Raw genomic sequence first — 144,179 nt, forward strand, 5'->3', positions numbered from 1 at the left:
CCTCTATTTGTTGGAAAAGGAGAGATGTATCAGACCGTGTGAGAGATATAAATATATCAATGTGAAGTGCTAGTTGGACTCCCATTTGACAATGAGGCCACCTATGATGTAAGCAAGAGCAACTTTTCTATGCCTATAAAAGAGACTCTATCCCATATTGTAATCTAGATCACTAAGTCTCTACTCTATTAGTATGAGGATCTTTCTACTTTGTATCTAGCTTGTGTCTTGCTCTCTTTTCTCTCCACACACATTATGTTTGTCATCCACATAGTAGGAGCACTCTAAGGTATCATCCTCCATAGCTTACTTTCAGGATCAACATCAAATACATGACCTAAATTTCTTGTTGAGAAATCCAAAAATCAACATAACTACCTTGACTCCAACCACTATACTTCAAAAATGGGCTATGATAGCCCCCAAAATGACCCTCAATGGCTCCAATTTGGACATTAAGCATGAATGTTGTAATGAAGCTCAATCTCGGATCTCATAAAGAAGCTTGAATCCTCACACTCCTTGCTCCAATCATGAGCTCCCTAAATGAAACCCTAACACAAATTAAGAGGAAGCAATGGTGGCATCCAGAGTTAATGCAATGAGAGAGAGAGAGAGAGAGAGAGAGAGAGAGAGAGAGAGAGAGAGAGAGAGAGAGAGAGAGAGAGAGAGAGAGAGAGAGAGAGAGAGAGAGAGAGAGAGAGAGAGAGAGAGAGAGGTTTTTGGTGGGTACTCTTATTCTTAATTATCTTCACTTATATGACTATGTAGTGTATACTATGACAAGGGGTGCTCACCTTGGCTTTGGCCATTGGCCTTTATTCCAAAAAACACTCAAAATTGAGCCAACATCAATCTTTTATCATTGTTAAGAATAAGAGGCTTAAATTTTCTTCATTCAGACAAGAAATAAAAGTAAAGTGCATGGAACAAACATCTAAAATAAGAACATATCAATACCTAAACTCACATATAAGGATCAAGTAAAACAAACTTCACATTTTCATTCATGGTTGCATGGCCTTTATGGTCAAACATTACAATAGAATGGAAGCAATGGAATTGGTAGGTATGCTTTTGTGGGTGTGTCTATGGTTGCATCAATAATTTAATGGTGCATTGTGAAGCACTTTCATTGGTGTGTCTATATTTGTCTTTAACACTATATCTATAAGTGCATCCATAGACATTTATAAGCACATTTGATTTGTGTGTTTAATGGGGCACCATGAAGTGCTTCTATGGCCACATCATATTCATATCTAACATCATGTCTATAGTCGCAGTATAACAAACATGAATAAAGATGTGTATCCAATGCCATAACATTCAAAATGCAAACCATTCATTTTGAGATTTTTTATACACTTGTATTGAACGACAAAAGAGAGGGAGGAGCACAATTGAGGGTAGAAATATGAATATACAAGACAGATAAGAGAGGAGCCATTTTCTTCTATGTCCAAGTAAATAGCAGTTATGTGTGCTAATAAGGTAGATGAAGAGGTTCTTTTTCACATCCACATCTATGTATTTTTCCCTTCATCTTGTTCATCTTCTTTTACAATGTCCTTTAACCATGTGGAGATGTGCTCTTCTTTCTCTCTTTTCAATTATTGTCTTGATAGTTTAGTTCTCTATTGTATTTAAACTATTCTACTTAGTTTAGGTCTCTATTGTATTTGTAAGTTTAAACTATTCTACTTGTGGTTGCTTTTTTTCTTAGACAGGCTTCTTTTGTGCTAGATTACATTACACAAGCAAGTGTACATGTGTAATTAACAATGCCTTAAATTTTGCAATTTTCCATGCTTATAGCAACACACATAGTCATGTCTATAATCGTGCTTAAAGCTACACCTATAATTTCGCTTATAGCCACACCTATAACCATGGGTATTACTATGCCTATAGTCACATCTATAGCCATGCTTAGATTAGCATACTAAAGAACTAGAAATAAGGTACTCTTTCTCTATATTACTTTGTGTATATAGGCTTGAAAATTGTATTTGATTGAAATTTGCAAACAAAAGAGATTTAAAAAAAGGTATGTTCTTCTATCTGTAAGTAAAGGAGGGTTGTGTGCATCAACAAAGAGAGGGGGAGGTTCCTTTTCAACACCAAAGTAAGGTATCCCCCCCTCCCATTCTTCTCTTCTTCTTACTTCTCCACTTGTTGTTTCTTAAGTTCCTTGAAGAATATGGATGTCTATTGTTCTTTAATACTTTTGGTGATTTCATTCTCTAATCTATTTCCCTTTCTTACATAAAAGCATACATTAGACATAGGCTACATAAATGCATATGCTAGTCAATGCTATGCATACACATTGTTTAGGAAAAACCAATAGCTAGGCTAAGCATAGGCTTGGGTAGTCTAGGCTAGGCAATGCTTAGGCTTTGCAAACACTACTAACAATTGAAACCCAAATTCACAAATGTATCTTTATTTGTTTGGAATTGCAAAGAATATGATACTACCAGAATTGAGAAAAATATGGTAGTATTATGAAAGCTTGTAGTTTAGTGTACATATGTTCAGCTTTTATGCACAAATGGAGCATCAATTACTCATATAGATTATGGTGAGAGCAATGCTTCTATGTGCAACCCTTTCGCATTTCTTTTGCAAGCTTATGAAAATGAAAGTAAAGGGGATAGCTAAATTGGTAACTTGGACTTGAATGATATTTCCTTGACATCATGCAATTTGTAGAATCAAGAAAAGCCATGGAATTGCTAGTTCAACTAGAACCTCCATGATTCTTTTATACCAACAAGTAATGCATTTGTAGGGGCTTTTGTAAGTGTATTTACAAGCACATTTATAAGTGTGCTTATTTTCACAACTATATGCATGTTTGCCGTGCAAAATTAATGCATGTATAGATGTAGGTTTATTGACACATGTAACAGGCCATATAGATGTGCCCATAAGTTTTTTTAATAGTTCATAAAATGCATCTATTTATTTTTTCACAAGCCTAATACCTTGTAGTGGAAACAGTCAACCTGATGCGAAGCTCCAAATCTCCCTAAGTCATGGACGCAAAAGAGGGGGGATAGGACTTGCTAATGTTGATAAAATCCTATTGGAACCACAAAGCATTATGCAAAGCCCAACATGGTAACTTGGGTGCCACCAATGGTTGTTGAATTCTTAATGGGGCTACCACTAATATATGACTAGCTTGAAATAAAAAAATTATCATTGAATAGGCTTAGTATTGTATTGATGTAATTTGATTAACACTCACATGTAGGTGATCATACAAAATCGCTGCTCATCACACCCATTCTCATCATATTATATTGATGTAATCTGAATAACGCTCCCACATAAGTGATCATATAGAATCCCTACTCATCACACCCCTTCTCATCATAATAGCTACCAAGGACACATGCTTCACCTAGATGATATGTAAGCATAGAAGAGGAATTATTGAGACACACAACAAATTGGAAAGGGCATTTGAGAATGGTTAGTGGCATATGAGCATTGAGTGCAAACTCTATGTGTACTATAGCAAGCTGCTAGTACAGAGTGTGCAAATGTGCTAAGTGATCCTTCCCAAAATTAGCATGATCAATCATTATACTTATTTCTTGGTCCTATTCACTCTATAACTTATTGATGTTTGGGTACTCCTTGGTTTTTGGGCTAGATGTAACTATATAAAAAGTGTAAGCATAAGCTAGACTAGGCTAGGCTAGATGTTGAAGACAATATAGGTGCATTATACTTAATGTAGGCTAAGCATAGGCTAAAAATACGTGTAGCAATCATAGGATAGGTGTAGCCTATTGCAAGTGTAGTGTTCAGATGGCAAGCTCAATACGTGCGGACATTGATGATGGACCGCCTGGCTAGATGGGTCCGCACGTTTACACTTAGCACGTTGGTGGTCATTATGATACTCACATGGCCACTGACTTATCACTTATTATATTTAGTTTGTTACACCTACCTACAGCTAGCAAAGACATAACGCCAGTCGATTAGTGTAGTCGGTTATGCACTGTTTGACTCAGTAGGCCACTTTCCTTTATGTTGTATCTTATCTATACTTTGTGTACATTGTATAGTGTGTCGAAGAAGAAGAAAAAATAGCAAGAAAATGTTTTGTCCTTCATCTCTCTTCTTGTGTTCTTGAGTGAGCTTCCTCTTGTGTATACAATGTGTGTTTGGCACAGCAGCTCAAGCAAGTCCCCCCACCACACGATTCTTAAGATGTAGGCTATCTATCAATGTAGCCTATGCTTGGCAAATGCCTACACTATGCATAGGCTAGGAACAAGCATAAGCATGACATAGGCTAAGGGAAAGCACTACACCTATGCTTAGCATACACCTATACCTAGCCTACACATATAGCCTATGCCTAGCCTAGTCTAGCTGGTGCAACATGGCCTATGCCACACATATGCATGGCTTATGCCAAGTGTAGCCCATGTCATGTGTAAGAGCTCGACTAGGCTTAAGCATAGGTGTAGGCTAGGTGAAGGCCATGCATAGGCTAGGCATAAATGCAAGCTAGGCTAGGCAACATGGAATAGCTAAGGGCAAGAATTGGCCTGTGCCTAGCATATATCTATCCCTAGCCTATACATATGTTTAGCCTAGCCTAGCCTAGCCTATGCATATGCCTATGCATGTGCCCAGCCTAGTCTAGCCTATGCCTATGCCTTGTCTAGCTTAGCCTAGCCTATACATATGCCTATGCCTAGCCTATGCTACACCTATGCCTATGCCTATGCTTGGCCTAGCCTATACTAGCCTATGTAGGGCTTCTAGCCTAGCCTATGTGTATGTATATGTCATGTCATGCATATGCATATGCATATATCATGTGTATGTGTCTATATATGCCATTTTTTGTATATATCTTTGCCTATGTTAGAATGTTAGACCACGACAAGTATGTTATTGTTGTTAGAATGTACCTCAATGTATATTTTGCTAGTCCTAATGTGTTGTGTTTCTATAGATATATCTATTCATTTTATTGCAAATATTGATGTAGACAAGGTTTTCATCTTAGAATCTTGACTCTGACATTGAAAGGGATAGCACAACACACAACATGCTTATGGCAAGGGTAGAAGTATTTTTTGGGCATCCTACAATAGTATAACTATATGAGTATATTGACTATCCTATGAACTTATGGTAGGAGTAGAAGTATTTTTTGGGCACCTTATGGTCGTACAACTATATGAGTATATGACTAGCCTTCGAACTTCTTAGCTATACATAACCACACAGTCCCCATTGATCGGACCTTTAGCATTACAAAGCCCAGCTTGGCCATTAATAGTAGCATTCTCTGTCATATTGTGATTGCTCTATCGTCTCCATCAGTGATGATGATGTCCTAAGAGAGTGGCAATAGCTATGGGCATCACAAGTGCAAAGAGAGAGAGGTCAAGGTAGAGGATTTTGGGGAGATTGTTTGAGGAATTAGAGCCCCTCTCCACCACTAGTCTAGGAGAATGAATACAAATCACCACCATCCCATGGAGAGGAATAAATGTTGCCAGATGATATGTAAACTAAGGTTGACTAGAAAAGGGCGTTGTCTTGTAACCCACATGGAAAGGAGGTTGTGAAATATATTTATTCCATATTACATGGTACTTATAGGTATTACTTTAAGGACTTTTCTTTGCAAGGCACATGCTACTCCTAGATACCATCTTTGTGCAATATCCTAATTCTAGCACATAAGGTTCATAGACCACTAGATAAAAGAAAAGGTAAGTTCTATAGAACAAGAGGGCCTTAATTAAATACAAAGTAGTGGAAAATAAAAGAAGGGCAAACAAGGTTTGGGTTCTACATAAATGTCATAGATGACCCCATTCAAAAAGCAAAGAGAAGCAATAAGAAGGGCGGAGGCCAAGATTTTCAACCCACAGTAGAGGGAGGTGTGTCGAATCTAGATGGAAAGAACCATGGATTGTCATATTTCATATTAGGAGGCGTTGATATATGGGAGGTTAAGTTTGTAAGTATCTAAAACTCTTCTTAAGTTTACATGTACTTAAGTGTCATGATTGATTTTTTTCTAATATTCATGGTGTTTCATTTTTGCAGTTTAACATTATTGGCTAATGGCCATGATACAATTTATGGGTATTGTCATAGCATGTATGATACATGGATGCAATTTCATGAGGAGGGCCTCATCATGAAGCAACTATGGTGCAACATCATAGTTAATCATTTCCTTTGTCAAACACATTGGAATTCTTACTTGATGCTAGAATTTCCCCCCCCCTCCCCCAACACACACACACACACACACACACACACACACACACACATCTCTATAGGGGCAAGGCAATGAGGCATGCAAAGAGGAGGGGAGCCAAGGGGAGGACAAATAGGAGGACGAGTAGGAGTGCACCAAGGAGGGAGGGGATGATGCTTATACCTCCTCACATAAGTTATAATCTACTTTCTAAGATGTATATCGTCGAAAGCTTTTTTTATAGTACAAGCCACAATAGATGGCTTCTAGCTAACATAAACATTCTAGTCACACTTTTTGTAATACCAATACTATATCCATTTTGGATATACTTTGTTCTAATACAAACCAAACTTGATGGCTTGTAGTTCATATGTACAATGTACTTATACACATGTACCATAGAATCTCACTATGGAATGTTATGCAATTTTTGACTTATTGTGCACTTTATTCTACAATTTGAAATTCCAATTTAAAAAGGAAAACCATAAAGCTTGTGGTTATAGAAATGCATACTATTTTGCAATTCTATAACTAGTATTTATTTATCGATAAATATTGATATTCCTTGATTTTTTGATGTGACTTGATTAGACTTGCTAAGAATTATTTTCATCCCTCATTTCATCTCATCCCATGCGAATACCATTGATACATCCAAACCCCCAAAATCCATGATTTACCTTAAAATCACAATTTTACGGGTTTTGTGTTTTGTATTTATTATCACGTTTTTATGTAGCATGACTAAATTTCAAAACTTGCATGTGTAAAAGCATATTTATATTTTCACTTGGTGTGCGCAAAATACACATAATTTTACAATTTTAGATGTGATCATTTGATGCGTAAATAGGCAAACTTATAAATGCACCCCATAAGTTTTTCCTTAATTGATAAAATATGTCTATTTACTTGTCTAACACCTATTTCCCTATAGTGGTATTGCAATGAGCATATATCGAATTGGCTTGAGAGTGACTTCTATACAAAAGTTGCTTCAAGTTGGATGCACAAGTACACAAAGACACTTAGTGAGAAAGCACTGCCAAGCTCAAAGTGATGCGATAAAGAGAAACTGGTATCAAAAGACCAAGAGCATCTCAATGTGATGATGATGTTCCCACAAGGAGCTTAGAATAGGCATTTCATTATGACACTAGGAAGCTCTTTTTACAATTACACATCCAACTCATCATCTAGTTACATGAAATCCATTATGTAAAGACTTTTTGTTTGTGCATTCAATTACCAAACAAGGAGATACAACAATGATTGTCAATTAGTTAATCATGTACTATTATACTGATGATTATTTGTTTCATTGAGTCAAAATGGAAGAATAGGTATTATGAGTAAAAGTCTTGAAATAACCCTTTTCATCCTATTGCCCATGAGGATCCCCCTTCTCTTCTATTGTCCCTTGCTATTTTGCACATGTGAGCCTTTAGTGCTAAGTGGCACATTCAATTTGTTTATAAGCTTTTTTATATTCATGGTGGTTGACCCACAGAGAACCTTGAGTTTTGTGACTCATCCAGTATTTGTATACAAACAAGAGCATACAAGCCACTCACACCGTCCATCTGAGTTTGCATAGTAGGTAGTAAGAATTAAGACTCCTTAAACCAAGAAATGGGTTGTGTACTTTGTTAGGGTGTACCATTGTATTCATGTTTGGCATTGCCATATCCTCTTTGTAGATCTCTAGTCTTTTTCTCTAGTTGATGCACTTATCCTATAGTTGTTTGATTTGTACCCCTGTGTGCATGGAGATTTGGCCTCTTGAAATCTCTCTCTTTTTGTGCATGTTTGTGCATGCAAGTGCATGCATGTGTGTGCTTGTATGTTGGGGGTGGGGGGCGGGGGGGGGAGGGGGGGGGGGGGGCGCACGCATGCGTGCTTCTTTTTCTTCCAAACTCAAAGTTGCACGCTTAGTATTTTTAAATTCCTCCTTTAGTAAATAATTTTTTATTGAGGTACTCATTCTTATACATTCCTCTAGAGATTAGGTACTCATCTTGACTAAATTGAAACTTTGCAAATAACATTACGGTTAACCAAAAGGAAGCATCGCCATGATGCAACTTCTTCTTGTACAGTTCAATGAAAATCTTATTTGCACAAAAATGAATGTTGGAATTTACACACTCACTTATCCTCCACCTTCCATGGTGTTAATGCCCCAGAGGTGCTTTTCATAATGCCCTCACATGCTCTATGCTAACTCTATAATTGATTTCTTTCCATGGGAGGCCTTTGAACTTCATCCACTTGGACATGGATGTGCCTATCCATATTGGATGTGCTATCATAGTGTTCCATCATTTGCTAGTGCTCACATTTGTTTAGACCCTTTCTTTTTTGGCCTCTTCCATCTTGACACACAAAATTCACCACATGCTAATTAGGAGAAATAAATGGGTGGAGAACAAGTTTAATACAACATCAAATTTACATAAATCATCCTCTTATTAGATAGTAACAATCTTCGAAGGATGGAACTTTATATATTAGTTCAAAATAGAGGCTTTTATATGGAGAAGTATGGTGAGACATTTGCCGATTGGCCATACACTTCATCAATAAAGAATATCAAGTGGAACATGCTTCTTTTGTGCTATGCCGGAGAGTCTCTTCACCATAGATATATTAGATGCTTGGTTATGTGTAATATTGGGTTGTATATGTCAACTATATGGGAAAGCATAGCTAGTGATCCCATTACCCACAAGTTGGGCCTTTGGAAGGTTCCTATTGCTCAAACAACCATCACAGTTCTAGTTTCTCTTTGACATATTCTAGTCCTCTAGAGATACTAGCACAATTGGACCATGGAAAATGCCTTAATTTTCAAGCCAATAGGGAGGGAACATCACTTGTGAGGTATGCTTCTTTGGCAAGCTATGTTAGTACTAACATATTAATTAAGGAGAATGTTGATTCTTGGGTTTCAACTCTCTTTTCAATTCATTTTCAATGCTAAGTCATTGTTGGGCTTCATGATGAGGGGTTGCATGTTTATGTAAAAGACTTTTACCAATGTGACCTTTACACATTTTTCTTTTTCTAATTCATTAATTCCCATTATTGGGGTGGGTAGGCACACACACACACACACACACAACGTGTGTGTGTGTGTGTGTGTGTGTGTGCATGTGTGCGTGTGTGTGTGTGTGCACGTGTGCGCTTCAAGTTGGAGTCAATGTTGAATTGCCTCATCTCATTATTTAACATGCTTGTAGCATACAATATTTACCTCCATTTGCATTTCCCAATAGATTCATTTTGGATAATATTAGACCTACTTTAGCATTGGGAAGCATGGTTCTTTTGGGATGGTGTGCTAGAGTTCATCACCATCAATTTTTCGAAAAATCCTTGTTGTGGTGAGGACTTTGCACATTCACATATTTCAAAAGAACGGTTTTAAAAAGGAAAAGGTTAGAAATCAAGTCACTTGTCACTCCTTTTCAAGCCTACACATGTTTAAGGACATCCATGCACCAATCACTTTTATGCTTGTTTGTTTATTGGAGACGTCAATGCCTACCCCTTTCATGTGGTTTTCTTAATGCTATTTATACATTCAATATGATGTCTTCCACTCTAGTTGGTGTTGGTGAGGGTGTTTTACAAGGGCTTTTAAATGAATGAATAACTTGTAAGGAAATAAAATAGATCATATGGTTGTCATTCAAGCTTGACATTATGAGCCATGCTCCTCATGGCATATCTTTTCAATTGGAGGCATTGTCATGTAGATGAGTCTCATTCTTTTAAAGAAATTAATGGATAATACTTTGGTTGGTGTGATAACACGTTAGTATTAGTGTGTTTGTTTAAACCTCCTAGTCAAAACGAATGAAAACAAAATAGCTAGTAATAGTCTTTCCACATAATAGTTCTTGTAAATGATTGACTCAAATTGCTCGATAGGATAGGATGAATGAAGATAGAGAGGCATTTTCAAGAGGGTTTGATAAAGCTAGTAAGGAACTTCTAAGATTGGTAACGATACATGTTGTGTAGGGCCTTGAAGTGGCTGAACTCATAATTATGGATGTTGTATTGGACCTAGTGAAGCTAGGAAGGTAGTTCTAAGATTGGTAACAATGGATACATGTTTGAATATTTCTTCAACAAAAACATTAGGATGAGAGAGATTTACTAAGAGCTCCTCATTGGCATCCCATTAATAAATATAAACATTGGTGAGGCTTAGATGATGAAGAAGCCCCTGATGAAGATACCACATTGCTAATTACATTGTTGATTAGAGGTGTAATTGGCAGCATCTTGAGACCTTTGAACCAAGAGCCAATGTCCTATATAGGTTGAAACCAAATAGTGTCTTTGCCTTGATGACAATAGTTGTATAATATACTATCAAAAAGTGTTTTCTAATATGCTAGCTTTTCTTTCACCAATTGGAATACTTAGTGGATCATGATCACATGTTCTTAGTAACCATGTTGTTGGCATTTTGTATCATGCAAGGTGCAATGGCTTAGTGATGTGTATGGTGGTTCATAGAGGTAATATTCTCTCTATTGAGATCTAAACAAGTACACTGAATTGGAGAACCATTGATGCTCGGATTAGAGAATTGTTAAGGCTCAATTTGGGAGTTGAATTAGCTCATTTTTTGCCCTATTTGGGCAACCTTGTTATCTTCACCTACTTTTTGTGTTAGTGATGAAATAGTTGACTCGCTATGAACATTGGATTTAGGTGTGTTTATTTGAGCCTAAGGTAATTTGGCACAAAAAATGCCATTGCCACCTCTTGTGTGTAATCTTTGTTGTAGTTGGCCTCTTAAGTCATGTAAAGAGTCACATGGTGATAATCTCCATTTGCATTGAGATCTTGATATTTAGTTCTCCTTCTAATCTCATAAGAGGACCCTCTTCGAGTTTTTCTTGCAAGATTCATGGCTTAAGTTCTAGTCTTCCTAGGGCTTCCTAGGTCCTAAATGATAAAATATTAGCATTTTGGTTATCATAGAGACATGCTATTATAATGACAATCTGCCAAGCTTGAAGCTTGATAATCATACAAACTTTCTCTCCCTACTTATCAATTCAAATTTTATGGTTGATAGAAGAGGTGGTTTGATGCTACATTTGATCTTTGCCTACCTAAAATGGTTCGTGTAATTGAGGGAAATCCCAACCCTTAAATTCTTTGGAGCACAATTATGTTTCTATCCTCAATTGATGCAAGCTCAGGAGGCCAAGACTTAAAGGTGGACTAGGCACTCCATGCAAAGTGTCGAAGCTAGCACTATGCACTAGTGCTTCATGCCAAACTTTGAAGCACTCCAAGACTTAAAGGTGGACTAGGCACTCCATGCAAAGTGTCGAAGCTAGCACTATGCACTAGTGCTTCATGCCAAACTTTGAAGCACCATTATTACTATTGGTTTAACACATTTCATATCTTGATGTGTGTCTTACATGGCAATATGGTTCATAACCAATTGAATCCCTAAAAAATAAACCATGAGAGACCCAAAACTATTGTGAAGCACTTGTATCATACCAAAGGTAGTGGCTAAAGGTTTTGATGACACAGGTCGATCAAGTGGCTTGATGATCATAAACACTTTGTATAAATCTTGATCCCTTCTTCAATATGCTTATTAGAGACCTTTGAAGTTATTGAGCCTTCTATTAGAACTCATGCACCTCATTCGTGTTAAGAAGTTTGAGGCAAAAGGTTGTGGTATCATGAGATTGAGAAGTTGATAGCTAAATCCATGCCCATGGATTGATGTGCATACCAAGGTTTCCATGCCAAGACTCACGATAAAGGTTGGGAGAAAGCTATGGGTTGTAGGGGACAAAGGGTGGCCTTTAAACGTAGGTGTACTGCATAAGCAAGCAAAATAGCCCTTTGACTTAAGATTTGGTAGATGGTCAAGGTTCATGTGGGGGGTCAAGTCAGGGATCTGGCATTTTAGGGTCCAAGGGGTTGGGATTGATGGAGGAAAGGTCACTACAGTTACTGAATGGGGCAGCCATGTTTAGGAGAGAGGGGTTTATTGTTTTGAGTGAAGGTACGATTTACAACTAGTCTGACATCTTGAGGGCTAGGGAGTCATGACTCAAAGTTTTGGTGGCAAATGGGAAGAGGGCATTGAGACTTAGGGAGATTGGTCTTTTTACGTGGGGAGTTCAGTTTGATGGGTGTTCATAAGTGTATATATATATATATATATATATATTATACACACACACACACACATATATATACATGTGTGTGTGTGTGTGTGTGTGTGTGTATCATATTCTATACTAATCATATAATAATTAATTATGTATATGAATACTACTAATGATTATATTTGTTGATATTGGTAACTATCATTATCTAAGTTAAATTTTCTTTTATATGTTGATACTATTTATCATTATTTTTATTATTGAGGACTTTAAAATTATTAATTATGTACATCAATAATATCTATTATTATTATTGTGTATATTAAAATTATTAATTGTAGATGTTGCTACTATAAAAAATTGCAATGATAATAACCCCCCACCCACCGACCCATCGTGCCCCAATGATAATACCAAAAGAAAGAGGTAGACTCTTCAAAGACTGCTCATTAGAGTCAAAGCTCTAAACTCTAGGCTCTCTCTCTCTCTCTCTCTCTCTCTCTCTCTCTCTCTCTCTCTCCACACAACTTGCCAACAATGCCATTTTGTTGCTACATGCTTAACATGGGCAACATGCCAATATACACACATGTCCTCTTGCCACCAAAAACATGAGGGTCCACATGCCTCAACACTATCTCACACATGCATTTAAGAGGGGGGAGAGTATTAATAGTTGGAAAGAAGGGGTACTTTTTGGAATGTCACATCACACAAGTAAACTAGAACACAAAGGTAAACTAGGACGGCCAAAAAATTGACATGGTTGCTAAGAAATTGGAGCCATGCAGATAAATAACTTTAAATAGGCCCTCAAAACATGTTTATAGTATATGTTCTAGTGGTTTAGAAGTGTGCACCAAATCCATAAGATCATGGGTTCAAGTCCCTTTAAGTTTTCTTTTTTGTGTTATTTCTTAAGTCTTTTTATTTCTCCCTAAGTTTCTTGGACGAGATCTAGGCTTCTAAAAAAAACTATTGTATTAAGTTTTTTAATTTAAAAATTTTGGAGTTTCGGTTTCTACAAATGAACTACTATATTGAAAAATGTTAATATTTTGTCAATAAGAAAAATTTTAGGAGAAATAAAGAAATTAAGGAAACTAAAAATGAAAATTTTAAAGCAGTTTGAACCCATGACCTTATAGATTCGTTGCACGTTTCTAAACCATTAGACTACACACATACACATGTTTTAGATGCTAATTTTAAGTTATCTATCCTCATGGCTCCAATTTCTCTTTACCAATGCATCCTATTTTACTTCCTAGTTTACATGCGCATTGTGACATTTAAGCAAACTTCCAAGATTAATGCAAAAAGTTCCCCTTCTTTCCAACCATCAATCCCAACTCTCCCCCCTCTTAAATGCCCATTTGGGATAGTGTTGAGGGTCCATGGGTGCCTAGCCTCCTAGCTAAGTCCAGCCACCCTATAGCTAGTTACACTATTACCATTCTCTCTCTCTCTCTCTCTCTCTCTCTCTCTCTCTCTCTCTCTCTCTCTCTCTCTCTCTCTCTCTCTCTCTCTCTCTCTCTCTCTCTCTCTCTCTCTCTCTCTCTCTCTCTCTCTCTCTCTCTCTCTCTCTCTCTCATTGCCCTCTCTCTCATCTTGAATGGTGTGCGCATGCGCTCTCACTTTCTCTCCCCCCTCGTCATCCTCTTCAATGATCTCTCTCCTATCAAGTGACTGTATGCATGTTTTGTGAGGGGCTCAATGGACACCGTGTGCATGCTCTCTGTCACCCCCCCCCCCCCCCCCCCCCCCTTCCCCCACCCCCCAAAACATCTTGTTAACTAATTGTAGAGATAGAGATGCTTGATACTCCTTGATTTCAACTTGCAAGGTCACTTTCTTTGGCTCTTTTATTTTTGTCAATTTTATTTTCCTTACATATTTCCCTTTCCTATGTTTATTAGCTAGCTTATAAAAGAAAGAAAAGCCAAATCCAATTTAAAAGCTTTGAGTTGTCAAGTTGTTGTGCTAGTGTTGGTCACAAACTTTTTGGGATCAATTAGTGATTCAGTAAAGCTATATAGACTTTAAAGTTCTTTAGCTTAAGGTATCAATCACAATTATAATGTGATGAGTCAAAGTGGCAAGCAGTAGTGCATAGATATTCAAATTGTTCAAAATGGCTAAGCTCAAATGCCATTTCTAATGGGCATACATAACTAAGACTTGTTGAGATAGCTATATCCAACAAGAATCTATATGAGAAAATGAATATCAATTATATAACTCTCAAATGTTTTGGAGAAAATTGTACAGATTCTACAATCTCAAATTGTTTTGTATATTAAATAGTTTTTTGGATTTTGTGTGTGTAAGCCTGCTAACAAGTATTATGTTAATCTACCGATAATTTTCAAAGAAATGATGTCGCACCTAGATTGACAATCAATGACAATATTTCACTGACTCCACTAATTGTCAAAAATAACATATTCTAAGAAAGCCTATGTACTCCTCACATTTGAAGATTATTAGAAGAAGATAGTTACTTGTTTTGTGCTAATGAGACTACACTTAAACTTGCAAGCTTACAAATATCACTCACAAGTGCCATTTTTAAACATACCTTTCTTTCTCAACCCTTCAATCTCCTATGCAATCCATACTTCCTGAATCATGGAAACTCTATTTTTCTCTTTCAACCCCTCTATTTGATCCATCCTAAGTCAAATGGAGGTTTTGGTTGACAAGCTTTAGCTCTTTCTAAGAAATCCTTGCCTAATCTTATTTCCGCCCAAGCATACCAAATCTCCTCAAACTCATCTCAACTATGATTGAGAAAAGAGGTTTTGGTTTGGAGCATAGCCACCACTTGAACCTCACTTCCCCCTAGTTTGTTCTCTCAACCTATGGTTGACCATGCCTATTCCTTATAAAATGGAATATTAACCACATATCAATGTAGCTTTAAAAAAAAAATAGTGGAGCCTTATGACTCAAATTGGCAATGCTCATCTATATGGTTAGTTCCCCCAAACTTCAAATAACGTGTGACACATTTATGATTCCTTCTCTCCTTTGGATTTCTATTATTTCATTCATGCTAATCGCACCTTATTGGATTTCCACTAACAATACCACCCCAAAAGCACCTAAGAACACTCATACTACATGCACCTCAAGAGCATTTTGAAGCATTAAAACTGACCTACATAAGCATATAGAGAACATCCAAATAGCAACTCCAAAGGGCACCTAAGAAAGCACTAGAAGCTCACCTCAATTAGCACTTAAATGACAATCCATAAGTCCTAATCCACCCCCTAGAGGTTCATCCTCTCCATGAATGCAAAAACCACCATATATCTACTTATATGCACCAAAAGAAACCCGAGAAATTTCGCTAAAGTACCTTATGAACTACAAACCACTTTATTACTAACAAAACATGATAAACACACCGTTTTATATGTAAGAAAAAGCCACTACAAGTTTGCCACAAAAGCACCCAAAAGTGCCTAAAAATACCTAAAACCACATCAATCAACCCCCAACATCGAGAAAGCAATCCAAAGGGACTTTTATTTTATATTAATGACATCTCTTCTAGATAATGTTAAAACTAAATTTGGATTGCAAGAAGCTTATTTGGGGATTTGGATTATTCTTCAAAGGATTCTCTATAATTCCAATTTATAAGAGGGTTGGAATTTGGATTTATAGAAACCATACAATTAAAGGCTCAACTTTGGTGGTTGGGATATAATATAGGAATGATAGAAAATCTTATTCAAGAGTTCTTTGAGAGGGGCTATTAGACTCTTTCATTATGGAAGTATAATGTGGATGTAACCCACCATCATTTTGGAAATTTCATTCTATTCATAGACCATTGTTAAAAAAGCTTCAAGAAGATCACAACAATTCTCAGTGACTTTCATGCATATGGAAGATAGAGAGATGGATGTATTGATACATCCATAGAATAGAAAAGTATGCAATAATGGTCTTGCTATTGTAGCTTTCTGCACGCACATAGCTAATTCTTATTGCTAGTCCATTGTATTTCCTCCATGTTGCACCAATGGAGGAATAGTCTACTTTCACACACTCTGTTACATACTACTCTAGCATTCTTTCCTTACAGATTTGGAACCAAAACATGGATATCAAATGGACCAATGAACTTTGATGTCCTTTCCTTCATGCCACCCTTTATGCTTCATCCTCACCTTGATTTTCTCATCAAGGATCGCCATCTCTAGTGCTACACTACATGTTAGTCTACTCATTGAGTAACTAGGTTGGAGCTCCCCGCACATGGGCTATGCTCATGAGTGATCAACTTGGGAAGTCCCAAAGGACACCCTCCCATCTTAACTTGGCCTTGAGCCAAATGAATTTTTTGTGTGCAAATTAAATGTGAACATTACGGTAAAAGACTTTTGAGCTCATTTTGGGCCTTCTAGGTTGAAGAGAAAAAAAAAATCCTTCAATGAAAAAGGTTGTGTTGTGTAGGAAAAGATTTCCTTTTGTTGAAAATGTATTTTCTCTCTCTAGAATGCCTAAGAAGCTAAAATTTTCTAATGATCACCTTCTAGTTGTTTTGATGCTTGAACCACAAAGAAATATTTTGCCCACATTTTGAAATTTTACAGTTTGCTCTCTTGATATTTTACCCACATTTTTTAGAAATTTTCGTGATTTTGGCATCATAAATGTGTCCACCCCCAAAATGAGCTTTGAATATTGAAAAAGGATACCTAGAGAGTTTAAAACAACCCAAAAAGGGCATGTGAGCAATAGAAAGTGATTCAGTAGTTGGACTTTGAGTCACATATCCAAATCACTTTCTATCACACACATTACCTTCCTTTTTTTTCCACATCTCTTCATATTGCAAACATGGCCTTACAAGACTTTTTGGGTTGTAGAATTAAATAGTCTAAATTGCTTTCTACTACATACATAGTCTTTTGAACCATTTTTGGTCCTAGGTGTTCCAGTTTCAATAGTGCTTCAAAACTCATTTCAAGGGTTTTAACCTACTCCAAACACATTGCTAATCTCAAACATGCTAAAATTTGTGCCAAGTTGACATCTTGGAAAATTTATAGACTCGGCCATCCACAAAGACTTGGTCCAAAGCACTTTTATGTATCAAAGTAAGTCAATCTACCTCGTCTAAGAAAGGCATACTCATTGAATGCAACTCACCAGCCTTTGTTTAAATTTAATTCTCTTTTTTTAATATTTCTCCAACATTATATCGGCCCTCATTTTCTTGGTTTGCATCATAAGTTCCCAAAAAAATGTTCAGAATCATGTCATGTAAGTCTTGGACATATTGTATAAGGAGACATTAACAAATTTATTAGCATTGTAATTTGTGTAACCTAGGACTCAAATGTGATGCACCCTACTGTCAATAAGTAATATCTGACAATCCTAGACAATTGAAGTAAGAAAAAACTAAAAATGACCATAGGAGCAACAAGAAAGCACCCCAAAACACTATGGGATGTGCAAAATAATATCAACTAGAAGTCGGAATACTTAACATATTATGCCTTTATGTTATGCAAAGAAGCATCAAAAGCACAATAATTTCGTGAATGCTCCCAAAATGCACAAATCACTCTTTAACCCTCCTTTCCAAATAGACAAATATGACAAACAAAGGTGCCATAGAAACATCATTGCAGCACAAAAGTAGTAGAGACCATCACACCATAAAAGGAACCAAAAGACCATAAACACAAATAACTAGGAAGATATGTTTCTAGCCAATCACATAGCCTCCCAACAACTTTGTAGAAGCCTAAAATTTTTAATTTTATAAACATCATTTTCTAGCAACTTACATAGCTATAAGAAAGTCACAACTTGCTAGCAATGTATTAGCATTGGTCATACATCTATCAAATAATCTTAACAAGTTTCAAAAAGAAAACTTGACAATGAGTGATAATTATATAGTAGGGGTCAAAGCTATCTACAAACAGCATACTAGAAGCATCAAGGGATTTTAACTTGCTTAGCAATATTTTTGCATCCATACTACAAGCATCAAGGGAATTTAACTTGCAAACCTATGTTCTTGATTATCCAAAACCATTGGAATTCTCCATGTTTTTCCCTCAACAAATCAAAAATGTTGGTGACTATTTATATCAAGCTCACAATTTTGCTATTCCTAAAGGATTCATATTCTCATCATGTTGTTTTTTGTTCTATTTCATTATTATATGTTCATTACAAACTCCATATGTACATCTATCATGCAAAAGGTCTCAAATGCTTTTTACCTTCGTGTTGTGACTCGTCTAAAAACCACTACCACATCTGAAGAGGTAGCATAATGGGCCCTTTAGGTGCTTTTTTTCATTTTTCTCTCTTGAGGTGGAAAATTAAATAGGCTAAATAGGCTTTTTTGCTCTCTAAATTCTCTTTGCAAAATGATAAGCCAAAGTGAACTATTTATGAATTCAATCCCAAATTTTATGGGAATTTTGGAAATTAAAAAAGGTTTTGGGCCCTAATGACCATTAAAAATGTGTATTTAGGTAGGCTTAAAGCCAAGAATTACATAAAAAGATCAAGGGATAATGGCATATGAACCATTTGCAAAAGATGGATGCAATGATTGATTAAGTTGGCATAACAATGAAAAATAACCAAAAGATAAGGACCTATGGACCACTAGATCAAAGAGGGATGCAATAAACAATTAAGTTAGCTTGATAGTCATATGTTGTGGTCATTACAACTCAAAATCAAGTGATAGACATAGTCTTTGAAAAATGAGACCACTAAGATATGTGTAAACCTAATAGAGCTAATCTAAAGCCCATTCGGGTCAAAGCGGAGATAGCAATTTCCCTAAAATGAGAAATAGGAAAGTACTCTCTTAAAGAGTAGCCCTATTTTGATTCCTCCTTAGGTCTCCTTACTCATTGCAAGAGTCCCTAGGACTCTATAGGTAGCATAAAGCAATATACTTAAAGCTCAACATTGACATTCATATCACACAACCTACAAAACCGCCAACATGGATTTAAAAAATTACAACATATAAGGATGATATTGACAATACACACAACAAGATCGCTTATTAAGTTCAAAGGCGTTATGATTCTTAACACAACTTAATGTATCAAATCTTAGGCTAACATGAGAGAGGTGATTATCTTTTCCACTAAAAGTGAGGAACTAGAAAATCTTTGATTAACATGAAAATATTAAGAGCAATATAAATTCTTTTAACTTAGAATTTGTATAAATGGAAGAAACAAAGTTTAGGATGCACGGGATATGAGCGTATGGAACATGTTAGCACGCCTCATGTTTGTTTATTTACACACGCACACAAAGTGAGAGAGGAACCATTCAAATAGAGGGATGTAGGTAATAAAGTTGAGAGTGATGAGCTTCAAACAAGGCAATGCAAAAGAGAGAAACAAAATAACAAGTAGACCATATATATGACAAATGCAAAGGGATGTGATCTTAAAATGTCTTTAACATAATTTTTTAAAGTCAACAAATTTACCATAGAAGGAAACAACATGAAAGAGAACCAAACACACAAATGGACCTATGGGATTATAATCAATCATACCATTACAAATTCATGTTGATGAATTAAAAGAAGATGCCATTGCAAAAAGCTATATCCATAAATTAGTATCTAGATTTCAAGTATAACTCTCCTACTTTCCCTTGGGCTTCTTTCTTTGCATAGAGCCTAAACAATAATTAGATAATGATTAGTTAAAGAGTACTATTTCTTTGGAACACAAGTACACTTTATTCATAGGCTTCTACCTCTTTTTCTTTTTTTCATTACTTTCAAATACAAGTTTCTACCCTTAAGCTAATGGTTGACAAATAGAATGAGTAAATCAAGTGATTGCAAGTATTGTTAGAGCACGTTGTGACCAAGAACTAGACCTTTGTTTGGCACTCTTGTAGATTTTGTCTTTCTTTCAATAATCTATTCAAAGATCCCCTTAAAGGGGTGGAGAAGATTGTATCATAAGCTTCACTTATTTATTGTAAGACTAGGAATGAGATGCATGAACATATGGATGAAGAGCTTCATGCTATCTAGAAGGATATAAAAGCTACTAAACTTTAGCAAGAGTATTGTGCTAATGAACAAGTTGACTATCTGTTACAAAAGGTGATGCATACTTTCATAAGGCCATGCCTTAAAAGTAGCAGAAGCTAAGCCAAAGTTATTGTCAATAGTATCCAATCATCTCGAAAGTTGGAGCAAGGCCATAAAAGAAGTACAACAAGCTATGTTAATGATAGTGGTTTATTACCCTAATGTAGAAAGCCCAAGCAATCAAGCATATGTTAATATTACCAACCCACTTCAAAGTGCACAATCTATTTCATGCCTGTGTTTTTCATGCAAAGTGCAAATTATATTCCAGATGACAAACAAATTAGTGTACTTACAGATTGTGCATTATGTTTTTCATGTTGCTTATGTGCAAAGTTCAAACTATATTCTAGATAAACAAATTTTTAAGCTTGGATAGTATAACCTAGAACTTCACTAATGCTAATTCCCACCCCAAAAATAGGCCCCATAGAATAGTATATGAAGAAGATACATTGCATAATTTCAAGCACAAATTTGTTTAGTGAAGCTTTCAAAATAGCTAGCCACATGCTTGCATACTTCAAAAGACAAATGGTGGTATATGCCAACTTTGAATGTAAGCACAAAACCATGTTGCCTTGGTATTAATGTATCTTTTTGACACAACCAAGATCTTGACACCCTTATTACCATGTGTTTAGTCAAGACATATGTGATGACTTTCCGACAAGTTGGCCATCAAACACCATTCTACCTTGAAGGCAAGGGATCTAATGAAAATCATGTAATATAATGGCCATCACACTTGTTCACTCCTTGTCAATATATTTGGAGAATTAAATTGGTGAAGAGAAATGGGTCGAAGACAAGTAAAGGATAATTGATACTACATCAAATGCTTACATTACGAGCCATCGCCAAGGAGATCAAGGCACATGGTTGACGTGGTGCTAAGATCTATTGTCTCCCCGCTCAAAACTTTGCTACCTTGTACATTGATGAGGTGTCAAATTAAAGATACAAACTTAGAAGACAAAGTGCACCTGGTAGTGTTTGATACACACTTCTTTATGTATATACGGCAATATTCCTATGATACACACACCAAAGCTAACACCTTGATGTACTAAAGCAAGACCTCACTATCAACCTTGGGAAAACCAATACCTCCTTGCAATGTCATGGGAGCTACATGGCAAGATTTAAAAGTAAAAGAAAGCTAATGAAGCATCTCACATTATATGGTTACTTGGGATGTACTTTTACATCACAGATTCTCATTGTAAAATGGGCAATCGGAGACCACCTCATGAGGTATGACATCTATAATTGCTCACTTTTTGTAAAAAACAATCTCAAGTTCCGTATAGTACTTTAGCACATTGTGTATTACCCACCCACTCTTTTTGTTATGTACATAATACATTGACGAGGTGCCAAGTTACATGGACAATCTTGGAGGACCAAGTGCACATTGATAAGAAAATTCAATATCCATTTCATTATATACATTTGGCATTGTCCTCATATTGCCTACATAAAAGCAATTGCTATGGCACCTAGATGCAATTGCTATGAACAAATGTGTAAGGAAGGACCTTGCTATGAATCTTGGGAAAACCAAGTTGATGGCCTTCAATACCTTGTTAGAGTGGCTTTGAAACTACTAGGCACAATTTAAAGGAGATCCAATGAAGCACTCACATCATATGATCAATTGGGTTTTACTTCTACAAGGCACAATTCTCCATGCCAAAGCTTGCTAGGCAATATGATGTCATCCTAGGAGCGCATAAGACACCATGTGCATGTGCATTCCAATAACTACAAATGAACCTATGGCTATTTAAGACATTGGTCACTCAACATTGACATATGGTACACATACATGGGATTCACACTTACTCCATAGGTGGATGAGAGAAGACAACAACTAAGGAGGTACATTGAAGTTGATAAAGAATCAACAACAATGGGTTTCTGTGACCTAAAACAAGCCACCAAATAACTCACAAGTATATAAACAAAGCTAAAAACATCACCAATGGTGATTAAGGCCTCATTCTAGATAGGGTCTTTCAACATCCAAAGGGCATTCACACAATTGAGGTAGTTGATATTAGAACTTGTCATGCTAGATGCACGTGTCAACATATCTATTTCCCCCGATGGATTTACCCCTCCTCTCATCTCAACCGCACAAAGCTCAGGAAGGTGATTCATGTAAACATCGAGCTAGACACTAACATCATCAAGCTAGACAAGGAATACACTAGTCCAACCACTCTGCAGTACAGAGATTGCCTTCTGTAAACAGGGATCTTTCCACCTGACCAATACCATGGAGGTCTTGCCATCAGTTACCGTCCAAATAGCATGAGATGTACCCAGAGCTTTTAGGGTCTATGTAAATGGCTGCCCTTTTTACATTTCTGGTTCCTCAACCAATTATCACTTAGAATTGATGCCTTCTCTGTTGAAGTGTGACAATTTGTTATTTGTAAATAGCCCTGGAATGATCATATCACTATGCTCAAGAGTATAAAAATTTCACAACAAAACTGAAAACAGATCTTACAACGAGGAATGACAAGGACTCCATTGTGATCAGACATGCTGCGATGTAGGCACTGGAATCACGCAAGAGAAGAATGTCCCCTTCTGGTATTAAATTCGGAAATCTCAAATGTGGATTTGTTTAGTGATAAACACTAAATTATGGTGTCTGGAGTTTAATGTCGGTAGCTTTCCACCAAATCTACAAAGATGGCCTCCTCATCCCCATCAAAAGTTCATCCTTGAATGACAAATGCAATCTTCCATGTACAGCTGTATAGATCACAGCTTCCTCATCTCTGTCAAAATGTTCATCCCTGAATGACAGATCCATGTCATGTACAGCTGTGTATATCATGACAACCATCAATCCGGCTCTAGTTTGTCTTTACATGGGATGGAAGGACAGTTTTACCGATGTCCTTGAAAGGCAAAATATAACCTACGAGAATTCAAACAGTAGATACATCATGTTAATGTAGGATATCCTTATCATGTTACAGACAAAATAAAAAAGAAAGCCAATCAATGCAACGGGTGGCATGCATAACGTGTGGATGTTAAATAAAAACATCATGTGCAATGGGTGGTATCCATATGATGTTGGTCCATAATGAGCAGGTCATGTGTGAGATGGGGAAAATGATCTCAAACAAGAGATCAGAAAAGCAGAACAAACTTGAAATGTGTGTTTTCTGGCAGAGATGACTGATACCTCCCCAAGGCTGTCAAAGAGAAACACTGGCCACGAAGTTGGCCAATGATCAATGCATTCACAATCACAGATTTTATTGGTGCAGTGTTGCTCTCTCGCATAACAACCAACACTAGCCCCAAAAATGTCAATTTTAAGAAGGCTTGTTGACCAACAACCTCATCGCCCACTATCCACACACACAATTTACTGTCCAGTTAGACTCTAAAGGCACAACAGCTCCCTACCTAGACCACTGGATCTTCTCACATCTACTAGAGTCAGATGAGGCCCTACACACACAACTCTTTTGACCTTTAACCTCCCCCTCCTGCCCTAGATCCCTCCCTTTTCTATGTCCTTTACATTAGTAAGACATTATGCACTCTACTTGAAGTCTCACATACCTTAACAGCTTTCAAAGAACTTCAGAAGAAAAAAAGGCAATATTTCACTAGCCAACTAGCAAGGCTGAGGTGTTCCAAGAAATGGAAGGTAGAGTGTAGCATTGACGAATCAAATTCACAAGAAAAGGAGGCCCATCTTACAAGCACTACAAATTCTGCTACGTAAGTCTCTTTAAAACCCATTCAGCTTCAAAATAGTTGTTCCTTCGATTCTCTCTATGTAACCATTTACATTGCAACTCCAAACTTGGACATGGATACAAATCAAAGTTGCCTTGTGTTATTTCTGGGACAGCATAGATGTACAAACCTTGGACTGAGAGAGCTCAGTGACCTAATATACAGATATGCCTGCATGATTCTTTCAACTTTGACATGACGGTACTGCTGAGGACCACCAATGTTGGCTTCCATTGTGAGTAACAAGGCACATGTGCAAAGAAGTAAAGTACATTTTATAGACAGGCAACTTGAAGAACTGCTTGTGAAACAAAGAGGAGGCCATTCCAGTACTAGAGCTTCAACTTGAAATCATTCTTCACAAGGTGGTCCAAATGACCCCACCTTGGGGAATTGTTCAAAGAAAGGCAGTCATTGAATTGGTTGCAGTAAAATGCCCGCCATGCTGAAATCAACAAATAAGTATTGTTGTGGCTCACTACCCACATCATTGCGCTCCATATGAACAGTGTAAGTGTTATCTTGTTGCAGTTTTGGATCAGATGAAGCAGCCAGCATCAGTCAAATCACGACTTGGCCAGGTCCCTGTCGTCTTATATCAAGAATAAGTCGGGAAAGCTCAGGAAAAGTAGCAGTTAGGAGTGTTTCTAAAACACTGTACATTAGCTGTTTCAGGAAAACTGTTGACTGCAATGTAAAAGACAATTAATTAGAATACATTTCCTTTAGCATGCAACAGTCTTAAACATCCTGAAATAAAAAAATTAACGAAACTGCACATTACCTGAAGAAAATAATAAATGTCTTTTGCACACCTTGTATATTGTTTTTTGCCAACCAAACTAACTAGAGCTGCAGGTCCACCATCTACTTGCAAATGAGCAACAAATCACAGTCAAATATGATACAGATGCAAGGGCTAGAAAACCTAGTAACAAAAAACAGCATGCTCCTCAAGGCTCAAACCTTGTGTAGCTTAACTGGAACATATCTATTTTCATTATCATTTTGCAAGAGTCATGTGCCCTTACATCTTCCAGACAGGTGTAGGCTGGCCAATCAAAAAACGTATACTAGTTTTTCAATGCCAATTTGAAATTATGCATGGAATGCATACAGCTTGGAATCAATGCTAATTTAACATTATGCATGGCATGCGTACAGATATGGAACTGCGCCAACTTGAAATTATGCATGGCATACTAGTTTTTCTAGCTTTTTGAGATCCTTACAGGCTCGGAATCAATGACAATTTGAAATTATGCATGGCAGCATGCACACATGTCACAAATACAAGTGCATGAAGTACTCACACCTCCTTTTTGGACCTTTTTTCAAAGCACAAGCATTATAATCTTGGATCAATTTATTTCAGTACCCCTTATGTGCCCTTCATAAAATCCTTCGCAGGATTTGGAGCATTGGAAGGAAAAACAAATATTTCTGTTTTCTACAGGATTAATGTCAAAATCCTTACCGACCAGAACTTCATGCACTACTCGTGCACAACGTGAAGCTTCTAGTTGCGACTCAAACAGTGCAGATTGATCCAGGCCTTTTTGCAGTGACTGCTTGGCTGTTTTATTCAAAGAGGCTTCTGACAGGGGTACGTTATCTTCCTTTTTAGACTTGGTGATAAAGACACCTCCAGGCCAAAGAATCTGCATAAGAAGAATTCTAATATGACATAAAACCAAGCAATCAAGAAGCTTGTACATGACCACACAATAGAGTTGGCATTGCAGTTAAATAAGGCATGTAAGAACATGAAGTAGCTCCATAGAAATCCAGACAACAACAGAGTTTAGAACTTGTACCTCTTTGGCCCACCTGATGGCTGATGCCACAACATCTTCTTTCCTTAGCCACTGTACCTGAGTAACGAGCCAGTCATCCACAGCATCGCCCATTCCCAGCTGCAATATTTGCTTGGCCATCCAGAATACTTGCCGTCTGATAACAATGGTAAAAGCTTTTTGATTAGCAGGTATCAACTTTTGATAATGTAAAATTCCTGTCACATTGATTTCTTTTTATGATAAATCACTGACACCTACCAACCTTATCCAACCCCGGCGCTGCAATTGAAAGATGCCATCTACCAAGTTTAGAAGAGGCACGGTAAGCTTTGGAGGTGTCCACTGAAAAAGGAAGGAAATTTAAATTTTAACACATATTTTGTCTCCGATTTGTAATATAGAAACAGAAAGAACAGCATTTGAAACTAAGCCAACCTGAAACTTGCATACAATCAAACCAGATCTGGTCTCACAAAGTAGCAAAATATGTGGAGCATGCATGAAATAGTAAATAAGCACTTGCTCTCTTTTAAGGTGACAGATGTGAATCGTCAACACTTGCAACATAAGACCTGGAGTAAAACTTGTAGGGGATTAATAATGAAATGAGTTGAAACAGAACAAAAAGGCACTAATGATATAACAGAAGTTTCCAGCCTCATGGCCCTCAGGGTGTAACAGTAGGATGGAACAGTGGCCTATAATCAAGAAATCTAGGCATTTCACGTTGATCATGCATCAAATGGTCTATAAAAACTCTGGGGCTGGGAGGTATCTATGCTATGTGATAAACACCAAAATATTAACCTAATTGTCAATTTATTAAGCACTGAAGAGCCAAACATTTGTCACCTGAAGCCTGCCAGCCAGTGCACAATGCGCCCCCCCCCCCAAAACCCAGCCAGGGCCCCCCTGTGGCGCCACCACTCTCCCTGCCATCACACATGCTTCCTCACCTCATGCCTTATTCTCCAGCTCATCTCCATCCTCCCTCCACTGCCCTCATCGTTTCACTCTCTTAGACAGGCACTGCCTATTATGTCGCTTGCACCACCATTTCTGTCCATCTCCCCCTCCGCCAACCTCATCCTCTGCAGTGCCACCCTTCTTGCTGCTGTCCCAAATGGTGGATCACCACCACCTCGCTGCTCCCCCCTTGCAGCGGCCTTCAACCCTCCTGGTTTGCTGGCAGGATCCCAGCACAGGATTGCTCCTCACGCACAAGCAATGGAAGTATCTAGTCCAAGCACAACCTGAGGTTGCACCCAAGTTAACCCTGCCTGTGTATACTCATTGAAGAGCAGCTTCCCTCAGTTAGGGCAATGGAGGGTGCAAGGAGACATAGGTCTTCACACAAGATTGAACACCCTGCAAGGAGACAGAGGTCTTCACACAAGATTGAACACCCCCCCTCCTGTGCTCAACTTTGTGATTGGCCTCATTCCACATTGGGCATCAGACTCTCACAATTGACAAGGTCACTCTGATGGGACCTTATTATTATAGTTTTGGTCACCTTGACAAAGGCTGTGTTGAGAAACCTAGTCATTCAGTATGTTTTCCCCCCTCCATTCCTATTTTTGGTGTCCACTTACAACCCCAAAAAGGCTTTCTCGGCACCATAGTTATCAAGTACGAAAGGTACGGTACGATAAAATACGGTACTAAATGGTACCTTAAGATTTTACAAGGTACACTACGATATTAGTACGAAAAAAAAGCTTGATTATTTTGGACTAAAGATAATAAAATAAATATTTCAAGTCAAAATAGCAATGCTATTAGAGTAAATAAGATGAATACTTGAGGGTAAAATGCCAAAACCTCATGCTGCATGTGCAACGTGCACTACTGCTACCTACAACTGACAACTACATAGATGGGAGTGGATACATCATACATGAATGATCATATAAATAAGAGAAGTGTGGGCTTGAGAGAGAGAAGGTTGAGAGAAATTGTTTGAATCTCAAATAACCTAATGTCATGGGGGAATCATATTAATATAAGGAGCATTTAGCTCATCCCAAAGTGCAATTCGAATGGGAAAAGATGTATTCGTTAAGTCGGTATCTTATGATACTAATATGTAAGGTACGGTACCTTAAGTATGGTATAGTATGAAACCTTTCGTACGTGATACTAGTGCAACTTTAGTTGAGAGAGGAAGAGGCGAGAGAGAGAGAGAGGCGAAGAATAAGAGGGTGTGAGAAGCTTGGGAGAGAGAGAAGCTTGAGGGAGAAAAATAAGAAGAAAGAAAAAAACATGAGAGAAAAAAAGAAAGTTGTAGGCTTGAAGGACAGTGGCCAAAAAGTGCCTATTTTTTCGTACTAATACATACTATACCGTACCGTACGGATCAGTTCGTACTACGTACAAAGACAACCCTACTCGGCACGTCCTGAGAGTAAAGGCGCCACCCAAGAGACTTCAAAGAGTGCCACTTGGGATCGCCTGTGCCTATAAATACAGCACTGACTTCACCCATTCATCATCCCACACATTCATTCCTTCTAACACTTGTCACTCTTTGATATATTCTTCTCTCTTTTCTCCATCCTCTCCATTGCCATTCACCCCCACTGGAGAACATTACAATTTGAATTTATAGGTAGCTGAATCCTATTTATAGGACTCAAAGCTGAGCCACCAAGCCATGGTTTAGGGCAATTGAATCCTATTTATAGGACTCAAGGCCCTATCGTGCACATCCATTGTGTGATCACCACTCTTGGACTCTTGGCTTGTTGACCAATGCATGCATACACCAAGATGGTGTGGGCTAGTGGTATGGGATGCCGACCCTTGGGATGTAGTCGTGACCTAGAGTGTTGCTAGCTCCCAAGCTTAGGGGGGAGCCTTTGGCTCTATGGCTAGGAGATACGCCTTTATCTCATCAAGGGTGGTATGGGTGTGAAGATATGCTAGGGTTTGCATCAAGGAAACACAACATGTAAGACCAAGACTAAAACACAAAGACTCAGACAAAGACGAGCAAAACTCAAACCCTAAATGCAAAACACAAAAACTTAAGGCTCAGACACAGAGACAAACACAGAGACAAGAAACTCAAAAGCGAATGAATGTTATAAATGAATGTACGATGTACAAAATGCCGAAGGGCAAAGCCATGCAGTGTCAAAGAGTGACGTCCATTGGAGACAGATCCCAAGTGCAATAACCACCAGTCGAAGTGTGAGTACAGGAAACACCAAACACTAATCACCAGAGTGTCAAGGAATTGAGAGGACAATAGGAGAGGTGTTTGCTAATGTAGACGCCCTCCTAGACAACAAAAACGCGAGTACTGCAGCAATGGACTAATAGGAGAGATGGCAACAACCTGTCGCCTAGCACCGAATGCTGAAAACACTGACTAATCAAGTGCTATAATGATGTAGCAGATGGAGACCTCCAAACAGCAAGGTAATGGCTGAGAACAAGCCATCTAGGGTTGGATAATGATGGGCTATAATAGTCGATGATGGCTGGACAGCAAATGGTAGGTGGCTAATGGCTAAAATCTTCACGATAGAGTAAGAAACTTGCACAAAAGGATAAGGTTGAATGGTAGGTAGCTTGTCTATTTATAGATGTTGAAGGGTGCCCCAAAAAATTAGGGTTTTGGAAGACCACTGAAACTCTCTTAAACCACATACCAAATTTGTGTTTTTCATTAATTAAGTGTGTTTTGGGACTGTTTAAATATGCTAATCAGATGTAAAGAGTGTTTTAACTCAACACCCCCTCTTAGGCCCAAAACTGAGCCTAAAAAGAAAGGCTTGTAATGTTTACCCCAAAGCAGCCAGGGCATCAAACAAGGGGTGCACGTCAACTGCCTAGTGGCCTACCAAGACTACAGAGGCAATGCCAAATGGTTATTTTACCAAGGGAATCCAAGTAGTCACCCCAAAGAGAATAAGGCATTGGACAAAGGGTGCTTGTAGGTTATCCACTGGCCTATCAAGGGGTGCGCGTCAGCTACCTAATGGCCTACCAAGACTACAAAGGCAATGGTTATCTTACCAAGGGAGTCCAAGTAGTCACCCCAAAGAGGATAAGGCATTGGACAAAGGGCGCTTGTAGGTTACCCACTGGCCTACCAAGCCCTACAAAGACAGATCTTTTTTTTAGTCGAAAGTGAATTTAAGGGGTGGTGCCCAATTAAGTAACAATGACCCAAACGATGGAAGTAGGGATGGACATCCAACACATCACAAAACGGGAAAGGTGAATTTTAGGGATGGTGGCCAATAAAGTAACAATGACCCAAAAGATAGGAGTAGCAATGATACATCCAACACATCACAAAACAGTACAAGCTTACCCAACCACTCGAGGATGTCAATGACAACGGAAAGACGATAAAGTATCATGTGAAGAAGAATGTTGGTCTAATCCGTTGGTGGATACAACTTAGGATCCGTCCAATGGGGCTCTACACAAGGGGAAGCATAGTATGTTACATGTTGAAGAATACTTGTGCAATAGGTATCGCTTGAACAATGTCTCTCATGGAAAAATTGTTCACTTGCCCAAATGAAACCATGAAAGAAACGGCGTGCATCTCTTATCTCCAACTCAAAAAGGACTGGTGCAAGCCTGCATGTTAGCCCTACACTGAAATACAAAACCTTGAAAAAGAGATCAAATTCTGCAAGCACAAATGTAAATAGTGTGATGCTCCAAAAAACAAAACTGAAAATAAAAGAAAGCAAAGCTAAGTGCAATACAATGAATATGCAAGTATGCAACAAAAGTCTAAAAAGAGTAAGGCTAAGTGTATGGCCACCATCGCATATGACATGGTGGGAAAGTGGTCTTAGAAGGTGCACTAGATGTCCTAGGAATGGATGCGTAAAGTGCAATAGGTGAATTGCTAGAAAACCAATCAGTCAATCCTTCAAGAGTAGTAAAGGAGATAGGCTATTGAGACTATCTATATGTCATATGTCTAGTAGCCATTGGGGCAAATGGAATAGACGATGTAGCAATGAGAGGCGTAGCCCCACTGGACTGGCCAACTAGAGTCGAGGCAATCACAACAGTTTGTTGTGGTTTTCTAGGAGAAAGACCTTGGGCCTTGGTACAACACTCCTTGTCCACATGGCCTACCAACCTCTGATATTGTGTACAAAACCTATTTTTCTCAGGAATTTATTGCCAAAGGGGTCGTGTTTCTTTGGTTCCATCGAAGAAAGTGGTGTCACCCTTGTTTTGGCTTGCCTTTACATCTTACGAGTTATTGCCATTGTTGATTTTTCCTCCTGAAGAAGAGACCGCCAACCCTTGCCTCTCTGAATGGATGTGTGTGGAGAACTTCTTGTGGACTTAATCGTGCAGCCTCATGTAATGCAAGAACTGACACTCAAACTCGTAGAAGGTCGGCAATCTAGATAGCGAGATAATGTACTAGATTGAAGTATTTATCAGGCAACTTATTCCTGTGTGGCATGGTAATCACTTTCTTTAGTTTTTGTATTGGAGAAGCCAACAGCTACTCCTGAAACTGGCCAGTGAGGCTCTTGTCTCAGCAAAAGTGCAAAAAAAACACAGAACTATACCTTCGATGGAATCAGCCCATCATACAGAGCATTTCCTCTACGAATAGAGAGAGAGTTGACCAAAGGGAGCAAGCTCTACCTCCGTACATGAGTCAAAGACAAAGAAGTACTCTCCATAGCTGATTAACTTGCAACAGTCTATCCTCAGCTCCTCAAAACTTCATTCTCACACCTACTCCTCATGTCTATTGTATTTTTTTAAAATGCTCTATCTCTATCTTTTGGGAATTTGTCACATGGCATACATGTAACAATTTTCCCGTTTAAACCTTCCGATCTAAAATTCTCCATGATTGGTGTAAAATTTGACCTAGGCACAGTAGAGAATTAATCCTCGTGCAAAAATGAAGATAATGATGCGAACAGATTCTAGGGTCCAAAAATAGTAACTCCCTAAATTTTAGGGATTGTGATCCTTGCATTCCTCAAGTTGTTCTAAGAAACTTTTATGATTGCAACCACATCAAAAAGTGTAATGTGACTCAATTACAATGACTTTTATTCCGTGAGCATTCTCACATGTGTATCTTCTGTCTTGGCCAGGCTCATTGTCTTGCACCATCTCTAGTGGCTAAGCACATAGTCCCAAACCACTGGCATTCTTTTCTTCAGTGCCCATTCAATATGGAACTGGTCCCATGGCTCAAACAAACCATTAGTCCAATTTGAGTCAATGGCTACCTCTTTTGGCCATGCAAAGATCCCGGCTTAATCCAAGAGAACTCTAGAGGTAAAAAGCAACAGCAACTAAAAAAAAAGAAAAATAAAATATTTATACAAGTAAATAAGGAAAGCAACTACAAAAATTATCACCACCAGGTGACAGCAACTTCAGAATTTCTTCGTGAAAAACTGAAGAAAATATGTCATTTACTACTGCTTCCATGTCTCAACAGCTTGTAGATGCAAAGAACTGAAGAAAATCAATCATTTACTACTATTGCCCTGTCTCAACAACTTGTAGATGTTGTCACCTACTATTGATTGGTCTTCTCCTATCCCTAGCTGCCTCAAGAGATTCTCCAATGGTTGCAAATTAAACCAGCAACATCCCCTCTCTCTCTCTTGCAGCCTCAATACACTAAAAATGCCTCTCTCCAACCTCTAAAGACGTTTTTTAGTCTTGAATGGGCATTTTTAACAGGTGGCAACATTTTCAAATGGTTTTTTCAGCTTTATCCATAATTAAATATTAATTTTTAGTCTTTAAGTACGTAAAAATTAATCTAACAATTATTTTAGTGTCCTGAAAAATAATATAACTGGCCAATAATTAGATTGGCTAGGCAACTTTCATTCCCGAGTGTCTCTGCATCATCTCTGACCATCAGATTGGCATTAGGTACCATTAAGCGCCACTTCTCTAGTGTCACCAACTGATACTTATGAAAATTAATCCACAAGTTAAGTGAGGTTTCAAAAATACATGTCCTTGTGACAGTCCTCCTCTTAAAATCCTTGCAATCGTCCTCGACTGCACTACCAGATGCATCAAAAGCAAAATAATAGATTGGAATTTCCACTACACATTATTATTAACACAACATTGTGCACTGTTGCTCAACCATTCCATATGCCCAATACATGCTGAAAATTGCCAACTAATCATAACATAACATAAGACTCACAAAGAATCTTAAAAACATTACTTGATTATCATGTGACATGTCTATTTCTCATAAGCTCAACTCATCTGGCAAAACCAAACCATAGCATAGCGTAACCAAGCATAAACCATAGCTAAAACATCAATGGCATCATAGCATATGTTGTTGTCCATGAAACCTAATGTAAACCATTGAAAACTAAGCATATTCTAATCATTTGCTAACCTGAGAACTGATCACAAACTGCTGCAAATGTGACCCCAAACTAATCACAAACTCATTGCAAAAATTGACCAGTAATCAATGCAAAAACTAATGCAAAACTAATACCAAAAGTGACCATAAATGATTCTCCAGCTAATCAAAAACTAGGCTGAAATTGATCAAAAATTTTGTCCCAAAATTGAGGCAAAATTCATGCCAAATTAATCATAAGTTGATACAAAAGTATAGTTCCAATGCCCACGTGAAACTCATACTCATCTGCATACATCTCACAATGACTAGTACACTAAGTAGTGACCTCATGGCAAACATATTGACAGCGCAATACCTTGGATGCATGTTGAATACATCCGAGATCCAGTATATATGAGAGCTGTCCATAACTGGAAGAGTGGAAGTGCTACCTTCCCCTTGTTCATTATGCAATACTCCAGACCCTTACTCTGTTGAACCTGACGAAGCCCGAACTAAAGTAGGTTCTTAACTGAAAGACATCTAGGTAAAGCCACAACAACTGAGGATGGTCTACCAAGTTATCCTTTTCCATCCATTATCTATCTGCAGATGAAAGGATGATGAGAATTTCAATGTGGTACCCATATTCTCAAACAACCCCTTCAAAAATAAATTGATTATCTGAGGGTCTCGATCACTAATAATCGACTTTGGCATACCATGATACTTAAAGATGTGCTGTAAAAACAATCATGCCATATGATTAGCCTTCATTTTCTCTCACCGGAATGAAATGGGCTTGTTTGCTAAACCTATAAATAATAGTTCATATCTCATCATTCCCTATAGGTTTCTTACGAAGCCCAAAAATAAAGTCCATTGCAATGCTCTGCCAAGGCCTATCTGGAATAGACAAGGGCTGCAACAAACCTAGCATCTTTTGTCTATCATGCTCTACCTTCTAGCATACGATGCATATCTTAACAAACTATTCTACATCATGACTCAAAGCTGGCCAATAAAAAAATGCTCCACTGCCTTCATCGTGGCACCAATACCTTTGTGTCCCGCATATATAAGAGCATGACTTCCAGGGATAACTCTAGGCCTTAACTGCTTTGTGGCACACAATTGTCCATGCATCATCACAAATTCATCTCTTAGCACAAAGTGTTTGTGCCTTTGGCCATTGCAAAGTTGATCATAAATATTAGTAAAGTCTAAATCAACAATATATTGTTGTTTCATGACATTCAACTCAGTGTGATAAACCATACTCACGCCTAAAATTTGTGGCTTACGTGGCTGCATCCGCCACAACATTCTTTAGCATCCAGCTTATTCCAAGCTATCATGATGTCCACCTCAAAGGTACTTGTCAACCAATTCGATGCAAACATTTGCTTGAATTGTACCCACATTGATGGTGCTCTACCTTGCATCAAAAGAGTAAACCACCACTGTCATGCATTCCCTTTCAAGAAAGTGGTTGTCTTTCAAATCTTCGAGGACTTTGTGAAGTTTGCCTCTAAATAGACTGCATCAAACTGTTGAATGAAAGTCAAAGCTTTCAGCCTATCTTTAGCATCCAGCTTATTCCAAGCTATCATGATGTCCACTTGAAAGATACTTGTCAACCAATTCCATGCAAACATTTACTTGAATTGTACCCACGTTGACGATGCTCTCCCTTGCATCAAAACAGTGGACCACCACTGTAATGCATTTCCTTTCAAGAAAGTGGCTGCCTTTCAAAACTTTGAGAACTCCATGAAGTTCCCCCCTGAATAGGCTGCATCAAACTGCTGAATGAAAATCAATCTTGTACACCACTGAAGGGCTCAAACTTCCCTGCTTTTCCATCCTCATTTTAGTCTTTTGCTGCCCTTTGGGTGTCAAGTTGTCATACATTAGCTGCTGCAAAAAGGGTGCATTTGCTGAATTTACATCAAAACCAACGTCAAATGGAGCATTTGCATGACCAACATCCATTCCTTGAGGCCCATAAGCATTCGTGGGTGCAGATACAGTACCAAACGTGCTACTTTGTACCCCAGGCATCAAGCCAACACTGCCATACATAGGGTTTTGCATATTTCTAGTCATACCCGAATACACTGGGCCTTGCACACCATGCATTGGTTGCTGCATACCATAGGGATTTGTGTCATACATTCCCGTATGTGGTTTTTGTCCAACCATAGCATGAAAAATTTATCTTCCACCAAAATATCATGGCTGCCCCATCATAGCATGCATGCCCAACTGTCCAAAATCCATTGGCTTGGCACTTCCACGATGGCCTTGCATTTGCATTCCTTGCCCTGTAGGTACCAACTATTTTACTTCATCAGCATCTTTGGAAGCTTCAAATGAAGGGTTTGGCATTATCTTCAGTGCATCATATTGTCCTGAAGGTGTAAAAGACATCGTCTTCTTCTTCTTGCCGTCATTGTCCTTTGGAGCGTTCAAAAATCAAATAAATTGAGGATTCTTTGCCGATTATTCAACAAAGAGATTTGCTGCTATCCTCATCCGATTCTTGAATTGGTCATCAAATTTCTCTTCACTTTGTTGGTCATCAGCCTCCTTATGCCCTGAAGGCTGTGCATCTTGTCCAACAGCAACATTTTCAGCTTGTTGTATATGGTCTGAGCCTTGTTCAAGGTCATGCATTGAATTTTCTTCATTCCTTTCAATATTTATTTAAATTTAAATTAATTGAAGAAGAAGTTGACGTACAATGGGATTCTCCCAATCCCTTTCAATATTCTAACTCCCCTTGCTACCCAAAATTGACCAACAAGTCTTCAATCTGATTTGCTCCTTGATTCAAGCAGTCAATTGGCCTTCACCCACTTTGATGGAGATGGAAAATGCCCCAAATTCATTGATTTATTGGTCTCTCCACCTAAATTTGACTAAAAGCATCTTCAGTCCTGTTGAATCCAAGTCTTAGAGCTTCCAATTTCTGGCACGCTTCCCAAGGTTGCTGCTAAACCCTGATTTCTGCAAGGCAGATTAGGGTTTACAGCAAAGAAATCTGAAATTTCTCAACCTCTAGTAATCTCAATGTTGTAATCTTTAGAGCAAGGCTGTACAAAGGTCGGAAGATATAAGAGAATGCTTAGGAGAGAGAAAATTCAGTCTTTATTCGCAAAGAACTAAAAAAAATCTATCATTTACTGCTACTGCCTTGTCTCAACAGCCTGTAGATGCAAAGAAGTGAAGAAAATCAGTCATTTACTGATGTTGCCCTATCTCAACAACCTAAAGATGTTGTCACCTGCTGTTGATTAGTCTTCTTCTGCACCTGGCAATCTCAGAAGGTCCTCCAATGGTTGCAAAATCAAACCAGCAGTATCCCCTCCCTCTCTCTTGCACGCTAAATATACTAAAAATGCCTCTCTCCAGCCTCTACAGATGTTTTTCAATCTTGCATAGGCATTTTTTAGAAGTAGCAATCTTCCCAAATGGTTTTTCCAACATTATTCATAATTAAATATTATTTTCAGTCTCTAAATACTGAAAATTAACCTAATAATTATTTCGATGCCTTGAAAAATAATATGACTGGCTAATATTTAATTTGGCTAGGCAGCTTCCATTCCTGAGTGTCTCAGCGTCATCTTTGACCATCAAATTGGTGTTAGGTACCATTAAACGCCACTTCTCTAATGTCACCAAATGACACTTATGACCAAATGAATTACCTAGGCCAACAACTAGCACCAACTACCACCAAGTACCTCTGCGGCACAACTTATAGCAACTTTTCCCTTTGACATCCCGTGATTTCCTCGAGTCCCAAGCTCGTAAATTTACTCTAATCCTAGTTACATCTCACATGTGCAACATTTACTTAACCATGTGGCTAAAACTTAATACACATGTTACATGAGATTTCAAAAATACATGTCCTCATGACATATGCTATGCTAAGAAAGAAACATTTGGATTTGCAATAGAGACAACAAAGCGTGTACACCAATGACCAAACACAAGCAATGAATATCTCTCTAGGACCGGAGCAACAAACTAAGGAGAGCCTAGGAGTTGCTAACACCAAAGTGGCTCAAGGTGATAGAACTATCCCGAAGCTCTAGTGCGCAAACAGACAGCAGCACTTAGAAAGGAGAAGATAACAAGATAACTAAGTTGTCTCCATAAAACACATTTCACGAAGTACGAAATGTGAAACACATTTCGATGATGAAACATTCCAATATGCAACATTTCGCCTCTGTTTCACTCCAAGGTAAAAAGGGTTGCTATTAAAAACCTACTGGATATATGAATTATAAATGTGTTTTTCTATTGTCTCATGTTACATTTTAAATATATTTTTAAAAACCTACTAAGTATATGTATTTTAAATGTGTTATTTTGTTAATTCATGTTACACTTCACTTAGGACCTACCTAAGAGTGTGATGTTGCATGCTAAAATGCAACATTTCGAGAGTGAAACATTTCTCAATTACATTGGTTGTCCCAGCTGATGAAGGATGAAAAGAATAAAGTGTCATCCTCCGATAACATGATGTCAGTGGAGACTCTAGCCAACAAAAGGGATGACATGGACAGCAATGGAGGAAGCAGAATGCAGTCCCCTAGGTAGTAAAAACGCAAGATCAAATTCTACGAAGCAGCTCCATGAATCAGTAAATATGATGATGAAAACATTGATGTCAGCAATATGCATCTATACGCAGCAAAAAACAGGTAACAGACCTGAAAGCACAAACTGCAATAGTTTCAGGCAATGATGGCATAGCTGACAGCAGGGCAGCAAGCTGAGCAAGCTCATAATGGCTCCTCCAAGATAGGGTAGCAGTCCAACTGGCTCACCGCAACCTCAACAGCGGCAGGGTGGCAGTTGGGCAGCACAGTGGCACCTCCAGATGTGGGCAGCAGCTCTTCCTAGGGGCATCGAGAGCAAGAGTGTGAGAAAGTGACTGATGAGAAGAGGGCAGCAGGAAGAGTGAGAGAGGAGTGATCCAAAATGAGCAAGATGGATGCCCACATCTCAAGCTGTACAAGAGATTTTTGGGCATTTGTCCTACTAAATTAAAAAATGCCTTTTTCACAAAATAAAACTTTTTGGCACCATTTCTGTAGAGTAAGTTTAGGCCAAAATGCATGATAATTTTGTGCAAATGCAAGCCTTTAAGTTAAATGCTCAACAACAATTGCTTTTGCCACTGAGAAAAAGAAGAATTCAAGCATGTCAATCAAGGAGTGCACATCTAATGCAAAGGATCAGGCAAGCCACAACAACATAGTTCAGTTGCACATATGAGCAGATTAGGCACTTGTTATTAGATGCTCTTTTGATCCTTCATTGCACATGTGATGCTTGCCTTGGTGAAACCGCTCCAGCAACAGGCTGCATTCATCAAGGTGTCAATAGCACAACAGTGCATTTCACTATCCAAAGCAGCAGCAGCAGCCTGCAAGTCAGTCATGCTAGGCAGCAAGAGGCTGTCTGCCCGCACATAGCAGCTAAGGCAGTTGATGTCTATCAGCACAAAGCAACAAACAGCTGTGTTTTCATCATGTGAGGCAGCTAGGAATCATGTTTCTACAATTCAAGGCAGTAGGAGCCGGCAGTAGGAAGCTGCAATGCTGCATTCTCCGATATAAGTAGCAAGAGCTGTGATATCACAAGTCAAAGCAGCAGACAGCTGTTACATTTTACAGCGCAACCTGGTGTATTCACAGCTACAATCGAATCGATGATGAGGCATTTTGGTCAAACTTGCCTCTTGGCAGACCAGGTTGATATCATGTATTTGCTTCCAAATCCACTTGTAACACCCTTAAAAGACTAGCAATTGCAGCACAAATAATTGTCGGGGGTAAAGGGGTCTGTGCCTAGCCACCTATATATTAGTTACACTAACAGTATCCACACACCTGTACACTACATGTGGCGGGTGCTCATCACTGTCACTTCATTCTTTATTCTTTTAGTGACATTTGAATAAAGGAAAGGCCGGTCACACATTGTGACTGTTGGAGTTCCCACATCTTCTGTCTCTCTCTCTCTTGCTCTTGCTCCTTCCACCATAGCTCTTGCTTCTGCTCTATGCTTCCACTTTAGGGCTCACTCCCTTCAACTGGTATTAGAGCCACTCCCTTCAACTAATATCAAAGCCATTGCATCAGCATTGAGAAGCTCAACCGACATTGCTTCCACTCACTCCCTTCAACCGGTATCAAAGCCATTGCATCGGCATTGAGGAGCTCAACCGACATTGCTTAAGCTTGTAAAGGAAAGCTTTAATTCACTGTTTTAATGGAAGCCATGGATTTTTCACCCCGAGGTATGCATTGAGCTCTACCTTCTTCCTGGCTTCTTCCCCCTTCTTGAGGCCTGATCCAGGGCCTTGGTAGAGTACATTGAGCATTGCCACAAGGCCTATTGAGGCCAGCACCTAAGGCAACCCCTTCAGCAAGGGCCCACATGATTGCGCCTGTTTGGGGGATCAATCACTCCTCCAACCTCTTAACAAACTCCTAGAACTCTTGGCATCCCTGGTGATCATTGGCAACACCTCCTCGCACTTGTATTCAGTATTGGGCATCAATTGGAGCTCTTCGGATCAGCCATTGATTCACAATTCGTGACAATTTTCTGTCATACAATTCAGGATAGCACTTCATTCATGTCTAGAGATCACTTACACTTCTCGGGATGTCTATTTGATGTCGGATCATCTAGGGATGTTATGCCAATGTATTGGAATGCTATGGGACTAATTTGAACACTATTTTGCTCAATTTTACAGAGGTTTTTTACTACTGTAATAAGCAGAGCTGAATGCTATTTTATCAGTGAAAGCATATGCCTATTGCTCTCGGGTGCTTACCCTTTATTCAAGGTGATGTACCGATGCTTATGGTTCATGTTACATGCTTGGTTATGCTCCTGGCTTGCCTTTGAGCTAAGATTGGAGCTTTGAGTCTTGACATTGGTTGTCATTCATTGTTATGTATGATTGTTTGATGCTCCAATAAGCGCTTTAGTTACTTGGATCGGATGCTCCCAAATATATGCTACTTGGATCTTGGATGTATGGATGCCTTCCACATGATGTTTTGAGCTTTGTTTGCTCATTTAACATTTGACTTTGTTCCAATGGGAGCTGCCACTTGACATTTGGATGTCACATTGAGCATTTGGTTACGCAATTGAGCTTGAGGGTCTTACAATGAGACCGTGGGACTTGGTGACATGTACATGCTCTTGTCATGCTTTATGTACACAATTGATGCTTATGGGCTGATATGACATTACTTTTGGGATGGCAGCTATCTCTATCACGATGTTGTTAGTGATGTATGCATCTTGATTGGTTATGTATTGCGCTTCTGTTACATTGCTCACTCCGTTGTGCCTCTAGTTAGTCTCTTCTATTACCCGTGAGACCCACTCTATGCATGATGGTTATGCCTATGAGATATATCTCAATCTGACACACTAATCCTTTGACAATTCTCGGTGCCAAACGCATCTTCACTCACTGCTAGTTGGAGCTATTCCCTGGCAATCGCAATTTGTTTTATATCAATGATTGCCCCTCTTTCGCATTGATTTCTTACTGATGTACTTCATCTTCAGCATGCTGTAATTGCAGTTTACTGCACTGTTTATGCGAGTAGTCACCTTCATTTGACAGTTCTTTACATTGAGTTTATGGACAGTTCGTTACTTGGTCAGTACCCCTTGTAGTGGTTTTAGGGCTGTTTGTAGTAATTACAGCAGCCTGCTTTGATAGTTTGTGCACTTGTTTGCCTTCATTATGGCTGGTGGCTCGAGTGATAGTGCTATCTTTAATATTGATAAGTTGGATGCCACCAACTACAGCTACTGGAAGGCCCAAATCTGGTAAGTTTTAGTGCAAAAAATGCAGATTAGGCCTTTGAAACATAACGGTATTAAGCCCAAACTTATTGATGCAAAGGATTGGACTGAATTATATGAGCTATGTAAGTCCGCTAACGTATTATCCCCCTCTAAGCAAGTGTTCTGTAATGTTGTCTCTAATGGGCAGTTCGCATAGGAATCATGGGAAAAGATTCACAATGTCTATGATAAGCAACGCCCTGTTTCTCAAATGCATTGGCTAAAGCAACTCATGGACCTTTGCATAAAGGAGGGCACTTTTATGTCAGCTCACTTAAATGAGTTTCATTCCATTATCAATCATTTGTCTTCGCAAGGGATCAAATTCAAGGGCACTCTTCTTCCCTTGTTCCTCTTAGTTACACTGCCTGAATCATGGGATACCTTTCGTGCTGCTATGTGTGCCAACATATCTACTGATGGGTTCCAATTGCAAGATATAGAGGGTGCAATCTTGACTAGAGAGGTTAACAAAAAAAAAAGTTGATGCTTCCCACACCTCTCATGCTTTGATAGTTAGAGGTAATAATAATAGGAGTTGTAATGACTGTTGTGGGAGAGACTCTCACCAGTCTCACTCTTAGTCACGTGGACAGTCTTGTAGGTAAGTCTCGTGGTTGTAAGTCCTCATTGACTTGTCATTAGTGTGGGAAAGTGGGGCATATTCGGCCACACTGCCATAAAATACACAAAGAAAATAGCAAGGGTAAAGTACTGGATAAAAATGATGATCACAACATTGTCCCTAGCAAGTTCAATGTTAAGATTTAAGAGATTAATGTTGTGCAAACTGATTCTAATGATGATTTCATACTTGCAACTTCTTCTCTTGATACTTCACAGTTGACTAATGCTTTGTTAGGGTATACTCAATGTTGGCTCATAGATTCAGAGGCTTCCTTTCATGTGACCCCTCGTAGAGGGAGGTTTTACTCCTTTCGCAGTACAATTGGATCTGTCTGTTTGGGTAATGACCTGGCATTAGAGATAGTTGGTATTGGTGATGTCTAGCTGTAGTTTGGTTCAAGTTGCATGTTTACTCTTCATCATATACATCATGTATCTGCTCTCACGAAGAGCCTTATCTCTAATGGCAACCTGGATGATGCAAGTTATGTAGTTTCTTTTAGTGATTTCTCATGAAAGATTACATGTGGAAAGCTTGCTGTTGCATGTGGCGCTAAGTTCAATACTCTCTACCCCTTGCTTGATTTTGGGTCAGTTGACCATATTTTAGTAGTAGATGCAGTTCCACATGTAACTTTTTGGCATCGTCGCCTTGGGCACCTGTCCTTGAAAGGAATGAAAATACTTACCCATTTGCAATATCTTCCACCCCTTTACTATAAGTACTTTGAGTCTTGTGACCATTGTTATATGGCAGACAAACACATAATACACATAAAAATTCTGGTATGACACGCATGGGTGAGCTGTTGGCTCTTGTTCATTCAAATGTATATGATCCCATGCTCTGTCAACCATTGGGCGGTGCGAAGTATTTCATTATCTTCATTGATGACTACACACAAAGGTTTGGCCATATCCTATTAAGAAAAAATCAAAAGTCTCGGCTACATTTCAACGTTGGCTTGCTTTGGTTGAGAACCAGTCTCGGTATAGGCTAAAATGCGTAAGGTCAGATAATGGATGGACTATCACCTATGGAATCGACATGCTCGGAAGGTTGTCCATAGTCATGATGTTGTTTTCCATAAGGAGAAAATGCATAAGCAATCTGAGCATGTTGTTAAGGTAAGCAAGGTGATATTTCAGGAGAAGCCTCCTGCTACTCTATAGCCAGCTAGAGAGCCTGTAGCAGTGGTTGATGCTCCAGTGGACCAAAATCCCTAATGCTCAACAGGATGTACTAACCCCACAGCGGTCTACTAGAGATAGACAACAGTTTGCACAGTTTGAGCCCTCTATGGATTATGCTATGGTGACAGATACTAGTGAACCTCTTACTTATGATAAGGCCATGGCAGCGGTGATAGTCACTCTTGGAAAAGAGCCATGCAGTAAAAGTATGACTTAGAAAAATCATATGTAAGATTTGGTTACTTTGCCTAGTAGCAAGCGTGCTTTGCTATGCAACTAGGTGTAGAAGTTGAAAAGTACCCTTGGACATCCCAAGCCGGGATACAAAGCCAAATTGGTTGCTAAGGGCTTCAAACAAGAACAAGGTGTGGTGAAGTATTTTCTCCTGTTGTGAAGATGACTACCCTATGCTTGGTACTCGCTTTGATTGCTCAACTTGACTTGGATCTTTATCAAATGGATGTCAAGATGGCTTTTCTTCATGGGGACTTGCATGATGAGATTTACATGGAGCAACCTAAGGGCTTTACAAAACATGGGAGGAAACACCTAGTGTGCAGATTGAGGAAGAGCCTTTATGGCCTTAAGCAGGCACCTAGGGAATTGTACCACAAGTTTAATGCCTTATGTATTCACAGGGATATTCCCACAATGGTATAGATCCATATTTATATACGAAGAAGGGTCGTGATGGCAACCTTATGATTTTGATTCTCTATGTAGATGATATGTTGATTGCTGGAAGTGCTCATGATGAGTTGGATACCTTGAAATGTCAACTCAAAAATAGCTTTGAGACGACGACATGGGTTAGGCCTCACATATTCTTGGGATGTGCATTACGCGCGATCACTCTAATAAGGGGCTCCTCTACTTATCACAAAAGGAGTACATCCAGAAGATCCTTGAGCGGTTTCATCTACAAGACGTTAAGCCTATTGGTTGTCCTTTACCTTCTCACATGAAGGTTAGTCATGGCGATTGTCCGCAGTCTAATGAACAAAAGGCTGAGATGGCCAAGATCCCTTATGTATCTGCAATGGGCAGTTTGGTATATGCCATGATAGCCACTCGTCTTGATATAGCATTTGCGATGGGAGTTGTGGTACACTATATGGCTACACCTGGCCGGCACCATTAAGATGCTGTCAAGGGTATCATGGGGCACCCGAAGGGCATAGCAACTATGTGCATCTATAATGGTGGCTAGGATATAAGAGTCATGGGATACACTGACTCTGATTATGCAAGACATGCAGACAGTAGAAATTCCACCTCTAGATATATCTTCACCTTTGCTGGAGGTGTTGTTTCTTAGATGTCTAAGGTGCAGAAATACACAACCCTACCTACTACAGAGGCAAAGTATGTGTAGCCACTAAGGCTTGCAAGGAGGCTCTCTAGTTAGGTCATCTAGTGATAGACCTTGGCATTAATAATGCGGTCTCCACATTGCATTCGGATTTTACGAATGCTATTCAATTGGCCAAGAATCTAGTTTTCCATGTGAAGATGGCGCATATTGAGGTGCGTTACCACTTTATTCGAGAGATCATTGAGGACAAGTCCATTGAGCTTATCAAGATCTCAACTAACCAAAATCCTATAGATCTGCTCACCAAAAGCCTCTTAGCAGACCGTTTCATCTTCCTTAGAAAGTTAATGGGCGTTAGATGAGATGATGTCTTTCCTCATCCTATTGTACTTATGTACATTTGTACTTTGTCGCTTTTTTCCTTCTCTCTCCTCACTAGGGACACATTCGCCTTTAAGTGGGAGGTTATTAGGGGTAAAGATGCCTCTGCCTAGCTGCCTGTGTATTAGTTACACTGATAGTACCCGCACACCTGTACACTGCAAGTAGCGGACGCCCATCAATGTCACTTCATTCTTTATTCTTTCAGTGACATTTGTATAAAGGGAAAGCCGGTCACACATTGTAATTGTTGAAGTTCCCACATCTTGTCTCTCTCTTTCCCTCCTGCTCTTGCTCCTTCCACCATAGCTCTTACTTCCGCTCCATGCTTCCACTAGGGACTCACTTCCTTCAAGAATCACTAAATATTTTCAAAATTAAATTACATAGTACACATCCTTAAAAATCACATGAAGGAACTTTAAAACGAGGGTTACCCCTGTGTAAGCTGAGAACTATTAGCATCAAGTTCAGTTACAATTACCTTCAAGTGACATTTACTTTTTTTAAGTGTCTCACAGATGTGTGGGATTCTCTTGCAATATCACAAAGATAAGAACCTTAAATCACAAGCTATGTAGCTCCTTCAGGCCATGAAGATAATTATCTGCTATCCCAGTCTTGGAGATGTAATATGTGCAATCAAGAGACTCTTGAGAAACCACATCTTTCCATACTGTTTCCCTTCTTCATTCCCATTTTTTGTTTCCGTTTAAACCCAAAAAGGCTTTCTAGGGCCTTTTGAGAGAGTGAGAGCCCCACTCGAGAGACTTCAATGGGCAAGACTCCAGATGTTTGTGCCTAAATATACAGCACCAACTCACTCGCTTCACTGATTCATTCCGTCAATCTCCCATCATCTCTCTCCTCCCTCTCCTTCCACCATCATCTCCTACTACCAAGCACCAACCTCCATCATCATCTGGGCTGCATTTTGGTGGCAGCCTCCTCATCATCAACTAGTGCTTCTCTTCCCAACTTGGCGACAGCTCGTGTGCTCCTACACCTTGCATTTGGAGTCCACACCCTTTTGGCATCAACTTCTACTTGCCTAGCATCATCTTTTATTCTTCAAGCATCACTCCTCCCCTTATGTTTGGCTGCTTGGAGGTGTCCTTATCAGCTAGTGTCATCCTCTCCATCTTGGCGTCAAATTTGCAGCCTCTGTACCTTGCATTTTGCAGTTAGGAGGCTCCACCCATTTGCGTTTGCTACTTCTAGGATGTCCATCACAACTGGCAAGCTGCTCCTCCACCATGTATCAGCATCAAAGGCTGTTGACACTTGCGTTTTCAGCTTCTGGCTCATTCTCACCACCTGGCATCACATCCAGCTACTAGTGTTAGCTCTTCAGGCCTCCATTTCCAAATTCAAAGGCTTCTTCGGCTGTCTCCCTACTCCAAGCACTAGTCTTCATCCCTACATTGCAAATTCAAGGGCTCCGCTTCGACGGCAGTTTCCCTGCTCCATGTGACACCTCACCATCCCTGTGTTTGCAAACTCAAAGGCTTCTTCGGCAGTCTCCCTGCTCCACGGCATCTTTTGTGCTATGGCACCCTTGTATCAAATTCACTTCATTATTTTAATTCTTCATCATCTCGTTCATCTGAGTTTCTCCTCTTCTCAATGTTTGCCATACACACATTGTGTTTCTCCCCACAAACCCTACTGTCTCTCTGGTTGCTCAGTCATTTCTTGACAAAGACCTAGGCTACTTTGCACATAAACAACTCTGATTTAAATTGGCATTACAGGAACTACAAGTTGTGCATCTAAAAGGTCAGGACCATTTGTTCAGCATTCATACATTCAGATGATTGGTCAGATTTGCATCTGGCATGGCTTTGCATAAATCATCATTTCTTTAGGGAGCTTACTTCTGGAAGTGCATATACAATAGCTTTGTCCTACTATTCAAAAAGGGCTAATGTACTCTACAACAATATGGCTTTCTTCAATACTTCAAAAGGATTAAAGAAATACCTCCGGAGGTACTGCTGGGTCGTCTTCAAAGGCTTCTGACCCTGCAAGTGACTCTTCAGGTGATATTATATCAGAGCCTACTCGTTTCATCCTTTTCTCAGACCCCTGACCAATTTTTTCATGTTCAGACATGTGTCGCTGTGTAGCAGAATTAGCCCTTGAGTCTGGCATTTGTAATTCACTGTCAGAATGCCAACCATCAACCAAGTATGCACTTCCTTCCTCTGCTACACCTGCAAGTCCTTCATATTCATCATCTGAAAACTGCTCTGATCTTTCTCTTTCCAAATATGTGATACTGTTATTGAACAATGACTCAGGAGGCTGAAATGCTTTTGCAGCTTCAGCAGTTGATAGCGAAGTCCCATCTCTTGTGGGTGATGGTGGACCACCAAGCTGCCGAAATATCCCATCTGATACACCCCTGAGTTGCCGAACCATGTCCTCCACAGCATCATCAACATTCACTGCCAAAGATCCTCCAGTTATACATTTTTTGGTTTCAGAAAAACGGACAATGTTTTGCACAGACTTCAAGAATGTTACCTGCTATTGTTTTCATCACAGAAGGTGATTTAGCGAACGCATATTTCTGTTGACAATAGAAGCTTAGAATATAAGCTATGAATACTTTTCTTCCTGACAACAAAAAATCCTGACTGAAAGGTAGAGCCACAACAGAACCAATGCTTTGTTAATCTTCAACAAAGCAGCAGCTGTAAGAGATGTAATGATCACCTTTGATGTGACACTCAAAAAATCCCAAACTTCGTGTAGTTCTGCAAGACTTGGAATTGAAAGCAGATCCTGTATTGCCAAAAACATATGCATGTACTAGTCAGATCAGTAGTATGGACAGTTATATGCAATCATGATCGGAAAAATGAAAAACTTGAGCAGAATGTCAAACCATCTCTATCTACTGTATAAGCAGGGCTAAATTCTGGGAAATGAAACATGTATAAGAGACATCAGTGAATACTCAAGGTGGATGATATGTCTCACTTTTAAATACTTGTCCAGTAAAATACATCTGTCACGAACAAAAGCATCATCTAAACTTGATGATAGTATTCGCTTCGGAGGCAACTGAAGATTATATTGTGGTAAATCCCGAAGATTTCGATGCAGCTGCTCAAAATTCCGAAACCTTACATGACAGCATCCAAACTTTAGTTAACAACCTTTGTCATGACAAAGGATCTGATACGATTGTCCAACATGAAATACTCAAGAAGATCTCTTCACAGGGCCTTGATTGACACAGATCTAACATTGACTACAGAGACATTAGCATTCAAAAGTGTTGATAGCACCTTCTCTCAACAAACCAAGTGCTGTTGTCAGAGTCTGTAACTGCAATGGAGTAAACAGCAAAAGTTTTGGATGCAATTTTTTCCAAATGTGCTCCGACGACCTGCAAAACAATAAAGTCAAAAGACAACAATAGCAGATTATAGATGACAAAATTTCCGGTGTTTATCCAGTGGAGGTCTGTTTGAAAGAGGTTTTCAAGCTCTTCTTACCCAGCAATTCAGTTTGGAGATAGCAGAATTAGCTGGTCTGCTCGTTCCCTCAGTTTCATTAAGCCAATCTGTGACTTGATCAAGCTGAACATTGCCTGTGGACACTGGAATTCCTGTGTTGTCCCAATAGTTTAGACTCATGCTTTGACTAGTGGATGGCTTTTCAAGCTTCTGCCAACTTTCTGAACCACTGTTAGCAGTTCTGCCATGCTGATGGGGTAGCTCAATCCCAAGAGGCTCATCAAGGTGCCGCTCCTGATGGTCATCTGAGGATATTCGCTTTACATCATGAATATCTCTATTAAACGGGCTACCTCCTTCAAAAGATCGTCCCCTAACAGGTGAATGTCCTAAATCTCTTTTAAGAAGACCTGGATTCACATTTGCCGTTCTGATAACCGGCCCTTTAGACTTTTCAGAAGGTGTTTTAGGTGGTATTTCACTGCTTGTACGAGGGACTCCCCCAGAAGCTGCTTGATTAGGTTTGGTCCTCTCTAAATCCCTCTTTCTATAGTTGCGACCTTTTGCCCAGAGATTGTCAAGATTTTCAGGAGCAAGAGTAGTGTTCCTTCTTTTGCTTACTGCATCAAGAACCTGTGCCCAATCTCTTTCAAAGTCTACAACAAAGTGAAGAGCTTTTTAAAAAGTGTCCAATACATCGCAAAATATCACAAGACCATTGAATCAAACGTTCATTTGTATTTGAATGTATTATGCAGCATTTGAGGCGTATTTGGATCACTAATTCGTTTAAATAGAAATAAAGGGAAGGATTACACAAGGCAGGTTGCAGATGAACCTTGAAATAATTTTACAGATATTAGACATGTGTATGTCACAGATGCAACCCAAAGTCTGGGCTCCATATTCCTCATTAACTCCTCCACCAAACTTAGAAACCAGAAGTTTATTATAGCCAAAAAATAAATGGCACAATATTACTAGAGCCCAAAACTGTACGGTATCCTAAATTAGGATGAAGAATTTGTGGGAGCCCAAAAATGAAGGAAACCCCTCATCCACCTAGAGGTACTACTTTAAGACTAAACTTAAAAGCTTGTCTAAACTTCACCTTACTATGATCTTGGTACCTGCTCCATGTAAGCTTTTGCTTGAATCATGAGAATCTATTTGATGTCCAAGAGATTCGGGTTCAGAAGGCCGTAAGGTTCCTCTTCTAGAAGATTTTCCATCAAGGTTTCCATTCGTCCCCTTCTCAGATTTCAAGTTCTGTGACTTCTCTTTTGCTGAGGTGGTGGCTCGCTCAATAGCCTTATTGATGAAACTGCATAAGCAATGGTGTGATTTGCAAACTCAGTCTTGTTTGCATAAAGCTCCAAGTTCACTTTTCCTTTGAAAGAGAAGTACGAGAAGCAGACAGACGGTTAAGCAGAAAGGTGCAAAATTTCCAAGTAAGACCTCAAAGCTTAAGATAGATGAACTATACAAACCTAGGGCTTGCAAAATTCATAACTGGTCGTAAAACTGCACATGCTAATAATTCTCGTGTCAAGCATCTCATGAGGGGGCATTGTGCATCTTGGGGTCTTAAAAGAATAGCAACCACACCACCCATTAGCTGTTGAAGGACCTGCTAACAGCAGTGAGATGAAATCGTGCTAAGCCATGTTGAACCTGGAAACCATATCACTGACTATAACAAAGACAAAGTGAGTTACCTTGCACTCATACTCTGATGAAAAAAGAGCAGGATGAAGCTGATTCTTCTTCATCAACATCAGCTTCAATCTTTCCTCTCGTTCTTCAGACGAAAGAGTGTCAAACAGCTTTGCACCAATAGAGGCTTTTGTTTGCCTAAAAAGGTCCAAATGGTTGCTGACCAGATCCACAAGATCCCTGAATCCTTGCAGATAAACAACATTCTTAGGACATGATGTACGCCAAAGATATGAAGCAGAATGAATACTTGTAACAACTGCAAACCTTGTGAGCAAACTGATTAAATTGATGCGTTTAACCCGCTGAGCAATCTCACCAAAAATATCATTGATCATAAGCCTTAACTGTTCAGGAACATCTTGATCTGGAGAGAGAGATGAATACCACAGATCTGTTACAAACTCTTGCACGATGCGACAGGTAAAATCATCAATAGCAGCCTCGACGATGGGTGAATCGATTTTTCTCTTCCATTGCAATGATAGTGGTGGAGAGCAAAGAAGCGGGTTATCCAAAGATATCTGATGTTTAAGCAGATGCGAGAGATGAGAAGGCATGCTCACTTCCTGGACCCGTTTCCGGATTTCCAGCTCAAAGGAAAGGTAACGCAAAGCTGCTAGTATAAGTATTGCAATAGGAATGTTGACAAATAGCGAATTGCTTGTCACTACAGCATCACAAAAGGGAGGGGGAGAGGAGGTTAGAGTACATTAAAATCAAAACTAAGCCGAAGCAATGATGTGATTCAGAATTCATGTGGAATATATAAATCCCTTCACAATCTCATATGCTGTAATGTAAATCGAAATACGTGTGAGAACTTAAGCCACTTGCACGGCCCATAAATAAAAAGTTTCTTAGGAAATAGATTCCGATGGGTAACATAAATCTCATCTTTAGGAGGAAATGGGCAGAGAGAAGGGCTTCCAAAACCCTTCTCCTGATAACTAGTTGTCTAAAGTGTTATAAAGGTTCTGCAAAAGTTATGTGATTTTTCTACAAAAAATCAAGTGTTGAGAGATCCAGAGAAAGAGTAGATGTGCAAGAAGTATATATACATGCACATGCATGTGTGTTATCTGCACAGTGCATGCATTCATGCGGCATGGAGACTCTTTCAAGACAACCACAAACCCATGCTTATTACTACACCAGCCATGAGGGTCCAATATGACACCAACTTTTAACAAATCCCGATTAGCCACCCCCTTCCCAACCTCCCAGAGATGCCCATACACATATCTCTTTCCTCACAATGCACATGGATCCAGTATGCTACCATTCTTCACCAGATTCCAATCAGCCACTCTCCCTTGCCCTCCAGAGCTGCATCCACACATCTATTTCTTCAGTGTTCACCATAAGCATGATCAATATGCTATCAACAAGATGAAATCAAGAAAATGCCCAGATCATGACGGTGACCATAGTAACATGGGACAGGTTTTGGGAATGGGGACAGGAACAAGGATGGGGACAAGAATTGCCATCCCTTGTCACTATAAAAGAGGGCTCTAACATGGGGATGAAGCTGTGACGGTATGGGGACCCCTTTTAAGTTATCGGATTCCATAGACATAGAAGACTTTAGACTATTTGTGCACACATATACAGTATAGTAGTTGAATTGTATTACCTTTGAAGCAAGATGCTGGTGAAATGCTAGATAGTTGAATTTAAGACAGGATTTAAGATGCTACCACTAAAAATAGAAGGATGAACTTTTTTGTAAACTTGAGGGAAGAATTTTGGCAATTAGAGAGCAATATAGAATGAAGAAGAATTCTATGTGAGACCTATGCACTAAAGTGCATCTTTTGGCTCAAGTTAATTGACGGATGCATGGTGAAATGGGAATGCCATGGTTATGGCAACCCATTAATTGTGCTGTTTGTACCACTTAACATCAGTAGAACTGGGATGAGAATACAGCATAGGCCACATGGCATGTATACATCATATGCAGTAATCATAAAGTCTTATGATGGTTTGAATCATCAGCCTGTGTAGGTGCTTTTGTTTTCCTTTTTACCCAAAGGAGTCTTTTCAAAAAAGTTTCCATGTATCCACGACTGTATTCATTACACGCATCCATCATTAGATGATGATGTGGCATATGTATATTATTTATCAAGGCCACACAAGCATTATGTCATACTGGTATGACAATTTTTTTATTGCAATGTTTAAGGCTGCACCAAGAATCTGATAGTTTAAGTGGCTTGCATATCGTTTTATACAAAGCCTTCTTGTTTTTCTTGTATTTTATTCCTGTTTGTTTAATCCCAAAATCATGTTCACGTGCTCTCAATGCAGCATCCTTTATAACATGGCTGTATAGCTCTAGCAATATGCATCATTGACTCTGTAAGCCTAAAGATGACTTTTTTTCCATTCTCTTTTTATAAAGAAATCAGCTCAAGGACCCTCAATGTCTCATAATCGACCTAAAGTTTGCACAGCATTATCAACTAAAGTTGATAAAAATTAACCGTTTGATTGGGATGAAAAACTAAAAAACACAACCAAAGGCCAATTACTGTTATAGTACAGAAAAAATAGCTCATTAGTAATCATGCATTAGCAGCCCAGTTATGGTGTCCTTCAACGTGTAGCTATATTGGTCTAGTAGTGTGCATCATCAACCATCTCATCCTAACTCGGGCAAACATCCTTCATGCATTTTTCCAAAACAATAGGTTTGAGGCTAAGTGTGGCATTATCAACCTAGATTCTATATTGACCACGGTTAATACAATTCAATTGCATGCAGAGGATGAATCAGAACAAAGATCGAGTGCCCCATATTAACTATAGTTAATTCTCATTAAGAGTATGGTTAGGAAGTTCAAAAAATCAAGTGTTGGTCGTCATCCTGCAAGGAATCCACCTGACAGAAAGGATTAGTACTGCATCTTAATCTCTGTGCACAGTGGCAACTCTTATCAGCCAGTATCGGTTCCATCATCAGTGTTTACTACCAAGCATTTAATAAATAAAGACTATATCCAGCATGGCATAGTCACACCCTGTGTGTGGCATGGAGATTACAAGGGGAAGAGACACAGCTATCCATGTTGGGCACAAAAGGGATCGCACAGCCTGTCTAGCAGACATATAGGTTTGCATCATTGACATCTCAGTGGCATTGTGGCAACCATACCTGCTGGTATGAGGTTGGAGGAGGAGAAAAGAAAGGGAGAACAGCTTAGAGGTTTAGGAGAGAGGGAAGGAGTAATTATAGTGAGAGGGACTTTTGCAAAGGGAGGTCCATAGGGATATGAGAAGCAGGAGACAACGAAAGCAAAGGGAGCGGTTGAAGAGGATAATTGAAGGGGGTTTTCTCCTTATAAGGGGGGGAGAGGGAGGGTGTAACTATAGTCAGAGGGACTTTTGCCAAGGGAGGTCAATAGGGATACGAGACTCAAGAGAGAAACATAAAGGGGGGGAGAGGGAGGGTGTAACTATAGTCAGAGGGACTTTTGCCAAGTGAGGTCAATAGGGATACGAGACTCAAGAGAGAAACATAAGCAGAGGAAGGTGTTGAAGAGGACGACTGAAGCGGGTTTTCTCCTTATAAGGGGGAGAAAGGGAGGGTGTAACTATAGTGAGAGGGAGGACTTTCACGAAGCGAGGTCAATAGGGATATGAGAAGCAGGAGGTAGAGTAGGTAGAGGGAGGGATTGAAGCAGACAATAAACGTGGATTCTCTCTTTATAAGGGGAAGATAAAAATAGGATCTGCTATGTTTTTTTCAAAGAAAAAAGGAACTAACTAAATGATAATTGGCATAGATTTTCTCTTTATAAGGGGAGAAAAAAACATAGGATCCACTATATTTTTAAGTTGTCATAGGTAGGGTTTCCCACTAAAGGTCCGTAACCTAAGTCCTAAACATTTAAGTGGGGGACCAAGGAGATGAGAAAATATAACAAGGAGATTAAGTTTTTTTAACAAGGACCTCCCTTTAAAACCCTTTTTATAATGTAAGCATGTTGCAATGTAATAATCAACCATCTTGTCATCTAACATAGGGACTTTTCTTGTTGATCAAGCTTAAGTAGTGGGTATTCAGTAAACAAGGCTTCCGTGATTACTTGCCAAATGCAAGCTTTTTTTGCATTAGGGTTCAAATGTGAGCATTGGCTGAGTTTGCCTAGTTCTTGGAGTAGAGAATAGAATTCATTTGTGATATGATAGCCTTGAGCGCCCAACTCAACAGCCTGTTACTTGCCCAATAAATATATATGTTGCAGCTAAAAGGACGGGTTTCCTTTTGTCATAGGTTTAGACAGAGAATTGTTGGTTCCTACATTATATTTCCACGTTAGGAAAAGTGTGGTAAAGATGAAGTGCCCAGTTTCAAGGAAGTAGAAAGAGATGTCTCAACTATCAAACCTCAAACACCAAGAAATGCATCATCATAAGTATTTAAATGCAAGAAAGAGGTGTTTACGAAGTGTCATATTAATTATTTTAAGCTAACTTTTTTCCAAAAAAGTTATAACAAACTCAAACTGAAAAAGATATAAGTTGCACCAAAGCGGTGAGCAACTAAAACCCATCAAGATTCCACATTTTTGCCCCTTCGCATACCCCCCAACAAGAGTAATGAATGTTTTGTTAATAACTCATGAATTGTAGTGTAGGCTATCCTCTGAGGTAACGCGTGGGTAGCCAAGTAGACATCCAAGTTCTTTGGGAAAGGATAAGTATTTGACTTTTTCTTATGTGAGATCCCACTTAATAATTGTTCCGATGACAACAATCAATCCATTATAACCTTGATCATGGTTGTCACGTTCGATGGCATCCGACTAGTGTCATCCGATAATTTTAAGTCCTACACTTAATGTTGGGACTTAAAATAATACACTTCAAACACTTAAGAGTCTTTACACTAGGAGTTTACATATGGAGAACTCGAGGATAAAGATGATGGAGAGCTTGAGAGCGGAGGTAGGGCAAAGGTAGGGTGAAGGAAAGCTTGATGGAGGGGGTAGAGAGCTTGAGGAGAGGGAGTTTGAGAGTGGAGAGCTTGTAACGACAACTGTCCTGAAAGTAACCCCAAATGGTCAAAAACAAGCACTTAAAAACAATCGGCCAATTTGAATCGGCCGCCATTGTATGTGATCGGACGTGTCGTACTAGTGGACAGGACAGATCAAACTAGTCCATCTGTCCGTCAAACGTGAACAACTAGGCCTAGGCCCTTGATGCAAGATATTTTCATAGCATAGTGATGTTGCAAAACATACACTAAATATGTTGCTAGGAAGGTTGATGAATACTTCTAGGCTTGATTTAGTAATCCGAAATGTTTGGATATTGACATTGTTTAGCAAGAATTTTTTAATTTCATTTAAAATTTATTTACATGAGGTGAGAATTTCCATTAAGATGTACGTGTACTGGAATATACACAATTTGCAGCATTGGTGAACCGTCTAAATTCATCCTTATGCGCCTTGAAGGTGTCCATCAAGAATGGTAATTTTTTATTCATACTGGGCAAGGAAATTGTTGATCAACTAAGATCATCTTGATAGAAATTATTGCAAGTCCATGTGTGTGTTCTTGAAATCATCCCTATTGAACCTTCCTCTAGCCAAAGAAATAAGAAGGCACTTACAAAAGAATGAGGGATTGCTAGGGGACTTATCTACAGCAAAAAAGTGAAAGTCGTCTAACAACTTAAGAGATGAGTCCTTTGGCTCGTATATTGTTTGAGCACTGGCATTGTTTGCTGCTTTCTCAAGTTCGTTTGAGATATAGCATTCAAACTTATCTCTATAGTATGCCTTATCTAGCTGAAGCAAGTTTAAAGGTTTTTGGGGTGCAAATGAGAATAATTATAAAAATTGGAATATGTGCATCAGCATTGCTGAACAGGCGCAAAACCTCTGGACTCTAAAGAGCAGCTTATAAGCTGCTTTGTGCACTTTACCACCTACTACTTTCATTACAGCTAGTATCTTTCATCTACAGTTGGCCACAATTATGTCAGCATCTAGCTTATCCTCTTTAGCTCTAGAGACCCTGTTCCTATTCCAGTGTATATCCTTGCAAACTATTGCTCTAGCTATATTCCATAGCTTTATGGTTTCATCATGCATATTTGCTTGGTCTCCAAAACGGGCTCTGTTCATCTTTAGGTTGTCATTAAGGCCAGCTTTCCTAAACCATTCCTCGATCCTCCCCCAGATCTTCCTGGCTTCCAAGCAATTCCTAAAACCAGATCCTCCTGGCTTCCATGCAATTCCCAAAAAGATGTGGTATTGATTCTCTCTTTCCAACAGAGTACACAAAGGGGGGAGATATTAGGGACCATTTTCAAGCAATCTTTATTTGGGACCTTTTCCATCACTATCCTCCACGGCATAAAATTCAGCTTCAGGCTTGGTGTTGCTTTTCATACATCCTTCACTCTCATTTTCCATTTCCCAGTTTGCGAATTTGGAAATCCTGTCCTCCACAGCTGCTAAGTCCTCCACGGCTGCGTATTTGGAAATCTTTTCCTCCACTGCTGCTAAATCCTTATGAAATTCTTACTACTGGGCTGCACGAAATCTTGCCTCTTCTTCATTTCGCATGTCAGCTTTCCCTTGTGATTTACAAGAGACTTCCAAGCTTTGTCTTGCCCACTCCAATTAGACAAGGGCCAATCTTCCATCCTTAAATTCTGGGTCTCCTCCAGCCATTCTTTCCCTTCCTGGATCAAATTGTATTTTGTCCCTGCTTCTTCAACTGACATTAGCTCACTTCTTTCATTGCTCCAAATCCATCCAACAACAGATACCTTTCTTAATCATGGCAGTTGCAAGGCCACACCTCTCATTAGCCAGGTAGTACCCAGCAGTGTAAGCGCCTGTGGAGAACAATGACACACCAAACCACTTGCAAAAGTGCATGGTCCCCTTTCCTGCCAAGGGACATATTCCATTTTAGGCCCACTAATACCTGCCTCCACATGTCTGCCAATCCCTTTAGCACCTTCCATAAGCACATTTTTTGCTTCAATGACTTTAAAAGACCTTGAGGGGATATGGCTAAGCCTCTTGCTCAAGGTTACATAGTTCTTCATCAGAGACAATCTACACATTAGTGGTCCCCACATGCTAAGAATTCTTAATAGTGTTTCTTCTTATAGATGTGACAATTACATGTAATAAAGATACTAGCGAAAGTGCATATCGCTTGTATGGTTTGGACTTTTGAGAAGGTAGGAACTTAGGTCCAAAAGCAACTTCTTCAATTACATGCAGGGCAGAGCCCGGTTTATCAAAAAGAAGACTTCTCTGAAGCTATTTTGGGTTTAACTCAAAGGTCGTGTGTATCGTCCATACAACACGGAATAGGCTGAACATGGCCTTGGAATGCCATAACGCCATTCCATAACATGCAAACTGGAAACGCATTCCCAAAAGCTAGAACGTTCTTGTTGCCATCTCGGACAACATTCCACCGATCCGAGTTACACTCCCCAACCAAGGAACATTTGGCTAGGACTGCCATGTTCCTCGCAGAGGATTGGCAATTGTTTCACAAGGGGGTCTTTTGGGTGGTTGCACACTTCATCTTCGATTCTCTATCTTCGTTTTTGCTTCTGCCTCCCACTCCACATGTCACTGCACTACTTGCCTCCCCCCCCCCCCCGCCATCTCTCTCTCTCTCTCTCTCTCTCTCTCTCTCTCTCTCTCTCTGGGGGTCTTTTGGGTGGTTGCACACTTCATCTTCGATTCTCTATCTTCGTTTTTGCTTCTGCCTCCCACTCCACATGTCACTGCACTACTTGCCTCCCCCCCCCCCGCCATCTCTCTCTCTCTCTCTCTCTCTCTCTCTCTCTCTCTCTCTCTCTCTCTCTCTCTCTCTCTCTCTCTCTCTGTGTGTGTGCGTATGTGCTCGTCGTTAGCCTGGTAAAGTGGTACCTGGGGAATCTTTTGTGGGGGGGGGGGGTGGCTTGCTGGGGGGGTTAGGTCATACCTGCAAGAAATGGACCCCCACGCACCCCTCGAGGAGGTCACAGCACAGTTGGCGGGCACACTACACACCTCGGCTGCCGAATACTTCCCCCCACTCCACCCCTCCGATCAAGAAGGTCCCACAAAATAGCTGGTACGATGCAGAGTGCAGGGAAACCCGGCTCCGTCTTCAACAGGACAAAGCACGGGGAGTACACACGCATAAACAGGCACGCTTGATCTTCCGTCACCTGGTGCGACGGAAGAAACGAGCCTACCTCTCCAAAGTGGAACACAAATTCTACCAACTATTCTTAGGACAGGACAGCAGAGAGGCATGGAAGGCGTTTCAGGAACCCCGAGCCCAGACACCCATCACCTCCCCGGACACTTGGCACGTATATGCAACCTCACTATACCAAGTACCCAAGCAGCCCTAGCTACCCCGGCCCCCAGGGAGCAGACCCAGATCATCCACATTCTTCAGCATGGGGCGGGTTCGGGATGCCATTGATAGACTCCAAAATGACTGTGCCCAAGACCACGAAGGCTTGGTAGCAGAGCATTTGACCCATGCCAAAGACATACTGGCACCTCTCCTAGCACACATGTTCAACAGAGCCTTATGCGAAGGCTTCCCTGCCAGCTGGTCAACATACAGTTCCAGGAACCCCGGACAAAGCTCTGGCTCTTTGACACCTTGGTCACACCAGCCCTCCTATACGGGGCTCCCACATGGGGGTCCAGTCTCTACCACACGCGGAGGGCCCCACAGGACCAGCCACTGCCTAAGGAGGAGGCCACCTATGAGGGATGGGAGCAAATGGAGAGACCCTTAATACTTATGATCTCACGGATGATCCGAAGCAAGCCCTCCGTACCACACGAGATCATCCGCGCAGAGCTGGGGGCACCGCCCCTCGTGGCTGAGGCCCTCTTCCAGACCATGACCTTCTTGCATCGAATATGGGACCTGCCTCGGCACCGGTACCCCAAACTCGCCCTGGAGTCATCCAAACAACTAGCAACACAAGGGGACACTAAGTGCTGGTATGCCCGAACAGAGACTTGGCTACGGCTCCATGGCCTACACATGGACCACCTCCCCCCACTACAATACAGCCTAGACTGCCCACACCTGGAGCTCAGCCGAGAGGAGATGAATCGCATCATCAAAATGGATATCATCCACACAGACACAGCCAAGACATGGGTGACCCCCATGTCAGAACTAGGAACCAAGAAGGCTTTCTACCGAGAGCACTTCCTGCACATCTCCCCAGATGGCTTCATCACCCGCCCAAGCTACATGGACACACACCTGTCTCACGTGGTCAGAAGTGCCATCAAACAGATCCGCACGTCCTCACACCAACTACGGGTCGAAATGGGTAGATACGGGGCCAACCCCCTCCCCCCAGAAGACCGAATCTGTCAGCTCTGCCATCTCGAGCCAGAGACAGAGGAACACTATATCTGTAGATGCCCAGTGTACTACGAAATCCGGGGACGCTTCCACTGCCTATTCAGCGAAGGATTCGGACCACTCTCCAAGGTGATGGAATTCAAAGACCAGAGATGCCTGGGGCTCTTTCTACAGGAAATACGACGCCACAGAGACCACCTCCTACGAACCACGGAGCAAAGACAAGGAGTCACCAACCGACGCACACTCAATGAATTCTACCAAATACCAACTACTCTCCCCACCACCGAGCCCCCACCAGCCCCACCGGCCTCCCGACCCCGGGGGACCACCTTGGAAATAGCCACAGCGAGAGGCAAAGCCCGGCGCCCACGCCCCACCGGCCCCCGTCCCCGCAGAAGACACATGTCGAAGATACAAGGGATACTACGCCACCATCGGAGGGCCCTGCCCCGCCGCTTTAGTCTCTCCATGTTAGACCGACCTATGCGGGACATCCTAGGATGAACACTCCAGGAGCAGTTCCACACTGCAATGGGAGTACCTCTAGACTGTATCCAGTCTAGATATCATTTTGTACCCACTCAATTTAGTTCAACATAGCATAAACGTTAGCTTCACTGGGACTTTTGAAATCTCCCAGACACTTTGTATGCAACATTTTGGTCTCATAGGCCAACTTGGCCTGTTGTAGACGTTAATATAACTCTCTCTCTCTCTCTCTCTCTCTCTCTCTCTCTCTCTCTCTCTCTCTCTCTCTCTCTCTCTCTCTCTCTCTCTCATCACCAAGATCTGAAATCATCAATGGCTGCCATTGCTCCCTCCCAAGGCCAAACTAGGCCAACCCACCTAGAGATTGGTCATGGGACAAAGTGAACACCAAGTGTCCCACTCATGGTGGAAGAGCAAGTTAATGGATGTGCAAGCTATGTCCTCATGAGCACAAGAGTGGAGCCAATAAGGTGCATACTCATTTTTTGGAAAGGAAGGAAAAGAGGTGTGATTCGCACATGGTTGATGCCCGAGAAGAGGCAAGAGCTCAAGGTGTGTGCAGCAAACTAGGATACCTTGGCTCAATCGAGGTGATGTGTGGCAATTGATCCTGCCAGACATATTCCATAGATAGTAGAGAATGCATCCATATTGACATCACCCATAACTACACCCTCATCTTCCCTTGTCTAAAGCACATTCGATGTGGTTTCCTTGTCAGATAATTCTACTAAACCTCACATACAATAAGAGGGTACTCTTGAGGCATCGTGAGATCCATAGCAGGAGGAGATTGATGTCATTGTCAATTGCTACTTCTACCCTAGTCACATTGACTTTCATACTGCAATATAAAATTTTAAAATCAACAAACATTCATCTATTAATGGATCAATTTTCTATAACGATTTGACCATTGTATGCAATATTTACATGTTAGTTTTATAACTTATGGTGTGCACGTATAATGATGTGTACAAGTAGGTCAAAGTTCTTTAAGGTAATGCTACAGAAGGTTGTGGAATATGGCACCATTTATACACCACCATCGTCAAAGACCTTGCATACTGCTCTAGAGAGGGAGAGATGCAAGTTTGAGAAGGCTACAAATATCATGAAGATGTTATGGGCACACCATGGAGTGACATTGATTGCAGATAAATGGAGCCACAATCACAAAAGATCCATTCATGGGCTTGTAGCATACTCTCGAGTGAGATGTTGTCATCTCATGATGCTTCAATTCTCCACCCTTAGATCTGCCCTCAACAGCCCAAACTAGGAGAAAAAGAGCCCAAATGGAGGATACACTTGCATGCAGCCCAAAATTGGCCCAAACTTGGCATTTGGCAAAATGTTCATTTTCACTAGGCTGTCCATATGCAAATCCAGGTTGCATAGCCCTTTGACCTTTTAAATCTCTAACCCCCATGACATCAAAAGTCATTTCCAAGGAGAAATTCAAGGTCCTTGACCAAGACCTACACATTCAAAATAATCTCACGTATGCACCTCACAAGTATACAACTCAAGTGTCCAAAGAGCATTGAATTAAAAATCCATATCCTCATAACACCCCCTGTCAGAGTGCAGCGGTGCGGAAGCGTAAGACTGAAAGAGAGAGAACGCAGAGAGAGGAGAGAGAAAGAGAGTGGAAGACGAAGATCTGCTGTATAAAGTGTGTTGTATACAAAGATATGCAGATATGTACACGGGCGCAGTGCGCTGGACTGCGTGTCTCCACCTCGACGATGCAACCTGCTGTTCACCTCGAAGTCCGCTGCAGTCTGCACGATCTCCTGTCTGAAATCTGCGAACAGAGACGGAATCTGCGCGAGCCTCCAGCCTGTACAGCAGACTGTGCACAGTTTCCAGCCTCCGATCGGTGGTACACTGCTGCATTTACTAGTTTCCAACCTCTAGACTACTGTGTTTTGGTGACCAGCCTGATGCCATTCACTATTCAGCACTCCTACACTCCGACTGGTGGTCACACACTAGGGATCCGTCTTCGGTGGACGTCACACTCCGACATTGCTCTGCCCTTGAGCACACTGTACACTCTTACGTTCATTTACAGCATTCATTCACTTCAAAGTTGTGTTCTCTCTCTCCCTTTTTCTATTTGTGTTTGAGTTTTGAGTTTTGCGTTTAGCGTTTGAGTTTTTGAGTTTTGCATTTAGGGTTTAAGATTTGCCCTCTGTGTCTGTGTCTGTCTCTTTGTGTTTTTGTCGTGGTCGTACACTCCGTGTGTCCTCAGTGCAAACCCTAGCAGTTTCCTTCACATGGTATCAAAGCCGGTGCTCTTGTAAAGAGTATCCTGCAGATATTGTGGACAGCTAGTCTTTGTGCGAGGCACACAATACGACTCGTAACCGAATCACAATGTCCTAGACACCTTCTTCTCCAGTTCCTATGACGTCTTATCAGGCTTCTCCATCATTGGAGGTCCTGAGACGGCATTATGGACTCGGTGAGGATGACGACACTCCACCTTCACCAAATTTCACTAACATGATAGAGGAGGACTTTGAGGAGTATTATCGCAACAAGTATGGTGATGTTTATACCCCTCCTACCAGTTTTGCTACCACATCCGGACTGGTTGGTGAGGCTGGCCACCTCTCCGATCATGGAGGACATACAGCATTCGGAACGTCTAGGCGATCCATCTTCATCATCTCAACCAGGTCCAATGTCAGGTTTGTACAATTCTTTTGTTTTGCATGGATCAAAACCCTCGCCTGTTTCTTCTTTTGAGGTACAAGATCCAGGGGGAACTTCAATAGAGGGGGCTCATGAAGCAAACAAATTTCAGGTACATCTACAACTTCTGTTTCATTTGAGCATATCATACACACTTCTCACTTCTCTCCCATCCCACCCTCTTCTATATCACAGCTCTCATCATCTTTCCAAAACCTTGGATTACACTTCACATCTGCAGCACACACCCTAGGGGTTGGATCTTCCATCTCTGCTCCTAGCACCTTTTCCTTCTCCACCCCATTCTCTACCTCTTTGCACCATGGTACTTCGTTAGAGGGAATGCCACCCTTTAACACAGTGCCTCTCACCTTTCAGCACATGAGCACACCCATAACTCCTGGGACGACTATGATGGGCATCCCCCTCACTATCCCCAGCTTCACATCTCCCATGACCACTCATACGCAAGGGTTTCCATCCTCAACTTATGGTGCATCTTCACTCTCTCCTTGGGTTACATCTACGCAGGGATTCCCATCTTCTGCTCACCGTGTTCCCATCCCACCTCCTCGGGTTCCTCATGTGGCTACCATGCCTTGTCAGAGTGCAAGATGGAGGAGGCATAGGACAAAGACTGAGAGAGAGTGAACACAGAGAGAAGAGAGAGAGAAAAGGAGACAGTGTAAACGCAGAAAATCTGCAGTGTAGTATGCTATATAAGAGTGCAGAAATACACAAGGGGACAAAGGAAATATCTACGTATGTATCCGACTTGATGACCTTGATCTCCGTCAGCCCAAACACAATCTGTCTCAGCCAACAGATCTCAAGATCAGAATCTGAAATCACTGAATAATGTGTCAACAATGTGTTGGAGGACTTCTATATAAAGCAGAAATAAAAGGCATAAAAATAAACAGGTCGGCTGTATTAAATGCAGCCGACTACAATAAAATAATGCCAAATATTGTCTGACTGCACTATAGGCTACCACGTGGCACCTGCGCAGTCTGTTGACGTGGCACTGTACTCTGTCTACTGCTGACGTGGCTCTGTAATCTGTCCGTTGTACCAAACCCTAACTGTGCAGAAACCCTAACACAGCCTGTCCAAGGGATGACTCTAATGCTAACACCCTCTCTAAGATCCTGGACGAGGCATCAAACTGAGGGATTTGGAATGCTATCAAAGAAGAGCCTGGGGAAGTGCCTTCATAAACAAATCTGCAAGATTATCCTCCGTCTTGCAGTACTCCACATCAATGGTCCCATTCAAAAGCTTCTCCTGAATGAAGTGATATTGGATCTCAATGTGCTTCGTCCGGGCATGGAATACAAGATTCCGTACCAAGGCAATGCAACTCACATTGTCACACCACAAAAGAGTAGGACGAGTCTGGGGGCAGCCAAGCTCCTCCAACAATCTCTAAGGCCACACAACCTCACATGTGGCAGAAGACACAGCCCGATACTCCGCCTCAGTAGAAGAAAGAGCTACTGTGGGCTGCTTCTTGCTACTCCAAGAGATTACACCTATACCTAAGATAAAACAGTAGCCTGTAGTAGACCGTCAGTGGTCCGCATCACCAGCCCAATTCGAGTCACCCCAACCTGCAAGAACCAGATCTGAAGTATCTGAACCTGCAGTGTAAGAAATCCCTAAGTCAAAGGTCCCCCTCAAATACTGAAGAATCCTCAAGGCAACCTGCCAATGCACCTGTTGAGGTGCAGTCATGAACCCTGCCAAAAGACCCACAGCAAAACAAAGATCAACACGAGTGTTGAGAAGCCAAATCAAGGATCCAATCAACTGGCAGTAGCGTGAAGCATCCATCACGAGAGAATCTGAGTGTGAAGTGGCCTTCCAATTCGAATCCATAGGAATAGTAATGGGCCGAGAAGTCTCCATCTCAAAAGTCACCGAGAGCTCTTGAAGGTACCTCTGCTAAGAGAGGAAAATCCCCCTCTAAGACTGATAGATCTCATGACCCAACAAGAAATGAAGAAGCCCCAAATCCGTCATCTTGAATGCCTGATATAAAGTTGTCTTGGTCTCTCGGACCTTCTGTGCATGATCCCCTGTCAAAATCAAATCATCAACATATAACACAAACAACACACGACCAACCTCGGAAGTGTGTACATAAGCTGCGGATTGGCCCTAGAGCCCCGATATCCGAACTTCGACTGAAGAAACGAGTCAATCTTCTTGTTCCATGCACGCGGAACCTGCTTGAGGCCATACAAGGCCTTCTTTAACCTGTAACCCTTCCCATCCAAGGATCCAAAGCCAGGAGACTGCTCAACATAGATCTCCTCATGCAAGTCACCATTAAGAAAGGTCGACTCCACATCCAACTAATAAACAAGCCATCTCCTATGGCCAACCAAGGCAAGAACAACTCGAATAGTCGCCATACGAGCAATGGGGGCAAAAGTATCATGAGAATCAATGCCTGGCCGCTGCGCAAAACCTTTAGCAACAAGGTGAGCCTTGTGCTTCCCCAAAGAACCATTGCTAAGGTACTTGGTCTTGAAGACCCACTTGACACCAATCACCTTCTTGTGAGAGGGACGAGGCACAAAAGACCAAGTGTCATTCCTCTCAATAGCCTCCAACTCGACTTCCATGGCCTTCCACCAAGGATGAGATTGCAAAGCCTCCTTCACTGAAGTGGGTTCACAATCTTGCATAACACGGGTCAGCAAACAATAGTTGGAGCAAACAAGCTCCGAAGAATGTAATCTGGGTCCTCCATGACCTCCGCGGTCCATCCTGCGGTTCCCACTCCTCAGAACCCCCTTGATCCCTGAATCTCGGAGTGTGTCACGGGCCCAACGAGGAGGAGGACGAACCTCTCCTCGTCACTCTCCATTTACTAAAGACTCAGGAACATCCACCGGCGGAAGCTCCTTGAGGATTGCCGGTGGAAAAGAAGACTCTAAATCACAAGAAGAATCTCCATCAAGAGGCTCTGGCTCCAAAGGAACTACCTCGGGAGCCCAACTCTCCCCTCGATCTCCAAGAACGGGGTACTCCTCACCTCCCTCTGTGGCCGGTACTTCCACGAACCGCATATCTCGTCTCATGTAGACATCTCGCTTGACGGGATCAAACAAACGATAACCTTGGGACTGGGAGCTATGGCCAACAAAAACTTCTCGTTGGAAAGCCGCCTCGAACTTATCACGCTGCGTCTTCGGAATGTGCACATAAGCGTCACACCCAAAGATCCTGAAATAAGAGACATCAGGCTTAGTCCCGAAGTAAGCCTCAAAAGGTGTCATCCTGTCAACAGCCAAAGTGGGTGATCAATTGATGATGTGAAGTGCAGTAGCCACTGCCTCGGCCCACAGAAACTGAGATGTCTGTCGGTGTTCCATCATGGTGCGTGCCATCTCGATCACACTTCGGTTTTTCGCCCCAAAATGCCACTCTCTTGGGAAGTGTTGGTGTTAGCAAACTCTTGGTGAATGCCCCTATCTCCACAAAAACGAGCAAACTCATTAGACATAAATTCACCTCCCTTGTCTGAACGCAAGGTCTTCAGTTGCCGGCTAGAACGGTTCTCCTCAAAGAGAAGCCAATCCTTGAAGTGAGAGAAAGCCTCCGACTTCAAAGTCAAGAAATAGCCCCAAGTCATCCTGCTGTAGTCATCTACGATCAACATGAAGTACAAGCTCCCTTTCAGGGACTCAGTCCTCATCGAGCCACAAAGATCCGTAGAGACAAGCTCCATGGGTGAAGTAGACCGCCTGGAAGCTTTGTTGGGAATCGCATCCTGATGCAGTTTCCCACGAATACAAGAGACACATGGCTGATGGCTCACCACTATGTCCAGCAATCCTCGGACAAACAACCCTTGCGACGCCTTCCGAAGGTACTCGTAGTTCAAGTGGCCAAACCGAGCATACCATAGCTCGGACTGTGTCTGAGAAGTAAGATGAAGAGAAATAAGAGTTGAAAAAGACTTCAATTTGTAGACGCCATTTTTCTCATACCTTGCAAAGAGAACCTTCATCGATCCACGATCAAGGACTTGAACAATATCACTATCAAACTCCACCAAGAGACCAAGAGCACAAATCTTATGGACCAAAAGTAAATGATACCCCAAACCTGACACATACAACACCTCAAAAGTGTGGATGCCACCACGTCCATCAGGAATAAGCTGCATCTCACCCCGCGCAACAATAGACACAGAAGAGATGTCTCCAATGAGAATCTGCCCACGCGAAGGTCACAAATGGGCAACACCAACGGAAGAAGGAGTCATGTGCCGGGAGGCACCGCTGTCCACGATCCACTCACGAGCCTGGGGAGTTGCCATTACAGTATCAAGAGTCTTCGATGTAGAGTCCTCAATGACTACTTAGTGTAGAAAAGCAATTGATGAGGGTGCAACCACCGCTCCAGAATCCTTCGTGTCCTTCTTCTTGGTGTCGTTCTTGTCTTTGTCGGGGCAATCCTTCTTCCAATGACCAGTCTTTCCACAAATATGGCAAGTCGATTCCTTCTCCTTGTCCTTCTTGGATTTGTTATCCTCCTTCTTCTTTTGGATCTTCCCCTTCTTCTAAGAGGCTTGACCAACCAATGCCTCCAATTTGGAACCATTCTGTCTCTTCAATTGTTCCTCCTGGTCCAAGACCATAGGAACCAACTCTTCCCACCGAAGAGTCGACTCCTGCCTTGATGCAATGAGAGTGGAATAAAAAGTACTGAATCGTGACGGCAACTGGGATAGTAAAGTGATCGCCATGTCTTCGCAGAAAATAGCTTTCCCCACATTTTGAACCTACATCTGAAGCTGCCGAAGCTTGTTGATGTGTTCTTGAAGCGAAGAAGACTTATTCACGGACAAAGTCCACATCTGCACCTCCAAAGAAACCCTCTTCATCAAGGTCATCCGGTTGTACATCTGATCGAGCTCCAGCCACATCTCTCGAGCCACCGTCAAGTGCTCGATGTGAGCTATCACGGCTGTGGTGCAAGACAGAAACAGAAAAGATCGAATCCTGGCATTCAGTTTGTCCCAATGAGACTGGGCCTTAGTCAACTCCGCACGAGCATTGGAAGAGAGTTTGGACTCATCCCTCACCGAGGGTCTGTTAATCTCCTCCATCACCAGTTCTGCCAAATCATAAGACTCCAAAATAGACAACATCATCACCCACCAAATGCAGTAATTGTAACCATCAAGCTTTTGATCCGATGGAAGAGCTGGTAGGACAGGCACCTTCCTGTCCATGATCGCCTGGAACTTCAAATCAGTCTCTGTAGACATATTAACCTGTAATACCTGCACAAACGCAAAATCAGTCCCCCTCTGACTGTGAAAACGCAGCCTTCTAGGGCTGGTTTTTCCACTGCCCAAACCTTCTTCACTTGCCAGAGGCGATGAAAATGTAAAATCTACAATGGAAGGCCTCAAATGCAGCCTTCCTCCCCTTCGAACAACAATAACCTGCAGCAAATTCACCGATTAGACTCCTTTCCCACGCGCCCACGCTTGCTTCAGCCTTGATCCGATGCGCAGCCCTCCCGCTCGCTCTCGAATCCTGGAAACATAGCCTTGTGTCACGCTGAAATCTCCTCTTCAGATAGGTTCAGCCCTCAGTCAGTCCATCTTCACTGCTCTGATACCATGTCAAAGTGCATCAATGCAGAAGCGTAGGACAAAAATTGAGAGAGAATGAACACAGAGAGAAGCGAGAGAGAGGAGGAGATAGTGTAAACGCAGAAAATCTGCGGTGTAGTATGCTGTATAAGAGTGCAGAAATACACAAGGGGGCAAAGGAAATATCTGCGTATATATCCGACTTGATGACCTCAATCTCCGTCAGCCCGAGTCTCAGCCAACAGATCTCAAGATCAAGATCTGAAATCACTGAATAATGTGTCAACAATGTGCTAGAGGACTGCTACATAAAGCAAAAATAAAAGGCATAAAAATAAATAGGTCGGTTGCATTAAATGCAGCCGACTACAATAAAATAATACCAAATATTGTCCAACTGCACTGCAAGCTGCCACGTGGCACCTGCGCAGTCAGCTGACATGGCTGGCTGCTGCTGTGGCATTGTACTTTGTCTGCTGCTGACATGGCACTGTTATCTATCTACTGTACCAAACCCTAACTGTGCGGAAACCCTAACACAGCCTATCCAGAGGATGACTCTAATGCTAACATGCCCATGCCTAGGCAACCCATCCCTACCTATGGATCCACCTTGCACACTACATGCATGCCTGGTGGGCACTCTGGGGCCCATTCCCAAGTGTACTCCACTCCCCCATCCTACCCACACTACACTTTTTCACACTATCCATCTCCAAGCACTACCACTCCTATTGCAACGGCCAAGAATACCTTCACGGATAAGACATGTTTTAACGGGTCAAATTTCACCACTTGGTCTAATTTCATGCAACAAGTGCTAGAGTCTCAAGGCCTTTGGGACCTCGTCATTGGTCTAGAGCCTATGCCGGACCCTCGACTAGCTCACCCTAATTACATCCGTCAATGGAGAGCCTGCAATGCCACAGCCAATGTTGAGCTGATGCAGGGATTGCTTCCTGAGTTTCACTCTCAATTGTAACACTTCCCGCTCGTGTCAGAGCGTTGGAGTCACCTTCTCAACCGCTATGTGGCTCGTGATCGTACTCGGTGCATCAATCTCGACTTTGAGCTTCAAGAGTTCTCTATTAAGGAAGGGGATGATCTGAAAGTCAAGCTGGCTGAATATAGGTGGTTACTTGCCGAGTTCGCCACTACTAGCTCTCCAAAGTCAGATGACGATCAGGTTACACTCTTCTTGAATAAGTTGCCAGACAAGTACTTCAATTTCATTCAACACATCATCTCCCAACCTAGATTGCCAACCTTCTACGAGTTTGAGTACCAGTTCTTGCGTTACGCGAGGCTGTATGATCAAGTCCACAAAAAATCCTCATCACAGTCTTATTCAAAGCATAGGGGGTTGGTTGCCTCTTCTTCGTGAGGGACAACCACTAGTGGCAAGAACTCGCTAGATGCGAAGGCAAGCCAATCAAAGGGTGACTCCTCTTCCTCAAATGGAAACAAAGAATCTAGACCTATCTTGCAGCAACTCCCTAAGAAAAACCGGTTTTGCACACATTGCCAGAGAGCAAGCCATGTGGACGAGGAGTGCCGCTCCAAGGCCCAAGGCCTTCCACCTAAAAAGCCTCAACAGACCGTTGCGATTGCACAGTCAAGTGGGGCTACGCCCTCTGCTCCTGCTTCATTTGCTCCTTTAGCACCCGTTGTTGCTGCTGGACATGTGGCTTGAGTACAGCCTCAGCAGCCCATCTCTTTCACTATCCCTAAGGGTTTGGTTGATTGGTCTGCAGGTTCCAATCCTGTTGCACTTCCTGCATCTCTCTCACCTTCCTCCCCACCTCATCACCCGTTCCCTTGGCAAAGCCCTGCTACTGGACGTACGCGATGGTGGCCATCTTCTTAGACTAGCATGTCTCTAGGTCCTTTCGGATACCCTAGGTCAGTCTAGCATTCATTTTTCGCACTCTTAGAGTCGGGCCGATAGGATTCATTATCCTTAGTTTTTCTATTTTTTTGTCTTCCGCTGCATTTACTCACACACATACACATTCATTGCATTTATTTTATGTTAGATTCTCTTTCTGTTCTGTTTTGCTTTGGAGCATCTCACCATTAACCTCTGTGTTTGCAAATTCTCATCTCTTTTGCAGGGTTTTGTCTTTCAATGTCCCTAGGCTAGAGACGTGGGGATACGCACCGTTCCTTTCATGGTTTCATCATCCTAGGAGTGCTTGCTCTTCTTCCAGCATGGCAATTTCCCCTCCCGAGGCGAATCGTGCAAAATCTTTGTCGATGCTATCATGGCAGTGACTTCTCCCTTGCTCTTCTAGCGGGGTGCTTCATCCACTTCATCTTCTTTCATTCTTTATGGTTCTCGGCACCATATGAAGACCGACATCAGGCTCTTCCTTCTTCGGCATCTACATCTAGGTTGAGAGGGGATTCCTACCCTTCTTGGCATTCTACAGGCTTCAACACTTTGTCTTCGACATCGGCTTCTTTCCTCTGTTGAACCTTACCCTTTGCATTGCATGATTACATCATCCTTGTACTAGGGCGCTTGGGCAAGTGAACAATTTCTCTACGAGAGACACTATCCAAGCGGCACCTGCTGCATGAGCATTCTTCAACATGTAGCATACTTTGCATCTCATTGTGCAGAGCACCACTTGCGCGGATCCTAAGTTGTTTCCACCGGCGGCTGTTGTTACCATACCACCATCCTTCTTCATCACATGGATACCTCATCGCCTATTTTTCCTCGTCATCGACACACTGAGTGAATGGGTTAGCTTGTACTGTTTTGTGATGCATAGGGTATACCCTCCCTACTGCCGTCTTCTGGGTCACTTTTACTCAATCGGCCACATCCTATCAAATTTACATCACTTATTCAAAAAAAAAAAAAAAAAAACATTCCACGTAGTTCCATCCGCCTTTGTAGGGCTTAGTAGGCCACTAGGCAGCCAACGTGCACCCTTTGTCCGATGCCCTCTCCTCTCTGGAGTGACTACTTGGATTCCCTTGGTATGATAACCATCACCTCTATAGTCTTGGTAGGTCACTGGGCAGCCGCGTGCACCCTTTGTCCGATGCCTTGGCTGCTTTGGGGTGGGACGCCTTGGGGTACATAAACATCACAATGGCTACCCTAACCTTTCAGCTTAGTTTTGGGCTTGAGAGGGGGTGTTGAGCTAAAATATGCATTACTTGCTGATTAGCCTCTTAAACGGCCCCAAAACACACTAAAAATGCTCTTTTAGAGTAAAACCCTGAAACGGGGAGCGGTTCGAGAGAGTTTAGTGAAAACCCTAATTTTTGGGGCGCCCTTCCACATCTATAAATAGACAGGCTGCCCCCATCCAGCGATTATCCTTGTTTGCAGGTTACACCAGCCCACGCACCCTCTGCTACTGTTGGCACCCAGTTTCCAGCCTGCAGCCTGCCTCCATCTACTGTCTAGCCATCATCGGCTGCAGCCACATTATCTTCAGCCTGTCCATTGCTGTAGGCAACAGCTCTTAGCTGCTGGCAACTGCTCCAAACTGGCCGACTGCTGTTCAGCCTGCTATCCATCATCTCCAGGGTCAACCAGCCTGCGTTTTTAGCATTGTAGACCCTGACACTCTCAAACACTATTCCAGCCTGCTGTTTACAGCAGACTGTGCACAGTTTCCAGCCTCCGATCGGTGTTACACTGCTGCGTTTACCAGTTTCCAGCCTCCAGACTACTGCGTTTTGGTGACCAGGCTGCTGCCATTCACTATTCAGCACTCCTGCACTCCGACTGGTGGTTACACACTTCGGATCCATCTTAGGTGGACGTCACACTCTAACATTGCTCTGCCCTTGAGCACACTATACACTCTTACATTCATTTACAGCATTCATTCACTTCAGAGTTGTGTTCTCTCTCTCCTTCTGTTTGTGTTTGAGTTTTTGTGTTTGAGTTTTGAGTTTTGAGTTTTGCATTTAGGGTTTGAGTTTTGCCCTCTGTGTCTGTGTCTGTCTCTTTGTGTTTCTGTCGTGGTCGTACACTCTGTGTCCCCTCAGTGCAAACCCTAGCAGTTTCCTTCACATATGCTGTAGCTTCTCCCTATACAGCACAACTACTCTTTTAGACCCTCTAGCCCCCCCCCCCCCCAAAATGATTAGGCTCTAGGCTAGCATGCCATCTCCCACCTATAGACTCTCACCTCTAGCAAGTGCATGCCCACTCTGGTGTGTCTCTATATATACGATGATGTCCCTGTTAGTGAAGGTCTCTTGGAATGGTCCTACATCCATCCTCATGGCTCCATTACAATTCCACACTGTGAACTTCAAATGTGTCTTATAGGCCACGCCCTGTCATTGGCACCTATCTATGATAATGATGTGCCCATCTCTAAGTACTACCCATTTGTCTGCTTTGTGGGCCTCCATAATCTCTTCGCATGCACTCCCTACGGTGGGCTACCTAGGCGGGTGTGAGATCATCCTCAAGGTATATCTTTTCTTCTTTGAGAGCCTTCTTTAGGAGAGGAAGCTCATTGTGACTCTAAATTAACAAATTTGATAATAAGAGGCCAGCCCTTTTCTAAATCCTTTCCTACACACCATGTGTTTTCCACCACCAACGCGTCCTTCACTCCTATTTTTCCACATATGCTCTTGGCATCTTCCGTAAGGCTATCTCCCTCTTTCCATCTAACCACCCAAACATGCATGGCTCTAATTTTTCTTCTCTTCTCCTCGTCAAATGTTGTGTTTACAAGTTCTTCCTTCTTTGTTGGTGACTTCTTTGCCACCTCGATTCATTTGGAGTTTTCAACCACCTCCACTTGTGCTTGTTTCATTATGGTCACCTGTGTACTAATCTCCATTGTCATGTGTGTCTTCAACTCATCTATTTCAGTTTGCACATTGTTGGGACATTGCTTTGGTGATTTCCCCCTCCTCCCTCTTAAAGAGGTCGAGTTGGTTCCAATCTACGATGATCTCATATCACAGTTCTTCAATCACCCTATCTCTCTCTTGGAGAGACCCTTCAAAGTCGATCTTCGAAGAGGTGAAATGTGCTATAATCTCACATATTCAACTCTTCCATTCTTGCACCTTCTTAGTCACCTCCTCCCTGATTTGTTGTACGGCTTCATCACACATTGCTGCCATCTCTCTTTGATATTTCCCATATCCTGATCCTGCATTTTGCACGCATCCCGGAGTGCCTCTAGGCCCTTCTTCATGTGGGAGTCCCTCACCTTGCCAATGTTGCTCCAAATAATCGAATATTTCTTGCTCTTCTCCCCTCTTGTGCAGTTGTTGGATGTTGGGGATACCCGGCTTTACTTGGAGGACTCCATTGTATCTCGGGGGCGAGCAATTTGTGTTCAGGCAAGCGGGCCCAAGGCGGGACAAGCACGCTACATCGGGCTACAGGTTGCGAGTTACTAGAAATGGAAATGGTGAATCACACTTAAAAAAGAGAGAATGACTATAGGCTGAACCAATCCCAAGGTAGGCCAACCAACAAGACTACTACATTAATTGCACTTTGATCTACATAAAAGATTGATCTCAACCCGCTCTAATGTCAATTCAGCCAATAAGTGATTAAAAATTGTAATGCACTAGAACCGGATGACCACTCTAGCACGGCACACTCAAACACACGAGAACTAAAAAGAAAGGGCTGCCACAGCTCCTATGTCTCTATCAAGCTCTTACATAGCTCACAACGAGGAGATGACCAACATAAAATGCACAGAACACTAACTTCCCCCCTCAAATCCTAACAGCCTTATGAGATAGAGCATAGAAGCATGGGACAAAGGCTTCATGAAAAGATCCACTACATTGTCCTTTGCAAGACAATAGACCAAAGCTAGCTCGAACTCCTTGACCCACTCCCACAAACATAATGGTATTGAACCTCAATGTGTTTTGTATGGGTATGAAATGGGGGGTTCTTCACCAAAGCAAGAACACTCCAATTATTGACATGTAGCATTGTAGATCTTGTCTACGGAAAGCCAATCTTCGCCAACATATGGCGGAGCCATATCACCCCTTATGCAGTAGAACAATATGCATGATACTCGGCCTTTGTTGAAGATAGGAGTGTGATAGACTACTTTTTACTTCTCCAAGAGATGACACCCAATCCACGGGAGAACACAAAACCTGCAGTGGAGCAATGAGTATCAATATTTCCAACCCAATCAAAGTCACTCCATCCTGCAAGCGTGATTCCCTCCCCATATATAATCTCATGGGATCGAGTCCCTTGTAGATAATGCAAAATGCACAATGCAGCCTACCACTAAGCCTACAATGAAGTCTTCATGAAAAAAGACAAAAGTGCCACCACATTGGTAAAAACTAACAAAACACGCTTGCATTGAAAGTGTCAAAGGCTCATCCTAGTTGCTATCTGTGACACCTTGTAATGCTAGGTTACCTTTCTAGATTCCATAGACATAGAAGACTAGACTGTTTGCGAGCTAATGCCCTAGGCAGGCATAGCACTCTCCTTTTGTAGGAACCTATCAACATAAGGCATTTTACCAAGTGAGGGTCAGGGTTAGCCTCTCCCAAGTCCCAAACTACCTACACCCCTCAACAAGTGCTTGATGCCTACCCCTGCCAACACAAAGTTGGTCTTCTAGGAGGTACCAACCGAAATAAGCGAACTCATCTCAAACTAGGGGTGTAGGGGTTTGGCCTTGTGACACAACTTGTTGTTTGTACCCAACTCACAAAACAAACAAACAAAAATTTAGATTGCTAATGCATAGATACACTAGTTGAATTGTACTTTCCCTCGATGCACGATGCTAGTAGAAAGCTAAATAGTTGAATTAATAAGGAGGATTAAGATGGCACCACTAGAAATAGAATATTGTTCTTACATCAGTGAAGATGCACCTTGTTGAGGAAAATATTTAGGTGAGGGCTATGCACTAATGCGCATCTTAACTCAAGTTAATTGCAGGCTGCATGGATCATCATGATTATGGCAGCCCACTAATTTTTTTTTTCTACCACCTACCATCAATAGGATCGGCATTAGAATACATCATAGGCCACATGGCATGTATACTTATGATAGTTTGATTCATCAGCCTGTGTATGTGCTAACTCAAAGGAGTTTTTCCAAAGATGCCACCATGTATCACATGGCTGTATATGTGGTGCATGTATTTTATTTATCAGGACCATGCAACAATTGTGTCATAATGGTACAACAGATTTTATTGCAGTGTACTATCCTGCACCTGAGATCTTATTAAGAATTTGAGTCAAGCTTAAAGACTCTCAAGCACAGCTCACATCCAGATTATATGCTTGCAATATTAGGCAAGCTACTGAAGCATAAGCATCAATATACCATCCACATTCCTGCTTTAAAGTATCTGGCTGCATCTTTATGTGCAACTATATATATGAGTATACACATTCACAGTCACAATAATGCAGTTCAACGCAGGCACACGCAGGCAGTCAAAATTGCTCTCCACATTGGGCCACTGTGTACTGCATAACCAGGCTGGAACATGTCGAGGATCACTTTCAATAGAGGACATGCTTTCAGAGTACAGACACTGATAAAAATAACATTCGCTGAATTTGCTTTAGGCCAAATGTGTAGCAGATTGGTTTAGGCTTAAAATACCGGACAGGTTCTCAGAATACATTCACTGATAAGGTACGCTTCATTGAATTTGCTTTAGTCCAAACATGTAGCAGATTGATTTAGGCTTACATGAGAGCAGGTATGCTAAGATTGCCACGAAAATCAGCCACAGGAGGGTGCGTCTCTTGGCCTCCTCTACCAAATCCTGCACTTTCTCCATCCTCCTCATCTTCGGCATCCCCAGAGTCAAGGAGCAGCAGGCGCATCGAGAAGCAGCTCCTTCTGTTCCTGCTGTTCATCCAAGCAGCCGAGCATCCCCAGGGGCAGCACGTGTCTGCCGCAGCAATGTCCTGCAACCTCAAACCGACACACAAGAAGTGCGCCAAAAATGGAGGGAAGTAATATGGAAGGAGAAGAGAGAGAGACAGACAGACAGACAGACAGACAGAGAGGGACTCGCGAGACTATTTGTTCTTCTTTCCCTGTTTCATTACCCAAACAGAAATTGTTTCATTACCCAAACAGAAATTTTGACTGAACTAAATCCTATGAGGAGTTAAATGCTCTTATGCTATTGGCATCAAGGAATCCGAACCTTACACTAATATCTTTATGTGATTTACGTCGTCAAAGGATGAGTGTGTAAAATACCAAAAGCCTTCTCAAAGCCAGGCCACACGAAGAGAAAATCAATGTGCATGTGGTTGTGGTTCTTCGACTAGGGCCTTGAAGCTTTAGGGACTTTGCATAGTATCTTCAAAAAAATAGAGGTAATAGAGATAACTTCCCCAACTTGATTGCCACGTGTTGAGGGAGAGTCACGATACTCTTTGTAAAGAACTGAATTAGGGGCATATAAAAAGGCAAAAGGACACATATACATGTAATCACTGTTTATACAATAATACAATTTTGTCCTTCTTCTCTCTCTAGCTCCTCTGTCCTTTCATAGCTTCCAGCCATCTTTCTACGTCTTTCCAGTATTTCTCTCTCCTTGTCACTCTCTTCTACACTTCTTCATCTCTTTCTTTTGCAGTCCTCTCTCTCCTCTTTCTCTATCTCCAGTTCACTTCTTAACAAGTGATATCAAAGCATTGGTCTTTGATCCATTTTTCTCTATTTTAGTTCAAATTTTCACAATTAAAAAATCAAATTCAGATGAGTGCTACAAGTATAGACATGGGCAATGACTAACAGTGGCTTGCAGGACATCTACACTTAGATGAAAACTATATCTGGAGATCTTCAAGGACAGATATGATGGTGGAAGGCTAAAATAGCAGGTCGTCACTCAATTCTAAGCATTTTTTGTAGCCAATTTGATTAAAGAGGACTTAGTTGGAGCAAAAAGAGAGACTAGTCTTGGTTGCTTTTGAAAGCAAGGTTCTTCTTCCTTCAAGCTTTCATGGTGGATTCATCAACACCTCTCTCTTCCGAGGAATCCATGGCCAAAATACATGCTCTATCTTGATCCTTCTCATCATTTCATGCAAAATCATAACCATTCTTGAGGGCTAATACATCATGTGGTTGATAGCATCATTTTCATTTTCAAAACCCTGGAGTACACAGGGTAACAAGACAACAATATGTGCTAAAGGTTTGGCTTCAGAAATCTCCCTACAACAACTTGTCCCCTTGCTTGAATAAGCCTCACAAATTGAGTGAGGACATGAATACAAAGAGCAGAGTAAGCAAAGAGACAAAAACTCAACACAAACACAGACACTCGAAGGCGGCTTCCTTTCAACCTTCAAAAGCCTCTTCCACCAATCTTGCTCTAATTTTTGAAGAACACAAAAAACATTCCTTAGTCTTGTATCAATTTTATGCTCTTCTACATTTATCTTGTAAAAAAGATCCAAATCAAGCTCATACGGTCCATTCTCAGCTCCAATAGTCGTAGAGAATGGAAATTTACCCTCTGATGTGAACCATGGTGGGGTTGAAGATGGATCACAACCACACCATTCAGGATGTAGATGCACCAAGTCCAGCTAGTGTAGCAAACAGGTTTGAAGTAGTAAACAGTCGCATGAAACCGAGATAGAATTTTTGCACCAAGAAGAAGCAAAATCACTACATTGAGGCCGTTGAGAGAAGATAGACCATGACTAGATGACAATGATTCTAATGGCTAGTTGAAAGTAGAAACAACTAAATGGAGGTCTATTCAGAGTGGTATAATGGAATAATCAATGTGGATAAACATGCTTTTGATCACGTATACATGAGAGGCAATTTCAAGGTCTAGTTCTTTCTTCAGCATTCCTGGTGAAGCATTATCAGAAGATTATTCTCAATACCACAAACCCGATGTTGTTGCTAGTTTTTTTTTCAAGGAAACCAAGAGCAGAAACACTTGGTGTTGGTCACATTTAAAGGAAACGGAGGGGACAATTTCTATGTTATCAGAATACTATCTTTCTAGATGCAGAACTCCTTTCATTTGTCTGTCATGATAGATGGCCTTTTGATTAACCAAAGTAATGCCATGTTGCAGTTAGTGCTTTGGCCCCTACCAACAATTTCTTCTAAGTGGTGTGAGATTTCACATGGCTATTACATACTATACTACATCAAGGCCTTTCAAAGACTAGCTACCTAAATGGAGTCTCCACTATAAATATTGTGATAAAATGGCCCTTTCTCATAGAAATAGTGTTCTAGATCCCTTAGAGTGTAATGATGTGTTTGGAAAGACCCTTCTCAATTGGATCAACATGCAAGTCAAATGCAACCACATTGCCTTCATCTGGCTGGCATGGATTGAATTGTTAGCAAGTCTAGCTTGCCTAGAGAATCTACCATGCCAAATGCGATAATTCCTTCCATGGTGGTACCTCAAACTACAACTTTCAAGGGATCAATGCCTGGATAAATCTATCTTCCACCACATATATTTTGAGAATGCAACCTTGGGATGTAGCTACAACCCCACACAAGAATGATATCTAATAGTAGATTGTTGGCATCCAGCTATGCTTGGCCTAGGCATCGCATGACCAAGGCTTCAGATTTCTAGAAATATTCTACATTCACATGGTCAAACTGATGCCAAAGCTTCAAGAGACATAAGAGTAGTTGTATGAAGAAGCAAAGTCCCTCTCCATATACATGACCCTACAGGGACATCAGACTACAGGCCAATACTAATTGCAAATGAAGTTGCAAGCAACAAAAGGGACATCAAGTGATAGAAGCAAAGTCCTTCTTCTCCATGTACAAGCCTTCTTTGGCAACTTAACAATAGTAATATCAGCTTCTACAGGATGCTCATCTATCAGGGTTAAAGTCATCCATTGTTGTGAGATATAACCACTTCAAATGGTTTTCAAAAAGAAAAGGAGGACTAGCGCTGTTCTGCACCACTCAGTAGCTTGAATTGACTTGAATAAAGGAATCAATATAGAAGCAACCAAGGCATTGACATCAGCGATAACTATCGCATCTAAAGAATAGTAATTACTCTCTCTCAAGCATGGAGAGATGGTTTCTACACTTAATCTAGTATGAGTGGGCATGACTTTGGAACGTTACACCCTTAGTATTGAATCATAGGACTTTTTGGGTGCATCTTCCAGTGTCTCCTAAGCTAACACCTGAATTTCCTTTGTCTCTGCAAGGGAGATTGTTACCTATTGTGTTTGTCTCTCCCAAATCCGATGCATAGGACTCCAATTAAAGCCATAGGAATCAATCTACAAGCAAAGCTAGACTGAGTCCACAAGCAAAGTTGAACTCGAACAAACTGGAGCAGGGAGCTCTCAAGTTACTAGACACTCAGAAAGGAAGAAGTTATTGTAAGAGAATTAGGAATTTGAGGAGCATTTATCATCACATTGGACCAATAGGGCATTTGATGATAAATGCTCCTCAAATTAATATAGAAAGGCATGTGCTCAGGATTCTTCTTTGCATGACATAGTGCAGATTAATATAGAAAGGCATGGCTATGATTTCAACCTGAGCACACACAATATTGGAGGAGTGTTATTTCGGCACAAGGGCAGAGTCAATTCTTATTTGCCCAATGTATTTTTGCTAGAATATGAGAAAACATCAAGGCATAAAGAGTACCGAGGGCATCAATTCTTAGCTTTGACACTCGCCATGGAGAAAGAGAAAATTGAACTTCAGGTCTCCAGCATTGTAACAACATATTGATGAAACATTAGAGCAGCTTGCTTGATCTGGTTGCTCTAGGTTATGTTCATCAGCTAAGGTTGAAGAAGGCACGAGTGAAGATGCAGTGGATGGTGATAATGTAGTAGAAGTGCAGGCTAAAGGAAAAGATGGCAATGAAGGGAAAGATAACGAGAAAGCACAAAGTAGCATGCTTATGCATCAATACCATGAATTGAGCCTGTAAAAACTATTTACCATCAGTTTTGATTATGCAAGCTGCCTATCTTTGAATGCAAAATGAGGCTTTGCAAAGTAGTTATATCTATAGTGGATGTCTGTGAATGACCTTCACCAAAATTCAGCCATCATCCTAATAGTTCAAGTTGTTTGAGCAAGCTCTTCAGAGAAGAAAATGTATAGAAGGCAACTGGATTACTAGACTTATTGCAAATATACATTTTATTGATACCTTTCTTTCCATTTAGAATTGGGTGTTGTATTGTACCCTAGAAGACATTGACATTGAAGGTCTTTGTGGTTCCTGAAAAAACTTGAATTCCTTTAAGATGAAGAAATGCAACTTCAATAGCAAACTAATTGCTCCATATCCTTGTTTGTACAACAACAATGGGATCAGCATTTTATCAACAACAACGGATTATGATGCAACAGATGCCTCAGCAAGAGTATTGCTCACATGGTTTTGATCATTATCATGTGCCATAAGGCAATATTGACTTTGAAGTGTCTTATAGGAGGCAAGTGGCATCCAATAGCAATATCATGAGCATCGTAAGAGCAATGGAACTCAACAAGTCAGTTGCTCACATGCTTGACATGATTGATGTATTGGCATATGCACATATGCATTTTGATGCAACCATGATAGCAGCTAAAGCGATAGATGATGTTCAGATAGAACGAGCACTTGCCAAACACTTGATATCTCATATGGACCAGTTGGTATAGCCATGCATCTTGGAAGCTCTCATCAATCTTTATGGTAATGTTGTTCTGCAAGAGGGTTTAGTGCATGTACATGACAAGTATATGTTGGTTGTATCAATTGCCATGGCTAATACAGCAGCTCAGCAAGACTTATTGCAATCATTGTTAAATCTGTACAACAATGAGTATAGACAATCACTCTCTCATGGACACCAATACCTATATGGACGGCAATATGACTTTGAGCAACATTCATATACTTCTCAGCCATATGCTTCTCATGAGTACCATGGACAAGAGTATGATTATTCTATTGTTGATCTATATAGTGATGATATGGGCAACATTGGGTCTAAAACCCGTAAAGCTCGATAATTAACTAGTGATCAAATTTGAGAGTTGCATGCTCAAGGATTATGTTATAGATGTGCTGAATCGATGTATTTTAATCACAAAGATATGTGCCAAGCAAAGAATGCAAGGATAATTGTGGTGCTTGAATATTCAAATGAAGAGGATAAAGACAGTCATGCTGAAGAAAATTTTGATGATGATGATCAAGAGGAAAATAAAGGTTTTACAGTTGCAGCCTATAAAGTTTCTGATGTGAAGAAGACTATGATCATGGGTTTCTATTTGAATCAATTTGCTAAAGACCATGATCGTGGGCTTCTATTTGATTCAGTTGGCTTAAGACCATGACCGTGGGCTTTTATTTGATTGAGTTGCTTATGCTTTTGTGGATTCATTCGTACATACATATTATTTCATGAGTGATGATATCTCTGATGTGATGGTCATGGTGCATGGACTGGATATTACCTTTCCTTTTGACACAGAAGGCTAAGGGTTAGAATTAACTCTCTGGGTGGACCAGCATTACTTTGGGAATGATGTCCTTACCTTCAAGAAATTTGAGATAGATATCATGCTAACTAGTAGGCTTTGTTTCAATACAAAACAGATCTTTGTTTTGGACCAAATGTAATGCTAAATTAATGACAGAGATGTGTGAGTCATATGAGCAGAAAGTAATTAGCAAGAGCTTTGTCTAGAGCTATAACATGTCTGATTTGGATCAGCCAATCCAAAGTTATTACAAATTTAGTACAGCAAGGTTTGCAATGGACATCACAGAGTCTCCATTTGGGAGGAGCTCTTAATGGCAACATTTTGGTCCAAGATTTCATTTTCATATTTTCCAATGGTTGTCAATGCTTTGTACTTGATTCTCAACCCTCTAACTATACTTATTTCATGAATCCTTGAAGATTAGGCCAATTTATTTTAGTCCATGTAGAGAACTCTGCCCCTTTCCACCACATGGCAATTTGTAATGAGTCCTATTTTGATTTTGAGGACAAAAACATCCGAGTGGGGATGGAATGTAAAGAACTAAATTAGGGGCATATAAAAAGACAAAAATGACACATGTACAGGTAATCAATTTTTACACAATAATACAACTTTGTCCTTCTTCTCTCTCTAGCTCCTCCTGTCCTTTCATGGCTTCCAGCCATCTTTCTCCTTCTTTCCAATCTTTTTCTCTCCATTTCTAGTCTTTCTCTCTCTCGTCACTCTCTTTCTCTCTCTTTTGCACTTCATCTCTTTCTTCTGCAGTCTTTCTCTCTCTCGAGTTCACTTCTTGACACTCTTATAGTTTTTGCTTGGAAAGTTTAGGCCTCTCAAAAGGATTATAGAGAACAGTCTCACCCTAGAGAAAAAAAGGGATTCAAGCTGTCTTCCTGCTGGTAGATTGATGTTGAGATGGTAGCAAAAGGTGGATGGCCCCCTAGAATCAGTTATCACACACCTTTAGCTTGTGCCAATAGGCAAGGACAGTTAAGGACAGATAACCAATTGGAGACCTCCACATATATTGTTGAGCCAAATGGATTTTTCTTTATAATATGCGCCCCTAGCACATTCAAGATCCTTCAGGGTTTAGCAAACCAATGTTATGCTTGTGCCCCTAATTTAGTTTTAGGTCTATGAGGTAGGTTAACAAAGGTGCATCAATCGAAGCACTCCTTGTGCCTAAGCTCTGTATGCATACAAGAGAGGGAGAGAGAGAGAGAATCAACACATTTTGAGCACAACCCATGATCCCTAGACTCTATCATATTGTAATCAACTAGCTCTTAGATTGTGAGGAGTAATCCAATCATTTCCTAGCACACACACACACACACACACACACACACACACACTCTCTCTCTCTCTCTCTCTCTCTCTCTCTCTCTCTCTCTCTCTCTCTCTCTCTCTCTAATTTCCCCTTCTATTTAGCAATTTAGCACAATCCAAGAAGAACAATCTAAAAATAGCAAACTACTCTGTGAGCTTTAGAAGTTAGGATTATTTATGATTTGTAATGAGCTTGAGCATTGCAATCCGCTCGCATGTCAACCCAAAACAAGAACAATAATCACTACCAAATGTCCAATATAAATCTTTCAATGTTTGTCTTAACAACAAGAATGCATAGCAAAAACATTGCCATGTTTTCAATATTGTCATCTTATTTTTACAACGTGGAAAGTAGTTTGAAAACAACCGATTCAGAGGGTAGCACCAATATCAATAGAACCAATGAGTTTTTTACCTTGAATATTTGACAAAGATACTATGAAACACTAATTTATTGTAGCCCATGCCAAATGCCTAGATATGCAAGATGTTTCTAGGTAATTTGCTATATATATATATTATATAGCTATTCTTCCTCTTACACCGAGCCTCTTGTGGATCCGTTTATAATAACTTGCTTTATCACACATAAGCTATAACTAATTAGGGGGTATAAAAGTAGCTTCTATATATTGCAAGATCTAAGAACATAACTTGAAACACACCATCATGACTAGATATTCAAGAGAGTATCGAGTACATGCGGAGAAGTGATGTAGTCAATTTAGAAGTAACAACATCTTACAAACTTCTCGTAGGATAGCATCAAAACTCTCTTTTCCTCTCATGTTTGTGGTATGTTTATTATTTGTTTGTCTCTTTCTCCTCGTATAAAGCTTTTTGGCATCACATTTTTGTGTTTAGGCATTTTCAAGTTTAAAACATGAAAAGGCTTACAGTGAACATTGAATGTGCATGAAGAATGTTGTTTAGAAATTTTGGTTGTTTGAATCACAATAAGATTTTAGAGTCCTATTTCAAATACATGCTCTCTCTCTCTCTCTCTCTCTCTCTCTCTCTCTCTCTCTCTCTCTCTCTCTCTCTCTCTCTCTCTCTCTCTCTCTCTCCAATTTCCCCTTCTATTTAGCAATTTAGCACAATCCAAGAAGAACAATCTAAAAATAACAAACTGCTCTATGAGCTTTAGAATTTAGGATTTTTTGTGATTTGCAACAAGCTTGGGAAATTGGCATTTTGCAAATTCCAAAGTGGTGTTTCTATGAGTAGCAACTTGCTCGTAGATACATAAATGTTGAATTGTGATCCTTTCTAGCATTCTCACTTGATTCAAACAAATGAATCTATGTATCCATGTTTCTTCATCGAAGACAACATAGCTGCCTAAATGAATCATTCATTATTGCTATTTAGTTCCAATTCACTCCTGGTTTCAATAATTGGACAAATGTAGAAAGGACTGACATATGCCCTCTTCTTCTTGGATCCATGCTCTCCAATTGTTTGGACAATCTCACTATGCTTTCTTCTTAGTGTTCTGCCTTCTTTTTTTATGTAATATTCTTGTCCATTCTCCCTCTCTCTCACTCTCTCTTTCTCTTGTGTATGCTCCACAAGCAAATAAGAAATCTTACATTGCCATTGTTGTTGGTATGAATCAAATTCAACAAAATACTTTGGTTCTCTATAAATGTTTATAGCTAGGTTACATACATATCTTTTGCCAAATTGTGACATGTCATAAGCTAGTATGCAAGTAATTTCTGTATGCAGAGTGCTCGAGTTCAAAACAATTTTGTTTACATAGTGTTGAATTTATTGATTGGTGTTGTTGACATACTATCAACTTCTATTTTACCACGTATTGCAAGCTTCACTTTTGTTAAAGCAAGTACATGCTTTTAAATAGAATCTTGTGTTGCAACAGTACATTTAAATAGTAAATAACTACATAAATGTGTTGTTGGTATGAATCAGATCAACAAAATGCTTCGGTTGTGCTATAAATGTTTATAGCTAGGTTACACAAACATCTAGTACCAAATTATGACACATGAATTACTCTGACCGTGGCTTGCAAGGTCATATGCTCAACCAAATTATGAGACATGAATTACTCTAACCTTGGCTTGCAAGTTGAGTGATGACGAGAGGACAAAGTCCTATGACAACTTGCATGCACAATTGTTTTAACTTTAACAAGTAACTATTCCTATCATGCATGTTTACTGTAAATAACCAACTTCAAGTTGCTATTGAGCTAAAGGATTTCTAGTTTAGAGAAGTAGAAGAGCTTTCACCACACTATCAAGCCTCAAAAGTACTTATCAAACATCATCATCAATCTTGCAACATATAGTCTCTTGTATGCACCAATTTGTGAAAGATAGATCAGTTTATGTAGGCTATTTAGAGCCAAGTTGTGCAAGCTGCTAGCCCTTCTTTTGGATCACCAAATGTCCCCATAAATCTAAGTCAAAGTACAACCCTTGCTAGATTAGAAAACTCACAACTTTCAATAAGATTGCCCACTAATGTGACAAACTTTTAATCATTCTATACAGTAATAAGGTTGTTGGAATTGTCCAAGGATTCTTGAATGCAGATCACCCTGATCCTCAATCTATTCAATCAAATAGCATTAGTGTAGCCTCTAGGACCTCATTTGAGAGTACAATAGAGAACCCTTTCAATCTTTGCAGCATACATATTTGAAGTCCACCATCTTGGCCCTAACTATGCTGTGAGTATTGCATTCCATAACACAATCTTGAGTTGGGATACACCATTAAAATCTGCTTCCAACAATGTTTGCCTATTTCCATAAAGATTCATAAGGGTATTGTTGACAAATACATTTGTAAAGCCCTTCTTGTTGTATCGGCATGCACTACTCTGTCAATTTTCCATACATAATGGCAAGTGGATTATGAATGTCAATCTTTACAACAAAGCTCTGATTCATGACATGAGCATGTAATTCTTTATTTGTGATGGCCATCTCTTCTATTGATTGCAAATTCCCAATCTAATTCAAATCAAGGGTCAGCATGTAGCACTGCTTTGACAAGTTTCCATACATGTTGACAAGTGGATTGTGAATGTCAATCTTCCAAACAAAGCTCTGTTTCATGACATTAGCATGTAATGCTTTACCTATAATTGTTGTCCCTTTTATTGATTGCAAATACCTAATCTAATTCAAATCAAGGGTTGCATCTGTAGTATACATTGTGTCATGTTCATAGTTTTTAAATTACTGAAACTGCTCAAAGAGAAATCTCATTGTACTACTTATTCAAGTAGGTTATCTACCTAACTTTGTCATCTATATACAACACCCTTTGACTACACTTGCTTCAAACACTTCAAGGCTTCCTCAAGAAAGGCATGCTCCATATACCCTGCATTTAGCACATTCCACAAGCTTGCATCTCAAACAAGTAATCTATTAGACAATTGGTGTACTTCTAAAAACAAAACACATTTGGCATACATATCTACCAATGTGTTGCACACATAAATCTGCCTTACAAATCCTCTTTTGATATCTACGTTGTGTACTTGTTGGCCTATTTCAATGGCTATTGTAATAGTGCATGCTTTCAAGTTGGAAGCAAGGGTAATAGCATCTAGAGGAATCTTCCAGCTGCATATCTTGAAAATAATTCAATACTTATTTTCCTGTTCCATTTTTAGCATATCCTGTAATCAATGCATTCCACATGGAAGCATCTTGAACCTATAGATCATTAAACACATTTTGTGCCTCTACAAGAAAGCCACATGTTGCATACATGTCCACCAGGAAAACCAACAACAGATCTCTTTCTCAAGGCCATTGTGTGTCCTTCTACTCTTATTCGTAATTCGCAAGTAACCACAAGCGTTCAAAATCCAAGTGTATGAAACTTCATCCAAAAACATGCCTTCCAATTGCATCTGTTCTAAGCAAATAAGTACTTCTTCACATAGCCTGTGTTCAATGTACCCTCTCATGATTATGTTCCAAGAAATGACATTTTGAAGTGGTAGTTCTTCCAACACTTGTCATGCTTCTATTAGATAGCCACACTTGTACATACACACGAAAGCGTTGCCAACCATAAGCTCATTTTCATGACCCTTCGATGCAATCCCAATATGTAGCTCTCGATCCTTATCTATGGCTCCCAAGTTCCCACTAGATTTTAAGTTGCATATATATAGTCACAATGTTTGGAGAAAGGCCCTCTAATTCCATTTCTTCTAAACAAATCAATGCTTCCTCATCAAGACCTTTCTCAGCATATCCTAGAATCAATGCAATCCACAAGACCACATCTTGAGATTCAAGCTGTTCAAACACTACTTGTGCTTCAAGAAGCATGCCACTTTTACAGTGCATGTCTTTTAATGAGCTTTCCACACTAAGAACTCTATCAAGTCCTCTATTGGCTACTTTAGTATGTATTTCTTGGCATGTTTTTATTTCTCTTAAGGTGCCATAGGCTCTTAAACAAAGAACAAATGTCACTTCATTTACAAATACACATTTAGCTTGCAGTTGTTTGAAGAGTCTTAAAACTTGTTCACTCCTTGCATATTTGTTGTAGCCTGCAATCAATGCAATCCATGACACAATTTTTCAAATAGGCATACTCTCAAACACTTTTTGAGACTCTATAAGCATGCCACACTTGATGTGCATATCTATCAGTGCACTACCTACATATATATTAGTGTCAAATCCCCATCTGATTATTTTTGCATGTAACAATTCACATGGTTCTAAACCTCTAACAGTATTGGAAGAATGCAAATTGCAAAGGAGTGTGATAATATCTCTAGATACACCTTCAAGAGGCATTTGTCTAAAGCAGCTCAACACATCATTATCCAGGATTTCTTGCAATCATGTTTGTGTTTTCGTGGTTACTAGATGTAAAGTTTTCCACTTTGTTGCTTGCCATTTTGTTGCCAATGCTTTAAAGTGAGAGTGTCAAACAAAGGGAATAGTGAGAAAGATGAGAGGGAGGGAGTAGCAAGAGAGTGTAGTAAGCAAGAGAGAGTGATACTAGCACTTGCTCAATCATTGCTAGCATACTTCTCCACCATTAGCATCATCAGCATAAGTAGCATCTCCATCATCACAAGATCTATCATCGTGACTTCCAACACAAGCAGCAACATTCGTATCTTGGACACCAACATCAGGCACACAATCAATAAATGATTTCTCTACAAGATCACCCTCCTTTGCAGCCTGCTAAAATGTTGCAACCACCAACAACCATGTTATGTCTTGTGGTTTTAGGCCCAAACCAACATACCTTCTTTACCAAATCTTTTTCCCAGCCAAGTCCTCATTCTAATATCTTGTTGCAAACTTTGGAGCGATTCCTTGATCCAATCCTCCATTCATCTATGGCTCAAGTGCACTCTCTTCAAAAGGTTTTGCTTCAAAATAAATTCTATTGTGTCTATTTGGAGACTTGCTCATTACAACACAATTGGATTTCACCAAAACATTTTCTCTAAAATAAACTACATGATAAAAAACAACAATTTTAGCACCACTCATGAAATCCTCTTACAAGTGTTTCAAACATATCTCCAAGTGCACCATTGCTTGAGCAACCACACTTTCCAACATTACAATGTGGATTTTTCTCATTAATGAGTTGTACCTATTTCCATGGAGTGTAGCATGTCAACCCTTCAGTTTATAGGATATAGTTTCATTCCAATCCCCTAAAACAACACAAGTTAGGGTTCTACATGCCTTCCTAGTCGGTCATCATATACGTTTCTATTTATCATTACTTGAAAGAAAGTTCTCAGCTAACCAAGAATGGTGTCATTAATGGAATCGTAAGATTGGCAGGACAATGAGTACAATGATGCTGGAGAGGATTTTTTTTGAAGATGAAAACAAGCAAAAGGAAGATGATGGATCTTAAGACTACAACACCAATGGTAAGATGATAGAATAGATTCTGGCATATAAACTTCAGACCTAGCGAGAGTGAAGTCAAAATTAGAATGGTTAGAACACTTAGAGGTACCAAACCATGGACAATCAAGGTATAAGCCTGTAGACCTTGTCCTTGCTCTCAAAATCCTTGCAATATAGGGGACTAAGTATAGTGATAAGGACTTTTCTCAAGAGTCGCCTCTCCTACAACAAGTTCAAAGTCAAAGATAAGCACAAACATTGATTCTAAGATTCCATAACCTAGATGGCCCAAATGATCTAAAAATAACCTTTCACATACTTGGGAAGGTGAAAGCTAAAGGATGCTTAGAAGAACCAAAACTTTGATCATAACAACCAAAAGAAATTGCAAGATATTCCCAAAGGTTCACTCAATTTAAAAAATGAGATCGTGTTATTGTGATGCTTGGTGCAAAGAGAGAGGGAAAACTAAACAAACCAATTGAGATCGTGTTATTGTGATGCTTGGTGCAAAGAGAGAGGGAAAAATAAACAAACCAATTGAGGGACTCGTGAAGGTCAAGGAGATGAATCTCACTAAGGAAGAGGAGTCCACCAAGCATATGTACATCATTGTTTACCTTGCAAAAGAGAATGAGAGCGAACTCATTATCCTATTCACAAAGTTATAGGATGTGTTTTCCTAGATGTACATCATTGTTTACCTTGCAAAATAGAATGAGAGAAAGCTCATTATCCTACTCACAAAGTTATAGGATGTGTCCCCACATTGACCTCAAGGGAGTGCCCCCACACATGCTAACATACATGATATCAATAGACCCTAATGTCAAACCCAGAAAAAAAGACCTTACCCGATGAACCCTAAATATGCACATCTTGTTAGAGAAGACCTAAACACTCTTTTCAAGGTAGGATTCATCTATGAAATAGAGCACATAGACTTGGTATCACTCATAGTAGTGGGGCTCAAGAAAAATGGCAGACTTTGAGTATAAGTCAACTATGAGAAGGTGAATTTAACCACCCAAAGAGACTATTACTTATTGCAATACACCAAGCATATGATAGAGCAAAGTGGCAAACAAAGAGGCATATAGCTTCCTTAATGGGTTTTTAGGCTACAATCAGGTTAGTACATGTCCATCCTAACAACTAGCATGAAATGGCCTTTGCAATAGAATGCAAGGTTTTTGTATACATTGGCATGCCTTTTAGGTTAAGAAGTGCATGACTGACCTTCCACTACTTAGTGTGCACAAGATTCAAGGAGATGTTTTGAAAAAGTATATCAAGTTGCTCATAAGAGGGAAGCAATTGTGGGATGCAAGGTTGAAGTTATCGAGAGAGAGAGAGAGAGAGAGAGAGAGAGAGAGAGAGAGAGAGAGAGAGAGAGAGAGAGAGAGAGAGAGAGAGAGAGAGAGAGAGAGAGAGAGAGAGAGAGAGAGAGAGAGAGAGAGAGAGAGAGAGAGAGGCTCAAAGAGTATTTTGTGGGTACAATGAATTGCATGGTTATTCTTTATTATCTTCACTTATGTACAATTACACACCATGTACTTACACAATGGGTTGTTTACCACAGCACATAGGAGTGGGAAAATGGAGCAGAGGAGCAGGAAAATGGAAAAAGGAGACAACCGAAAGGGCACAGGACAAAGGAAGGAAAAGGCACCCCAGATGGAAGTCAGACCCTGAAAAATTTGAATGACAACCTCTCCAGAAGACCTCAATGTCGCCTCGAGAAAAGAAAAGAGTAAAAGCACACTATTAATTATGAAAGCGCTCCCGAATCCTTGTAAAAGAGTGCCATGCTCACTCCTGTGAAAATTGTATGCACTAGTTGGGAATGGGATAAGTTAGAACGGTGGGAAATAGGAAAAGAGGGCCTAGGCTAATGGCTGGCCATGTAAAAAGTGGGGATGACCGCCCAAAGAGTAGGGCATGTATATAAAGTTCAAAAGTGAATGAGAAGATCATTCTTGTGTGTGGCCAAAGCTTCTTCTTCTTCTTCGCTTGTTCTTGCCTTCTTGCTTGTGCTTGAGTGAGGGATTGAGGGAGTGTGAGGGAATGAGGGAGTGAGTGTGTGAGAGTGAGGGATCGTGGAGAAGAAGCTCCCCATCTTCTCTCTTCATCTTCTCTTCTTCTATTATTTTCTCTTTTCTTGCTGCGGCTATGGAGGATGGAGCTTGACGGAGAGGGCTTGAGGTTGCTTGAGCTTGCCACAAGGATCGTGGAGCTACCAGAGTGCAAGAGAGAGGAGGGAACTCGATCAAGCATCAAGGTAAGCTCACTACACCTGTAAGGTAGGCATTGCGCGTCGGCTATGTGAGAGGTAGGCATGGTTGCTCGGCTTGAAACACTTGATCAATAAGTGGTCTGTAGGTCTTAGGGTAGAGCTCTGTAGCTCCCCTTCATTTTGGTTTCGTTAACGGGACCGATGGAATTGAGAATCGAGTGCCGCACGCATTGAATCGAGCATAGAAGTAGGGTTTGCAGCCCGAACCGGTGCTCCAGATAGTTAGGAGATTTAGGAGGTTTTAATCCTTGGAGCAAGTAAGTATTTTGATTTGTTGTTGAATATTAGAGTAGGACCATCCATCTCCATCTTTGTTTTTTATTTTTGTTGCATTAGGTTAAGATTAGGATAGGAAAAAGAAGGAAAACAGAAAGGGTTCTGCTCTGCTGTTGGAAACAGGGAAATAGGGGCACAAATTCAAATTTCTGGTTGGAAGAGTGTGAGGGATTAGCTTTTGAGGTTACAGCAGGCTGGGATGGGGCAATAAGAGGCCCAGGGAACCCAGGAAAGACCACATTTGACATTTTGTTTTATGAGAGAGAGTGAGCTTGAGAGCCACAGAGAGAGAGAGAGAGAGAGAGAGAGAGAGAGAGAGAGTTGTAGGGAGATCCTTGAAGTGCCGTTCGATTCAAGCATCACAGTGATTCCATGTATGCCTGGCATTTCCTTGTAGTGTTTTGCACCTATCTGGAAGGCACTAGATGATTCCATGGAGTAGGCGCTGAGCTTGAGTCATCGTGTGCAACCCGCGGGCTGTCGTCTGCACAGTCGGACCAAGTTGTCTAGGTCCGATTCCCAGAATCGAACCACGCGATTTTTGGAGTCGAACCGCCTGACTGCGAGAATCGGACCGTCCGACTGCGAGAATCGGACCGTCCGACTGCAAGAATCGGACCACCTCGTTCGATCCGATTCCAGCAGTCGGACCCAGTGCCAAAATCAGACCATGTGTCCTAGTCTCAAAATTGGACCAACTGCAAGGATCAGACCACTTTTCCTAGTGTGAGAATCGGACCATTGGTCCTAGCGCCACAATTAGACCACTTGTCCTATCGCAGGAGTCGGACCCCCCTGTCCGACTAGGGAAATGGGACCAAAGTAGAAATCGGACTATCCGATTTTCACAATCGAACCACCCTGTCTGAGTCTCGAAATTGGACCAACCTGTCCGATTTCCAGAATCGGATGGTCCGATTCTGAGAATCAGACCACTTCACCAAAACTTAAAATAGAGGGTTTTTGAACCTGCCTGATAGTCTTGGCCACCCTGTTCACATCTCTGACCCCCCTGGAAACCCAATTTAGCCCTTAGAAGCCAGAGACCAGATAGGATAACTGAGGATTCACCCCAAATAGCTAGACACTGAGCGGATCGAATTTAGAACTTGACTTGACTTTCGGTAACCAACAAACCAATCCTGAAGCAGAATAGAGAATGCAGCATGGACTTTCAGTAAGACCTTAGATCAACCAGAACCTTTGCTTAGAGCCATATCAGGCTATGAACGTGAGGGGAAGAGTGAAGTTTGCATTGAGCATTTTCTGCATCCGCACCTTACTTTTGATTTTATCACCAAAGGTGCACTACAAGAAAAGAAAAAGCCTGTTTTCGCACTGATCACTAGAAAGCACGAAGCACAACTTGTGAATAAGATTGACAACTGCTTTCAATAACAAGGAACTCATCAGGAGATATAACAACATCAAGGAACCCACTATTAGGAGAAGATCCCAAAACATAGTTGGGTGCCTGAGAGCCCCATCAGTAGGACCTCAAGAGGACACAAAGATCCAAAAGGCGACAACATAGAGGGTCGTATGCTGTCGGAGCTACTCAAATTGATCGACTACCTTGTGGAGCTAGAAGTGGGAGCAATGTCAGGATCACGAGGCGGACAAGGAGAGGACCGACTGGACTTGGGAGAATTCCTGGTCTTAGTGTAGGAGTTAGTCAATGAGTACGACTTGTTGACTAGGATGGTAGTTTAGGGCAGACCAGTAGAGGAAGTGGTAGCAAGCCTAAAAGAGGAAAGAAAGGCGATTAGAAAGGCGCTAGAGGGTATAATTTCCTATAACCACGAGCAGAAGGCTAGGAAACTCCAACAAGATGTAGACATGTACGAGGCTCGGCGTGTGCTAGCCTTGGCTAGTGCAGCCAAAGCAGGGTCAAATGCAGAGAGAGAATGAGCAGCAAAGGCTGACTTATCATTGAGTGAACTCATAGCCAAGCGGCTCATGGACAATACGTCCGCTGAGCAGAGCGCAACAGCCTTAGCCACCGCATTACTCTCGGGATTAGGGGTCACGCAAGGGGCAAAGGGGCAATCTAGAATCCCTATTGTAGCAAAGCAGCTAGACAAGTATGAACCTAGCAATGACCCATATAGCTTTGTGGAGCAATTTGAACAAGTTTGCAAAGCAAACGGTCTCACGGACCTTGCACAACGCTCTCAAGCTTTCGGTCTGTGCTTAGGTGATAAGGGGAGAATTTGGTACACTAGTCTAGATGCAGCTGAGCGCATGAACTTTGCCCGTTTTAAGGATCTCTTTATCAAGAGATTCTCTGAGGTAGGGTACTCTGACAATCTCATCGTCCGGTTGATGAATGTCAGTCAGAGGGAAAAGGAAGACGTAAGGGACTATGTCACTCATGTGCGTAGCCTCTTCAAGAGGATCCCTGCAAATGAGCGACCTAACAAAAAGATTGTGTCTACCATATTTATAAATGGAATTCGAAGCGAGGAGCTCTATAAGGCTTTGGCTAGTAACTCCACTCTACACCGAGACATGTTAGCTAGAGTCTTTGAAGAGGGAATAAGGGTGGACGATCAGCTTAGGGAGAGAAGCATGAGGAACACCAGTCGGGATAGTATAAGTCAGAGAGCTCCAGAGCGATCAATAGTTTTAGGAGAGAGAGAGAACTCTAGCATACAGGATAAGGGAAAGAGTGTTGACCAAGGCCAGGATGCTGGCTGAGGTGAGAATGGACCTTGCACGATTGCAAGACCAAATGAGGAAACTTGTGCGGTCGCATGTGCAGTGTATACACTGTGGTGGTAACCACCTCCCAACCGAGTGCCAAGATCCTAGATCTAGGCCGTGCTTGAATTGCGGTAGGTTCGGTCATGACGCATTACATTGCAGACTGCCAAGGAGATTCCCATATGCACAGCAATATAACCCTCCATACTTAGGTAACAGGCTACCTAACCTCTTTGGCAAGGGAACTAGTTGGCACTTCCAGCACCAAATAACGCAAGACCGGCCATTCCTAGGCTAGAGATGAACCTAACAGGCATACCCAGACCACCAGGGCCCTATGTAACCCATCCACTGAGTGACACTCATGTTCACTATGTGGAAGAACCTAGTGAAGAGGAGACCTACGTGAACCCATACATATCCTATGATGAGGAAGGCAATTTGGTCCTGATGGACTACTGACCAGTACCGGTGATGGCGCTAGGTAGAGGAAGAGGGAGAGGCTTTGGAGGACCAAGCCAAGATCCAATCTCATGCTAGACTTGCGGTCATCCAGGCCATATTTCATCACATTGCCCAGAAAGGAAACATGCAAACAAGGACAAAGTTGACCGTTGATGCACCGAGTGTGGAATCACACACCTATTTCTTGACTGTCCTAGACGGAAGCCATCAACTAGTTCTACCAACGTGCCCTCAGTACCCTCGGGGCTGTTCGGTGTGGAGACCTTTGACAGTGAAGGTACGCCCATCCCACTACATGTCATGACACGAGCACATACAAAATAGGCATGCATCTCATTACCTAGGCCAAGTAACCTGGATGCATCCTCGTTGGGAAAGAAAAGTCGGAGGAGAAGGAGAAAGAGAACATACACAAAGATTACCCTTAAGATTGAGGAAGCTACAACGCTAGTGACAGGAAAGAGGGTCACTGATGCAGAGGCAGAGACCTTAGCTCCTAAGACAACAGAACTAGGGAGTGCCAAGGTAGGGGAATACCCCCACCCCAAACGGCAACTCGAGGCTATAGCCAAAGTCAAGGAGTGGGCCAAGGACGCCCAAGAACACCTTAAGGATGTAGAGCCCATACTGGAAGACCAATTTGAAGATCTCTCTAGTGTGAGGACACCTGTTTCACCATCGCGATCTCAATTGGGAAATGCACCCATACCACATGAGATGCCACAGAGGCAAGACCAGGAAGAAGCATGTCAACAAGCTAACCAAGACATATGGCCAAAGAATGTTGACCAAGGAGGAAGGCAACCACCCAACAACCTCCTCACCACTTTAGTAACCATGCCAGTAACCTTGAGCCTAGGAGATCTGCTTCGGCAGTACCCTTTCTTATGGCAAGAATTAAAGCACTGGGTGGAGGGAAAAGAGGAGCATATTGCCGCTGGCTTGCAAGAGCAAGACATAGTCACGCAGATTCCAAGCCTAATGCTACACTTAGTTCCAAGGTCACTGCATGTCAATGCTTCCTGGGAAGGCATTGAGATGCATGCAGTCTTACCTATCTTAGCCTTGGGGGGAATGTAACACGAAAAGGAATCGTAGACATAGGCCCTGATGTCAAGTCTTGAGCCATGCAGTTCTACAGGCATGGGGAAACCCACCCGTGGAAACGGCTAGGTTCAATGTCACATTGGCCAATGGAATGAAGGTCAGACCATTCGGGGTCCTAAAGAACTGGCTAGTGAAGGTTGCAGGGGTGCAGTTTTCCGTGACCTTCATTGTCATGAAGGGAGTGGACTATGACATACTGCTAGGCCGACCTTGGATGAGGAACGCTCGAGTTATTGAAGATTGGGGTAACAATCTCATCTTCTTGGAGAATAGAATAGAAGCAATAAGGGTTGAGATGGATACCTAGAAGACTACCCCAGCCTACCTTGATGCTATCTCAACCATGCTAAAAGGTGATGCACAGGCAAGAAAACCCTATGGGTCATTGACTAAGTACATCCCTTGCCTTGAGGATGAGCGGGATTGGATGCACGTCTTGGCAACCATTGACCTATCGTTCTTAGATGAGGAAGAGCTATATAGGCAAGCTGCTAAATCCCCAAGCATGCCAGCAAGGGAGCCCATCATGCCACTCTGCATGATGGCACGAAGCTCACGTAACCTAGGGAAACCGGTCTCGTTCCATATCCCCACCAACAAGCTTGAGCTTCAGGAAATCATAGAGTACCTGACCGATAAGCTGAAGGGCAACATGGCTGCCAATCTAAAACCCCTAAGTGATCTTTTGGCTAAGCCTGAGTGGAAATGGACCAAATTTCACGATCTGAACCTATTATACAATTGGGCTTTAGTCACTGACAAAAATGAGATTGGAGAGGAAAGCCTGGGGGATGACGAGCAGTCAGAGGGGCAAGACTCTGATGATGAGGAGTACGAGGACTACCGCTTCTATTGGAGACGAGAGTGAAGAAGAGTTAGACACAATAGAATATGACACTGAAGGGAGAACGATCAAACAGATCAAGGCAGACTCTAGGCATAGAAGGGAAAGGGCAGGCTGGAATGAAAGAGGAGTCATGCAGATGGAGTGCGATAGATCCTGATTGGAGCACATAGGAGCCATGGATTACGAGCATGCAAGAGTGGCGCAACCATTGGTAGTTCCAGTGCTTAAGACGAATACACCTATTGAATTACGACCCCCTGGCGAAACTCCTTCCTCAAGCGAGGGATGTGAGTTTAACTCGGAGTTAGAAGTCAGTACGGAGAGTGATCTCGAAATACTCCAACCCTCTAAGGTCAGATGCACCAAAGGGGACTTGCCAGTCCACCTAAGGTGCAGACGGCTAAAGGAGGAGGCCAGGAAGTGAACTAAGGACTCAGAAGCAGAGAGGCAAAAGAAGCCGCAGGATCTCCCCAAACGCTTCACAAAGTTTAAGAAGGGTGATAGAGTGGTGATTCTGCTAGGAGCAAAGAGACAAGGGCAAACCAGTGAGCCAATTGAGGGACCCGCCAAGATCAAGGAAGTCAACTTGGCAGGGGAAGGCGAGAAGCCTCGACCTGTGTTCATTACTGATGACTTGACCAAGGATGAGGAGGCTAAACTTGTTGCTCTTCTACGAGAGTATGTCGACGTGTTTTCCTGGTCCTTCGAGGAACTTAAAGGAGTCGATCCTAGGGTTGTGACCCATAATATCCTAATGGTTCCAAATGTGGTGCCAACAAAGCAATGACCTTACCCTATGAATCTCAAACACGCCTATGCAGTGAAGGAGGAAATCAATAAGCTCATGAAGGTTGGATTTATATATGAGATTGAGCACACGGATTGGGTATCACCTATAGTGATAGTTATAAAAAAGAATGGTAAAATTCGAGTGAGCATGAATTACAAGAAAGTTAATGCCGCTACGAAGAGGGACAACTACCCCTTACCGCATACCGAGCACATGCTGGAGAGGGTAGCAGGCAAAGAAGCCTATAGCTTCCTGGATGGCTTCTCTGGCTATAATCAAGTGCAAGTGCACCCTGACGACAAGCACAAGACTGCATTCGCCACGAAGTGGGGTGTATTCGCCTACATCGTTATGCCCTTTGAGCTAATGAATGCGCCTGTGACCTTTCAACAATTAATGTGCACCATCTTCAAGGATATGCTTAGATGCGAGCTAGAGGTGTTTGTAGACGACTTATGCGTACATTCTAGTTGGGCCGAACACTTAGAAACGTTGAGAGCTGTCTTTGAACGGTGTCAATTATACAACCTCTCGTTGAACCCCTTAAAGTGCAAGTTTTGGGTGAAGCACGGATGTATCCTAGGGCACGTAGTGTCAAGGAACGGCATTGCCACTGACTTCTCAAAAGTTAGGGTCATTGTCGACCTACCACTACCCATTAACTACAAGGGCGTTCAGTGTTTCTTAGGCCATACAGGATACTATCAACGCTTTGTACTGAATTAGCACTGATTGCTAGACCATTGTACAAGCTACTGATCGTATTCGAGTGGACTGAGGAATGCCAGCGTGCACATGAAGAGTTGAAGAAGGCTCTCACCACTGCACCAATCTTACGAGCCCCAGACTGGAGCATAACGTTTCATGTACACATAGATGTGTAAAATTTTTTATTCCTCCCGCATAAAAATCCCCTCTTGGGAAGAGATTATTATTAGAATTATGGGAAAAAAATTTATTCCCTCCTTCCCCCAGCTGACTGTCGTGCTGGGGGAGAGGGAGGGAAAACGGGATGAATAAGCATCCCTGCTGGATGCTATGGAGGGGGCAAGGGCATGCACGATGCCGGTGGGAGAGGGAGGATCCCCTCCCCTCACCTATTTAAGCTTGGTGTGGGAGATAGCCAAGTCGTCGCTGCCATAGAAAGGAGGAGGAAAGGCTGGGAGAAGGGAGCCGACACCCTGCTCTGCTGGCCGAGAGTGAGGAGGGATTGACGAAGATTCATCGCTGTAGTTCTCCCTACCACCAACCATCCGCCAGCTGCTACACGAAATGCCGTCTGACGTCGCCTCCTTTGTCCTCCATGTGGAAGTGGATAGAAGCTTCTGAGAAGCTTCTAAAAGACCCTTAGGAAACCCCTTTCTTGTGGGCTTCTTGAAGGGCCTTCATGTGGGTTTAATAACCCCTTTCCCCCCCCCACACAAAAAAATATCCTCTTGAGGGTCTTTTACACCCTTTTCCCTCCACATAAAATCCCCTCTTCAAGGTCTTATACACCCCTTCCTTCCCCCTTTTTCTTTCCCCCTTTTGCCCACCTAGTGCATCCTAAGACTACCCCCCCTCGGAATCAAATAAAAAAGCTCCATTCCCGCGGCTTTAATAAGCCTTACTCTCAAAAGGTTTTCCTACCCCCCCTCCCCGGGATTTAAACCCATTCCCATGGGTCCCCCCCCTCCGCAAAAATTCTTCTTTAAGGTATTTTTCACCTTTTTCCAATCCGCCAAAGTCTATTATAGCACCCCCATTTTCGTGGAATCCTATTTGACGCCTTTAAAAAGCCATGTCCAGTCCTTTTTCCCTCTCGGATTTCCTACAATCTCCCAATTAGCTCGAGTGCTAAACCCCTTTCCGTGTATACAATTTGCACTGGAGCTTCTACGAAAGGAGGGAAAAAAATTCATAAAGGATAGTGGAATTACAAAGGGAGTTTCGCAAAGCCGCATCCAAGACGGAAAGGCCGCATTCGCGATGGTTCCTAAGAAAGCACAAGGCGCAACCGCAGGAGGATCGTCTCCTAACATCCATGTGGACATTTCACTACAAGTCCAAGTTTTTCTTCCTAGTTTGATTTACGTCGTTATAATTCAATCATGCCAAGATCATTTTTGGAAATAGGATGCATCTTTCGATTTAAATACTTTGACTAATTTATAGGAAAGAGCTCACGATGGAAGAATTCGGTCATTAATATTTTCAATAAAATCAACAAAATAAAGTGAGCATAAGATTCATATGCATTTCTAGCAAGTAGTTTTTATGCATTAGAAGGAAATGAAATTAGATTAATTAATGTCCATTTTTACAAAATGGAATTATGATAGTACACTTCGATTAAGCATGGAAGAAATAAACTACATATCGCATTATTGAACATCTTTTTTGAAATGGTTCTTAAAGAAAGTTATTAGCAAACTGTAGGAAATTGCTAGGACTGCATGAAGAAGATTTAACTAGGCAAGTGGCCTAAAAACTCAAATCAACGAAAGGTTGTGTAAGTTCTGCATACGACAAATTCATTCAGAAATGAAAGTAGAAAAAGGCTACCTGTTTAAACATAAAATCCTAAAAGCCTAGTAGCATGAATTTTGTTTGCATGTTATAGGATGATCAATTGAAATGATGCTGTAACTTAACCTATGATTTGATCGTAACCCAAAAAGTTAGGGTTCGTAAATCAACTTATACGTAGACAATGAATCATGTGGTTACGGAAATGGTAGCATAATTATCTTCAAGAATAGACAATTTAAATTGGTTTAAACCTAAACATCTAAAATCGCGAGGTACTCGTTTAGGAAGGGTTAATTCAATGCAACATATCCCAAAGAGCTAACTAGGGTTAGCACGTTGAAGACATTACCTAGTTGCTCGTATTACCAAAGCTGAAACTCCTATATCCTAAAGACTTGCCCACATTCACAGAATGTAGGGACATTGGAACCTACTTGCGAGAAGTGATCTAGGGTTTTTTTCCTAAGAATCTCTTGCTAAAAGATGAAACTTGGAACCCTAGAACCAACAATGTCGGCCTAATGCAATCAGGAACGGATTGTTATATCTAATCATGATTTCGTGACTCCAACCGATGGGTAAATAGTCCCTTAGTTTGATGCGACACTTGTGCAACAAGATTTAGAGTTTCACGATCTTGTGATTTTATCACAAGGGAATGGCCAATTCCTCAGAATGAGATTGGCAGATTCTTATGCAAGTTATCTTGCAAGGGAATGAGTAATCGTCCTGATATAGTACATTTCTTGGGTAAAATGACCAAGATACGGCTTGGACCAACCGCTTAATGGAGTTAGAGCGTCTCAGGAAGACTTGACTCTTAGCCACCCACGCTCTGATTTGTGAGAAGGCATGAAGAAAGATGTGGTTTGACAAGCATGTCAAATAGTGCAACTTTGATCAGGGGGACCTCATTCTACTGTACTCTGTGAAGGGTCACAAACAAAAAATGAAATTTCGAGGACTAGGACCTTTCCGAGTACGTACAATTAGTAGAACAAGCAATGTTGAATTGGAGACACTCGAAGGTGAAGGAATAGGCTTTTTCAATGGCAGTTGCATGAAAAAGTACTATCCTCCTTCCCGTCCGTTGCACGAGCCACCTATGCTTGAAGCCCTTGTCAACGTCTGCAGGGCCACTATTACCGAACTGACAGATCTAGATGAAGAAGCAGTGGCACCGCCTACCTACGAATCACGGTCACTGCAGAAAGACGTATTCTTTTGACGCCTTGATCGACGGAGGTGCCGACTATAATATCTTGATGCATGACCATTGGACACGCATTGGTCAACCTAAATTACAGACCACAAATGCTAAACTCAGCCCATTTGGGGGCAACACTTACTCACTCTTAGGAAAATGTAAAGTGGCTGTCTTTATCGAGTCTGAAAGTATACCAGTCTTCTTTTATATGTTGCCAAACAGTAAAGGGGCCGGTAATAAGTCACTACTACTTTTAAAAAGCAGACGAACTGCAATGTGGACTATAACCTAGATTGCATCCATCTTGCTATAGGCAATGTGTGCATAGTGACTACTTTTAGCAAGGGTTATCTTGATCCTTCTACAATTGCAAAGCCACCGATAGAGACCCCTACGACCATGCCTATGACCAAGACTAGGGAGAAGGGCTGTGATATCTCATCCCATGCTCAAACAGCTAAAACCAAGCCCACCAAGCCCATTCACAAGGCCAAGGAGTCCATGCTCATATGGGTGTCAAAATGACAAGGGCCACCTCCTTGTAAACGACAAAAACGTGTTTCTAAACGCAAAAACTATCAGTCACAGCCTAAGAGGTAGATCAGACGCTATCGACCTAGGCGTACGACCATGTCGCCATGGATCCCCAAAGATCTCTTGCGAGCACAAGAATACTATGAGGGCAACCCCTGGATATGGATGCCTAAGAGTGGACATTCAAGAGGCTCAACTCTAAGCAACCTCACTCCAGCTAGAGAGGCTTGCACATACGAAGCCCAGGCTGCAAAGCAAGCTGGACCAGCACTGTTGTGATTAATGAATCCCAACTCATTTATCATCCAAAGCTAGATGCCCCAGAATTATCCAAGTCAGAGGAGTTGAGCACCCCCATGCCGGCTCAGATAGAATGTAGCACACCTCCTATGCCACTCGAGCCCCCTGCAACATCTCAAAGTGCTTCTGATTGCAAAGTCCCATTAGTGATGCCATCAATGGAGTCACACTGTCCAGCCCAATTGCACCATCACCACCAGTAGGCCTTAGGACTTTGTTTGAAAGACGATCTTTCCTTTCAATGACGTAGTGACATGCGTCAAGGTGTTAGATAACACCTTCGCCACATTCGCTAGGAGCTATGAGAGGCTTGACCTAAGACTTCTCGATGAACCCCTTGCTTCTGATGTTCGTGCGTTGCCATGCACTTGGGAAGACTATAAATTTATGACCGTCAAATTCCCCAAAATTGCAGTCAAATTAATCACTAATGGAGAAATCTCATGAAAGGTGAGAAGGATCAAAGCTTGCACTCGAGAGCTATGGCGGGAGAGCAAGAGCAAGAAAGAGAGAGAGACAAGAAATGGGAACTCCAACAGTCACAATGTGTGACCGGGCCTTCCTTTATTCAAACTGTCACTAAAAGAATAAAGAATAAAGTGACGGTGGTGAGCACCCGCCACCTGCAGTGTGCAGTGGCGGTGACTGTCAGTGTAGTAATACACGGGCGGCTAGGCGGAGGCGCCTTTACCCCCAAGAACCTCCCACTTAAAGGCGAATCTGCCCTAGTGAGGAGTTAAAAGAAAAAGAAAAAAAAGATAGTACAACATGTACATATGTACAACAGGATGAGAAAAGACGTCATCTCATCCCATGCCCATCAACCTCCTGAGGAAGGCAAAGCACTCCGTAGAGAGGCTTTTCGTAAGCAGATCTGCAGGATTTTGGTCAGTTGAGATCTTGACATGATCAACAAACTTGTCCTCAATGACCCCACATATGAAGTGATACCTCACCTCAATGTGTTTCGTCTTCGCATGGAAGACCGGATTCTTGGCTAACTGAATATCACTCATAGAATCCGAATGCAGTGTTGGGTTGGTAGGGATAGCAACATACTCGGCCTCTATAGTAGAAAGGGCCGTGCATTTCTGCACCCTGGACATCCAAGAAATAGCACCTCCAACATATGTGAATACATAGCCGGAAGTGGACTTCCTACTATCTGCATGTCCTGCATAATCAGAGTCAGTGTACCCCATGACTCCTGTATCCTGGCTGCCATAGCATATGCACATATCTACAGTGCTCTTCAAGTACCTCATGATACTCTTTACGGTATCCCAATGCTTCTTGCCAGGTGTAGCCATATAGCGTGTCACAACACCAACTGCAAAGGCAATATCTGGACGAGTGGATATCATGGCATACATAAGACTGCCCACTGCAGATGCATAGGGAATCTTGGCCATCTCGGCTTTCTACCCATCTGTCTACGGACAATCAACCTGTGATACCTTCACATAAGAAGGCCATGGACAGCCAATAGGCTTTACATCATGCATGTGGAAGCGCTCAAGGACTTTATGAATGTACTTCCTTTGTGACAAGTAGAGGCATCCCTGATGCCTGTCACGTCTAATGCACATACCAAGTATGTGAGCGGCTTGTCCTAGATCTTTCATCTCAAAGCTCTTTTTGAGCTAAGCCTTAAGAGCATCTAGCTCATCATGAGCTTTCCCTGCTACTATCAGCATATTGTCCACATAGAGGACCAAATCAATAAAGAACCATCACGGGCTTTCTTTGTGTAAAGACACGAATCCATAGCACTCATGCTGTAGCCCTGTGATTGCATAAAGGCATCAAACTTATGATACCACTCCCTAGGTGCCTGTTTCAAGCCATAAAGACTTTTCTTCAATTTGCATACTAGGTGCTCCCTGCCAGGTTCTGCAAAGCCCTTAGGTTGCTCCATATAAATCTCATAATGCAAGTCCCCATGTAAGAAAGTCGTCTTGACATCCACCTGGTATAAATCCAAGTCAAGCTGAGCAACCAAAGCCAAGACTAAGCGCAGGGTGGTCATCTTAACCATAGGAGAAAAGACCTCATCAAAGTCCACACCATGCTCCTGCTTAAAACCCTTTGCTACCAATCTAGCCCTGTATGCCGGCTTGGGGTGTCTAGGGGTACTTTTTAGCTTGTACACCCACTTGGATGGCAAAGCCTTCTTGCCCGTAGGCAAGGAAACCAAATCCCAAGTGTCATTCTTATGCAAGGAGTCTATCTCAGATTGCATAGCCCTCTTCCAGGAGTGATTGTCACCCTTGCGCATAGCCTCATCATAAGTGAAAGGCTCTCCTACATTTGTAACCAATACATAATGCATTGAGGGCTGAAATCTATCAGGTGGATGTCTGTCTCTAGTAGATCGTCTCACGAGGGGCTATGCTACCTGCCCAGCTGCTTGTCCAACACCCTAACCATGAGCATCTGCTGCAGTTGTAGGCTGTCCAACTGGCTATGCGGGAGCTCTTGGCTCCCCCTGAAATATGACCCTGCGGATCTCAACAACTCTCTCAGGCTGCCTATGCATCTTGTCTTCATGGAAGACTACATCATGACTGCGGATGACTTTTCACGCCTGCGGATCCCAGAGATAGTAACCCATCTCGCCTGCATCCCCATAACCAAGGAAAACGCATTTGACACTCTTAGGATCCATTTTACTTCTCTTGTCCCTGGGCACATGGCAAAATGCCTCACATCCAAAGACACGGAGATGCGCATAAGAATGAGGTTTTCCAGTCCATACCTCCTCGGCAACCTGGAAATCCAAACCACTAGAAGGTGATCTGTTTATGATATGCACAGTTGTACTAACTGCCTCAGCCCAAAAGCTCTATGGTAGGCCTGCGTGGCTAAGCATACTACATACACGCTCCTGGATGGTTCTATTCATCCGCTTAGCCAAACATTCTGGGGTGTAGGGGGTGGTCAACTGACGCTTAATACCCCTCTCATCACATAACTGCTCAAAAGCACGTGAGACATACTCATAGCTGGATAGAGGAAAGGAGCCTCATAATAACCAGATGGAGGCAAGAGCATGAAGACTAATGGCAAGACAAGGTAAACAGGGTTCCCAAAACCGTCCAAGGCTGCGAGGCACAGCCGAAGTGGCGGAGGAGGATTTGGGATACCAATTTTGATGCCTGGACCGCCTTCTATAGCTCGCTCCTTGAAGAACGCAATGACCCCATCTACATGCCCTACCCCCGTAGGCATGGAGCTGACTATGATCGAAATATTCATGGGGATTTTGAATTTCCTAAGATATATAATGTTAATGCCCGGAGCCCCGAGGAATGCCTAGTCTTTAGGTTAGAGGATCTCCTCCCATCTATCAACCGCTTCCTCGTAGATTTTTCTTCTTGCCCAAATCCAACCTTCTTAACTACCTGTAATTATCTTAGACTTATCAAGTTCCTACTAATGCAGAGACCCACAGCCGAGGAAGCCCACCTCCCTCCACTCTTTTTTGACATCAACCTAGGGATCGATAGTAGAGCCATGACTAGACTAATGATGAAGGCAACCCTGCTTCCCTCCTTTTGCCTAGAAATCTTAGAGAATATGAGTGATACTCGCTTCACGAGGTGCAATCATCCTTTCTTGTCATCCACACCTTTGAAGGCCCGGGCCGGTATTAAAGAATATCTACAAAGTCGCGCATTCCTATCCCAATGCTTGCGATCGCCTCATAATCCAGCTGAAGGTGATAGGAATTAGCCAGGACATCTTTCTTGTATGCAATTCTTCAAAAAAAAAAGAGAAGAAAAAGAAAAAGAGAAAAGAAAAAAGCATGAGGGCTCACTTCACTCACTACACCTAGGGTTTACACCTAGCCCCTCCCCCACTTCATGCTTAGGGCACATCAAGGGTAGGACTTTTAGACATGTCACCCTAAGTTTTGCACTACACCCCCAACAACACACGAATTGGGTCCTCAAGTGTGGGACATTACCAAGGGCTTACCCAAGGTTAGACCCATCTCCCAGTTCCACTACACATGCACTTACACCACACTGTGAGATAGACACACCCCTTAGGGAGTGCACAACTTTCTCTTGCAGGCTATGATTGTGACTCAGTGAATGGCTACCCAGCTAAAGAAGATCATCCACGACATTCGCTAATGACCAGGAATTTTTCCCTGAGTCGGATAGGACACCACTACAGCAGCTTTAGGAGCTTTTGCATACTCTGATGGTTGGATGGACCAACATGCTTGATAAAGTTGACCATCTGCCTGTTGATGGCTACCATGACTGAACCAAATCAAGCAGAAGGAAAACTCAGTGATGGACCCACCATTGGCATAGATTTTGGAACCTCATATTCTCCAAATGTATGTTCAAACCCCTAGACCTGCGGATTGCTTATTGATTAAGTGCTTTCGGATCAGCATGGGATACACGGCTACATGGTTCTCAATAGCCGGCTGGCAATGAACAGGATTAGAGATGCCCATGCAAAACCTTTATCAGTCATTGCAGAATGGAAGCTACAACTGTGTGAGAGATGCCGAGCATCTTCATGAAGTCTAAAGCACACCGGCTCCCGTTCATCGTTAATCAAACTCCATCACCTCTCATTCACAACAACACCTTTTGATTATGGTCATCTACCCACCAGTTCCACTTAGCAACAACCCCAACTACCCCACTACTCCCCACCACAGCGCCATGGGACTGGCACTTAGCTAGGAGGGGGGTAATGTTTATCACAGCACAGAGGAGCAGGAAAATGGAGCAGAGGAGTGGGAAAATGAAAAAAGGAGATAACCGAAAGGGCACAGGACAAAGGAAGGAAAAGGCTCCCCGGATGGAAGTCAGACCCTGAAAAATTTGAATGATGACCTCTCTAGAAGGCCTCAATTTCTCCTCGAGAAAAGAAAAGAGTAAAAGCACACCATTAATTGTGAAAGCGCTCCTGAATCCTTATAAAGAGTGCCAAGCTCACTCCTGTGCAAATTGTATGTACTAGTTGGGAATGGAATAAGTTAGAATGGTGGGAAATAGGAAAAGAGGGCCTAGGCTAATGGCCGGCCATGTAAAAAGTGGGGATGACCGCCCAAAGAGTAGGGCATGTATATAAAGTTCAAAAGTGAATGAGAAGATCATTCTTGTGTGTGGCCAAAGATTCTTCTTTTTCTTCTCTTGTTTCTTGCCTTCTTGCTTGTGCTTCATTGAGGGATTGAGGGAGTGTGAGGGAGTGAGTGTGTGAGAGTGAGGGATTGTGGAGAAGAAGCTCCCCATCTTCTCTCTTCATCTTCTCTTATTCTCTTCTCTTCTCTTTTCTCGTGTGGCTATGGAGGATGGAGCTTGACGGATAGGGCTCAAGGTTGCTTGAGCTTGTTGCAAGGATCGTGGAGCTATCGGAGTGCAAGAGAGAGGAGGGAACTCGATTGAGCATCAAGGTAAGCTCACTACACCCGTAAGGTAGGCATTGCGCGTCGACTATGTGAGAGGTAGCCATGGCTGCTCGGCTTGAAATGCTTGATTAATAAGTGGTCCGTAGGTCTCGGGGTAGAGCTCCGTAGCTCCCCTTCATGGGTACAATGAATGTATGCTTATTCTTTGTTATCTTCACTTATATATGACCACACAATTTGTGCTTATATAAGAGTGCCCACTCGATGATTGGCCATTGGCACAACAACCTTCCACTTAAAGGCCAATTTGCGTTTATGGGAGTATAAGAACAAAGTGAAGATACTATCCAATGTTGTGATTAGCAATCTATATTGTGTAAAGTGCTCAAAAGCCAAACTCTTTGTGGGAAGATCTACAAGGTGTTATAATCCATATGGATCTTGATAAGCTCAATGTGCTTGTCCTCAAGCACCTCCCTGATGAAGTGAAACTTCAACTCAATGTTGTCTATGTTTGCATGAAAAATAGTATTCCATGCTAACTAAATGGTGCTCTAACTATCATAATGCAATGTAGGCATCTCTCTTGCAATGCCCGTCTTCCATTAGACAAGCTATAAATCTTCATTACAAGCCTTGATGGCTATCACATACAATCTCAATGTTAGAGAAAGTTGTACATGGCTACAAATGGGAGACCCAAGAGACTACATTACCTATAAAAGTAAAGAGAAAACATGTAGTAGACCTCCAAGAGTCTATACTCCTTGCAAAATCAACACCTATATATCCAATAACAGATGCATCCTTTCTTTTGAGGCATATGCACATAGCTCTAGTGCCATCTTAAGTATCTAATGATACTCTTTACTACTCCCAATACTTATTGCTAATGTTTTCCATATCATTGCTAACAACTCCCACTGCATAGGCAATGTCTAGACATGTAGCAACCATGGCATACCTCAAGCTACCAACTATGGATATGTAAGGAACCTTGGTCATTTCAACTTTCTACTAATCTAACTTGGGGTACAAATTTTTCATTTTCTTACACAACAAACCATTCAACCTACTGCATATAAGTATCCTTATGAAAATGTCCATGCAAGGAAGTTATCTTTATATCAATCTCAACAAGCTTCATGTCTTCCTCAGATGCTAATGCAAGTGTTGTACGAAGGGTGGTTATCTGGACAAAGTGGTGAGAATATCTCATCAAAGTTGATTCCCTTCTCTTTCTTGAACCCCTTGGCCAGCAATGTTTCCTTGTACTTAGGAAATTCATTAGATGGGGATACCTTCAACTTGTAGATCCACTTGAATGTCAGTGCAAGTTTTCCCTTAGGCAAAAGAACTAACTTGCAAGTAGCATTTCCCCCTAATTAATCCATCTATCATTGCATAGCCTTCTTCCACTTATGACTATCATCCCTTCTCATAGCATTAGCATAACAAGAAGGTTCAATGCAATTTGTAACTGTGACATAATCTAGAGATGGGGCGTACCTATTTGGTAGTCTAGAAACCCTCATAGGTCACTATAAAATTGACTCAAAAAGAGTCTTTGGCTATCTCACCCTATAAAACATGAGGCTATCTACCTACTTGTGGTAGTTGCATCTCAATATTAGCTACCTATCTAAGACTTACATAATGTGGAACAAGGTATACATATTACTTGTGTGATGGTTGTCCATCCTCCTAGAACAATACCTTGTGCATCTCAAGTGTTTTAATGGTCTGCCTATGCATCCTATCCTCATTAAAAATGGCATCATGACTACATAGTACCTTCTTAGACTTGGGATCCCATAAGCAATAGTCTCTTTCTCTTGACTCCCCATATCCAAGAACAATATAGTTCTTGGACTTAAGATCAAGCTTAAGCTACTTGTCCTTAAGTACATGCATAAGTACTTTATGGCCAATGATACATAAGTGATCATAAATAGGCCTCTTTCTAGACCATGACACTTAATTTCTTCATCCAATGGCTTACTAAGAGACTTTAATCAAGTGCATTGCTGTCTTTATTACTTCAACCTAAAATGTAGTACTAATTCTAGCATTTGAAAGCATATTATGGATCCTTTCCTAAATGGTCCTATTCATCTTGTTAGCCACACCATTTTGAGTAGGATTCTTAAGAGATGTCAATTATATTTTGATACCATGGATGGAACAAAAGTTTGTAATGATACATGTAGTGTATTAATCACCATCGTCACTTCTTAAGCACTTAAGCTTATTGCTTGACATTCTCTGCAAATGCCAATATTTTTTGGATGCATTTAGCACATCTCTCTTCTTATGAAGAGGGTAAGATTGAACCTTTCTAATAGAATCATCTATGAAAGCAATAAAACATGAAGCTCCACCCAATGAGACCATAGGCATAGACCCACATAAATCACCTTCTAGTAGAATGTCAGGACCCTTGGTGTCCTGACCTCGTGCTGATTGCAGTAGGTTCGGACCACGATGCTATGCATTACAAACTACCAAGGAGACTTCCATATGCCTAGCCATACAACCAACCATACTTAGGGAGTAGGCCACCAAAATTCTTTAGAAGTGGAGCCCCTTTGGCTCTTCCAGCACCTAACGACGAGAAACCAGTCATCCCTAGAATGGAAATTAATCCCACAGGCATACCAGCCACTTAGACCTTTCGTAACCCACCCATCGACTCCAGTTCACTACATGGAGGAGCCAAATGATGAGTAAGTATGCATGAACCCTTACATTTCATATGATGAAGAGGGTAGTCCTATTCTCATGGACTATTGACCAATGTGTTGGTGATGGCATTAGGTAGAGGTAGGGGTAAAGGCCTAGGAGGGTAGACCCAAGAGTTGATGATTGCATGTTGGACTTGTGGTCACTTAGGGCATATTTTTTTGTCTTGCCCCAAACGAAAGTACACCAATAGAGAGAAGTCTGACCTTAGATACCTACAGTGTGGAATCACCCACCTATTTGCCAATTTCCCTAGACGAAAACACCCTCGCGATCATGCCATTGGTACCATTGGGGATGTCCAAAGTTGAAACACTCGACGGATAGGCTATGCCTATCCCATTGCATGTTATGACCCAAGCATAGATGAAGCATGCCAACATATCATTGCAAGGGCCTAGTAACCTAGATGCAGCCTCAATAGGAAAAAGGAGACATAGGCGAAGAAGGAAGTAAACCGAAGCAAAGGTCAGACCAGGCTTAAGACGGAGAGTGCCACGACACTAACCATAGGGAAAAAAGTCACAGACACAGAAGTAGAAACATCCACTTCGAAGATTGTGGAAAAGGGGAGTGCCAAGGTTGGGGAGTACCCCAACCTAAAGCGCTAGCTTGAAGCCATAGATAAGGTCAAGGAGTGGGTGAGAGAAGCCTAAGAGCACTTGAATGATGTTGAGCCCAACCTAGAAGATGAAATTGATGAGCTCTCTAGTGTGAGCACACTGGTTTCACCTACGCAACTGAAGTCAAGAGACACATATGCACCTCAAGTAGTACCGAATAGACAAAGCTTAAGTGCCATGGGCTAGCAAACTAGCTAGGGCCATTGAGCAAGAAGCACAGAATTAGGAGGGAAGCAAGCAACTGACAACCTTCTTATGACACTAGTGACAACCCCTGTGTGCACTTAGGAGACTTGCTTCTTTTAGGCAGCTCCCAATGTTGTGGCAAGAGTTCAAGCAGTGGATGGAAGGACCAATCAAGCAAGCGGTGGCTAACTTACATGACCACAACACAATGAATCAGATACCTAGCTTGATGTTGCACTTAATGCCTAAGTCCTTACATGTTAACACATTTTGGGAAGGCACAAAGATGCATGTAGTCTTGCAAGTCTTAGCACTAGGAGACGCTACGAGGAAAGGGATTGTGGACACGGGTGCTAGAGTCACTGTACTTAGCTAGACAATGCTCCAGGCTTGGGGTAATCTACTTGTCAAGAACACTAGGTTTAATGTAATTCAAGAAGGGCAATAGAGTAGTGATCTTGCTGGGTGCCAAGAGGTAAGAAAAAGTGAATGAACGCATAGAAGGACCTACCAAAGTCAAGGAGGTTGACCTAGCTAGGGAAGGGGAGAAGCCCCGACATGTCTTCATAGCTGATGACTTGACCAAGCATGAAGAAGCAAATCTCATTGCACTCCTATGAGAGTATATAGACATATTCGCTTGGTCCCTTGATGAGCTGAAAGGAGTAGATTCGAGTGTAGTGACTCATAATATTCCCATGATACCAGACGCAATGCCGGTCAAGTAGCAACTATATCTGATGAATCCCAAGCATGCTCATGCAGTCAAGGAGGAGATAGACAAGCTATTAAGAGCTGGATTCATCTATATAATTGAGCACATGGACTGAGTTTTTCCCATCATAATCTTCTTGAAGAAGAACGGAAAAATCAAAGTGTGCGTCAATGATAAGAAAGTGAACATTGCTACGAAGTGAGACAATTATCCACTATCGTACATAGAGCATATGCTCAAGAGAGTGGTTGGCAAAGAAGCCTAGAGTTTTTTGGATGACTTCTCAGGTTATAATCAAGTGCAAGTGCATCCTCATGATGACAGGCGTAAGAGTGCATTTGCTACGGAGTGGAGCGTCTTTGCCTACATAGTCATGCCCTTTGGGTTGATAAATGCACTAGGCACGTTCTAATGGCTCATGTGTGCCATCTTCAAGGACATTCTTAGGCAAGAGCTAGAAGTGTTTGTTGATGATCCGTGTGCTTGCTCAAGTTGGAGGGAACACCTAGACAAACTCCGCACAGTTTGTGAATGATGCAGATTGTATCGTCTCTCATTGAACCCCCTTAAGTGCCAATTCTGGGTGAAACATGGATACATCTTAGGACATATGGTATCCAAGAATGACATTGCCACCGATCTCTCAAAAGTCAAGGTTATTGTCGACCTTCTACCACCAACCAACTACAAGGGATTTTAGTGCTTCCTAGGACATACAAGGTACTATTGATGATTCATGTTGAACTATGCACAAATCGCTAGACCACTCTACAAACTGTTGATAGTATTCGAATGGATTGAGGAATGCCAATGAACATATGAAGAGTTGAAGAAGGCTCTCACAATTGTGCCAAATCCCCATGAGAGCCCTAGACTGGACCATAATGTTCCACGTACATATTGACACCTCAAAGTTTGCCATGGGAGCTATTTTGTGCCGAGACAACTCATGGATACCGAGATGAACTATTCCACGAAATTGAGAGAAAAGGTTTGGCCATGGTGTTTGTTGTGAAGAAATTTTGGCATTATCTTTTAACTACACCTTTCAATTTCTTCGTGAACAAACCTTGCACTACTGGGATGCATAACTAGGTGGCTACTACTTTTGCTAGAATTTGACTTCTCCATGGTTGTCCACAAGGGGAAGCAGCACTACATGACTGATCACATGTCCCGCATACCCATGGGAGAAGCCAATGGACAAGGTATCACAAATGACTTACCAGATGTGCACTTTTTTAACTTGTCTAGCAAGAATCATTTATTTAGAGTTGACTTGACACCACAATATGCAGATGATATAGTTCAAGTGCTAGAGCACGGACTACCCAAAAGACCTATTGAGAAAACCCGGATTAGGTGACTTATCCTCAAGATACAACCCTATCAGTTGTTGATAGCTGGTCAGCTCTATATGTTAGGGCAAGATGGCTTACTAACAATGTGTGTGTAAACATGAGATGCATGACATACTTGCGAAGGCACATGACAGAATCGTTGGAGGACACTTTACTGGAGACACGACAACACGTAGGGTGCTACAGTCTCAATTGTGGTGGCCCATGCTTTTTTGTAATGCAACACAATTTGTGAAGCACTGTGATGAGTGCCAATGGACCAAGGTCCCCATTTGCAAGGATAGGATGGAGCTAACCCCAATCATCGCAAGGCAACCATTCGAAAAATGGGGAATTGACTTCATTGGGCAGATTAGTCCTATAGCACAATACTCGCAGGCCAAGTATATCATAGTCGCCACCACAGACCACCTCACAAAGTGTGCAGAAGCATGAGCCACTAGGAAAAATGATGCTAGGATCATGGGGCCAAGTTCCTTTGGAAACAAGTGATCTCACGATTTGGCTTCCCCATTGAGCTAATTAGTGACCAAGGCACTCACTTCATCAATGAAGTGATTGCCCACCTCTCTTGTCTACCTTTCTAATCATCCATGGGAAATCTTCACCCTACTATCCTCAAGCAAATGACTAGGTTGAATCCACGAATAAGACCTTTGTAAACGTCCTGACCAAGGTAGTCTCTACTTCGTGCAGTGACTGGGACAACAGGCTGATGGAAACCTTATAGGCCTATCAAATAGCTTATAAAATGTATGTGGGTCAGACTCCCTTTAAGTTGACCTATGACATTGAAGCCATTCTACTAGTGGAATTCTTTGTCCCTAGCCTGAGAGAAGCCATCCAACAAGAGAGATGGGATGGAAAGGAGGCATGGATGGAACACCTAGTTGAGCTAGAATGCCTATCAGAGACCCAATTTCTAGCTACCCATGCACTAATTTGCGAAAAGGAACAACGTAAGAGCTAGTTTTTCAAGCATGTAAAGTAGGAGACTTTAACCAAGGTGACCTAGTATTGTTATACTCAGTGAAAGGCCATAAAAAAAAGATGAAGTTTACCAGACTAGGGCCTTTCAAAGTCTGCAGCACCATCAACCAAACTGGCAATGTAGAGCTCCAGACCCTAGATGGAGAGGGCACTGGCTTCTTCAACAGTAGCCACATAAAGAAATACTATTCTCCCATGCATCAATTGCACGAGCCTTAGGATGCTAGAGTCCTCTGTGAACATACGAGTCGCCGCAATTACAAAGATTGAGGATGAAGATGAGGAAGTAGTAGCACCTGCTTACCTACGCATAATGGTCACCGCCCAACAATTGCATACTTTTGACGAGTTGATTGATGAGGGGGCTGACTCTAATATCTTAACTCATGATCATTGGACTCTCATTGGTAGACCATAACTACAACCCATGAATGCTAAACTCAGCCCATTTCAGGGTCAATCATATGCACTTTTGGGAAAGTGTTGCAATCTCTATCGAGTTTGAGAGCATACCCCATGGTATTTTATGTGTTGCCAAACACAAAGGATACTGGTAAGGAATCATATGCACTTTTGGGAAAGTGTTGCAATCTCTATCGAGTTTGAGAGCATACCCCATGGTATTTTATGTGTTGCCAAACACAAAGGATACTGGTAAGGAATCACCGTTAGGACACGCTTTTAAGAAGCATGCACATTGCAATGTCGATTACAAGTCGCAGTGCATTCACCTTGCCATTGGCAATGTACAGATAGTGACAGCTTTTAGCAAGGGCAGTATGGCTCCATCAAAGCCTGTAAAGACACTGATAGATAAACCTACAACTAAGTCTAAAAGGTGGGGGCTCATGCTCCCGACACCTAGAAATAAGCAAACACGACCTCACGCTGATAGAAACTCATACTCAAGACCTAGGAGATAAAGAAGATATTGTAGGCATAGACGAATGATCAAGCCATGATGGGTTCCCAAAACCCTATTGCAAGCGTAAGGCTATTACGAGGGCAATACCTAGATATGGGTGCCTAAAGGCAACATTGCCAAGGGTACCACTCAAGTGTCACCCTCAAACTTGTCTACACAAGACTGCACAACAGTTGAGGAATCGAAACCATAGGAGACTCAAGATACTACGAAGCCTATAAAGCCCAAAATCGCTAAGTCTCTGTAGAGCCTCAATAAGTCTACCGATAGAAACTGTAACTTGTGACTTCCAAACTGCCTCAACCTAGCACTACTAGTGTCTCAAGGGCATCACAAGCATCTAATAGCACAACATCAGCATCGTAAGTCACGCCTATTGCACAAGAGGCTAAACCGCCCCCTTAGGATCAATCGAAGTCACAGACACGAGTTGTTGATGAGCTGTCTAGTCCACTAGTCAAACCCTAACCTCTTGTTGTAGGCCTTAAACCCTCTTATGAGTGGTGATCCATCCTTACCTTGGCCTCTAACTTAGCTAAAAAAATGTGGGATGACTTGGTCACTTGCACTTGACATTTGGATGCTACATTTACCATGCTTGCTAAAAGTTATGAGTGATTGGACTTAGGTATTTTAGAAGAGCCTTTAGCAATAGAAGTGCATACACTGCCTTGCACCTAGGAGGAATCAGAATTTATGTTCATTAAGGCCCCCATGGAAACTGAAGAGTTAACTGCTAGCAATAAAATTTCTCACGAGAAAGCACGCAAACAACGACTTATCATATCTTATGACAAGAGCACGTACATTAATCATGTAGGCATCTAACCTTTCAACATGGACCACTATACTAACTTGGAGTATAACCCGCACTTCTATGCTTGGCTCATGTGGAAGTAAAGCACCTTGAGCATGTGTTGAATGCCCTTAACCCTTCAACCTATAATCCTTGGAAGAGTTCACATCATTCTTGGGGGGGAGGGGATAAGGAGGAAGTCAATTGGAAATAAAAACACATCATTCCTAGGGGGGAGGGGATAAAGAGGAAGTCAATTGGAAATCAAAACACATCATTCCTGGGGGGAAGGGGATAAGGAGGAAGTCAATTGGAAATCAAAACACTAAAAAGCAAACAAAACAAGTACTGAAAAGAAAAAGAAACAATAAGAGAATCTCAAAACTGAAACCTAAAAGTAGAAAGAGGAGAAAAGTCCTTATCCCCCTCCCCCCCTTGGAAGAGTTCACATCATTCTTGGGGGGGAGGGGATAAGGAGGAAGTCAATTGGAAATCAAAACACTAAAAAGCAAACAAAACAAGTACTGAAAGGAAAAAGAAACAATAAGAGAATCTCAAAATTGAAACATAAAAGCAAAAAGAGGAGAAAAGTGATTTTATACTTAAAAAGAATTCTTGCTTGGAATAAAATAATTCCTCGAAGTGAAAACTGTGTTGCAATCCCTTTGTCTTCTTGTGGAGAAAATGATCTTGCAAATAAACTAATGGAAGCTTGTTGTGCTATGACAATAGGAGCTAGAAATGGTAGGATAGCAAGACCGCACCCTTTATCAACTTCCATTCATGGAAGAAGAGAGAAGATGATATATGACATCACCCTCGAGAACTGGGCCTATAATAATCTAAAGTTCAAGACCATCCATAATGTTGACAAGGTGGTGGCCAAGGAGGAAGCATCCAAAAGAATCATAGAACAATGCAACCTAGCAAAGTACATTGAGAAGTTTAGGTAGGAGGCCGACTACAATCAGTGCGTAGAGTTCTTGAGAACCTACAACTCTGATAGAGCATGTGGCATCGTGACTGTGGGAAGAGGTGAAGAGGCCTAACATGTGCAGGTAGAGCTGAGTAAGGCCTTAGTGAAGAAGGCATTGGAGTTAGCACACAAGGTGGAGAGGAGACCAAAAAAAGATGTCTATACCATGCTCAACATGAGCAAGGACCAAATCTTAACAAACGATAATATCAGCATCCAGGATATCCCTGACCCTGAAGTGAGACTCTAGGCTAAGGTCATCCACATGTTGTTTTCAAGCTAGAGGTACAATTTCCTCATGCATAGGATTGGAGTGCCTCTATTGGAGAGCTTGGTAGCCCATTCGCCCAATGAGATTGACTGGAATGGCTATGTGCAGAAGACGATCGATCAATCTGCCAAAGCACTAGCCTTAGGGAGCAGGCCAGCTGGCTTGCGAGGAGTCCTCAGCATCAAAAACTAGAACAAAAAGAAAGAAACTTGCCTCAAAAGCTTTATTCATAGGGTTTGATGGAGTACTAATTGCCGTCATCCAAGAGGTAGTGAGAGAGGTGGTAGGTGAAGAGGAAGTAGGAGAGACACCTGAGAGGACACCGCCTCATGAGTAGGAACAATCTAGTGAAAGAACAATAAGTGAGGGAGAAGAACATGAGACACAATCCAACTGAGGAGGGATTAAAAAGATAAAGAAGAAGACTTCGCAAAAGCAACAGCAAGAAACTGAGGAGAGAATGACGAAAAAAGAGAAGGCTGACTTGCAGAAGGCACAAAAAGAGTCAAAGAAGGCTGAAGAATAGAGATGGAGGAAAGAAGAAGCTGAATTGCAAAGGATACAAGAGGAGTCTAAGAGATCCAAAGAGGAAAGAAAGAGGAGACTAGAAGAAGAGGCAGAAGAGCTACGTAGAAGGGAAGATGAGGACATGGCCCAAGCATTACGCATGATGGTAGAATAGCCCTCCATGCAGGAGGAGTTACCTGCCATGAGCCCGCGAGGAGAAGAAGGCCCAAGCACTAGTGCCCAAGTGCCAGAAATCATAGCACCTCTAGTAACAGAAGGCAAGGGCAAGAGTCCGTTATATCCAATCCCATATGTTCTTGTGCCTACTACCCCAGCTATCACATCCACTCAAGGCACCTCAATCATGGTGGATGTGAGAAATATCATGGCTTGGGTGCAATTCCTAGTAAATAAAGCACAAGAGGTAGCCCCAGATTCGATTGGAGGATCTCCGACAATGGGAACAAAGAGACTGGCAGCTGTGCTGTTTGTAGATGTCGAATCAAGACAAGACCCAAAGAAGCAAAAAGTAGAGGCATCCACAACATCTATCCCTACAGTAGTGCCACCATCCGTGGGTTATGATGAGTATGTCAAAGAGCTCCTTTCACAGCTAGAGAGGGCTAAGGAAGAAAAGAAAACATTAGTGGTGGTCAAGTTGGAAGCTGAAAGAGAAACATTGGCAGCCTTTTAGCTGGAGAGGACTTGCCAAGTGGCCAGTTATCAAAAAGAGATAAGCGAGCTGAAGGCATAGCTTAAGGCCAAAGAAAGAGACGAAGACGAGTGGGAAGAAAGGCTCACAAAAGAAGCGCAAGAGCTAATGGCTTATAAAGACAGTACAAGCTGCTAATTGTGCAACATGAAGACCTAACAGGGTAGATGAGAAGAGTTTAAGAAGCCATGGATTAGCTTGTAATAGGAGAAGCAAAGAGAGCTCAGGTAGGAGACGGGTAGCATCAAAGAGAGATGGAGGAAATGAGGTACAGACTATTAAGGGAGATAGAGGAGCAAGGAAGGTTGGAAAGAGAAATCGAGTACTTGGAGGAGGAGAAGAAAAAAGTGACCCAAAAGTGGAGAGACCAAGAGCCAATGATAGTGGCCTTTGCCCAAAGCAGAGTGAGAGCCTAGAGGAGATGAAATAGAAGGCCAAAATATGGGTGACCCAGAGTGAAAGAAGAGTAAAAGACTTGGCAAGCCATCTAGTGCATGCAAAAGGTGACAGAGTATTAGTGGAAAGTAGAGTAGAGGCTGTGAGCATGAGATTGAAAGCCCAACAATGTATCTTCCTCAATACCATCTTGGACATCACACAGTCAAAAAAGGAGGAGGCCATTGAAACTCTAAAGAGGAAGCTGGAGATTGCCCGTAGAGCCACAATGGTAAAAGCAATACCAAAACAACCTAAGCACTCTTCAATGCATACTAATCTTTTTGTAAGTTTTTTCTACATTTTTCTAGATGTTTATCTCAAGAAAAATAACCTCCAAAAGGCCTATGTTTTCTCTCTATAGTTTGAGAATGATTATAGCTTGTTTAACCTTAGTCCAAATATGACAAAGAAGGTTCTTTTTTGCATCTCTTTCTTCTTCTCTATTGAATAGACATAAACCCCGTAATTAAGACTTGAGCTTCTAGCAAGTAGGTCCTCCGCTTATATTCACCAAGAAATCTTTGAACTTGTTGTCCTTAAGGTAACCCCCTCCTTCCAAAGAACAAGTTGCCCTTGAGCTTAAGTAGTCCCTTTGCTTGTGTACATTGAGTACATTAACCAAAATTTCCTCCTAAGAATTCAAAAAACCACGCTAGTTGATTTGAAATGTCACCACTAATGGCTGTCCATATGCATTTGGTAATAAGAACAATATCCCTTTCAAGATGCAAATAGTAAGCATAAATATGACAAGAGAAGCTCAAATCCTTGGATTCACAAGATAAAGCTTGACTCCTCACTCCAAGTACAAGCTTCCACAATGCCACTTTGATACTAGTTGAGAGGAAAGAGATGGTGGGATGTGAGGTTAAAATTTAGAGAGAGAGAGAGAGAGAGAGAGAGAGAGAGAGAGAGAGAGAGAGAGAGAGAGAGAGAGAGAGAGAGAGAGAGAGAGATCACCTAAGGAACATCAAGGGCAAACTTGCATGCTTGAATGACCTATTACCTAGAGCACAACACTACACATGTAACCATATATCATTAGATCAACACACACACACACACACACACACACACACACACACACACACACACACACACACACACACACACACACACACACACAGAGCACCTAAGGAACATCAAGGGCAAAACCCATTGGCATGCTTGAATGACCTATTACCTAGAGCATAATTGTTAACCCTCAGATGAACAAGGTGGAAAATCTAAAAAATCTAAAGCAGAAGATAAAGGCCAAGGAAAAAGTGAAATGGAAGACGAAGGCGCGCCAAGAAAAATATGAAAGCACAAGAAGTGCAGAAAAGTCCCAAATAAAGGAAAAAGGCGCACAAGAAAAAGTGCAAGTCAATACTTTTGTAAAAGAGTGCAAGCACATCATGATTTAATTTAAAGAGCACCAAGCTCTCACCCGTGCAATTTGTAAAGGTAGATGGATGGTAGGAAGGAAGCTAGAAAGATAGAATGACAATGGGAAAAATGGCCTAGGCCATGGCTGGCCATGTAAAAAAGGGGATAAGGGGATGACCACCCAAAAGGGATTTAGGATTTTGTATATAAAGTTGAAAAGTGAATGAGAAGCTCATTCTTGTGTGTGGCCAAAAGTGGGTCTCCTCTTCTTCTTCTTTTTCTTCCTCTTGCTTGCTTGAGCTTGTGCTTGAGAGAGGGAGTGTGAGAGTGTGAGTGAGTGAGTGTGTGAGGGTGAGGGACCGAGGAGGAGAAGCTCTCCATCTTCTCCTCTCTTCTTCTCTGCTCTTCTATTCTTTTGTCTTGTCTTGCTCGCGAAAATGGAGCTTGGAGCATGGAGCATAGAGCTTGAGGATGGAGCTTGCACTTGGATCGTGGAGCTACCGGAGTGCGTGGGAGAGGAGGTAACTCGATCAGCACAGAGGTAAGCTCACTACACTCATAGATATGGATGGCGCGTCGGCTATGTGAGAGGTAGCCATTAGTGCTCGGCTTGGAATGCTTGAAACAATAAGCGGTCCGTGGGTCTTGGTGGTTGAGCGTGAGCTCCCACATTTTGGTTCCATTGCCGGGACCAATGGATTCAAGCCTTGAGCACTTGCGTGCTTCGAATAAAGAATCGAAGTAAGGGTTTTCCCCAAACTGGTGCTTGACATAGGTAGGTAGGAAGAAAGGGAGTTTGAAAAGGTATTCGATCTCCTTAGCAAGTAGGTTTTGGTTTTTGGACTTGGGAAAGTATGATGGAGTAGTGTAGGTATTTTCCTTATGATTTTTTCTTGCATTTAGGAAGGATAAGAGCAAAACATTGGAGCAAACAGTAGGGTTTTCTGTTGTTGTATAATAGGCTGAAACAAGAAAAAGAAGGGCAAAAAATGAAATTTTGGGATAAATATTAGCAACGGAAGCAAGATTAAGGTGAGAACAGGCCTCGGCATGGTGATAAGGGGCCAAGAGTGGCAAGAAAGGCCACATTTTGCATTGCAGGGTTTCAGGAGAGCAGGAGAGAGGGAGAAAGCTTCGTCGAGTGGATCCGCTTCGATTTGGCCATACAAGAGTTATTTGCCTAGCCTAGATAATTCCATACCTTCCCCTACATGAGCAAGTTGGATTTGGAGGCACTCGACCAGTAGGAAGACCTTCATCGCTCGGCGAGACGAATTCCTTGAAGCTCGGCGAAAAAACGCGTCGCCCTCGGCCCGTTCGAGTGATGGCGATTCTGGGCCGAGTACTAGAATCGGCCCTTGGACCAATCCTTGGACCACTCGACCAATCGGCCCTCGGACGATCCGGCCATTCGGTCCACTACACTCGGACGCCTTTCACTCACCCTGTTTGAGTGAAGCATTCGCACCAATTTTGAATTTTGGCCCTTGACCCTGCAGACTCGACCCACCTGACTCCGCCCTTGGCCCACTTAGCCACTCGACCCTCGGACAACTACATTCGGATTGGCCGAATTTGACATTCACATTTGGCCCCTTCTCATTCGGCCCTCGGCCCTCGGACATGCCGAATCGGGTATTTGGCCCCTGCAATTCGGACCTGTTGGGCCAAATTTGGACTTTTTCAAATTTTAACATGTAGACCTTGAAACTGACCGAGAGACCATATAGAGCTGAAACCATATCATAGATAGATCACTGCGCTAAAACTTAGAGCAAGTAGTTCAAAATTTGGCTATAAAAGGTCCTCCAAATTGCGCATGGCATTTGTCGTAATGGCCCTGCGGGCCGGGGGGATTGCCCCTCCTCCCAGACCCTCGTAGAGGGGGCTCCTCCGCACCTCCTCCCAGTAGGTTGGAGAGAAAACGCGCGCCATGATAGGTCCTCCAAATTAGAACCTAGTGTAGTAATGGCTCTACGCAAGCATGGATTCTCACTTGCAAAAGAGCAACCAAAAGCCCATACTCAAATAAAGACAAACAGAGATCCTAGAACCTCAATGGGCCAATCTAGCCAACAAGGGCAAAAAGGCCACACCACAAAAATACGTATGTGTTGCATTCAGATTGCATCTAGTCAAAGCGGAAAGCAACAACATCAAGCTACAATTGAGAGGATGACTAGATATGACAGTTATGACGATAGATGCACCTTGAATAGCACTACATAGGTGATCCAAGACATCAGTGGAGAACCCACATCGGGTTGTGCAATTGGAGACTCAAGGGCATTTATCAGAAGGCTTAAATTTACAAGACAAGACCTCGAAGACGAAGACATAGTACCACTTGCTTATCTTAGGGCCAAACTCACCGCAAAAAGAGAGCATAGTATCGGTGCTCTCATCGATGAAGGGGAATATTTTAATATCTTGACCTATGAAGCATGGAGTTTGCTAGGCCAACTAGAGCTCACACTGACTAATGCAACTATTAGTCCTTACGGGGGACAGTCCCAGGCACTTATGCAGAAGTGCAAAATCCTTGTAATCATTGAAATGGAAAGCTTACCTATCCTGTTCCATGTTTCTCCAAATAGTGCAAGTTGTGGAAAGAAAACCCTCCTAGGACGACCCTTCAAAAGGGCAACGAAGTGCAAGGCCGATTACATAGTGCAAAGGATACACTTGACACTATCGGGTGTGAGGATAGTCACAACCTTTAGTAAGGGTGATCTCATCGAACCTCGAGGGAAAGGCAAGGAAGGTGCTGACATAACAGGCAAGCTTAGTAATGAGAGAAATGACCTGTTGAAAGAGTTGATACAAGCACAGGTTGAACAATGAGAACCAGTGAGTGAGGTCATGCTTGAAACAAGAAGGTCAAGAGACAATGCCAAGAGGATGGGCTTTGGACTTACAAATATCATAGAAGATCCCAAAAGAAGCCCAAGCCTTATAGATGAAGGCATCGATGGAGAGCTAGCACAATGCCGCGATGGATACCCAAAGCATTGCTACATGCACAAGGCTATTACGTAGGTAATCGATGGATTTGGGTACCAAAACCCCCTACTAAACCTCCTTTGTCAGCCGAAGGCCAAGACGTATCAAGAGCAAAGAAGCAGAGGAGGAAGTCTAAATGAAAAACCAAGTCTTGAGTCAAAAACATTGGAGTGACCGAGCCCCTCACGATCGAAATGAGGAAACCAAATGGGACTAATCGAAGGGTAGATCCTTAGCCTAGCATGCTTGACAAGCAAATATTAGATGTAATCGTTGAGGATATGCAAAAGCCACTAGTGCCTAAGAAGCCTTTGATTTTTCAAGTGGATAACAAGCATCATAGGCCCAATATTGCTCATGGCAAGGCTAAATGCTCAACAAAACAAATGGCAAAACCATCTAACATCCACGAGCAAATATTCCAGCCAGTGTCAAAGCCACTTAGGAGTCTCAAGTCTCCTACATCCTCTTTCCCTACACGGACACATGAAGCACAACAACAGTCGTCAAGTGCAACTGCTCCATCCCAATCCCTATCTCCAGCTAAGATTCCAAAGGCCCAAGAGGTGGAGCATGACACTCCCCATAGCTCTCGACCCAAGGATATGCTTGTGCAATCCACCGTGGCTAGCTCAACTGATGCTTGATCTACACAAGTGAATGCTCAAAGGGCAATGAAAGACATGACCACTTCTAATTGGCCTAAGGACTTGACACTGCAATCCACCAATAGTAGCCAGTCCACTGAACTAGCTGCTATTACTTCCAATCAGGGATCATAGTAGTCACTGCCCTTGGCCGTGACAATGCCCCTTGCGGAGCGTACCCTTAGCCATTCACCTATGGGGGAGGTGTTGCAATCAACACCCTTGAAAAATCTAGCACTTCCAAAGCATCTAAAGTCTAGGATTGAGGAGTTGAATAGAGGGGAATTAGATGAAGAGCTAGACTCTCCAAATAGAGAGGTAGTTGTACCCTCACAACCTAGTAGGGCTGTTCAGCAAGCCGCAGCTATGTCCCATGAGGACACACTAAAGAAAGAGAATGTTGAGGCCCAACCAAGCACATCAATGACATAGTTCAAGGTCCCGGGTCTTCCAGGGATACACCTCGATTGCCTAAGAAAGAGAAGAGAAGACAACGGAAGCAACAATGACAGTTGCAGGCGGTCGTAGACCCCAAGAAGATTGAGATCAAGAATGCCGAAGAGCTAAGAAATACAGCATCGAGTCCACCCACGAATGAACCCATTGCCATATCTACTAACAACGGTGAAACCTCAGACACATCCATGAGCTCTAAAAAATCAAAGCAACCATTACCATCAACGGTTGTGCTTGCAACACTCAATCCAGTGACAACTAAACTCGCATTGACCAATCAAGAGTGGATACAACACTGTCACAACAAGGTTACAAGACTATACCGGTCACATCCAAGGAGAACCATGACACAATAGTAGCAAGGCCTCAGGAGAAACATGGAAACCCTAAGACCATAAGCAATCGTAGCGTTGACCAATCTTGCTCATCTAGGCCCGAGCCCCTAGCTATGCTAAAGCCTAGGGAAACTCCTAGAACCTTGCATGAGATAGCAACTGAGCAAGCCCTCGTTGAACATAGAAGTGTTGCAGAATGCTTAACTGAGTTGAATGTTAAACTCAGGGTGTTCTCACGTGTCTATATCCTTGTAGACATGGGCGCATTCCCTAGGGCGCATCTTGAAGAATACTTGCCATTTTCCCTATCCTGGGAAGAGCAAGAACATCTCGACGAGCACTATGACAGGCTCCTGCATGAATGCATGCGAGTCACCTCTGACAAGGAAGCCGACAAACTACGCTTAACTGTAGCATTCGATGATGTGATTTGCCAACCAAATCTCTTTGAGATAAAGAAACTAAGCAACAATCAGAGGGTCGAAGTCAATTTGAAAAACGTTGGTTTGAAAACCGCGTTGCAATGGCCGAACTAGGAGCCCAAATTATGACAGTCTCAGAGGAGCGACTGGCCAAATGGCGGTCTCAAAGAGACTCGACCTATGTGGCACCAACTTCCTTTCGAGTGCTGACTGCCATTCAGGGTATGGACTTAGTTGGAACTAGTCAAGAGAACTCTCTGGCTGATAAGGTTCTCACTGAGGAGGAGTCACATGTTGCCAGTAGACTCGGACAAGGTACCATGCTACTCAATGTTGCAAAATATCTATTGTTATTGAGTATGCTGCCATGAGTATATTGGATGCGTGTGCCACACTCCAGTACAATCCAGAGTTCTACATTTGGTTTTTATCCTCATGAAGTGGCATGGATTCGTAAATATGTACATAAATAAACAATGAATTTTGTGATCCTGTATAGATAATATCAACACACACAAGCAATGATAGTCAAGCGTAGGGAGAAGAGTTGGGTTTGACAGGCTGAGCTCCTCAGGTCCTTCTCTCACCACCCATTTAGAAGTCGTATGACCATTGCCGCCTCTAGGTGGAGGGCATGCAACCCTCATTACTGCCATAGGAAGCCCTGACCAACATCTCTAATGGTGTAGATGGGGCACCGTCCCTTTCTACACACCTTTCCTCGTTCCGGTCTATTCTTCCGGGAATGAGCCCTACCCCACTCCATGACCACTAGTCCACGCAACTTAGCGTAAGCCAAGATTTGCTAATGGATGGAGGCAAAACAAACATCATCACGGGGGCCGTCCCTCTACAACAAACATTGCATGCCTCACCTCACCTCTCCTCATCGTAAGCGCTTAATAACCCACGGTGTAATCCCTCCCATGCGAATATTTTTATCGTGCCTCAAGGCCTAACCCTTTGTTCACATTTTGCAGGTTCCCCTACAGTAGCAGTCATGAACCACATAGTGCAGCTGGCCTGCAGGGAAGCTCTTCGCCGTTGGAGGGAGCATAAGGCACTAGCACCCCCACTAGAACGCTACGTGCCTACTCTAAAGAGGTACACGCCAAAAGGAGGCCCCAAACAACATCGCCCACGACGCAGACCAAAAACTTCCTAAGCCAAGAGGACGAGGGCTCAAGGGAGCACATGGGGCGTGGCAACACCGGCCGTGCATGCCCCCACCAGATGCTCGGGTACCAGGTGCTCGAAGGAGGAGAGGGCGGCTCAAGACAAGCAGGAATTTGATGCATTGTTCAAAAGCATTCTGGAAACAGTTGCGGCCAGGGAGTACACCATTCAGGTCCCGGCTCCAGGGAGCTTGTCTCGCCTATGGTTAGACCTATCACCTTGACCCATTCACACGATTCCCTGTCGCACGAATGGCCATGAAAAGTACACCGTTCTCATCACGCAAGTCCAATAGCTACCAACTACCAAAAGTGCGGTGTCCCTGTGTTCAATTACGCTAGTCGTGCAGTCACAATGCAAAGGATGTCTCATACACGTTCACGTGTACGTCTTCTCAACATGGACAACTTTGCTTCATCCACACGTTGTTTCGAGAAACCAGCCTGCGGTTTTCTAACTATGTAATATCTAAGTATGCACGAGCACTCACACAATATCTGCACCGAAATATATACACAGTTTGGGTCCTCAAGTGCATAACAATACTCTCAGCTTACTTAGAGTTCGACCTGTCTCCCAAACTAATTGAAGTACGTCTTGTGCACGATAAAGAAGACTAACACTACCTTGAGGTTTTCAATTGCAGGTATTGAAGACTCCGACGAAAGTTCCGTACGCTCTTCATCGACACTCAACTATGAATTCTTATCCTTTATCATCCCACAAGCCCGCCAAGAATCGTCATGTGCAGAATCCCCAACCAACCAATACTTGTGCTGGCCATCAGTGCAATCCCCAACAAAGGACAACCCTACCACGAGCCATCTAGGCCACCAACGTGCCCCCAAGGACCTTCCTCCACACCACCACCAACACTCCTCCATGGCAACCACAGATGTCCCTTCCACCCACATCTTTAGTGCATGCCAAAGCTTGTTACCTACGATGGTGAGTGTCATGGGACTGGCACTCGTCTAGGAGGGGGTAATGTTAACCATCAGACAAACAAGGTGGAAAATCTGGAAATCTAAAGCAGAAGACAAAGGCCAAGGAAAAAGTGAAACAGAAGACGAAGGCGTGCCAAGAAAAATATGGAAGCACAAGAAGTATAGAAAAGTCCTAAATAAAGAAAAAAGGCGCACAAGAAAAAGCGCAAGTTAATACTTTTGTAAAAGAGCGCAAGCGCATCATGATTTAATTTAAAGAGCACCGAGCTCTCACCCGTGCAATTTGTAAAGGTAGATGGGCGGTAGGAAGAAAGCTAGGAAGATAGAATGACAATGGGAAAAAGGGCCTAGGCCACGGTCGGCCATGTAAAAAAGGGGATATGGGGATGACCGCCCAAAATTGATTTAGGGTTTTGTATATAAGGTTGAAAAGTGAACGAGAAGATCATTCTTGTGTGTGGCCAAAGGTGGGTCTCCTCTTCTTCTTCTTCTTCTTCTTCCTCTTGCTTGCTTGAGCTTGTGCTTGAGAGAGGGAGTGTGAGAGTGTAAGGGAGTGCGTGTGTGAGGGTGAGGGACCGGGGAGAAGAAGCTCTCCATCTTCTCTCTCTTCTTCTTTGCTCTTCTATTCTCTTGTCTTGTCTTGCTCGCGGCAATGGAGCTTGGAGCGTGGAGCTTGAGGATGGAGCTTGCTTGAAGCTTGCACTTGGATCGTGGACTACCAGAGTGCGCGGGAGAGGAGGTAACTCGATCAACACCACAGAGGTAAGCTCACTACACTCGTAGATATGGATGGCGCTTCAGCTATGTGAGAGGTAGCCATTAGTGCTCGGCTTGGAATGCTTGAAACAATAAGCAATCCGTCTTGGCGGTTGAGAGTGAGCTACCACAATAACACTACACATGTAACCATATATCAATCGGGTCCTAAAGTGTGAAACAACACTCTAGACTCTCATAGGGTTGTGACCCATCTTTGTTTTGTACTAGCACCAATATAGTTCACTACACACATAGGTAGTCACACCCCTAGGGAGCACACACACTTTCAAGCACCTAATTTCCAAAGCAACCTATTCTATCAGTGGCACAAACTTCACCCTTCTAACTTAGGTGATATAATCACATCCCACGCCTTGGTGCAACACAAAGGCTTTCCACTCCACATTGGATGTCAACGACTACCACACCTTTGCTAGCTACCCTTTACTTAAATGCCAAAGGATTGGCAATGGACTAGGAGGGGGAATAATGTTAACCATCATTAGCAAAGGAGGAGCACCCTTCAAAGTCCCTACTCGTAGATTTATTCCAATTTTGTAAAATTTTCATGTGTGAGAAAATAGTATGCAAACTATAATTCATTTTGTGAGAGTTGAGCCATTCATGTGCAAGACCTCTTGATAGAAATCTAGGCATCTTAATCCTTGGATTAGTTAAAAATGATTCCTCTCACCTAGTATCATATGGAAAAGGGAAAACCAAAGAGCCTCAAGAGAGGATAAGGTGCCCAACTTAAAGGGAAACCCTAAAAAGTGTCCATGTATAAAAGCTAGACAAATTGTATAGAAGCTCACTCTAGTGTGTATAAATTTGTGTTCAAGCTTCTTTTGCTCTTTCCTTAACTATTTACATCCTATTAAGAGAGAAAGAGAGTGTGGGGAGGGGGGAGAGCATGCGTGTGCGTGCGTGCAAGGGAGGGAGGATAGAGTGAGTATGAGCTTGAGAGAGCATGAGGGACAAGAGGTGAAGCACTCCAATAGACTCAATATCTCCTCCTCCTCCTCCTCCTCCTCCTCCTCCTCCTCCTTCTTTTTCTCCATACTCTTGCAAAGTAGCTCAAGCTTGGAGGAGGCTCAAGAGCGTGGTTTGGAAGGTTGGAGCAAAGGGGGTAGCACTAAGGATTGTGAGGCAAACTCCTACTTTGGATTGGGATTACAATGAAGAGAAGGACGAGATGTGTCTACTACAATCTTGAAATAATTGGTTTTGCATACTTCTGAGAGTGAGATTGATGGTTTGGAGAGAAGAAGTGAGAAATTAGGTGAGTTCTAGTTTGCTGTGATTGGTTGGGCTCTTGAATGAATAAGAGTTCCATCATGTCCCTCTTTTATGGGCCTTGGGGTCCTTTTGCAATTAATTCCCAGCTTTAAAATCCATTTTCAAGTGGTATTTATAAGAGTATGACAAGAGGAGGTGACAATTGAGATCAAAGAAAATAATAAGGGTGAAAAGGAATTAACTAACTCAACATATGGCAATAAGAAACAACCAGCCAAATAATAAAAATAATAGCCATGCATTTGATTCTTGCGACACTGCGAGTTTTATGTATTTTAAGTTTTGATCACTTTTCCCTTCTTTCAATGTAGGTATAACCAAACAGTTATCAACCACTTCTCAACTTTCGTATCTTTTTTCTCGATAAAGTGTGCATTTCATATGTTGTTTGTAACTGAGTATGTGAATATGTATATGTATGTGCCTTGTGCATATGTACATATGTCTTACCCAATGTGATACATTTACATGATAAATGAGCTTTGATCACCAAATCTTTGAGCATATGTTTGAGTAGAGGATCCAAAAAAGAAGAAGAAGGTTAGGAGATATGATATGTCTTCTTCTGAGTCTCACAACTCTTTCATGACTCTTGTATGATGATGTAATAATGAGTGCATAAAACCCTTGACAAGGCACGACTAGATTTTAAAAACAAAATACATCATATCTAAAAAGTATTTCCAATTTCATTGATTCATAATGCCCCTTTAGAAAGCATATGTGCATAATAAATAAACACAACAAACTAGACAATAGAAAAAGCACAATGAACATAAGATGTTAAACAAAACAAAGTTTCCAAGTGTTTTTAGCCCCCCAAAACCACCTCACAAATCAACATACTAGTCACAAAAAAGATAAGGACACAAGGTGAGTACTAATCATGATGACAATGAGAAGAAGATCACCAAAGGAAATGCAAAATATCATTAAATCAGTGGCTAGAATGCTACATAAGGGGATTATTGAACCTTCTCAAAGTGATTGGGATATAAAATTGCACTTAATTTGCAAAGACAATGGTTAATATGAATTTTGTATTGATTTTAGAACCCTCAATAGCATCATCAAAACATGATGTCTACTTGCTACCAAGGCCTTGACACACCTCTAAACAAACTAGGACAATTTTGATAGTTATACATCACTAGACCTCACCTCCTCAAGATGTTCAAAAATCCATTTTCAATGAAGAGATGCCCACAATATAACTTTCAAGGCACCCACTAGCCCCTATCAATTGAAAGGAAGGCCTATTCTAACTTAAATTAATCCAAAAACTAATGCCAAGAAACATGGAAAGTGAATAGAAAATGTTAAGCATGACCATATCATGGAGAAATTCTTCCATTAATCCATGACACAATGAAGCCATGTTTGCCATAGGAAATACAAGAGGCAACTAATGCTAAAACTAGTGGTAAGTTAAAAGTACTCGATAATTTGTCAAATGAGCCAAAAGGTTTCTTACATTGGTACCTTGTGCCCCTTTTAACTAACCCCTAAAGTCTCCAAATTAAGGGCTCTCTTCTTGTTTTAATACAAAGACTTATGGGTAAATTTACTACATTATAGACCATCCCTACCTCAAAAGCTTTGTCCTTGAAGATGGAGAATCAAAATTGTGAAAAATTTGCATGCTATCATGAGCAGAGCTGCTATAGTAAATGAGCCATAACTCTGAACATACTCCTGCAAATAAGGCAAATGAGGTGTTTAAATGTAGAAGACATTGCATAGTATCCATCCAACCATAAAGATCCAATTTCGATGGAGTTAGGCCAATTATTTTTAATGTATGAAATTATTATGGCAAGTTGAACCTTGTTCTATGACATCATGAATCATCTAAAAGATCCACCCAGATTGAAAGGTATCCCAACATAATGATTATTCAAGATAGAGGAATTGTCACCAATAATATACTTACAATTACTCGAATTAAATGGGCATAAGGAATGATCCTCATAATCCGCAATATCAATATAAAAAACATCAAAGTCAAAGGAGGATTCATGATCGATTGCATCAAGTGTAACATGAAACTCTTCCCTAGGTACATGTAAAGAATGAGATAAAGTGCATCATCATTAAACTTTTCTTCCTCCTCTTCATTTTCCTCTTCATCATCCTGAAACTATATAACAAGTACTAATTTAGTATTCCTTTTCCTACATATATATTTGTGATTAGAGGACATTGGTTTAGCATATCTGTAACATAAACCTTGAGCATGCAATCCTCTTATATCATCATTGGTTATGTAATGTCCCCATTACTTAGTTTATTTTAATAAATAATGTGCGTATATATTCCAAAAATTGATTTATGTTGAAAACAAAATGGTAAAGATTGCACATTTTTAAAACTAGCTCTAACTATGAAGATAATTGTTATTATTAATAAGGTATTATATGCTAGTTCATGGAAGGAAGGATTGGGAAACCCTCCCAAGATAACCTTATCAAAACTATGTTTATAGTATAAAACAACAAAAGGAACTAGTCTAGTGGATAGTCACTTGGCAGTTAAGTACACTTGGGTGATGACACTGCCAGGATGGGTGACCTCTCAAAAAGCTTTTCCTACAAGCTAGTGGGAGCTTCTTGCACATAGCCAATGGTACCAATGAAGCCTTTGTAGCCGCTGCAAAGTATGCCAAGGCCAAGATGCCAAGGTCTATGCCTTGGTCACCATTGTTGTGAGCCTTGGAGTGACACTCGCCCAATGACGCGACGCGCGGTGCTCGTCGTATATTCGTAAATTCTTATATTTATCTCCACTCTATGTTCCAAAAACGGAGCCCCCTGTCTGACATCATTGATGATGTCATAAAAAAACGCTAAAAGAAAGCATTCTCTCTTTACCCCCTGATCACGATATAGATAGGGATAGAGTGTCACGTTAGAACAACAACCCATGCAGAAGTCTCTCTGCTGTTGACACAATGAAGCTCTGTTGCAATCAACCGAGCCTCTCTCTCTCCACACCTATGCAGAAGCACTACTCAAAACCATCAAGCTGCTTCCATGGCTCCCAAGAGATGTCGAGATGCTGAGGGAGGTCATGCTCAGAGAGCTCCCCAACACTAGGAAGTAGTTGCTACTACTGAGGGAACTCAACACGAAGCTGAAGCGTAAGTGAAAGTTACCCCTCCCCCCCGAATCCATTATTCAACCCGAGGGATCGGTTATTCCCACAACAAACTGAGGTTGCGATCATACCCTGTAATCACGATGGATGGCCGAACGGAGACAATCAGGTTTAGTACATAAGAAAATGATTACTTTTAAGCTATTAAATCTATAGCTTCCTAAATTTTCTATTTTATGTTATTACTTTTTTGCATCTTACGATAAAATGAGGGATAAGATAGTAATGTTAGAAAAGCCCATAGAAGGATAAGTCTGTTACATAGATTACGATTAGTTAGAACATACTTAAAATTACAAAAACATGTTAGTATGATCAATTGCTTTTTAGGAAAGAATACGGGAATTGATGAGGGGGATAGATCATCACATACATTGACAAGTGTGTTAAAAATATTTTATGGTTATGTTTGCTTTTGGATTTGTGAATGATGAATTATGTCTCTTATGATTCAGTGCTTATAATAGCCGAACAAGTTGTGGATTGTGGTGGTTCGGGACGTTGGGGTCCCCAACCCAATGCTCCCTAATAGTCTGCGGAGTGTGAAAAAACTCACTTGCGGGTGGGGTCCTATGCTCTTGAGAGAGATAGGTGTTTTTGGTTTTTGATCACTCGAGCACTTGTCAATGAGAGGGCAACGGGCCAAGTGATAAGTGCCCCCGCTATGTAGGACGGCTCCTAAGGCTCAGGGAAGCTTAGAGGGGCTCTGAGCCAGTAAATTCCCTATTGATTCCAGACAGAGTGCGATCACATACAACCCAATCCTATGAGATTGGAAGGTTGGACAATGTCTTTCTACGGAAAGACGATTTTGTACCACTCTGCGGAGTGATGGTTTTGCTTGTTATTATGAAATACAGTGTTTGATTTTCGAATTGTTTATTATGTGCTAAGGATTGAGTTTAACGAACCTAGTTTAATTGAGCAATAAAAGGAAGCTGTTTTTTTATATGTCCAAATAGCGTGTAGTATGCTTTGCTAATTAGAAAACTAAAACAAACCCATTCGAGGAAAGTGGGAGGTTTGATCTTGACGATGGAACACCTATGGCTAGGTGGACTCGATAAGTCGGATAACTTTCCAACACTAGATAGAGTTGATTAAATTGTGACCCTCCCAGTATTGGTAGGATTAATTACTAGGCTTAACACCGTTTTAGGGGGTTGGAGCTGAGATTTTACCTTATGGATAGGGGGATCAAGTTGCACTCTCCCTCATCTCTCACTCTCTTTGAACCAAGTGTGATGTTAACCTCACTCCTACCTTTGATTGATTACAAAGTGGTATTTCTTAGGTGGGTGTTAGATTGTTGTTAAGGGTAACTTGTCCACTCTTCCCCTGTGAAGTAGAACTGAGATTCCCATGTTCAACTAGGTCCTAGGTTTCCCATGGGGATACTGGATGGTGATGTGCATGGATATGAATTTCGATCGACTACTAAGAGGACTCGTTTGGGTCTGTTAGAGAAGGCACCTCACAGGTTAGGATTTTTCCTTGAATAGCACCATACTCTCCACTATGATGCTCATGCTAAACATAATGGAGTAGTTGTCCATAGTCATAACCTTGTTCATACCCACTAGCATAATGTTGATGCCCATGAAATGGTTGACGATCACCATAATATTGACCATGGGATGGTTGATCATCATAGAAATATTGATCAACATGATGTCCATATTCACTAGCATAATGCTACCCATGTCCGTGACTATGATCATATGCATGTTGCTATTCACACAAATGCTCGTTGTACCCATGGTCATAGTGTAAGGGCTACTGATCATAGTGATACTGCTATCCATAATAACCTTGATAAGAAGAGTGTTGCTCATAATACTATTGATCATGATGTTGATGCCCATGCCATGCATATACTTCATGATGCTCCTGCCATGCATGTGCTTCATAATCTTCATGATAAAAATGTTGCATGTTTGCATGGTATACTTGTTGTTTCTACATAACTACTCGAAATGCATCAAAAGATGGTGGCATTTTCCTCACTCTATTGTAGTTTTCGAAGTGCATGCAATTGATTTTTATCACTAACCCTTTTCTATCCATTCCTTGACCATAGTAAAGAGCATCACAATCATTGTAAGTGAATGAACTAGTTGAATAAATGAGTTGTTCAGCTGTAGCATTTGCTAAATGGATGCCCTTTCTGTGTCATTAATCATGGATCTATATTATTTGAGAATGCCCTCAGTAGGTAAATTATATTGCTCAATAAATTGAACTACTCTTTCAAAAAAAATCTCATCAATATCCCCTAGTGCAAGGAAGGTAGGTGTCTTTGCTTTAACAATGCCAAATTGTTGTACGAAGTTGCATGATAATATCTTAGATTTGTAGCTCTATATATAGTCATGGAACGTGTATTAGCCATGCAGATATGTCTAAAGGTTAGGCACCATTGTCATTTGCATCATATTATTCCATATTTTGATGGTGGCCAATCCAGTAGATAAGTTAATAGATGTCTTATTAGATAGCATTTGTTAGATTCAAATGAGGTGCATAATCGAGCATGGATAGGATGTTGTGGCCTTCCCAGTCTAGCTCTAAATCTAGTTACAACTTTAGATATATTCACTATCGAATTCTTAGCTTTACACTATATAGACTACCCTTTAGAAGCATAACAATTGATTAGGAGGGTTTATAGTATCAATGTTTTAGAGAGAGTTGTTTGAGGAGCTCCTATTGATGTTTACTTTTCTTGCTCACTGTTCCAAGTTTGGTGTGTCTACAATATGTCAAAATATGATATAGAGCAGTTAGACATTCGAAATTGTTGAGTCCAAGGGATCGCATTCACCATATACCAACTCATCATATCACTACAATCATAATTTTGTTGAAGACAACAAGTATGATAGTAGCCTACCACTATTGACACAATTGCTACACAATTGTCTATTTGCCACATAGTTGATTGTCTACTATACTTCATGTGCAAGGAAAATGCAACAATTGTTTCAATTCCAAATCACATGATGTGTATTATGGAAAATAGCATTTCTCAAAAAGTAGGGCTGGATAAGAAGGTGACGATTCCATATTTGACCTTGCTTCTCACTATAGACCTTTCTAGAAAATCTACTTACTAAGGTGTGAAAACACCATGCATTCCTGGCCTATCAATGTCCAAAAAGTGCATGTAGATGTCATAGATTGCCTCATCATCCATCAGCAAAACAACTATATGAGTATGTTAAAAGGAATAATGAGTAAAGAGTGACTACATATGTCATAGGTTTGCATCACAACATTTAAAAGCATCCAATCCCATGTGGTAAGTGATAGAAAAGGCCAAGCAAAGCTTGAGCACCAAATCTAATCACAACTATGTTTATATCTACAATTCAACATCCCTCCACCTTTTCTACAAGAGACACAAACATCCTTAATGTTTAAAGAATGCCCATAAAGCTCAAGAAACTCCACCAGTAGCAATCCAAGATTATGATCTAGAGTGTTTGGATTAGATGAATTGCCAAAGCTCAGTCTAGTTGAGCATGTTTGAAGGAAAGTCAAAAGCATCACAAGTAGAGCATAAGAACCAATCCCATTAGTATAAACCTCATTTAGGTCTTTTTGTTGCAAGAATTTCTTCAACACCATACATAATGATTTCAAAGGAGGTATAGTACACAAGACATCCTTGATGACTTTGGTAGCATTTGGCCCATTTTGCACATCAAAATTTATGTCAAATGGAGTTAGCCTTGTAGTGTCAATAAACTTGACTATTGGCACATGAGCTTTTCCAATGACCTACAAATTTTTAGCTGTTGAGCTCTTGGACTAAAGCCTTTACAAGAGCTCTCAAGAGTGATTGGATGTTAGAACACCTTGAATCAAGAATCACAACATCAATCTCACTTGAAGGCAAATAGAGCCTAGTTGCAAAAGAGCCAAATACTTTGACTTGACATTGTTTCCATATAGATTTAAAAACTTTGGCAACTCATTCAACTGTAGCTATTCCAATTGATGTTCCTCTAGAGTTGGTGAAATTGGCTTACAAAAGTTCATCATCTCTTGATGAAGCTCAAGTAAACACACATACAACAATTTTGAATTGTAGTGCTTGTGGTTCCATCTCATTTCCTACTCTATTGTTTGTAACTATGTTTATTGTTGCTCAAAAGAAAGTGCGAAGATAGAAGGTAGAAAGCTTGATCTATTGATTAATCAATGCCATATTGAGCACCATCAGTTGAACTTTCCAAAAAAAAAAAGTGGATAATTTTGACCACAGTTTGCAAGCTTGAATGCATGGTAAAATAGCCTAAAACTAAACCATATCTCAAAACTATTCAATAGAGGGACAAGAAAGGCTCACTCAAGACTTGACAATTTGTAATTTTTGGAGAGGTCTTGATGTAATAAGACATTCAAGTGTACTCTCATTAGCCATGCACATCATCGTGATGGACATACAAATCATGTGCAAATTGGCTCTAGAACATGCACTTACCTTGCTAGTGCGAATGATGACTTGAGAAATGAAAAATGATGCTTGAAGCTTGGGTGCTACCACAGGAGCAAATCATTAGAAAAATGCACTTCTGAGCTACTATCAAACCTACCTTTAGCATAATGTGTTGTAAGTAGCTATGGCATTTGATATTCAACACTTTCCTATCTTGAAAGAGAATCTTGCACACTCCTATGTAGTGCAGGCTATGGCTAGGATGTTTCTTTGTAAACAAATTCAGACATATCCCTAAACGTTATGTGAGTTTTGGGACTATCCTCAGACATCTTAGAGCTAGATGCTATCATTAATGTATCATTGCTACTAGTTTCATTGTCATCAAATTAAGGTGCACAACCTGAGTCTAATGAGAGTTGAAGAAACTCTTCTTCTAAATCTTGGCACTTTTGCAAAACCTCTTTGTGATACTGAGGTGGATACCTAACAATGCATGTTGCTCCCTGAGATTCTAACACCTTATTAATTAACCTCTAAGAGCAAAGGCTTTGATGGTCTATTCCTCATCAACTATATAACCTAACCTAGAACATGAGCATTCTCATTTGTGTGTCCATAGGCATCATGTTTTGAAACTTTTGTGTTCTTCTCCTTAGAAGTAGGTTGAGGACTTGATGTGTAAGGTAAATCAGAGGCCACATCTGACAATGAATGCTCAGCCACACCTCATGATCAAAATAAAGCCAAAGTATGGCTTATGGCTAGTCTTTCCAAAGTATCTAGCTCTTGCTCTCTTAAAGTTTTCTCCTCTTTAAGAGAGCTTTGAAGATGAAATTTCACGAGAAAGGGGTGAAATGACTTTTATACTTGCCAAAGATGGTTTCATGTGGAAGAAATGTAGCATTAGAATGTTGCTACACGAAAATAGATCTAGGTATGAGGGAGTACCTCTAGCTCCCTCACCCTGCAACATTGAGTCATGCTTGGAAGCTTGTTGATAGTGGCAGCCCTCACTTGTGAACCAAGATGCTTTGTACATTCGACTTGTGATGTACATAGTCCCCCTTCACGAATATGAGCTTTGCCCTCAAGATGGGCCATTTCGCAAACTTTGGTGCCGTGTCGTGTTGAGGTGTGTGTGTTGAGTGTGTGATGAGTGTGTGTTGAGTTGGGAAACAATGTTGTGATGCAACATGCCACGGTCTTGTGAGATGCCTCCTCCAAGGGATCGTAGGCTCACAGGGGATTCCAAGGGCCAGTGGCAAGTGTTATGGATCCCCCTTGGTCTCAACCACACGCGTCGCACTGCGGGGACCATCTCAACATGAGATCTCAAGTTGACACGACACCATAACTCAGCATGACATAGCATGTCACCGCTCCCCCTTTGGGCTAGGAACCCAACTCGACACGGTTAACATAGTACGGAAGTCGACATGACATGGTATCGTGTCATGGCACAGTGCCAATGTGTCACAACAGCCCACCTTAGCACCTCCCCCCAACAGGCAGGGAGTTCACCATGTCACCGAATCTTTTCTTGTGCTCATGTAAGGACGCACCCCCCAAAACCCTTCATTATGGTACAAAACCCCACTCACCTCTTGCACCACAAAAAGCATGTCCCCCTCACAAGTCACTGTATGCACTCACCATCCCTACTCTAATATTCTGTGTGGAGGCCTCGAGCCACCTTACCATGCCTACGCATAATGCATGATGGCCCCATGCCATGATGCACCACCCTGGAGAGCTAGGTCTCAAGAGGAAGGTACCTCCAATATACCCAACCCCTACAAAAAACTCAATTCACAGGAAAGGGAGTACCTCTAGCTCCCTCACCCCACATCGTCGAGTCATGCTTGGATGCATGTTGATAGTGCTAGCCCTCACCTGCTGCTGCGAATTGAGATGCTTTGTGCCTTCAGCTTGTACATAGACCCCCTTCATGAATATGAACTTTGCCCTCAAGATGGGCCATTCTGCAAACTTTGGTGTTGTGTTGTATTGAGGTGTGCATATTGAGTGCGTGATGAGTGCATATCAAGTTGGGAAACAATGGGGTGATGTGACGTGTCGTGGTCTTGCGAGATGCCTCCAAGGGGTTGTAGGCATTCCCCGCGGGGGATTCCTAGGGCCGGACCATCACACTTGGAAGAAATCGTGTACCTAAGGCAAGTCTAAAGAAGTCGGGCTTGGTGTGTCAAAGAGTGTCTAAGTCAAGAGGCATGTGGAGAAAGAGTTGAAGAAGAGTGGTAATGTGGGCAAGATGCCTATGAGTGGAAAAAGTAAGAGTGTTGAGTTGAAGCCAAGATGTGTGGATGCTAGGAAGTGTGTTAAGATGGACGTGAAGAAGAATGTGTGTAGTGGTGCGGAGGTGGGTAAGAAGAAAGTGGATGTTGAGGTGCATCAACTGAGTCATGTGTGCCCTTGAAGAAGAATGTGGATACTATGATGAAGTTAAAAGAAAAACCTATGCTTAAGGTGGCATGAGGGCCAAAATGTGTGGTTGATGGAGTTGTGATAGAGGAAATGGACGAGGTGAGTGAGGTTGATCCCTGTCTATCTAAGCCAAATGTGCCCTGGTGGGGTAGCATGCCCCATGCATTGGGGTATATAGAAGTGGAGAAGAGCTCTTCTAGCCCAGTGAGCATAAAGGAATTGGGACAATGTGTTGATTTTTGTATTGATGAGGCCAAGAGGCCAAATGTTGAGTTAGAGAAGAATGAACTATTAGTGTGTGATGGAGCAGATGTGTTGGATTGCTCATCCAGCCTAGTGAGCTTAAATGAACCGGGACCATGTATGCCTTATAGTGATGCTGTGGGGGATAAGCTATGCGCGGAAAATGAAGTGAGCAGTGATGTGTGTGGATGATTCATTACACCGGTAGGATAAAAGAACGGGTAACCCTATTATTGAGACTACTCTAGTGCTGTGAGTATAAACGAATGTGCCATGCATAATGAATAAGTGAGTAGACCTGTGCGCGTTGAAGACTCGTTCAGCCGCAAGTATAAAGGAATGGTGGTGACTTACTTTGAGGAAGGCTCCTTCCACTGGGAGGGTAAAGAAATGATGGCATGATGTGGGGTGGAAGACTCATTCAGTCGGGAGTATAAATGAACATTGGTGAATATAAATGTGTATGTGGAAGACTCGTTCGTGAGTATAAAGGAAGATAGTGACTTGTGTTGAGGAAGGCTCATTGGGTAAAGAAATGATTGCATGTTGTGTTGAGGAAGTGAAGTGTGGTGTTGGTGTGGAAGGAAGTGGTGAGAAGATGGGAGCCAATGAGGGCTGCCCCAGAAAGAGAAAGAAAACATGGAAACATGTGAACCCTGTGTTTGTGCATGGAGCAAAGGATGAGACCATTGGGTCAATTCTTGTGTTACCAAAATCGAAATCACTTAGTAGGAGACAATGGGTTAGCTTTAGTGATGAAGTGAGGTCCTACTACTACAAACTTGATGAGGAGATAACTTTCTGTGCTTCAATGACTGATTCACAGGGTGAAAGACACTCATGCAGCAAGGAGACATGCATAGCAAAGGTCGATTTTGAGGTGATAAACCCTCACACAGTGACATAATTGGGAGTGTTGGGGCACTTTGAGTGTGGTTCGATCATGGTGAGTGGATCTTTGTGAATGGAACCCAAGTGGTAGATCTATGGGATGAAAAATTAACTCAAGAAGACTTAACTTTCTTCTTCTTGAGCTTCACCTACTTAATCAAACCTTTAGTCTCTTCCTTAGTCTACATCTTAAACTCTAGGTTGGGGCTAATGGAACTATCACCTAGTAGTCAATGCAATTAGGGTTAACATTTGACTAAGTTTTCGGTGAGGGAACTAAACCAATCCTAGAATTTATGTTTAAATCTATTCAATGTGACAATCTTATAGATGGACAAACCAAGCCAAATACCTTTAGAGGGACACATTTCATGAAATGCAAACAATAGCTAATGGATAGGACCCCCATTTGGCATGTAAATTTATGAAGGATGATTACCTTAGGGTTAGTGTTAACCCCTTCCAAGATGAAAGCTACAAAAGAAAGATGACTTGCAATAAAATTTTTTAAAGTGTAAGCAAGTGTAAAAGCAAGAATTTGAATTGGACTACATTAAGAAAAATAATTAAAGTTGTATGAGCGCCAAGTTCCCCCCTTTGCAAGTTGTAAAATTAGAAAGTTCACAACAACATATATAATAATTTGTACTTCATAGGCTTAGAAAGAATGCAAGATATGCATTGAGAAAGGGCCATTGTTGGGACCAAAGGGTAGGTAGATGCCCAAAAAAGAAGACATGTATATAAGCCAAAAAATAAGAGGATAAGCTCATTCTTGGAATATATAAACTTGTGGCTCTCTTCTTGCTCTTGTGTCTATCTTATTGCATGAGAGAGGGAGAGCGAGGGACCGGCTTGGAGAAGCTCTTGCTTCTCTTCTCTTCTCTTCTCTTTTCATGACGAGCATAGTGGGTGGAGCATGGAGATGGAGCTTGCTTAAGTGTTGGATTGTGGAGCTATTAACAAATTTGTGTGGCTAGACTACAATAAATGGATCAATTGGTAAGCTCACTACATTCGATTGAAGAGTGTGCATTGGCTATGTGATAGGTAGCCATAGCTCAGTTAGTTGAAACGATTGAATTACTAAATAATCCATAGGTCTGATGTTGTTGCTCACGAGTGTAGAGTAACATTTTGGTTCCATTGCCAGGACCAATGGATTTGAGCAACTAGGTACATCTACTCTAGGCCATGTGGTAGAATAGGAGCTTGCACGCTGAAACGTCACATAGATTAGTGTAGGATGGCAAATCGAGAGGTAATCGATTTGTATTTGTGTGTTGGATCTTTCATTTTTATTGCATGGGTGATTGATTGGAAGTTGTGGATATGTTTAAGATTCTGTGTGAACATAGAGTTTAGGTATTAAGGTGCTAAAGTTAAGAAAAAACAATAAAAAAATTGTAAAAAATTTAGTATGTGTATACGTGACATAGTTCCAAGTAGGGTGTTTGCAAGCTAAGGGGTTGAGGTTGAGAGGAGTTGTGATAGTACAAATCATTACTAGCTTGGGGTGTGTAACTCGCATTGAGCTTTTTGCATTTGTACTTGCTTTTCTTGTGGAGGTTATGCTTTTGCTTTTGCACAGGTTCATTTGAATTTGCAAAGGTAGGAAGACATGAGAGGACTTGCATATACATGCAAAGGAAGGTGAAGGAGGAATCATGTTGAGAGCAACACCTAGTTCATGTAATTTCATGTTGAGCATATAATCTCTTATTGAGCATATATATATATATATATATATGAATCTCATGGCTTTGAGTTAATTGATTTCTTGGCTTGGGAGTTTTGACTACTCTCTTTCACCCTCTTTCCATCCTTAGTCTCAACACTTTAAACCTCTTGAACCACCTCCACGAGCAGCCAAAGTCCTTTAATTCGATCATGAGGCCTTACCCTCCATTGTTGGCCGTAAGGCCACCTATCAAGTGGGATGAGAGAGAGAGAGAGAGAGAGAGAGAGAGAGAGAGAGAGAGAGAGAGAGAGAGAGAGAGAGAGAGAGAGAGAGAGAGAGAGAGAGAGAGAGAGAGAGAGAGAGAGAGAGAGAGAGAGAGAGAGAGAGAGAGAGAGAGAGAGAGAGAGAGAGAGAGAGAGAGAGAGAGAGAGAGAGAGAATTGGATGTAGAGATAGATCAAAATTGGTGTGAAGGCCCATAAGTCCGTACACTGTGGAGCAGATGAAGTTTGTGTGCAATCCCTATTGGGAATCCATCCAACGAGAGCCGAATCGCGACAATACCCTCATAAGTATCACCAGCCATATCTGCAGACAGCAAGCTCTACAATGGAAGCTGTGAGGTAAGAGGGCAATAACTCAACATGTGGTTTGGGTTTCATGCACCTTTATTTGACCTCGCTAGAGGATTTCCTTGTTTGTCGTTCAGTGGTGGTATGTTTAGAGGTGGTTGTAGGTGAAGTAGGAATGGCGGTATTTGGCACACTTTCTGTGGACGTGAGCTTAGATAATGAGAAGGACAAGGTTTTGTGACGAGAGTGGAAGCATTAGTCGCAAGGGGGGCCACCATCACCCTTTCCTCAAAAGCTTCATGTAAGCCTCTTTTCCCCCTTTTCTTATTTTTCAAAATGCCAAAAGCTTTGTTGAGGAGGCTTGGATAAAAAGCTAAGTGGCAATTAGCCCCTTTTCGCGTGCGAGTCTTAGATGCTAGAGTCGCATGTGCACCGGGATGGCCATCTAGCTGCAACTCGCATGAATAGATAATACTCATCCTCAAATTTCGCTCCACCACCTCAGTACCTGCTCAACCCCCCACAAGGACTACATCATCAACATGGCATGATGGCAACACATGATAAGGATTACTTCATGTTTGTATTAAGTAGATCACTCTTGGAATTAAAGAGTCTAATTATTCATTTTGTCTCGATAGAAGAGGTCAATAAGTCTTGCAAAGTAGCTTCCAAGACAGGGTTTAGAGAGTGCCTCAAGGGTCAATATGCTTAAGCATTGTGATCATTTGGCATTCTACCATTTTTCTCATCACAACACTCGTACTTTGTCCCTTTGGTGCTCTTACTTAAAGAGGTTAACTCCCATTCGTGATGGACAAAGAGAATCCTTTATATTTTACTCGACTCTTCTAGATATAAATGCCTTAAGGGTATGAGATCTTGCCATTTATGGATCTCCTAATCCTAGCCACTTAAACCCATTCACCCTCACAAATTGTTGAGCCTTTAGCCAAGAGAACTAAGTTCTTTGATTGAACACCTTTAGCTCAAGGAAGAACTCACAACTTACAACCCTAGACTTCAAGAGCCTCTACTCTCAACAATCACATTACTTGCATACAAGAGCACCTTGTTAATTTGAGAGTAATGCATGCTTGAAATGATTGGAGAAAAAGAGAGACCTCACCTCCTCAAGTGTCATTGGATACATAGAACACACTCATCCTTGGCCATCTACATGGTAGAGTTTCCACGGCTAGCTAGAAGAAGAGCACACCCAACCATAGATATCAACTAATAAACTTGCAAAGGTGGTTAGGAGTAATGGACATCGAAGAGATGATGAACTTGAACTATGACTGGCTGCCAAGCATTTCTTCAAAATACACCATTTACTAGGGAGATTCTTGCTAGCTACATTGGTCTTACGAATGCACGTGGACAATAACCTTCACACCACTTAGTTGCTGGCCATTTAGATCACAGAGTCCCTTAGCCACACACTAAGGCCCACATCGTCACACACACTCAACTATCTAGTCTCACTAGTAGGATAACCACTCAACTGATTTGGCATTGCATAGCCACCAAACACACTTAAGTTGCATGCTAGATCACAAAAACAATTGATACCTATTTGTGTAGTCACTTGCACATAGAATCACATCCGGACTCAGGGC

General features: G+C 41.7%; 1 protein-coding gene and 1 pseudogene across 2 annotated transcripts; both read right to left on the minus strand.

The window, feature by feature from the left end:
* Positions 1 to 23,112: 23,112 nt before the first annotated feature.
* LOC148040383 (phox domain-containing protein) lies at positions 23,113 to 76,427 on the minus strand. 2 transcript variants are annotated; one of them, XR_015694693.1, is made up of 17 exons: positions 76,024 to 76,427; positions 50,369 to 50,771; positions 50,104 to 50,281; positions 49,876 to 50,015; positions 49,516 to 49,709; positions 48,425 to 49,041; positions 48,215 to 48,315; positions 47,904 to 48,048; positions 47,637 to 47,705; positions 47,445 to 47,490; positions 46,899 to 47,365; positions 26,399 to 26,478; positions 26,155 to 26,290; positions 25,815 to 25,998; positions 25,122 to 25,204; positions 24,468 to 25,024; positions 23,113 to 23,498 (listed from the first exon to the last, which is right to left on the minus strand). XR_015694693.1 is itself a non-coding variant. In XM_087699048.1 (16 exons), the coding sequence occupies exons 1-16, from the start codon at positions 76,130 to 76,132 to the stop codon at positions 24,899 to 24,901; spliced, it is 3,078 nt and encodes a 1,025-aa protein (XP_087555174.1). In that variant the 5' UTR covers positions 76,133 to 76,427; the 3' UTR covers positions 24,247 to 24,898. The 2 variants fall into 2 exon arrangements, 1 of the variants encoding a protein (XP_087555174.1); XM_087699048.1 differs by lacking the exon at positions 23,113 to 23,498 and having other exon boundaries at positions 24,247 to 25,024.
* A 59,197-nt stretch (positions 76,428 to 135,624) lies between these two features.
* On the minus strand, positions 135,625 to 136,398 carry LOC148040384 (uncharacterized; annotated as a pseudogene).
* Positions 136,399 to 144,179: the final 7,781 nt, after the last annotated feature.

The sequence above is a fragment of the Lygodium microphyllum genome, chromosome 2, assembly GCF_053477565.2.
Source record: "Lygodium microphyllum isolate KBCC chromosome 2, Lygodium_microphyllum_v1.1.10, whole genome shotgun sequence".
Classification (NCBI taxonomy): Eukaryota; Viridiplantae; Streptophyta; class Polypodiopsida; order Schizaeales; family Lygodiaceae; genus Lygodium; species Lygodium microphyllum.

What these genes read in the sequence shown, in the direction of transcription:
- LOC148040383 (XM_087699048.1), bottom strand. Translation starts at nt 76,132, where the DNA reads ATGCCGAAGATGAGGAGGATGGAGAAAGTGCAGGATTTGGTAGAGGAG. An exon ending in CATCAGAGTATGAGTGCAAG is followed by an intron (nt 50,016 to 50,103) that starts GTAACTCACTTT and finishes TGCTGTTAGCAG; the next exon opens with GTCCTTCAACAGCTAATGGG. An exon ending in ACTTGGTTTGTTGAGAGAAG is followed by an intron (nt 48,049 to 48,214) that starts GTGCTATCAACA and finishes CTGTCATGTAAG; the next exon opens with GTTTCGGAATTTTGAGCAGC.